The sequence below is a fragment of the Saccostrea echinata genome, unplaced genomic scaffold (assembly GCF_033153115.1).
Source record: "Saccostrea echinata isolate AGI-Se365-2 ecotype Australia unplaced genomic scaffold, CSIRO_AGI_Sech_v1 ptg000105l, whole genome shotgun sequence".
In the NCBI taxonomy this organism is placed as follows: Eukaryota; Metazoa; Mollusca; class Bivalvia; order Ostreida; family Ostreidae; genus Saccostrea; species Saccostrea echinata.
Genome location: NW_026889854.1, coordinates 48,575 through 192,753, shown reverse-complemented (window position 1 = coordinate 192,753; position 144,179 = coordinate 48,575). Strand labels below are relative to the sequence as shown.

Here is a 144,179-nt window from a genome sequence, read left to right as displayed (position 1 = left end):
CATCTTTTGTTACTAGGCTGTTTTTTTTTTTTTTACTTTATTACGAAGATAAAGTAGCCCGGAACCAAAATTCAAAGGCACTTGGAGTATGGACTCCCCCCCCCCCCCCCTTTTCCATTTTTTTTTCTTTTTAAATCTGGGGTCGTTTTCGACGGATACATATTTTTATGTATCAGTCGAAAACGGTATATTTAAAAACAGCATATAGAGACAAACGAGTTACATTATTGATAACATAAATTGCATATTAGAATACAAAAATAGGTAAAAGGTGACTCGACCCCAGATTTAAAAAGAAAAAAAAAATGGAAAAAGGGGGTTCATACCCCAAGTGCCTGTGCCAAAATTATAGTCATAATTAACGTTCTGGGTTACAATTGCCGTGTATTTTCAAACATCTTTTGTTATTAGGCTGTTTCTCTTCCACTTTATTACAAAGATAAAGTAGCCCGGAACTAAAATTATGGTCATAATTAATGTTCCGGGTTACAATTGCTGAGAGTATTTTCAAATAGTTTTGTTACTAGGTTGTTTCTTTTCCACTTTATTACAAAGATAAAGTAGCCCGGAACCAAAATTATGGTCATAATTAACGTTCCGGGTTACAATTGCTGAGAGTATTTTCAAATATTTTTGTTACTAGGCTGTTTCTTTTCCACTTTATTACAAAGATAAAGTAGCCCGGAACTAAAATTATGGTCATAATTAACGTTCCGGGTTACAATTGCTGAGAGTATTTTCAAATATTTTTGTTACTAGGTTGTTTCTTTTTCACTTTATTACGAAGTTAAAGTAGTCCGGAACCAAAATTATGGTCATAATTAACGTTCCGGGTTACAATTGCTGAGAGTATTTTCAAATATTTTTGTCACTAGGTTGTTTCTTTTCCACTTTATTACGAAGATAAAGTAGCCCGGAACCAAAATTATGGTCATAATTAACGTTCCGGGTTACAATTGCTGAGAATATTTTCAAATATTTTTGTTACTAGGTTGTTTCTTTTTCACTTTATTACAAAGATAAAGTAGCCCGGAACTAAAATTATGGTCATAATTAACGTTCCGGGTTACAATTGCTGAGAGTATTTTCAAATATTTTTGTTACTAGATTGTTTCTTTTCCACTTTATTACAAAGATAAAGTAGCCCGGAACTAAAATTATGGTCATAATTAACGTTCCGGGTTACAATTGCTGAGAGTATTTTCAAATATTTTTGTTACTAGGTTGTTTCTTTTCCACTTTATTACAAAGATAAAGTAGCCCGGAACCAAAATTATGGTCATAATTAACGTTCCGGGTTACAACTGCTGAGAGTATTTTCAAATATTTTTGTCACTAGGTTGTTTCTTTTCCACTTTATTACAAAGATAAAGTAGCCCGGAACCAAAATTATGGTCATAATTAACGTTCCGGGTTACAATTGCTGAGAGTATTTTCAAATATTTTTGTTACTAGGTTGTTTCTTTTCCACTTTATTACAAAGATAAAGTAGCCCGGAACTAAAATTATGGTCATAATTAACGTTCCGGGTTACAACTGCTGAGAGTATTTTCAAATATTTTTGTCACTAGGTTGTTTCTTTTCCACTTTATTACGAAGATAAAGTAGCCCGGAACCATAAATAATGTTCCCGGTTACAATTTCTGATATTATACTTTCATGTAAATTAGTTGAAATTGATTCGTCTAGAAACATTTGTTAAAAAAACACGATTACCCGCTGAAGGTGTATTTCTTGTGACAAGACTTTCTCTAGAATACCAACAATTTTGACCTTCACCTTGGGGTTGAACTATTGAAAAAAATTAACTTTAACCTTGGCCATAACTTTTGACATTTGATGCTAGGGCTTTTATATTTCACATGTATATTTCATGTGACGGGTCCTTTCCCTGGGTATCATTGATTTTGATCTGTATCTGTACCCGGCCTTTGAGTTTGACCCACTTTTTAAAAACTCTAACCTTAGCCATATATGACTTTTGAACGGTTGGTTTTGGGGCTTTCATATTTCACAGGTATTTTCATTGATACAAGTCCTTTTTTGGAAACCAACATTTTGATCTCTTGACCTTGACCTTAGAGTTTAACTTGCACTTTAGAAACTTTACTCTTCACAAAAGACTGCCGTACGGGAGCATCGGTGTTTCACAAACGCATTTTGTTTTTTATTACTTCTCACTTTACCTAATGTGTTTACGTTAAAGCGTTTGAACTTTTTTTTAACTATTAATCTAAAACAATTCCAGTATTTAATGTGAGCATGTAACCCTGTCTTTGACACATAATCTTTCAATTTTAAGTCTTTTAAAAAGTTTATTATTATTTATTAATTGCTTTAGACATATATCTTATCGCATTTCAACAATAACAAACAATACCAAATACATGTAATACATTATGGCATTGTATGGTAGTTTTTATAGATTACACAATCGTCATATACATTGTATCATGATTTCATGGAGAATTACCATATCATATACGAAAAAACTTTCTCTCAACTTAAAAGCATAATGGATATATGTCCCAAAGTTACAGAGATCATGGACGTTGTGAGCACTTAATAATTGTACAAATTTGTATTAAACGACTTCTGTCAGTAATACTTCTTGACATATTTTTAAAGAAGCTTTTCAAAATGCAGGTCGTCAACCCCCCCCCCCCCCCCTTTTGAAATATTTCTAGATCCACCATGTTCATTTAAACACATTCTACACATTTCACTCTCCCTAAGTTTTATTATGTCGTCCTGTCTCATAATCAAGATTATAAGATGAAAACCTAATTCGACTAACTTGAAATGTAGCTATGCAGTTTTAAACTGACGAAAACTACGCGCCACATTTTTCGTTTCACGGGGGGAGGGGGATATTTTCCATTTTCCACTGCATTCTATAGCGGAAAACATGTTTTAACAGAATTACAGAGTAGTCTCTTTTTTTCCAAATAATTATTGTTTTGAAACTTCGTTTATTTATATATATCATTCAGATATGCCTTTTGAAAATTGAGGTAGGTGACAAAACAGTTCTGAATACATGGTATATAAATCTCGGCGTTTGACATTTTAGCGGGGGAAAATGGACGTTTTATAGTGAAAAATGTGACATTTAAGCGGAAATTAAAATACATATGGACATTCAACAAATTGTTAAGTAAAATATAATTATATCTATGCCTCTTCCGTTAGCCAGTCGGGCTAAGTTTTCTGCCCCCTGCGGGGGGAGGGGGTAGGATTTTGCGCAGACTTAACAATACTATTCATTTCTCAGGATTGTAAAATACAAATCTGTATCTGTATTACATTTCCTCTTCAGGGTTATTATTACCAATGCTGATACCTGCACTTAGCTGTATAAATAAAAATGAGTTGAGTTTTATTCAATAGTTTTTGCTGTGTCGTCGAAACCTTTGCTAGAGTCGGGAACTTAGAAATTTTAAAGTTCGTCATATTTTGCTGGCATTACATTGATTGTTTAAAAAAATAAATTTTAACCGAGAAAAAAAAAATCCACATTTTTTTTTTATTGAATTATAACAGGAATTTGTTTTTCTTCACATTAAATGCTTTATAATTTTTCCGCTGAAATTAATGTCTATTCACACTTTTGCAGGTCCTTCGCCCACACATCTCCTATTATGTTCATTCATGTATTGTGATTTAATTATATACTTGGCTTTACAAAAACGCAATGGGTGTTTGAAAAAATATATATAAAGATATTAAAATATTATCCAATAATTTTTTTAATCGTAAATATAATTCATCTATTAGCATTACCAACTGATCATGCTGCCCTTTGCCGAAAACTCATTTAAAATTTCGGAAATGACACAGCGATTCGCATGACCTCATATTGTATGGATGGAAGGGTGTCATAAAACAACATGATTGGGTAGGTCAATGTAAACAAGTTTCACACCTTCGCGTTCTTTTGTTTACAAAGAAACAACATAATTACATATAATTCCATGGAATGGATTATAGTATTGGTACATGTACATGTATTAAGACCCTATATTGGGGCTTCTTCTAAAGCGATATACGTTTAAAATCCTGCTGCATCGTACAACCCGTTAAAAGAAAGAAAAAAACCCCAAATTATTTGTAAATATTAATTATATATAAAGTTTTTAAAAGGGTGCTTGGATGCCCGGAACGTTTATTATGGCCGGAACCAAACTTACGCGGGCCGGAACGTTTATTATAGCCCGGAACCAATATTATAGGTATTTAGCGTTCCGGCCGAAACGCTAAGTTACCCGGAACGTAAATTATTCATTTCAAAGCTTTTGTTTACTGTCAGCCTAACGTTGTACAAACTTGTGCGAATGACAAAAAAAAAACGCATTATACATTTATAAAACTTGTGTGAAAGTAGGAAATTTGTACAAGATTAGGCTTGTACTTAAAATATTAAAAATGTATGAAAAGTTCAAAGTTTTTCCTATAGCAAGCGAGAGCTATTCACCTGTATGACCTATGTTGAACCCACCGATGGAATAAATTATTTAAAATACCGGTAGTCACGCGAGTTCTACCCAGGTAAACATTCCTCAAAGGTTCTCACTGTAAAAGATAGCCACGTTTTGTATCAATATATCGAAGTCGTGCTGCATATAGAGAAGTTTGTATGTATTTGGTTTTAGGAACACGGGGGGGGGGGGGGGGGTAGGAGAGTTCAGTGTCGTTAAAATGTCATCATACATAAAAGTGTCGAACATTTTTAACATTCAAGCAAGACAATGGTACCGGTATTGAAAGCTACCTAAATACACTTTTTTCATTTTAAAATTTAAAGGAACTAATGTTAATACTTATTGTATTATTTCAAATGCAAGCGTGCAAATTTCTTAGTTTGATCACTATGACTACAGGCATCTATACAGCTTCATTCGATTTTTTTCTCAGGCAAAATAGCGCAAGAAGTATCATTCGGCAAACGCGCCCGTCAATGATCCACCATCAGATTGTTCAAGTGTCCGATTTAAATGTCTCCTCCCCTTGATTTAAATAAACGAAATTCAAAATAGGTACGGTACTACTTTTCCGGATTTGGGGTATCTAAAAGTATTCAAAAAATCTTCATTTATTTCATATTCATGCTGATTTAGGTGATGTTTTAACGTGATTTTAATTAGAAATATCCACTTGTGTTAAACTTTTACCAAAAGAGAACAATTTGGTAAATAAATATGTTCTAAAGTAATACGACACTGAAAAAGTACCCATTCAGCATTGCTTAAGTGCACTCGTCCTTTATTCCATTGTCACTAAAACACAGTCAAGGGGAACTATACCTCAATTCTTTGGTCTTGTCCCATGATTCCTAGCGCTTTGTTATCAGGGACGTAGCGCAAAGGATCATGGGTGAAGACTAATCCAGTGTGACCTCCCAATAGATTCTGCACGTGCTATGCATTAACAAAAAATACGAATAATGATGAAATGCACATAGAATCCTAGAATATGATACGAAATCTTTAGTGTATTCAATTTAAGTATTCTTATGAAGCCAAGATAAATATTTTGAATACTTTATTTACATAAGTAAGCAATAATGATTTCTTATCAACAATACTTTCTTGTCTTTGAAAGCTGTACGCATTGTTGAAAAGCAAATGGATAAACTCAATATTTTTGCACTTTTATACGATATTGTTTTGTCAATACGCAAAAAATGGTATATAGAAATTCCTTAAGTTGCCGGAGGCTGTCAATACATTAGTTGAACTCGAGGGATAGCTTAGTAGAAAGTTTGGGGGGAAATTAATACTCCATTAATCAAACCTAGTTTGAAGGTGAAGGTTCGTAAATATTCCTAGCTATTGTCTTTCACTTATTTACAATTTTCAATTGCCCATGAGTACATGACTAATTATAATTAGTCATGAACTCATTGGCAATTGAAAATGTGATGACGTCAGTACATTGGGATTTCTTCCTCTATTTTTGGATTGAAGGACTGACCTTTTCACTGTGCTTATTATTTTTTTTCAGCTGTTACTTTGACGGAGTGACTGGGAACTGACCATGTTTATTATTATTTTTTCAGCTGTTACTTTGACGGAGTGACTGGGAATACAGCTAACTTTTTCTTCACCACCGTTCCTCTGTGTTTCATTCTTCTGTTGAACACCACTCTCTACATCCTCATATTCCAGAAACTCACAACAGAATCAAGGCGCTTGCGCAGAAGAATCGGCACGCAGACGAAAACTTTGACAGCCAATCACAATGCAGCGCGTTCGATGTCGCTGTTTGTCCTAGCATTCATCATACAGTGGTGGGCCATGGCAGTATACGGACTCTGGACCTTTGTTAATCCCGATGGAGTACCGACGGCTGTTTTCCACTTTGTCACAACGTTTTCTAATATTGGAGGCATACTGAATTTTATCGTATTTATAATCATCAGAAAAAGATCGTTAATGACCGTAAACACGTGCGAAATTACGAATCAAACTAATATGCCTTGAAAAAAATACTTATGACACTAGTTGCAGATTATTGTAAATTAACCAAAAAAAAAAAAAAAAAAGGTCAGGAAAAAACTTTTTTCAGAAGGAAGAGTTAATCCGACTGTAACAGAATGTCGATTACATTTGCATTTTTGCTGTATATATCTACTAGTTCCGAAGAAAATAAAACATGTCATTAAATGATTGAATTTATTCCTAGCTCTCTGGTTGGCCGAAATCTAACATTGTAGAAATTGTACCGAGTTAAATTCACCTGCACGAGACTTTCTGGGTGAGCACAAAATTTATTTTTTCAACATTGGACCAAAAATAGACTGAGAACTTTCAGATTGATACATTAGTTTGAACAGTTATGTTTACCTGCACGCGATCTTCCAGGTGAACATTACAATTCCTTTTTTTTCTATATCAAATCAAATTTCTAAATTAAAACGATTGTGAAAATTATTTTGCATGCACCCGACTTCCAGGTGAATATAACAATTTTTGCACATCAGACCAAACGTAGATCAAGATATTCAAAATTTATACAACTGGTTTTATCTGTATTCTGAATCTAAAATCATAGTGCCATCAGAATTTTGTTTAAAAAAAAAAAACAAAACAAAAAACAAAAACAAAAAAACAAAAAAAATTACCAGGGGTTTTTAAAGATAACAAAGATGAAAATCTGAGGAGTATAATATTCACCAAGCCCGAAGGGTTGTACTTCGGAGGTGGTTAAATCATCGAATTAACTCAAAAAACTCCCTATATATATTTAGTGTTCCTATTACATTTAAAAAAGAACATCAAAAAGTATGGGGTCCATGGGCCACAATGCTCACCCAGAGGCAAACCCAGTTTTTTTTTTCGGGAGGGGGGGGGGCACATGTCAGATTCTCCTTACCTTTTTTTCGAGGGGTCCGTGTTTCCTAGAGGGGTCCAGGGTCATTTTTCATTACGTTTACATAGAAATTTAATAACTCTGACCTTAGTCCTACTGTTTTTCATCTGAAGATTCTAAAAAGATTTTCTCCTGAATTAGTCCAATCTTAGATTTTGGCCAAACATTGTGTTACAACCACAGCTTGAAAAGGTCATCACTTGACTAAATTTGAATCACACACAGCACGGGGATTCTTTTAAAAGTATCAATATTACTAACATCGCCTTGCTGCTCCGGGGGAGATTTTTGTCCTGCATGTACACCTGCATTATGTAAAATATGATCCTCCATTCCAGTCTCACCCTTACCCCACGGTTCAAAAATTAAAACAAGAGGCCCATGGGCCACATCGCTCACCTGAGCATATTGGCTAGGAAAAAGCACAAATCACTTCAGTATTGAAAAGTTTAAAGGGGGGGGGGGGGCTTGGATTATGAACTACCTGAGGATGCTTCCATATCAATATAACAAATGGCTTTGCTGTTCTTGAGCAGCAGATTTTTAAAGATTTTTTTCCTATATACATGTATTCCCTTGTTAAAATTTTGATCCCCCATTGTGGACCCTCCCCCCCCCCCATCATTTGAACAAACTTGAATCTACTCTACCTGAGGATGCTTCCTTATCAATATGACTAAACATGGCTTTTCTGTTGATGAAAAGATTTTTCCTATATATTTCTATGTAAAAATTTGATCCCACATTGTGGCCCCACCCTACCCCACATCAATATGACTAATTGTGAAATTGCTGTTCTTGAGAAGAAGATTTTTCAAGTTTTTTTTCTGTATATTCCTATGTAAAACTTTGATCGCTCATTGTGGTCCCACCCTACCCCTGGGGGTCATGATTTGTACAAACTTTAATCTACACTACCTGAGAATGATTCCATATCAATATGACGAATTGTGGCTTTGTTGTTCTTGAGAGAAAGATTTTTAAAGATTTTTTTTCTATAAATTCCTATGTAAAATTTTGATCCCCCATTGTGCCCCCCCCTCCCGCTTGGGGGTCATGATTTTGTACAAACTTGAATCTACACTACCTGAGGATGCTTCCATATAAATTATGACTAATTGTGGCTTTGTTGTTTATGAGAAAAACAATTTCAAGATTTTTCCTACATATTTCTATGTAAAACTATGATCCCCCATTGTGGCCCCATCCTACCCCCAGGGGTCATGATTTGAACAAACTTAAATCTGCACTACCTGAGGATGATTCCATATCAATATGACTAATTGTGGCTTTGTTCTTGAGAAGAAGATTTTTAAAGATATTGTTCTATATATTCCTATGTAAAACTTTGATTCCTCATTGTGGCCCCACCCTACCCCTGGGGGTCATGATTTGAACAAACTTGAATCTGCACTACCTGAAGATGATTCCATATCAATATGTCTAATTGTGGCTTTGTTGTTCTTGAGAAAAAGATTTTTAAAGATTTTTTTCTATACATTCCTATGTAAAACTTTGATCCCCCCTTGTGGCCCCACCCTACCCCTGGGGGTCATGATTTGAACAAACTTGAATCTACACTACCTGAGGATGATTCCATATCAATATGACTAATTGTGGCTTTGTTGTTCTTGAGATGAAGATTTTTAAAGATATTGTTCTATATATTCCTATGTAAAACTTTGATTCCTCATTGTGGCCCCACCCTACCCCTGGGGGTCATGATTTGAACAAACTTGAATCTGCACTACCTGAAGATGATTCCATATCAATATGCCTAATTGTGGCTTTGTTGTTCTTGAGAAAAAGATTTTTAAAGATTTTTTTCTATACATTCCTATGTAAAACTTTGATCCCCCCTTGTGGCCCCACCCTACCCCTGGGGGTCATGATTTGAACAAACTTGAATCTACACTACCTGAGGATGATTCCATATCAATATGATTAATTGTGGCTTAGTTGTTCTTGAGGAGAAGATTTTTAAAGATTTATTCCTATATATTCCTATGTAAAACTTTGATCCCCCATTGTGGCCCCATCCTACCCCAGGGGGTCATGATTTGAACAAATTTGAATCTACACTATGTAATGAAGGTCTCACGTAAGTTTCAACTTTTACAGCCTAGTGGTTCTTGAGAAGAAGATTTTTAAAAGATACCACCAAATTTTCACTAATTCTTAATTATCTCCCCTTGACAGAGGGTGTGGCCCTTCATTTGAACAAACTTGAATTCCCTTTACCCAAGGATGCTTTGTGGCAAGTTTGGTTGAAATTGGCCCAGCGGTTCTGGAGAAGAAGTCGAAAATGTGAAAAGTTTACAGACGGACGGACAGACAGACAGACGGACGACGGACAAAAAGTGATCAGAAAAGCTCACTTGAGCCTTCGGCTCAGGTGAGCTAAAAATGAATCCACAGTGACACGACTGGGAAATATTTGCACATTAATATGACTAAGTGGGGTCATTGAAAAGATTTCTTTAACTTCCAGTTTATTCCCATTTAAAACTTTGAGTCCCTATTTTTGCCCCAACATAGCCGCTGAGCCCATGACTTGAAAACAAAATGAATCTACACTACATCAAGATGCTTGTAAATTAATCATGGCCTTGTTTTTAAGAAGACCTTTTCCTACATGTACATACACTGTATATAAAATCCGTATTGTGGCCCCACGTACCTACCCCAGTGGACCGTGATTTGAGCAATTTTATGCACTAAATGAGATGCTTGCATGTTGATATGGCTAATTATGACCCTATTGTACTTAAGAAGATATTTTCTTACTTCCTATATAAGGATTTATTTTCTAAAAATACATGTAGATCGGGATATTCCAAATTGACACAAATAGTTTTGGAAAGCTATTTTACTTGCTAACGGCTTCCACTCAGGTGTACGAAAGCCTATTAGGATCAAACTACGGTAAAAAAAAATTTAAAAGGCGTTATAACGCGAAAAAAGGCGAAATAACGCCTTTTGAAAAGGCGTTATTACGCCTTTTGAAAAGGCGTTATTACGCCTTTCCAAAAAGCGTTATTACGCCTTTCCAAAAGGCGTTATTACACCTTTTAAAAAGGCATTATGACGCCTCTCTAAAAGGCGTTATTACACCTTTCCAAAAGGCATTATTACGCCTTTCCAAAAGGCGTTATTACACCTCTTATTTTTCAATACGTGACTTACTTAGCACACCCTGGGGGCTGATTATAATTAGATTTCCAGGAAAAAAGATTTTAAATGTGTAAAATATTTTCAGTGTTAAACCAATTTAGTCCTTCTCTGATGCCAGACACTTCTACTTGCTCATTATACCTATGCAAATACTTTGCCTGTTTTTTCCAAGAGGAGAGAAAAATATTTCAAATTTGACATGAATTTTTAATACGTGGCTAGCAAAGCCCAAAGCTGGCTCTGCCTATATCCTGGATTTTCAAAAGGAGAGTGTTGACTTCTCTTAATGGACTTTTGCGAGAAGCACTGACTTTTACAGTCGACAGCTGACTTTGACATTTAAACTTGTGTTATGTACGGAGGTACGGAATTGATAATAGATAAAAAAACATTAATAGTGGTTAAAGGTATGGTGTTAGGGACACTTACATGGTTTATAGGTGTACAATCAACACAAGAGATGATAGGAGGCAGAAAAACATAACTTAAAATATGCTATTCGTGAGGGGTAGTATCTCCTTTTAATCTCATTTGCTGAAGAAATTAAATAAGGAAGGAAAAAAACATTTCGAAAGGAAAACTTGACAGAACTTGGTTAAGTTGGAAAGGGAGAGGTTTGAGGATAGGGTGGTTGCAGTTCCCTTCCTAGACAACGTTATATGTGCCTTGAAACTGCCCATTATTACCTTTTAATTAATTGTTCAGCTAAATACTTATACCGCAAAAGAGTTCCCGTAGGTTGTCCTAGTGTAAAAGTAATCCGTCGACTGTAAAAGTCAGCGCTTCTCGCAAAAGTCCAATACGCATGCAATCAGCTGTCTGCGAGATGTGCAGGAATATAGAAAATACTATAATTCATAATATAATTTATAATATTAAAACTATAATCTAAATATTGCATAAATAAAGATGGCTTTGGTTCATGTTTCATATATTTATTATTTTAAAATAACGCCTTTCCATTTTTGGATATAACTTCTTTTCAAACAGGCCGGTATTACGAATGCGAGGGGGGGGGGGCACTTTTTGGGAGAATAGTCTTGCTATAGTTTAAGTATAAAAATCATTTATTGATTGCTTGGTCCCTTCACATTTTTGTCAGTATGGTTAAACACGGGCAAGTCATTGCATTTAAAAAAAAGTTTTACCGAAAAGTAAGAAAAAGATTCCCCTCAAGTTTAGGCAGTTTATTTTTTTTTCGGGGGGGGGGGGGTTGTTTCTTGTTTTTTTTTTTTTTTTTTTTTTGTTTCCTAGTCAATTTTATGGGATGCTGCCCCCCCCCCCCCTTCAAAAGCACGAACCTGTCAAAGACATAATAATGGCTCTTCAAAAGGCATAATAACGACTTTTGGAAAGGCGTAATTACGATCTTATATGCGTTATTACGCCTTTTTCCGCGTTATAACGCCTTTTCAAAAGGCGTTATAACGCCTTTTAAATTTTTTTTTACCGTAGTTTGAACATAATAGGCTTTCGTACAGGTGAATATAACATTAGGAAATAATTTAGCGGGGGGGGGGGGGGGCTCCCCCACACAAACAATTTTTTTCTGAATGTAAATTTTTACTTTTAATTTAGACTAAATTGAAAGGCTGGTCCCCCACTAATGGACCTTAATCCCCCACTATTACCTCACCTCAACCCCCCAGAAATAATTCTCTTTTCCTGGTGGCTCATCAAAGATTTTTTCAGCTGTCATTTTCCCTGAAAATACCCCCACCCCTTTCAAAATCTATCCTATATTATAAAAAGAGCAGAGATAGACATTAACTTTCAAATTCACTTGCCCTTTGGGCAAGTGATCGCAAACTGATTCGTCCGAATGCAAAACTTGGTTGCCCAAAATTAGGAAAGAACTTACGAAGAAAATTATTTATTACTGTAAATGTTTTGATAAGAAAAAATGTGACTAAATACACTACTGTCAATTTAGTAAGCTGAGCTACCTGAAAAATTGTCGATGCTGCATTTGTACATAAATGTACAAACCACTTTTCCCCTGAAAATGCCCCCAATCCCCATCCCTTTCAAAATCTATCCTATATTATTAAAAGACTTGGAGCCTGACATTATTTGTTTTTTCATAGCAACTTAAGTTAGTAGGTTATAAAAATTCCAAATTAATACGACTGGTAATGTTTATTTAACCCTGCTTCTCTCATAACATTTGGCTAAGACCTCAGCAAATGTAAACAAGTAAGATGACATGCACTGGTCGGCAGGGGATGCTCACTCCTCCATGGCACCTGACCCACCTCTAAATTTTGAGGTCTGTATTTGCTCTGCTTCAAATTTATATCGTTCATTGGACTTTCGAGATTGAATACTGTTCGTTATCTTCATATTTCATCTGCTTATTGAGTTCGTATCATTTAATCATTGAATCATATAATAAAAAAATATTTTTTTTTTCAGTCAATACGATGATTTAGCCACCTTCGAAGTATAATATTCACCACGGCCTTCGGGCTCAGTGAATATTGTACTCCTCAGGTGGCTAAATCATCGTATTGACTGAAAAAAAAACAGCATCAATTGTATAATAATGACCCTGCTTTTCTTTAAAGATTTTTCCCTATTATATTTGCATGTAGAAATTTCATAGTCTATTGTGACCCCACTCTTCCTGCAGGTTTAGTTTCAGTTTCAGTTCTTTATTTTGTGGGATCTATGTCATATTGTAATTTTTGAATTTACCGGGTGGTAGTAAATACAAAAATTACAATATGACAATTTACTACCACCCGGTAAATTCAAAAATTACAATATGACACGTACATCCCATAAGTAATATATAATTACAGTACAATATATATCAATTACATACAAAGTACAATAACATGTATTACACTTACAAACTTGTGATACTTACATTCTTTTATTTAGCTAATTGTTTTAAACATTCTAATCGTAAGTTTATGATTTGAGCAAATTTAATCCGCCTTACCTGATGATGCTTGTATAAAATATATTGTTGTTCTTGAGGAGAAAATTTAAAAAGTTTTTTCCCTTTATAAATCCATGTAAAACATTGATCCCCAATTGTGGTCCACTGTTGGACCTGTGATTTTAAAATATTGAAACTGCACCATGCGCGGATCTAGAGCCCCCCCCCCCCCTGGAATTTGCAGTTTTTAAAGGTATATACTGAAGCAAATAAAAAATGACTTTGCCCCCCCCCCCCTTAGAAAACGTGGATCCCACCATCACCACCACGAAATAGGTGTTTTTCATGTTTGGGAAATGGATTTTGTTTTTTTAATTTAATTATTTATTTGTTTATCTATTTATTTATTTTTTTTTGCTTGTCAAGAAATTGAGAATTTTTTTGGGTTTAATTCGTTTGTGAAGGGAATTTTTTTTTCTTTTGCATGTCAAAAAATTTTTGGGTTGGATTTTTTTTTTGATTGGGGTGGACCCCCCCCCCCCCCCCCCGGAAAAAATCCTGTATCCGCGCCTGTGCACTACCTGTTGATGCTTGCATATAAATATGACTATCATGACATTGCTGCCTTGAGAAATTTTTCTATTTATCTCTATGTAAAACTCTGATCCCCTACTGGGGCCTACCCTTCTACTGGGCCTATGATTTGCACAATTGGTAATCTACACTATCTGAGGATGCTTATATTCATTAATTTAACTAATAATGGCCCAATTGTTCTTGAGAAGATTTTAAAAAAAATTGCATATTATTTCCATCTAAAACGGAGATCCCCTATTTGCCCCTCTACCACCAGGGGCCATGATTTGAAAGTTTTTAATGTGCATTACCTCGCTTGGGGAAACTTGGCCATGTTAATATGTAATCATGGCAGTGCTGTTTTAAATTATGCTAGTGTTGCACCTACAGCGAAAGCAATAATTCTTATCACCCACTGTTATTTTAAATTTGCATTTAACCAGCTGTTAACTATACCTTATCATTTTAACCGGCTACTTATAATGTGGAGCGGTACTAAGAACTATTAAGATAAGCAGACTTAAAAGATTACAACAATGTAAAATTTTCATATGTGAGTAGCTTTCGTAATCTGTATAGCTAGGTGTGGTAAGCCAACTAAATCTGACTGGACATTTAAACTATGAATGATTCGTATAATATGATTCCTACAGATCACACGCCAAATACGCCCATCTTCTTTATAAAGATAATTTCTTTTATACCGGTATGACATTACAATGTAAAACTTTTACCCCCTACTGTGGCCAACCCTACCCCCGGAGGCTATGATGGACAATATTTTATCTACACTTACTAAACTGCTATATAAGCTTTCACTAAAGCAATGAATAAGTGAGCGCAAAAAAGGGCCAACTTTGAAAATAAATTGTACAAGAGGCCCGGGGCCACATCGCTCACCTGAGCACTGTCGCTAGGAAAAAACAAAATCTGTTTAGTATTGCAATACCTAAATGCATGAGTAGTCCCGACCTACCCCGAAAAGGGAGGGGGTATGATTTGAACAAAATTGAATCTACACTAACTAAGGATGCTTACACATTAAATATTTTTTTTTTGACGAACTGTGACCTTTTTTCTTACAAATTTAAACTTTCATTGTGGCCCCTATACCTACCCCGGAGGGTCATGATTTGATCAAACTTGAATCTACACTATCTGAGGATGCTTCCATATAAATATGACCAATCATGGCTTTGCTGTTCTTGAGAAGATTTTCTAAGATTTCTCCTATATATTCCTATGTAAAACTTTGATCGTCCATTGTGGCCCCACCCTACCCCGGGAGTCATGATTTGATCAAATTTGAATCTACACCACCTGCGGATGACTCCATATAAATATGACCAATCATAGTTTTAATGTTCTTGAGAAGATTTTTGAATTTTTTTCTTATATACTCCTATGTAAAACTTAGATCGTCCATTGTAGTCCTACCCTTCCCCCAGATTTGAACAAATTTGAGTCTACACCACCTGAGAATGCTTCCATATAAATATGACCAATCAAAGCTTTGCTGTTCTTGAGAAGATTTTTGAATATTTTCCCTATATATTTTCCTATGTAAAACTTTGATCGCCCACTGTGGCCCCGCCCTACCCCCCGTGGGTCATGATTTGAACAAACTTGAGTCAACACTACCTGAGGATGCTCATATAAATTTGACCAATCAAGACTTTGCTGTTCTTGAGATGAAGATTTTTAAAGCTTTTCCGTATGTATTCCTATGTAAAACTTTGATCGCTCACTGTGGCCCCACCCTACCCAGGGGGGGGGGTCATTATTTGAACAAACTTGAATTTACACTACCTGAGGATGCTTCCACATAAGTTTAATATTTTCTAACACAGTGGTTCTTGAGAAGAAGATTTTTGAAAGATGCCATAAATTTTTCATGAATTCGCAATTATTTCCCCTTGGAAGAAGGCGTGGCCCTTCGTTTGAACAAATTTGAATCCCCTTCACCCATGGATACTCTGTGCCAAGTTTGGTTGAAATTGGCCCGGTAGTTCTGGAGAAGAACATGAAAATGTAAAAAGTTTACGACAACAACAACGACGACGCCAACGACAAACAACGAGCAAATTTTGATCAGAAAAGCTCACTTGAGCCTTTGGCTCAGGTGAGCTAAAAAGATTTAGATATACAATCATACAATCGATAGTTTGTCCTTCGAATTCGGAATATGGGCTATCACATAATCCATTGTGAATTTCCATATATGGTATTAATTTGACGGCCACGTTGAATTTTGTCTATCCTCCGAAAACGGAGATTGTCTGGACCCGTTATTCGGCTGTTAAGTTCACAGGCACCTGACATGTGGAACCCCCCCCCCCCCCCAATAAAAAGTGAGAGCTTGTAATTTCTGAAGATTATGATTTCCCCTTCAATCACTTCCATGTGTCGTCCTATGCCAACAGATGGTGCTTTTCCTTATGTTTAAAGACTGACCATTTACGTGGCGAACCTTTCAACCTAAGAAAAGGCACAATCTGCTGGCGTAGAACAAGATATGGGAGTAATTGACGGTGAAATCTCATATTTTTGAGAATTATAAGCTCTTACTATTTTTTTTTTAATTTAAGGGGGATCCACACTTATCAATAAAAACCTACAGCGATACAAAGTAAATATCATCGTCGCAAAAATAAACACATTTCTGATTTTATACTAGGTGGTGCGTAAAAAAAAAATTACACTGAATTTCTCCTTGAAGCAAACTACCCCCCTCCCCCATCCATGTATGATTGGTTTGTTGTCTCTTTGGCTCCAAATCAAGCCATTTCAGCCAATAAGAGCTTAGAGTCATTCATTCATATTCATGTAACAACAACTTGTACACGTATCTTGGTGTAGTCTACTTCTCTGTCGCGTGATATTTTCCTTGTTTATGGTGGCAGATTGGGGTGGGGATGCCCCCCCTTTTTTTTTAATCTTAAAAAAAGGGGGGAGGGGTGATTGTGAGTTATTTTCAGTTTTTTTTTTTCCAAAAAAGTTTGCACCCCATTCCCTCCTAATTTGCAATCTTGAATCCACTTTTTTTTCTTACCAAAGATTCAAATTAGGCTTTAATAATATGTTTAGTATTTGAAAAGTTGTTTATAGGCAAACAAGTAGACTACAAGTTTTTTTCTGTCCTGCAACTTGTATAGCTAAAAAATAAAACCCTTAAGCCTTTTAAAACAAACATTTTGTAGCTATTACTTAGATTTAATTACACAATTCCATCCTCATTCAATATGAACACAATTAAGAGAAATCATAAATGATTTTGTCAATAAAATACAAATACATGTTAAGGAAATTCCCATTGTTTACAAGGAGTAATAATAGTTATATAGTTAATTTGCCAAGCTGTATATTTTACCATATGTTGTTACAGAACAATTTTCATTTAAAGTGCAAATATTTGGATTCAAATGTATGTACAGCAGAAAGTAAAAAATAAATATTTGAAAGCTTACTTACACTTATGTACAATAACAAATAAACATCAATTTATTAAGGCAAATTTAATATAAAACAATATTTATATAATTTTCTAATTATATATCACTATAAAAAAGTATCTATATATGCAAAAACATTTATGTTCAATAAACCATAAAAAGTTGCAGAGAAGATTGAACTGGGTTTTTTTTTCTCTCTTTCAAAAATCAAAATCTAGTTTACTTTTTACAAAACATCACTGTGGGGTTGAGTAACTGCTAAATGTGATGACTGCACATTTAAATAATTGGGAGGAATGTAGTCTTCTTCCTCCCCCTCCTCATCTTCCTCCTCAGAACCATCTAACTCCTCATCTTCATTATCATAGGCAGCAAAATCCGAGTTAATGGATGGAAAGACAGGCTTTGAGGAGGAAATGGCCTGAGTTTGTGAATAAGTCTGACCGCTAGGCCGGCTCTCTTCAGGGAGGCCACTCTGGTTCTTTACTTCACCCTCCTCTAAGTTACGGTCCAGGTCTGGTTCCTTGTACACTGAGGAACTCATTAACTGATCTCTACTGCGTTTACCATTTTCCTCATTGAAGGTAGCCACCATATGTCCCATAAGGAGATCGGTGTCATCCATATTCCCTGTGGAACCCTTGCCAAAGCGGTTCTCCTTATGTCTCCTAATGTGACGCTGAAGGTATCGCTTCTGGGTAAACATTTTGCTGCATAAATAACAAGCAAATTTCTCAGTAGAGAAGTGAAGATGCATGTGTTGCTTCAGATTTGGAGCAGTGGTAAATCTCTGATGACAGACTTCACAAGAAAATGGCTTCATCTTAGTTGGTCGTTCTGTTTCGTCTATTCCTTCTTCCTTTAACTGTTGGTGGCGTTTAAGATGTCTATATAGATAGCGATCCTGGCAGAACTGCTTCCCACAGATGTGACAAGTAGCTGTAAAGACTTCCTTGTGAATTGACCTGTGTCTGTCCAGATCTTGTTTACATTTGTAACTCTTATCACAGTCAGGACAGGGAAATGGTCGATTCTCACTGTGGGTCAACATGTGCCGCTGTAGAATGTTAGTGTGGCTAAATTTTCTGCCACAGATGTGGCAAGGAATGTGGTCAGAAGTGTTATGTATGATCATATGATGTTTCAGTTCAAATCCAGAGACAAATTTCTTGTCACACATGGTGCAGGGGAACTGGCGATCATTCATGTGTCGTTTCATATGTTTAGCCAGACTGCTATTCAGCTCTTTTCCACAGAGTTCACATTTATAAGGCTTTTTGCCTGAAAGAGCAAATTGTTCAGTTTAAGAGATAGGGTACATGCAAAACAGAAATGTTGTCACACATCAACTTGCATTATGCTCATTAATATCTTTAACAAAACATATTTCACGTGCAACTTATGCCATATTAGTTTTCATATCTCCCAAATCAGCACTAGGGTATATATACTCTTCACATTTGTTACACCTGATTGCACACTTGGAACTCATGGCTGATAAAATTATGAGGTATTTCTTAGTATTTACATATTTTAAAATTTGTTGTTTTACGTGCATTTTGTGTTTGTTTGACTTTGTAATGCATTGACCTATGCAATTGATGTTACTTTTTCTCTTGACATGGTATAGCGGTGGGGTGTCCTTAAATGTCCACACAGGTGAGATCTGTATAGTGATTTACTTTGATCCCTGAAGAAGTCAGTCTTATATATGGACTCGTGAAATTGAAAAGAACGAAGAGAAATATGGTGGACAAGGATAAATCTCTTCCTTTTACGAGTCGTGTTCAGCTTTAATTAAGAAAGAAAAAGTTTTCAAACTGTTACCATGGCTCCAACTTAAAACATTTGTTCAGCAATGGTTGTATATAATTTTCCAGAGTACAAAAAATACACAAAAATATCTTCTAATTTTTTTTTGGATCTAATAAGAGCAGAGTATTACCATGAATATGCATCAGCAAAGTTTAAATACTTCCATTTTAATACACAGAGAATTACTAATAGTCAATTCACAAGGAAACACCAACAAACTGAAATTTATTTACTACAAAACAACCAACACCCTTCCATTGATTTATAAAAAAAAATTAACAATCAACACAAATGCAAAAAGCTTCCAAAATATTGACACGATTACCTGTATGTCTGGTCATGTGACGTCGTAGATGCCCAGACTCCCTGAAGCTCTCCCCACAGACTTCACATGTGAAAGGCTTGTCCCCAGTGTGTACCCTCATGTGATTTCTCAAGAGATCATTACGGAAAAATATCTTACCACACTCATCACACACAAAAACGCTGTCCTTCTTAGCTGTAAAGAAAAAGTTAATAAATTCAAAATATGCTGTTAAAAGAAAAAGCATGTATCATAGATGAGTGTTATTCTTTGAACAATACAAATTACTGTAAAATGTAAATATGAAAAGAAAAATTATCCTTCCATTTATTACATAATTTAAATTATATCAATGGAACAGATTTATATAGAATGAAGGCAATGGGTAAGGTACAATATGTGTATAATAACCTCTCAAATTTAGTTTCATATGAGGGACTGACTCATCCAAACCACAAATTAAATTAAAAAATAAATTGATAGAAAAATTTTCCAATACATAATGTACACTGATAAAAACTTTCAGGAGATAGTTTTGAACATGATCTATATTTACAACTGCAGAAAAAATACCCGGTATCTATTCTGAACACGCTCTTCATCAGTCATTACCTGTTCTCTTCTTTTTATTTCCAGGAGACTCCTCATTTGGGGGAATTACAAACAATGTGTCCGAATCTGTACACACTGTGGTTGGGAGCTCTTCTTCATCTTTCTGCTTCTTTTTTCTTGCCTTCTTTTTAGGGGCTTCCTTCTCACTGCTTTTCTTTGTAGCCTTTCTCTTCGGTGCTTTTTTAGGTGTCTTTATTTTGATTTTCAGGGATTTCTTTGGAGGTTCTGGTGTCCAGTCTGAGTCACTTTTGTCCTTCTCAGTTATACTTGAGTCCTCCAGTTTTTGAAAATAAGCCTCAGCTTCGTATTCATCAGTTGTAGATCCAGAGTCCTCATTGTGGGGGAAGTCTTCAACAGGATCATCGTCTGATAAATGATCTGTTGGTGCAGTATCTTCCACATCAACATCAGGGGGTTCTTCCTTAACACTGATTGTTAAATGTTGTACCTTTGTAAATGAATCTGAATTTAGCTCTGTTTCTGTCACTATGGCTTTGAGTGGGCTTTGATCTGGAGTCTGACTGCTACAAGAAGCACTAGGACTCCCTGCTATGGATTTCACTGGACTTGGATCTGGAGTTTGAATAATGGAAGGAGCATCAGGGATCTCTGTTTGCTCTTTGTGATTCTGGTCCTGAATACTGTCTGGAATACTTTGTTCATAAGATTCACTTTCTGTATTTGACTTCGTTTCCATATTCTTACTAGACTCACTCAGGACAGCACCCTGTAGATTCTGTGTGCCTTGGTTTATCAAAGTATCCTGTAAATTCAGTGATTCTTCATCTGTCACCATGTCCTTTTTTGTCCCCATCATAGATGCTGCTTGCTCAACTGGTTTGGAGATGGTACACTGCTGCACTCCCTGGGTGCTTTGTGAAACATCCCATGATAAGTCAGACAGTCTTTTTCTCCCAGAGGATTTGCTTTTAAACTGTTGCTGATTGGGAACTGCTGGTGTCAGCCCCATTCCAGCAGCATAGGACAAATAATCCCAGTTCATAAGGGAAGGATCTGACTGATCGCTAAACTGGTTCACTATTGACTGGTCTCCCTGAGCTACAGCCAGTCTTCTGTACAGAGCCATCTGTGTTTCCTCAGCAAATTTCTGAAATGATGCAATTTCTGCTTCAGTAGTATCTGTATGTGCCCTGTGACTGATCTCCGAGGAACCTCCTTGCACGGAAGGGAAGTCTGGGATCTGCTTAGGTAATTTGGGTTCTCTCTTGTCTAAACTTGGAGTTCCTCTATTCTGTATAAGCAAACAAAAAATGGATAAATACTCATTCCTTTGTTCAACAAAACTCTGGGTTCACAGCTAAGTACGGCCTAAATTGTTTACACAAAGGTGATAATTTTGACACTGTAATTACTTGAGGTTTAATTATTAAAATATGGCCAATGGGCAATCAAAATTTGCCTTGAATAGCAACTTAGCCAAACTGCTCCTGGCAAAAAGGATGACACTGGAATTACAATAACTGCTTTAAGTGTAGCGCCCAGAAGTTATATTAGGTGACAGAATAACATTAATATATAATAAATAGAAATATGCATTGAATACTATCAGCAAAGTATTCCATTTTTTAACATACATGTAATATATATATCTCATTTTAAAAAATATACAAAAACTTCTGCTTAATATTATTATACTTGGCTCCAATCACATTGATTTCGGAAGAGGTAGCTGCATATTTTTGATATACATGTACATCATTACTTGATATACAAAAATATTTCATCTCACTCTGTGCAAAAATTGTAAATTTCAAGAAAAAAAAAGTTTGTTTTTTTCCATTGTGGGTAAACAGTTTGTTCATAGAAACTTGGCAAAAAGTTTGTTTCAGGATGTTTTCAACTGTAAGCAAAGGTATCTGTTGATCTTGTTCAGTTAACAGACTCAGAGGAATAAAGCACATCTTTTTAAAGTTATACACATTTGTTCATTTCCTTTAAAAGTATTATTTGTGTCACATTTTATGCCTAATGTAAATGATGAAAACAAATGTGGACTTACAGTTGAGTAATTTTTTTTTCCACTAATGGATTTAGTCAGCTACAATAAACATAAAACTGCTTATACATCTATTCAAATTGTTTACAAAATTTTCAAACCTGACCATTCTTTAAAAAGATGAATATTATACATGTATCATTTCTTTGTCAGTCTTATTACAAGAGGCCAAAGGGCAACAAAGCTCACCTGTGTTACCTTTGCCCTGTGGTTCAAGGAAGACATGACTTAAACCAGGGGTAGAAACTCTCTAAACATACAACTCGCAAATAACTGCAAGTACCAATAAAGTGAACTCGCAATTTCACAAGACTACTCGCAATTTTAAAATAAAAGCTTTTTTTCTAATTTAAAATTAAATACATGTATCTTAAGGATAAAGTAACTTCTGTTAAATAAAGAAAATACAACTAGAGTCTCACTGTGTTTTATATATATTATATTGAATTGAATCAAAAGCATTTTGTTCTGTAAAACTTATACAAATTATATTATATAATTTTGGACCACTTTCTATGCATGTTTTTTTTCCTCCAGTTCTTCTTGATCTACTCTTGATTTTTCTTGATCTAAGTTTAAGAAATCTGGTAAAAAATCAACTCGCAAGTTTTTGCGAGTTACTATATTTTCAACTCGCAATTTTGATATTCTAACTCACAGTTTGCGAGTAATATACATGTATATTGAATTTTGAACCCTGTTAAACAAACTTGAATTAACACATAATGGGATGCTTCAATATCAATATGACTTACAATTCCTTGCTGTTCTGGAGATATATTTTTATGTAAAACTCTTGATCCCCCATGGTGGCCTCACCCTACCCCCAACCCATCCATCTCATGATTTGAACAAATTTAAATTAAAAGTACCTGATGATGCTTTCATACCAATATGACTAATCATAGCTTTGCTCTTCTTGAGAAGATTTTTTAAAAAAAATCTCCTATAAATTCCTATGTAAAACTTTGATCCCCCATTGTGCCCCCTACCCTCAGGGGTTATGATATGAACAAACTTGAATCTACACTATCTGAGGATGTTTCCATATCAATATGGCTTTACTGTTCTTGAAAAGAAGACTTTTAAAGATTTTTCCCTATATATTTCAATGTAACACTTTGATTCCCCATTGCCTAACTTAATACTTTTTTTGGTAAAAACTATAAGCAAAATCGAAAGTTTGTTTAAGAAAGTAGAACTTACAGAAAAGGGGCGTTACGGCCTTTTATGTACAGGTACACAGAGTTCTTGGTGAACAGTCTAGCTATGAAACATAGAAACATTTCCCTGGAACATATTTTTTTTCATTTTAAAAAACCATATGATATCATTCTTGTGTGTTTTCTCTTGTTTTCAGGCCTGTAGGAAGCATTTTCATCGGGTTGGGGTGGGTGGGGGGAGCAGTGGGCACAAAACAAACATTTGTTGATAAGCTTAACCCCCCCCCCCCCCAAAAAAAATGAGACATTCCTGGTGAGGGGGCACAATGATAAATTAGCCTTATTTCTTTTCTTATGTATTTACTGACAAAATCATTGAGGGGGCACAATCAGAAATTGCTTTTTTTTTTTACTGGTATAGTATATACTGGCACCCTCACCCTACTCGCTACCTACGGACCTGGTTCAGGGCCATAAAACTTAGATGAGCTCACTTTTGATCCCAGTCTCTCTTTTCTACATACTATTAATTCCTTTGGTAAACATGAGACTGTGATCAAAAGTGAGCCCGTCTAAGTTTTATGGCCCTGGTGCAAGATGTTTCAAATAATTATGATAAATATGACTGCCATTTTTGATTGCCCGCTTATGGTACACAAATATCAGGTCTTTTAAATTGATATTGTCATCCCATTATTTTTTTAAAGGAGGACAGAGAAAATTTTTATCACTAACAAATCTCAGGGCCGAAGTAGGATGGAGCGAAAGGTTGGGCTCCCAACTTTTTGTGTGGAGAATAATCTTTTTCAGCTTTTTACATATGAAAATTCATTTATAAGCTGCACCCTCCCCACTTCTTTTTTTGTAGTATCATCAAACTCTGGCAAATTCTTGCATTGAAAAAAAAAGTTACTGTAAAGTTAAAGAAAGATATCCTAAACATCGCCTCCCACGAAGGAGGAGTTTTGGCAGTTTATTTATTCAATCTTCATTTTTTTTTTAGCCCCCCCCCTTTCGATAAACATTGATATGGATCTGCATCTACTGAGCAGTTGTTGTTCTTTTTTAATATGATATCACTGCAATTACATTAGTTCTTAATATACTGGGGCACTGATCACAGTAGTCTAGTAGTTGGGCGCTAGCTTCGTAGGCGATGGGAGGGTAAGAGTTCGCTTGTCCTAAGTTCCTAGTGCCGGCCAGCAAAATGTAAGATGTTTAACATACGTGTTGGTAATGACTATTCCTTCGGCATTTAAAGTCAAATTGAATGATTTTTTGGTTGAGACCTTAAAAACCGAAGCCCCTCTAAATCCGCGCAAGCCCTGAATAAGCGGATAATGATTCATGTCCCATCGTCAAATAAAATAAAATTAAGAAGATAAAATAAAATTGGAACATATAATAAAACAAAAAGCAAGAATCAAAATTAAATAAGAAATTCAAATGAAAATATAATATGGAAGTTAGAATAAAAAAAGAAATAAAATCTAAATAATTTATTTCAGTTGGAAAAAGAAGAAGTTAGAATAAAAAATAAAGGTAAAAACTGTGGCACTGATGCCCCTCCATAGTTTCTCATTATCAAAATTCGACATTCATGTAGACTTTACATTTGTAGACTTGTCATTGTCTTTGTGTTTTATTCAGAGCGAGGAAATATAAATTCCGGGAAACAAAGTTTACAACATCAAAAATACACACATTCATAGTATAAACTCAAAGTCAACACAGTTGCATATTCGGAACTACATGCTAGGATGTTGGAATTACCTACTTACATATGTAGACTATGAAACTGATACGATTACAAGTTTGGATTTATAAACTTACAAGTTTGGATTTACAAACTTACAAGTCTGGATTTTTGAACACGATTACCCTCCATACTCTTGTGGCCCTACTCCATCCCTGGGAGCTATATTTTGAGCAAACTTTCACCTAAATTTTCTTTTTTGAACCAAGGATTTTTGAGAAGACGATTTTAAAAAGATGCCACAAATTCACTTTTTCCTAATTACCTCCCCTTAATTCAAGAATACTTTGTAGAAAGTTTAGTTGAAATGGCCCATTGGTTCTGTAGCAGAAGTTCAAAATTTGTAAAGTCCACACACAATACATGACAATCTTTGATCAATAAAGCTCACTTGAACATTTGGATTGGATGAGCTAAATATTGTACTTGTTGTGAATTAATATTGTACTTACTGAATTTTCCTGGAATGTGCCCTTTTTATGCGTCAGTATGTGTTGTTTGAGTTCAAAGCCTGATACAAATTTCTTGTCACAGAGAACACATGAGAACTGCCGATCGTTGAGATGCCGTCGGAGATGTTTGGCCAGGCTACTGTTGAGCTCCTTCCCACAAATGTAACACTGATAAGGCTTCTTACCTAATAAACAGGAAGAAATTAATGGAAAAATAATGATAAATTCATTAACAGAGGCAAATTCTCTGTATTAATCCAACACAAAACAATAAAACAGAAAATTAAAATTTTATAGATTTGCTCTCCAAGCTATCTTTCTAGCAGAACCATTAACTTAAGAATCTTTACATTAAATATATTATGGAATATAATCCTTAAGTTTTAGATTATGTACTGACAGGAGCAATTTATGAACATATTTTCTGACCTATATGGCAGAACATGCATTCTTAGGAGGATTACTGAACTAAAATAAATAATAATATAGGTACATCACACAGTCAGTAATTAACCTGTATGTCTGGTCATGTGACGTCTCAGATGCCCCTGCTCTCTGAATTTGTCCCCACAAACTTCACAGGTAAATGGCTTGTCCCCAGAGTGAACACGCTTATGATTGCGCAATAAATCAGCTCTGTTGAAGATTTTCCCACACTCCTCACACATGTAGCTCTGAGGTTTTCTCTTCCCTTGATATAAAATGTTTCTTTTTAAACATTTTTATTGAAAACAATTCAATCAAATATTACTGCAATATATATATTTAAGAATAAATTCTCTTAACCTTTTAAATTCATAAATGTATTCAACAAAATTACACTATAAGATTTGATGTGAATGTTGCTCTAGATTTGTAATACATTATAAGATTTGATGTGAATGTTGCTCTAGATTTGTAATACATCATAAGATTTGATGCGAGTGTTGCTCTAGATTTGTCATACATTATAAGATTTGATGTGAATGTTGCTCTAGATTTGTCATACATTATAAGATTTGATGTGAATGTTGCTCTAGATTTGTCATACATTATAAGATTTGATGTGAATGTTGCTCTAGATTTGTAATACATCATAAGATTTGATGCGAGTGTTGCTCTAGATTTGTCATACATTATAAGATTTGATGTGAATGTTGCTCTAGATTTGTCATACATTATAAGATTTGATGTGAATGTTGCTCTAGATTTGTCATACATTATAAGATTTGATGCGAGTGTTGCTCTAGATTTGTCATACATTATAAGATTTGATGTGAATGTTGCTCTAGATTTGTCATACATTATAAGATTTGATGCGAGTGTTGCTCTAGATTTGTCATACATTATAAGATTTGACGTGAGTGTTGCTCTAGATTTGTCATACATTATAAGATTTGATGCGAGTGTTGCTCTAGATTTGTCATACATTATAAGATTTGATGTGAATGTTGCTCTAGATTTGTAATACATCATAAGATTTGATGCGAGTGTTGCTCTAGATTTGTCATACATTATAAGATTTGATGTGAATGTTGCTCTAGATTTGTCATACATTATAAGATTTGATGTGAATGTTGCTCTAGATTTGTCATACATTATAAGATTTGATGCGAGTGTTGCTCTAGATTTGTCATACATTATAAGATTTGATGTGAATGTTGCTCTAGATTTGTCATACATTATAAGATTTGATGCGAGTGTTGCTCTAGATTTGTCATACATTATAAGATTTGACGTGAGTGTTGCTCTAGATTTGTCATACATTATAATGATGTGAGTGTTGCTCTAGATTTGTCATACATTATAAGATTTGATGCGAGTGTTGCTCTAGATTTGTCATACTTGGTGGTTTTGGAAATTTGATTTCCTCCATATCATCTCCTTGTCTCCTGTCAGCAGCACTACTGCTCTCATCTTTACTCTCTTTATTTTTATCTTCCTTGACTTCATTTGCGTTCTCCATATGGATGTGACTTTCAATTTTAATCTCTCAACAATAAACTTGACTCCAGATTTAAAACTTGTTCACTAAGAAAAATATGTAATACATGTATAAGTATACACAGTAAAATTCAGTTAAACAAAGTCCTGGGAACCTCAGAATTTACTTGTTATGTCTGTAAATCACTATATCTATATTACAAATTTGCTAACTATATTTAGCAAATTTGCAATAAAGATTTTTTCCCTTCTGTTATGACTACCAAATGTATTTTGGAAAGTATTAAATAGAAAGTCACCTTTGAGTTAAAAAGTTGTAAGATGAATTGAATTTCAATATTTTAAAGTTGAAATATTTGAAGTTGAGTTATAAAAGATGCAATTTGTTAAAATTTTTAATCTCTAGGCAACACAAAATTAGTTCTATATTGGTAAATTCTCTATATTCAATTTTATTTTATCAGTAAAATTTTACAAAGAATTCTTAAGAATTTTGCCTAGGATTCAAAGAAACTTCACTTTATTTGTAATTTCACAATATATCTGTTCATACTATACAAGCTTTACTGTATGCATCAACTAAAATCTTTTAAATAATCACAGAGAGGAGTTATAAAATAAAGGACACAAATTAACGCATAAATTATAGTTATAAAAACTAACTGCGGAAAAGCAAGAGGGAGCTGAAATACATTTGAGGAAAAGCAGGATGGCCTTAAACTACATTATTAATAATAGAAGGACTATTAAAGTTTTTTTTCTTGGATGAATTAATTATACATAAAATACCACAAAGATAAAGAAAATCCTTAGTTTGAAATTTTCAATTTTATTTATCAGATATCTATAGAGAATCTTGAATGCTTAGGACTAAGAAACCTGAAATGTTTATACAATACTTACACTCTGAACATGTTGAGTTGCAGCTTGAGACAAATTTTATGTTTACTATGCAGTGGCAGATTTACTATAAAACTGTCAAAGTTAGCGTAAATCATAGTTTCATCAAGAAAATATAAAAATGTCTACTTGGTAGATCTCATTTTTACCCTACAAAATCTCTAGAATCCAGGAGCTTCTGGGGGGCTTCACCCCATGGGCCCCCACCAGGGCTTCACCTGGGCCCACTGACCCCCAGCCTACTTTTTGAGTCCTCCTAACTTCAATTCCTCACAATCCGCACCTGCTATGTATTTTATTACAAAAATCAATAATAAATAAAACTAAATCTTTGTATTTCCCATGTTCAAGAAAATCTGTAGTATTTTAGTGGTATTTTCTGGTCAACCCTGTCAGATACCTGCTGTACTACCCCCCCCCCCCTTTTCTCTCCTCGGCTACTTCCACCTGTCAGCAAATCTAAAAATCATCTAAACCTTTCTAAATGCACTTTTATTAAAACGTATTGTTGTAGCTTATTCCTTTACAACACCTGTCTGACATGATAGATATCAAATTTTGGAATGCCCCAAGGGCCTACTTAGCATGCATCACGTCTATTTATGCATATTTCAACCCCTTGTTCACGATTAATTTAATAAATGTTGATCATTACATTGTTCACAACGAAATGTAATTATTGTTCAATACCTTAATTTATCGTAGATCATGTACACTTGTTGGACAGAAATAAAATTATGCGTGGGGTCCTGGCGAGACAAACAGCGGAAATCAATATTTACACTGTATTAAATGAATCGAAACGATAACGAATCCGGATTGACTGAAAGCTGTGGTTGTCAAAGTTAGGACTTCCCGTAAATAGAAGTTTACCACTTTGACAATAAATAGATAAATAAATAAATAAATAAATAAATAAATAAATAAATAAATAAAATAAAACAACACTATAATATATGGTTTACAACTCTAAACTACAGTTAACCATAGGCACTCCCCAGCTTAATAGTTAAAAAATATATATTTACTATACTATAAACATGTTTATAGTATAGTAGATATATATTTTTTAACAATTGAGCTGGGGAGTGCCTATGGTTAACTGTAGTTTAGAGTTGTAAACCATATATTATAGTGTTGTTTTATTTTATTTATTTATTTATTTATTTATTTATTGTCAAAGTGGTAAACTTCTATTTACGGGAAGTAAATGATGATCCCCCGGGGAAGTAAATGGTCAGAAGAGTATATGAGGAGAGAGAGAGATAATGAACCAGGAGATCAGCACGTACTTTGAATGTAAATTTCTACTTGATATTGTTAATACAGGCCCGTAGGAAGCAATTTCACTTTGAGGGGGCACAACCATACATTTTTAGTTGGGAGGGGGGCACTATCAAGTACCAAAATTCCTTTACAAGCATAAAAAGGGGTCATCAGACGTTTTTATTGAGGGGGAACAAGCATAATCATAGTAACTATGTTTTCTATAGTATTCTATATATCGGCAAAATTATTGGGGGTGGGCACGCCCCCCCCGTTCCTACTGCCATGTAATACACTCATCTGAACAAACTATTGAATGTGTTGTTTTTATATTATATCTATAACGATATGGAATTCCTATTTAAAATACAGGATCCACAATATTTTATGACGCAGGGGCGAGAATGATATATTGTTTTAACCACTTATCATCGACAGGTTCCCGAAAACGTCGCAGAATGTTAATTATAGTTTACAATTGTAAACTATAGTTTACAGTTGTAAACTATAGTTTACAGTTGTAAACTATAGTTTACAGATATTTAAAGGGACTGGGACACAGATTTGAACCTCATATTTTCTGAAATTTTCTAAATAATATCATGACTTATATGTTGCTAGAGCATTTCACACCGAAATATATTAAAAGCATATGTAGGAACTTCTTTTATCTGGAAATTATTAAGACTACGAAATTCGGGACGCGTTTGATTGACACATATCCGTGCATTTTCACAAAGTAAACTTTATTCATAATAATTAAGAAATGTAGAAATTTTGTTGTGAATTAATGAAAAATAAGAAAACTATAATCCAGAAAGTTCAGAGTAGAAGTGCGAGAAAGCAAAACCAACTCACTAGTATCGTCAGTCCGTGTTCAGTGATGTGTGCAGACTAAACAAATTGAACACACCCGGTAAAACGTAAAAACTAATAACAAAGAGACCATGACCTGTTTACAAAACACAGGTGTTTAACGTGATGTTATGAAGAATGTTGTCATTGAATTCTTAGAATATTCATATAAGTTCAAATCAATATACTGGAGTTATTTTTTAAATAAAAATAGACACTTAAAATTGTAAACAATGCAACTGTGTCCAGGCACCTTTAAGGTACCGAATTCACCATCCTCACAACGTCAGCTAGGGGTTCTGAGTCCACACGTGTCGTGGGGCCCCTGACAAACTTCATTAAGTATTTTACGGGCTGGCTGCAGCGAAATTCAAATCTTGATTGTTTTTCTAATAATCTTGGCCCATCATATTAATTAAGCCTTTAAATGAAAAACGAGCTGGGACACGTGCATTGACTCAATGATTGTGTACGTTTTATGTCAACTTTTGAAAGCCCCATTTTGATTGGTGCTTCTCAGTGAGAGAATCAAGCCCGTAAACAAAAGGCCAATGGGCCACATCGCTCACCTGAGCACATTGACTAAGGAGAAGCACAAATCAATTCAGTAGTGTTGAAAAGTTTACATTGGATGGGGGTGGGTGGGGGCGAGGGCGGGGGGACTTGATATTTAAACTACATGAGAATGCTTCCATATCAATATAACAAATAGCTTTACTGTTCAGACTTCTTGAGCTGAAGATTTTTAAAGATTTTCCCTATACATTCCTTTATAAAAATTTGATCCCCCATTCTGGCCCCTCCCTACCCCCGAGGGTCTTCATTTGAACTGAATTGAATCTACACTACCTGAGGATGCTTCCATATCAATATGACTAAAGTTGGCTGTGCTGTTCTAGAAAAGAAGATTTTTTCCTATATATACCTATGTAAAACTTTGATCCCCCATTGTGGCTTACCTTACCCCCAATGGTCATCATTTGAACAATCCCGAATCTACACTACGTAAGAATGCTTCCATTTCAAAATGACTAATCATGGCTTTGCTATTCCTGGGAAGATTTTCAATTTTTTTTCTATATATTCCTATGTAAAACTTTGATCCCATTGTGGCCCCACCCTTCCCCGGGGGGTCATCATTTGAAGAAACTTGAATCTTCACTACCTGAGGACGCTTCCATATCAATATGACTAATCATGGCTTTTTCTTGAGAAAAAGATTTTTAAAGTTTTTTCCTATACATTCCTATGTAAAACTTTGTTCCCCCATTGTGGTCTCACCCAATTTCCGGGGGTCATCATTTGGACAAACTTGAATCTACACTATGTAAATAAGGTTTCCTTTAAGTTTTAACTATTCTGGCTCAGTGGTTCTTTGGAAGAAGTTTTTTTAAAACATGCCACCAAATTTTCAGTATTTCTGAATTATCTCCCCTTGAATGAGGGCTTGGCCCTTCATCAATTAAATTACAATTAAATCTTCCATTCTCTCCCCGATTTTTATTCCTCGCGACATATAAAAACGGAGGAGCGAATGGAAGATTTAATTTTAATTAGATTGAGCCCTTCATTTGAACAAACTTGAACCTCCTTCACCCAAGGATGTTTTGTGGCATGTTTGGTTGAAATTAGCCCAATGGTTCTGGAGAAGAAGTCGAAAATGTGAAAAGTTTACGGACGGACGGACAGCTAGACAGACATATGGACTACAGACAAAATGTGATCAGAAAAGCTCACTTGAGCTTTCAGTTCATGTGAGCTAAAAACCAAAATGAAATTTGTCAGGGATCCTACGACTATGTGTGTACCCAGGACCCCTGATATTGTGTGGATGTTATACACATGTATATAGAACTTACGGCAATGACACTCATTGTTCAGATTCATAAACTACTAGTATATATTTAACAACTCTTAACTATGGTTTTCGAATATTAATTATAGATTAGATCGATAAACTATAATTGACAAATGTGAAGCATTTAATCTCTGAAAACTATAGTTATATTATCTATAGTTAAACTATCGTAATTATAGTTTAATTTATGAGTATAAATGACAGTTAACTATAGTTTACGATGAGAAAGGTGAAGATAGCAGGTGATAGATCTAAAAAAAAAAAAAAAAAAAAAAAAAAAAACAACCTATTAACCAGGCGCGGATCTAGGAATATTTTCCGGGGGGGGGGGGGTCCACCCCAGTCAAAAAATTTCACCCAGACTGTTTGTTGACAAGCAAAAGAAAAAAAGGGGGTAAAGTCCATTTCTAAACGTGAAAAAACCTATTTCACGGTAGATCCACGTTTTCTAGGAGGGTTGGTTGGTTCCAAAGTCATTTTTTTTATTTGCTTCATTACATACATATTATTACTCTGCCAATTCGGGGGGGGGGGGGCAAACACACTCTAGATCCTCTGCGCATGATTAACAATACAAATCTGTGAACAGGGCATAAAACATAGACCTCTGGAAGTTCCAGATGTGGAATCAGAAAATGTTTTTATTAAAGAGGATATGCTTAATTTATTGGAGTAACAGCCGAAACATTAATGTTACTTAACAATTCTTCTAGTTTTTCTGAACGAATATCTCATTCAAACGAACATGTCTATCCAAACAAAAGATCAATTTCTTCAAAACAAAGAACTACATGTATATACGGTAATAGCATATTTTTGCCCCCATAAAAGCCAAATTTTGAAAACATCTAGAAATGTACACAATTGTATATATTGTATGAAAATTCTGAATTAACAAAAATATTTGGTTTGGAAGTATATTGTCAGAAATTTTTTATTCTGTGACGTCACAAACTATTTGGATTTTTCATTATTCTCAAGAAAGAGGACAAAATGGACAAAATTAGTTCAATTCTGAGTATATAATGCCCCAGAACAATATTTACATATTCCATTGATACTATGCAGTTTATTATAATTCTACATAATATATCAAAAGAAAAAACGGCGCTGGATGACTTTTAATCAAAATATCGACGTGAAATACCCTTTTTTCCTCTCGAAATCATTAGAAATTTTAAATTACATCATCTTCCTGATATCTAAAATATGGCGTCATGGCTGATAAAAATGATATTTTCCCGCGTTTCAATAGTATAGCGGGAAAATGTATTAATGACAAGATGTTTATACATATGTAGTGTGGATTGGTCAGAGAGTGACCAATATAAATTGATTTTGATGTGTAATAGAGAACTGGTTTTAAAGGTTGGTCACCTCTAGCCGCCGATTTAAGCGAGGAACATCAAATTAAGGACGCCAGGGATGTTCAACAGCAAATAAACACGTCAATTCAACAGGCAAACAATGAGATTTTGAGTCAGTTTTCCAGTATTTTGGACAGTCGACTGTCAACAGTTCAGAGAAGTATAAACGAAAATCAAAAGATTATCGCCGAGCGGCAAGAAGCTAAGTTTGAGCAAGTTTTTGCAGATAATTACAAATTTAAAAAGCGCGGTGATGAAGAACAATACAAGCACAATGTTTAAGTAATAGCAAAGCTGAAGGAGGCAAACGAAGACTAGACTGAAGCTAGCAGCCAATAACAGCAGCCATTAAGCCCGTAGAAGCTAGCAGCCACTAAGGAAATTCATCAAAGGACTGAGAGTACTCTGACGCAATACTGTTTAATGCCTCATTTTCGACAATCTATAATTAATAATTAGATAATTAATGCAACACTTAATTATTTAATAATTCAAACACTTGGAGGCAGTTAAGCTCACCTGCATAAGGAAAATTATGCGGTTTCACAACAAACAAACAAAAAGAAGAAAATGTCACCATCTTTGACCGCTTAAGAATAAAACAGGTTAAGTACTTCCGAGGAATCCCTTTTAAGCTCTTTTACGGGTCTCAGGAACATGATGGTGCCAAAAGGCTAACCTGAAATTTGCTTACTCCTAATATTTACATTGATAAGGGTTTGAAGGTAATTTAATCTATTTTAAGTTATGATCCTTGAAGTGTGCTTCGAACAATTACTGGCTCAAGGTAAAAGGGTCCTCAGGGCTATTATATACAACCATAAAATTTAGGCTGAAGTGGTACCACCAAGTGGTGCCAGGGGCGGGTTACATATTTCAAGCAGCTATTATACCTCTTATCTTATAAGTGTGCTTTAAATCATTACTGTGGCAAGATAGAAGATTTCTAGGGCTATCTTTCCCGCAATCGGTTTGAGGCTGTAACGGCACCACCAAGTGGTGCCAACGGTGGGGAACATCTTTCATGCTTTCATTTTTCAACCATCATTAACCACTAGAACAAACTAACACTAAACTGGAAAAAAGTTAAGGGACTTAAGGAGTTCCTTTGTCAACTTTTTGACAGTTTCCAATGACTAGAAAAGGCCAGTTAGGTAACTGAACTTTGTTGTTTTTCACTTTGTTTATTGATATACGATTAAAAGACAGATGTTATACCCCTTATCTTTGAAGTGTGCTTCAAATCATTACTGGGGCAAGGTAGAGGGCCCCTAGAACTATCATTTCCCTCTATCAGAATGGGGCTGTAGTGGTACCACCAAGTGGTGCCATGGGTGGGGCACGTATTTCAAGCATTCATTTTGAAAGCATCTTTGGCTACTAGAACAAAGTAACACTAGTGAAAGGTTAAGGACCTTACGGAGAACCACTTGCCAGGTTTTCCAAGGGTCCCGGGGAAGAAAAAGGGCCAGTAAGCTAACCTGAACTTTGTTGTTTTTCACTTTGTGTTTTAATATACGGGTTAAAGGTCAACTATTATACCTCTTATCTTTGAAGTGTGCTTCAAATCATTACTGGGGCAAGGTAGAGGGCCCCTAGGACTATCATTTCCTGCAATCAGAATGTTGCTGTAGTGGTACCACCAAGTGGTGCCATGGGTGGGGCACGTAGTTCAAGCATTCATTTTGAAAGCATCTTTGGCTACTAGAACAAAGTAACACTAGTGAAAGGTTAAGGACTTTAAGGATAACCACTTGCCAGGTTTTCGAAGGGTCCCGGGGAAGTAAAAGAGGCAGTAAGCTAACCTGAACTTTGTTGTTTTTCATTTGTGTTTTAATATACGGGTTAAAGGTCAGCTATTATACCTCTTATCTTTGAAGTGTGCTTCAAATCATTACAGGGACAAGGTAAAGGGCCCCTAGGACTATCATTTCCTGCTATCAGAATGGGGCTGTAGTGGTATCACCAAGTGGTGCCATGGGTGGGGGCACGTATTTCAAGCATTCATTTTGAATGCATCTTTGCCTACTAGAACAAAGTAACACTAGTGAAGGGTTAATGATCTTAGGGAGAACCACTTGACAGGTTTTCAAAGGGTCCCTGGGAAAAGAAGGGGCCAGTTAGCTAACCTGAACTTTGTTGTTTTTCACTTTGTGTTTTAATATACGGGTTAAGGGAATGCAATTACACCCCTTATCTTTGAAGTGTGCTTCAAATCATTACTGGGGCAAGGTAGAGGGCCCCTAGGACTATCATTTCCTGCTATCAGAATGTTGCTGTAGTGGTACCACCAAGTGGTGCCATGGGTGGGGCACGTATTTCAAGCATTCATTTTGAAAGCATCTTTGCCTACTAGAACAAAGTAACACTAGTGAAGGGTTAATGATCTTAGGGAGAACAACTTGCCAGGTTTTCGAAGGGTCCCGGGGAAAGGAAGGGGCCAGTTAGCTAACCTGAACTTTGTTGTTTTTCACTTATGTTTAATATACGGGTTAAAGGTCAGTTAATATACCCTTTATCATTGAAGTGTGCTTCAAATCATTACTGGGGCAAGGTAGAGGGCCCCTAGGACTATCATTTCCCGCTATCAGAATGTTGCTGTAGTGGTACCACCAAGTGGTGCCATGGGTGGGGGACGTAGTTCAAGCATTCATTTTGAATGCATCTTTGCCTACTAGAACAAAGTAACACTAGTGAAAGGTTAAGGACCTTACGGAGAACCACTTGCCAGGTTTTCGAAGGGTCCCGGGGAAGAAAAAGGGCCAGTAAGCTAACCTGAATTTTTTTGTTTTTCACTTTGTGTTTTAATATACGGGTTAAAGGTCAGCTATTATACCTCTTATCTTTGAAGTGTGCTTCAAATCATTACTGGGGCAAGGTAGAGGGCCCCTAGGACTATCATTTCCTGCAATCAGAATGTTGCTGTAGTGGTACCACCAAGTGGTGCCATGGGTGGGGGACGTAGTTTAAGCATTCATTTTGAATGCATCTTTGCCTACTAGAACAAAGTAACACTAGTGAAAGGTTAAGGATCTTAGGGAAAACCACTTGCCAGGTTTTCCAAGGGTCCTGTTGAAGGAAAAGGGCCAGTAAGCTAACCTGAACTTTGTTGTTTTTACACTTCAAAGGTATGGGAGGTAGTAGTCTTTCTTTAACTTCATCTCACAATGCAATGTAAAAAAAATGTTTGGTTTAGTCTACTGGTCCCTTCCAGGGCCAGAGAGCCGGAGATCCCTCAAAAAGTCGACAAGATATATTAAATAATAATACTTACCCATAGCAGTGCTATTTTAAATGTTGTCCAAAGATGACAAAGAGAAAATTGCTAACAATTTGGTCCCAAACCTTAACACTACTTAATGGCACCCTTACAACCCAAATGTGACAGTGGGAAACGATAGCCCTATTTTGCCTCAGTCTTGGTTGAATGCACTATTCAAAGGCAAGGTTGATAATAGCTGATATTTAACTCTTTCAAACAATAGATCGTCCTTGGGTAGAGGGTATGCAGTGACCTTGAATCAATTTTTTAGATGAAAGATCAAGGTCAGAAAATAGCTTTGCATAAGAAAACTTTGTTCAGAGTATGTCTTCTCTCCCCTTGGCCTTACCTGGCTCAAACTTTACAGAGTATCCATTGGCGAAGGGTGTTCAAGGACTTGAGCCATTTTTTTTTCAAACAAATGTCAATGTAAAGAAAACCTCCTTGTGTAAAATCCTTGTTCAGAGCATATTTTCTCCCCGCTTGGCTCTTTTGAGCTCATACTTTATACATAGAGTCCTCTCGGGTAGAGGGTTTGCGTTGACATTGAGCCAATTTTCCAGATGAAAGGTGAAGGTAAGAAAATCTCTTTGCATAAACATATACTTGTCAAGAGCAAACGTTCTTTCTAATTTTTATAGATGAAAGGTAAAAGTCAGTAAACTCTTTGTGTACAATCCTTGTCCAGGGTTTATTTTTTTCTCTCGTTTGCCCTACCTGGATGAAACATTTATTTTCTAGGATGGTTGTCAAGTTTATAGAAAACCTCTGCAAATAAATTTCTTGTTCATTTTTCCTTCCATCCAGGTCACAAAGAAAACTACAACTGAGTTCAAGGCTTAAATCCATTACAAAATACATGACTGTTTTCATATTTTGAGTATGCAAAAATGAACCAAATTATGTCCGAAAATTACTCACATAGACCCTCGCCAGACTTGTTGCAGACCGGTAAACGGGTAAACAGGGTACAAATACCATAATTACTATATGGGCCTGTACAAAATTGGACTAGGCAGCAATTAATCATCATTATTCTAATCAAAATAACAAGAAACACACTAGAGGTGTGATAAAATATATAGAGAAACAAAGAGTTAATTTCTATTGTAAAACGTTATATTTTGTATGTTGTTAAACCATTCCCTCGCGTTGATTTGGTCCCTCCCTTCGACAAGAATCAAATATCATGGCACTTTGGAAAAGTTTGCTAACATAAACATACCCTATGAATGCAAAATTTTGGGAACAGCTTTATATTGAGTATTTTGTTAGGCAAGTGTTCCACCCCACCCCCACCCCCCACCCCCACCAGCCTTTATTTTTAGCTCATTTGATCTGACAGATCAAATAAACTTTTATTTCCGATTATAATCTGTGTTGTTGTTGTTGTCTTTGGCGTAAAATTTTTACAATATTATCTTCTCAAGAACTGCTGGACCAGTTTAAACAAAATTGCCTAAAAGTTTCCTTGGGTAAAGGGGATTTAAGTTTGTTCAAATAAGGGTAAAGCTCATTTTAAGGAGATATAAGATGACTGAAAATTTCAAAAGTCTTATTCTCAAGAACCACTGAGTCAGAAAAGTTTGATTTATTTGAAAGCTTCATAACATAGTGTAGATTTAATTTGTCCACACATGACCCCCAGGGATAGAGTGGGGCCATAAGAGGCAATTAAAGTTTTATATTGGAACGTTTAAGAAATACAAACTTTTCAAGACCCACTTGGCAAGAGCAATGGAAACTTATTGCGATAGCTTCATTACATATTGTGGAATCAAAATTGTTCTTACAAAGCACTACTCCTCCTACCGTTTTATCTAATTTGAATGAGACTGTACAAGTAGATTATACTAAGATACATTATTCTGTTAATCTTCTTTAAGGATATCCGATCCTCAGCCAGGAAGGATAACTCTAAAATTTATTATTTTATTCAAAAAGTCTCAGAATGAAGCTTGGAATTGAGATCTTTTCATGCAACAATTTTCATTTTATGTATCTTAATATAATTCAAGGTTCTTTCAAGTCTTTGAAACGGTCTTTAAAAAGTTGACATTTGTACCCCCATAAAAAGTAAAACTGAATTCATTTTTAGAGAAATCGAATTTTCTTTAGTCTAGCATCAGATACCACTGCTTATTAGCATGATATGATAGTAGATGTGATATGTGATGTCTAGCAATGACAGCACAAGCTTTTTACACTATGTATTATATGACAATTGAAGAAAAAAAGAGGAACTTAAATACTGTATAAGCATAAAAAAGATGCTATTCTCTCCAAATGCCTGGATACCTATATTTTTCTATCCTAAATTATATATGTTAATCAATTTTAAATTATAAAATGCATAGCTGGTGTTTTTATTCGCATTTCCTGAAAATATATTTGGGATTTGATAATTTTCCCTATATAATTTAATTAACTATTATGATGAACTTTGAAGAAATTCCATGGGTAAATTCATGTTATTATGTGAAATCAGAGACATTTTTGTGAGCATTTTCAATTACTTAAAAGTTGATTTTCAGAACCTGAGGATCGGAGTACCTTAAAGAGATTTAGTTGAACAGTGTTGTCATGGTTAGTAAGGTAGATACAGTCAAACCTCATTATCTCAAACTAGATGGGGCCACTATTAAAGTTTGAGATATCCGATGATTCGAGACAACCTTGAATTTATACATGTTATAGGTGGATTCATGAATCCCTATTTGACCCCCAGGGTGAAAATGAAAACTCCAAAACATTATTGCACATCTACAGGACACCACCCTCCATTTTCCATAAGATGATTAGGCTACTGTGTACAAGAGGCCCAGCGGCCACATCGCTCACTTGAGCACTGTGGGTAGGAAAAAAGCAAAAATCAGTTTAGCATTGAAAGGCTTAAATGCATAAGTGGTCCCAACCTACCCCTAAAAGGGAGTGGGGATATGATTTGAACAAATTAAGATCTACACTAACTCAGGATGCTTACATAATTTTTTGACTAACTGTGACTTTTTTCTCTACAAGTTTGAACTTTTATTGTGACCCCACCCTATCCCTGAGGGTCATGATTTGAATAAACTTGAATCTACACTATCTGAGGATGCTTCCATATAAATATGACAAAAGATTTTTCCTATATATTCCTATGTAAAACTTTGATCGTTCATTGTGGCCCTACCCTTACCCCGGGGGCCATGATTTGAACAAACTTGAATCTACACCACCTGAGGATGCTTCCACATAATTTTGACCAATCATAGCTTTGCTGTTCTTGAGAAGAAGATTTTTGAAGATTTTTCCTATATACTTTATGAAAACTTTGTTCTTCCATTGTGGCCCCAACCTACCTCCGGGGGTCATGATTTGAACAAATTTGAATCTACACCACCTGCAGATGCTTCCAAATAAATTTGACCAATTATAGCTTTGCTGTTCTTGAGAAGAAGATTTTTCCTATATACTCCTATGTTAAACTTTGATCGTCCATTGTGGCCCCACACTACCTCCGGGGGTCATGATTTAATCAAACTTGAACCCACACCACCTGCAGATGCTTCAATATAAATATTACCAATCATTGCTTTGCTGTCCTTGAGAAGAAGATTTTCCCTATATACACCTATGTTAAACTTTGATCGACCATTGTGGCCCCACCCTCCCCCGGGGATCATGATTTGAACACACTTGAATCTACACCACCTGAGAATGCTTCCATATAAATATGACCAATCATAGCTTTGCTATTCTTGAGAAAAAGATTTCTGAAGATGTTTCCTATATATTCCTATGTAAAACTTTGATTGTCCATTGTGGCCCCACCCTACCCCCGGGGTTCATGATTTGAACAAACTTGAATCTACACTATCTGACACTAATTCCATATGAGTTTCATCTTTCCTGGCCCATTGGTTCTTGAGAAGAAGATTTTCCAATAATGCCATTAATTTTTTCCTATTTTGTAATTATCTCCCCTTTGAGGAGGGCGTGGTCCTTTATTTGAACAAACTTGAATCCCCTTCACCCAAGGATACTTTATGCCAAGTTTGATTGAAATTGGTCCAGTAGTTCTGGAGAAGAAGATGAAAATGTGAAAAGTTTACGACAACGCCAACGACAACGACGACAGACAACGGACAAATTTTTAAAAAGTTCACTTGAGCCTTCGGCTCACGTGAGCTAAAAATGTAAGAGGGGTTCTGGGAACCAGGGGCTTTTTGCATAAAAGGTCATTTTTCGACCCCATATGACCCTAAGGGTAAAAATGAAAATTCCAAAACCTTATTGCACATCTACGGGACATCATCAACCATCTTCCATAAGATGATTAGGCTATTGTGTGAAATGTAAGAGGAGTTCTAGGAACCAGGAATTTTTTGCATTTTTTACCTCCATTTGACCCCAGGGTAAAAATGAAAATTCAGAAACCTGAATGCTCATATACAGGACACCACCAATCATGTTCCAAAAGATGATTAGGATACTATTTTAAATGTAAGAGGAGTTCTGAGAACGAGGTTTTAGTAGAATGAAATATGAAGATAAAACGGTATTCAATCTCAGAAGTCCAATGAAACGATACAAATTTGAAGCAGAGCAAACGCGGACCTCAAAAATTAGAGGTGGGATCAGGTGCCATGGAGGAGTAAGCATCCTCTGCCGACCGGTCACATCCGTCGTCTGCTCCCTGTCATGATCGGGAAACAAAAACCAGATAAATCCGCAGACAGTTCAGTGTATAAATAATGGCATAACAATTAGTATGAGAAACGTCAGTCAGCATTTGACTCAATAATAGATTGTATGTGCTGACAAGGTCATTGTATCGACCTAAAAACTTGCGAAAAGATGACTTCAAACGACACTGTTGATACCCTTGTTTCGTCAACTTGTTTGTCAATGGCTTGCCTCGTTTTAGAAATTGTTCATACGTAGAGCATGCTCTTGCGTATCGAATCAACTGAGAGACATAAACACCATATGCAGGTGATAAGGGTAAAATTAAGAATTTCAAAGCCTTATTGCAAACCTTCAGGACACCGCCTATCATATTCCAAAAGACTGGTTGGTTACTGCTTAAAATATAAGAGGAGTTTGAGGAAGAAGAAAATGTGACAGACAGACGGACGGAATAGGGTAACAACATTACAAGAAAACTGTACAGGGCCTGGATATCAAATATCTGAAACATAATCCTCCATCGTGTTCATGTTCTTCTTCACCCTATAAATAGTCCTGCTGGACACGTTATTACTAATGACGTAAATATAGTTAATAATGAGGACCTTAGATCATTAATTTTAAAAGGTCCTAAATATAGGGAACCCCGATCCTTCAACTGGCGTTGAAATTTCTTAAATATTATGGGTTCTGTAGAGGATTACGCCAGGCGATGGGCCAGATATGTAAAAAAAAAAAAAAAAACCCCGACACTTTGAGGGGCAATATGAGAACCATCTATCCTTCTGTATTCAATAATCCAGAAGTGAAAAAAGAATTAGATAGATTACATGATCAGTACGTACTGGTCCCTGCTGACAAAGCAGGTAACAACATTGTCTTTGTTTGTAAGGCTCATTATATTAAATGTATTTTAGAGGAACTTGGATTTAATTCTACAAGTGGTAATCCAAATTATACTCATAGTTCCCTTTCTAAAGAAGACATTCTTCAAAATCATGTCAGTTTTCAATATTTTTAATATTGCAAACAACCAAAATGAATTTGAATTACCATATCTATATTGAATTCCGAAACTTCATAAAAATCCTTACAAACAAAGATACATAGCGGGTTCAAGTAAATGTTCAACCAAGCCTCTTTCTTTACTCCTCACTAAGATATTAACAGTAGTGAAGGAGAAACTTCAAGAGTACTGTGCAACAATATATTCGAGAAGTGGTGTAAATCAGATGTGGATACTTAAAAATTCTAAGGAACTTTATGAAAATTTGAAATCACAAGAATTTACCAAAATCAACAGCTTAAAAACTTTTCAACTTTATACACAATCATTCCCCACGATAAATTAAGCTGTATGCTTTCGGATATAAGTCAATGAGTAAGACAATGTATTTTGTCAAAGACAATTATTATTCTCTAAGTTCCGAGCTTACAGCTATTACCTCGTCTTATTTTGTTGTACAAGATGGAATTCCCATGGGTTCCAATTGCGCCCCGTTATTAGCAGACCTTTTTTATATTCATATGAAGCAGAATTTGTCCAAAATCTTATACATGAAAAGAAGAGAACACTTGACGTGGCCTTCAACTCGACATTTAGATGCATCGACGACGTATTGTCAATTAACAATGGTTATTTCCATTCTTATGTCGATACTATATATCCCGGTGAGCTTGAGATAAAAGATACCACAGAGTCTGACACATCTGTTTCATATTTGGATATTTTACTTGAAAAAGACGTTAATGGTAATCTAACAACCAAGCTTTATGATAAACGTGATGACTTTAACTTTTCAATCGTCAACTTCCCTTACTTATGCAGCAATATACCTTCATCGGGGTTTATCTCTCACTTGATTCGATACGCAAGAGCATGATCTACGTATATACAATTTCTAAAACGAGGTAAATTATTGACAAACAAGTTGATGAAACAAGAATATCAGCAGTCTCGTTTAAAGTCATTATTTCCCAAGCTCTATGGTCGATACAATGACCTTGTCAGCAAATACAATTTATCATTGAGTCAAATACTGACTGACCTTTTTCATATTAATTGTTAGGCCATTATTTACACACTGAATTGTCGACGGATTTTTCCGTTATTTCCCGATCATGACGAGGAGCACACGGCGGGTGTGACCAGTCGGCAGGGGATGCTCACTCCTCCATGGCACCTGATCCCACCTCTGATGTTTTGGAGGTCCGTGTTTTCTCTGCTCCTATTTTGTAATGTTTAATGGACTTTTGAGCTTGAATACTGTTCGTTGTCTCCATATATTTCATTTAGAAAGTGCGGGTATAAAAAATGAATTTTATTAAGTATTCGATTGTTTTCTAGTGTGCAGTCTCATAAATCCAATATGGAAGTGCAAATTATAGAGATTTTAAATGTCATAAGATTTGATCAAATTCGTTGTGCAAATGCTTCAATATTTTGTGTGACTACCAAGCGCTAATACAACAGCATGACAATGCCTCAGAGAACTCCGAATAAGAGTTCTAATCATTTACAATGGGATCTTGCTTAGTTCTTCACAGAGAGCATTTTCCAATTCCTGTACATTTGTTGGAGGCACATCAGTCGTAGACATCGCTGAAGGACATCTCAAGTTTGTTCTACTGGGTTTAAGTCTGGCAAACATGAAGGTCATTGCATTCGTTCAATTGTTTCATTAGAAATATATTGTTCAACAACTCGAGCCCTGTTTGGTATTGCGTTATTATCCATGAGATCAAAATCTTGACCAAAACTAGTAGCAGCTGTAAAAGGACAAACAATGTTGTGGAAAATCTCATCCTGTATTTAAGACCAGTTAACGGACCATTCCAAATGAAATACTGTTCCGTAGTCTATCGGAACATAACCCACTCCAAACTATGACAGAAAGCGGTTATGCTTAGCAACAGAATAGTTATGGTACTGTTAATTCTTTTGGCGCCGCACACAGAGACGACCATATGGAAGTCCACACAAAACTTGGATTCATCTGTGAACAGAATCGGTCTCGTAATTGCCAATGTTCATGGTTATTGCTAACTCAAGACAAGCATTGCGAGGTATTACAGTCAAACATGGACGGATATGCTGGCTTGTAAACATGCAAAGAGCCAGAGCCACTTAGGGCCCTTTTTAGCCCTGAGAATTTCTAAAAAATAGAAATTGCTCAGTTTTGGTTTTGAAATGCAGTATTCATAACTTGGATCCTTGACTGTGTATCTATTGAACATGACGTAATTTTCTCTCTAGTCAATGCATTATGACGTCATAAAATGCGTCATGTTTCCCATATTCTGTAAATTCCCTTAAAAATGGCCAAAAATTGAGGTATTTTTTCAATATTTCATATAGAGCACAACCTCTGATCCAAAATATACAATTACATAATGAACGATCGGTTTCTGCAGATCACAAAACATGTTTTAATTTTTGGATCGTGAGCTGTGCTCATATTTTAAATCTTTGCTGAAGGTAGTCAAATACGCATGTTTTCTGCAGAATTCAAGAACGTTGCATTTTCTTAAAGCCTGTTTACCAGTACCTGAATTCTCAAAAAGAAATTTTATTATAGGAAATGAAAGCACTAAGTCTCTACTCTATTTTGATATATAAAATGGGACAGAGGGTGATAGTCAATTAATTGATATAAGGACAGGGCCATTTTATGCAAAAAATGAAACTAGCTCTTTGCTGCAGGTATCCTATTTCTTAACGTCTGAGTGGGTTTTTGCAACCCATGATCATTCCTATACTTCCTATTCAAGATTACGGCAGACATGAACCGATGCGTTTTGCCAAGAGCAAATTTCACACTGCTGACGGGCTGTCGTACATTTTGGCCTGTCACTACAGTCTTTGTTGCAACCCCCCCCCCCCCTCCTGTGTTCTGGGACCTTTCCCTTTACCTCCTTGATACGCTTTGGCTGACGTTTAACTGTCGAACCAGTTGACATTAAGCATACCCAATTGCAACATGCCTTTGGCACAACCGTTGTGCTGTACATTCATATGTCGCCTCTGCGGTATGCTGTCATTAGTTAAGGTCAGCAATTGTCAAATTTCAAAGTCTAAAGTAATTTTTAGCTCACCTGAGCTGAAAGCTCAAGTGAGCTTTTCGGATCTCCCGTTGTCCGTCGTCCGTCCGTCTGTAAAACTTTTCACATTTTCAATTTCTTCTCAAGAACCACTGGGCCAATTTTAGCCAAACTTGGTACAAAGAATCCTTGGGTTAGGGGAGTTTAAATTGTTAAAATGAAGGGCCAAGACCCCTTCAAAGGAGAGATAATCAAGAACAGACAAAAATTGGGTGAGGTGATTAAAAAATCTTCTTCTCAAGAACCACTGGGCCAGAAAAGCTGAAACTTATGTGGAAGCATTCTGGGGTAGTGTAAATTCTAAATTGTTCAAATCATGACCCCCGGGGGTAGGGCGGGGCCACAATAGGGAATCCAAGTTTTACATTGAAATATGTAGTAAAAATCTTTAAAAATCTTCTTCTCAAGGACCACTGAGCCAGAAAAGCTGAAACTTATGTGGAAGCATCCTGGGATAGTGTAAATTCTAAATTGTTCAAATCATGACCCCCGGGGGTAGGGCGGGGCCACAATAGGGAATCCAAGTTTTACATTGAAATATGTAGTAAAATTCTTTAAAAATCTTCTTCTCAAGGACCACTGAGCCAGAAAAGCTGAAACTTATGTGGAAGCATCCTGGGATAGTGTAGATTCTGAATTGGTCAAATCTTGACCCCCGGGGGTAGGACGGGGCCAAAATAGGAAATCCAAGTTTTACATTGAAATATGCAGAAAAAAAAACTTTAAAAATCTTCTTCTCAAGAACCACTGGGCCAGAAAAGCTGAAAAAATATGTGGAAGCATCCTGGGGTAGTGTAGATTCTAATTGTTCAAATCATGACCTCTGGGGGTAGGGCGGGGCCACAATAAGTACTACAAGGGATGGGGGATCAGGTGAAAAACAGCAAGGCCAAAGTTACTCAGGTGAGCGTTGTGGCCCATTGGCCTCTTGCTGAAAATTATAGTCTTACACAAAATTTCTTTCACTTGACCTTTGACAGCGTTTCTCATTTTGGGAGGGGGATATTGTAAATGTGCACGTGGTTTCGGTTACTCGGTAATCGAACTTGTGCAAATAAAAAGCAGAATGTACGACAGCCACATAAATATTATTCTTAAAAAATAAACTCTTGTATTAAAAAATAAATGTGGACTTAATTCCATGACCCGTTACTTTTTTGTTGAGTATACGTTAATTTTTTTTATTTTTATTGATCTATCAATTTCAGTATTTACAGTGATTAATTATCATAACTGAATAAACAAAAGAAACTAACTTCTATCAGTTTACTCATAAGATCAATGGTACCCTGCTCAGAACCAGAACACTTGATCCATTGGACCAGTTTCAGAATTTTGGAAAGGTCACCCTTCCTTGTTTCTTTTCATAACCATGCACTTAGTTTGTCTGCTCAATACACGGGAACAGAGAAGATTTTCAAAGAATTGAAGCAATTTCACTATACATGTATGACCAATAAAGCCCCACCTTAACAAAATAACCATGACCAAGAGGACTAAATTCAAAATTTTGGAAGAGGCACACTTGCTTATCATTTCTGTGCATTTAGTTTGTCTCCTAAATATACAGCTGAGAAAAGAAGACTTTAAAGAATATTACTTTACCTATATGATCTATAAAGCCCAACTCTTACATCAAAACTCCAAATCTAAGGACCAAGAATTTCACAGTTTGCTTTTGAGGTATCATTGCTTATTGGAAAAAAAATAAGCAAGCATTTAACGAATAAGTTGATTATACAAGGATATAAAGAATCTCGTTTATACACAATATTTTGCAAATTCTATGGTTGAAACAAAGGCTATGATTGCAACTACAATCTCTCGTTAAGTCCGTTACTTTTACATTGAATTGTCTACTGAATTCTCCAGTTTCCCGATAATGACAAAGAGCAAACAACGGATGTGACCGGACAACAGGGGATGCTCACTCATTTAAGGTACCTGGTCCCTCCTCTGTTTTCAGAGGTCTTTGTGGCTCTGCTAACAATTTTGTATTGTTTGCTTTGACTGTTCGTAATTCTCATATCTTATAAATGCTTAAAGTCTGACTGCTTGATGTCTAGGAGTAAATAAGACTTTTAAAAGTTACATTAAATTTGATAGTTTGAACCCCACCCCTCAGGTTCCAACAAATTCTATGTCGATATCGACAATATAACATCGATATTGTAATGCTATCGATCCTGATCATTAGTATGGAATTTGAAATACTGGATAAATATTAAACTTAGTTTTATTTCGACACCGTTGCTATCGACAATATCATCGATATCGATACAGATCTGTACAATTTATTTCCAAATTGAGGAAGAAAAACATATTTATAGAAGGTCGCAAGTATGATGTCAATGTGCATTCATTATTTGGTATAAATCAGCTGCAATAATGTAGCCCTCTCCGATTTTTTTTAACATGATATTCTCAGGAGAGGGCTACAATTCCACTGCATCTCCATAATGGTGCAAATATATATTTTTGATACGGGCGTCTTCAGGCAAAATAAACTGTTTTTGCATTTAACTTACTTCCAATAAGAGTTTTTATTCACTATCAACAACATAGCCCATTATACGCGAAAACCAAGTAAAGTAAATCTGCGTGTTTACCAGTCGTTCTCTTCAGCAGCCATGACAGTTCTCGCGTGATGTACTGAGACTTGCGCTTTAAAGTTAGAATCACTTGATAAAGTAAATGTCGGTGTTGATAAATGTTTGTGTTGTTTGGTATCACTAAACATCGATAAATAAAAGCATTCCATGTGATATTTTTTCATAAACCGTAATATTTATGCTTAAAATAAGGAAAATCCAATATAGATCGGCTCCCGTAGATCCTGAATTCTCATTGGTTGGTCCAAAATAAAATCGATCAAGGTCAGTAAACATGGCGGACAAATTCAAGTTATGATGTTGACATACACGAAAAATAACCGATCTACGAATTGTTCGTTATATTTTTGGACCAATTCATGTCTTGCATAACTACATTTTATGAGTTCAGGTAAGATATGTTAATAAAATACCCACTTTCTGATAATTTGAACCAAAAACTGTGCGGTAGTGAATCACTCCCGCACTTGCACCATTACGGAGATCCTAAGGAGTTGTAGCCGTCTCCCCCCAAAAAAAATCGGAGAGGGTTACATTATTGCAGCTAGGTATAAATATCTAAATAAAATTAAGGATGACAAATAAAGGGCAAGGGTTGTTTTTATTTTTCAGGAGGTTGGGGTTAGGGTAAGGTTTTGTGTAAGGGTGAGCGTAGGTAAAAATATTATGGTTTGCGGAATCATAATTCAATATCGGTACGAGATCGACATTAGGACAAACTTAATAATCAGAAAAAACGTACTCATAACTGTTGCATAAAGAAATACAGCCACAAGAATGATGTCGAAAATGATTTGATATCCATACGATATCGTCGATATCGACAATATCGATAGCAAGTACAATCTTCCTAAATTTAAAGTATTTAAACAAAGACATACATGCACAATGGCAAGGACAGCAGTTTAAAATGCTTGAGCAGACATGAATCGACATCGAAATGATATCAACACCATGAAAATGATAGCATTCAGGTAATATAACATTGAGGGAGGTAACCAACATCCATTGAATAATCATGATTTGTATATTAAAACACAAAGTGAAAAACAACAAGTTCAGGTTAGCTTACTGGCCCTTTTTCTTCCCCGGGACCCTTCAAAAGCCTGGCAAGTGGTTCTCCCTAAGGTCCTTAACCTTTCACTAGTGTTACTTTGTTCTAGTAGCCAAAGATGCTTTCGAAATGAATGCTTGAAATACGTGCCCCACCCATGGCACCACTTGGTGTTACCACTACAGCAACATTCTGATAAAGGGAAATGATAGTCCTAGGGGCCCTCTACCTTTCCCCAGTAATGATTTGAAGCACACTTCAAAGATAAGGGGTATAATGGCTGACCTTTAACCGTATATTAAAACACAAAGTGAAAAGCAACAAAGTTCAGGTTAGCTAACAGGCTCCTTCCTCTCCAAGGGACACTTCCAAAACCTGGCAAATGGTTCTCCGTAACGTCCTAAACCTTTCACTAGTGTTACTTTGTTCTAGTAGGCAAAGATGCTTTCAAAATGAATGCTTGAAATATGTGCCCCACCCATGGCACCACTTGGTGGTACCAATACAGCAACATTCTGATAGCAGGAAATGATAGTTCTAGGGGCCCTCTACCTTGCCCCAGTAATGATTTGAAGCACACTTCAAAGATAAGGGGTATAATGGCTGACCTTTAACCCGTATATTAAAACACAAAGTGAAAAACAACAAAATTCAGGTTAGCTTACTGGCCCTTTTCCTTCAACAGGACCCTTGGAAAACCTGGCAAGTGGTTCTCCCTAAGGTCCTTAACCTTTCACTAGTGTTACTTTGTTCTAGTAGGCAAAGATGCATTCAAAATGAATGCTTGAAATACGTGCCCCACCCATGGCACCACTTGGTGGTACCACTACAGCAACATTCTGATAGCAGGAAATGATAGTCCTAGGGGCCCTCTACCTTGCCCCAGTAATGATTTGAAGCACACTTCAAAGATAAGAGGTGTAATAGCTGACCTTTAACCCGTATATTAAAACACAAAGTGAAAAACAACAAAATTCAGGTTAGCTTACTGGCCCTTTTTCTTCCCCGGGACCCTTCGAAAACCTGGCAAGTGGTTCTCCATGAGGTCTTTAACCTTTCACTAGTGTTACTTTGTTCTAGTAGGCAAAGATGCTTTCAAAATGAATGCTTGAAATACGTGCCCCACCCATGGCACCACTTGGTGTTACCACTACAGCAACATTCTGATAGTAGGAAATGATAGTCCTAGGGGCCCTCTACCTTGCCCCAGTAATGATTTGAAGCACACTTCAAAGATAAGGGGTATAATTGCTGACCTTTAACCCGTATTTTAAAACACAAAGTGAAAAACAACAAAGTTCAGGTTAGCTAACTGGCCCCTTCTTTTCCCAGGGACCCTTGGAAAACCTGGCAAGTGGTTCTCCCTAAGGTCCTTAACCTTTCACTAGTGTTACTTTGTTCTAGTAGGCAAAGATGCATTCAAAATGAATGCTTGAACTACGTCCCCCACCCATGGCACCACTTGGTGGTACCACTACAGCAACATTCTGATAGCGGGCAATGATAGTCCTAGGGGCCCTCTATCTTGCCCCAGTAATGATTTGAAGCACACTTCAATGATAAAGGGTATATTAACTGACCTTTAACCCGTATATTAAACATAAGTGAAAAACAACAAAGTTCAGGTTAGCTAACTGGCCCCTTCCTCTCCAAGGGACACTTCCAAAACCTGGCAAGTTGTTCTCCCTAAGATCATTAACCCTTCACTAGTGTTACTTTGTTCTAGTAGGCAAAGATGCTTTCAAAATGAATGCTTGAAATACGTGCCTCACCCATGGCACCACTTGGTGGTACCACTACAGCAACATTCTGATAGCAGGAAATGATAGTCCTAGGGGCCCTCTACCTTGCCCCAGTAATGATTTGAAGCACACTTCAAAGATAAGGGGTGTAATTGCATTCCCTTAACCCGTATATTAAAACACAAAGTGAAAAACAACAAAGTTCAGGTTAGCTAACTGGCCCCTTCTTTTCCCCGGGACCCTTGGAAAACCTGTCAAGTTGTTCTCCCTAAGATCATTAACCCTTTACTAGTGTTACTTTGTTCTAGTAGGCAAAGATGCATTCAAAATGAATGCTTGAAATACGTGCCCCTACCCATGGCACCACTTGGTGATACCACTACAGCCCCATTCTGATTGCGGGAAATGATAGTCCTAGGGGCCCTTTACCTTGTCCCAGTAATGATTTGAAGCACACTTCAAAGATAAGAGGTATAATAGCTGACCTTTAACCCGTATATTAAAACACAAATGAAAAACAACAAAATTCAGGTTAGCTTACTGCCTCTTTTACTTCCCCGGGACCCTTCGAAACCTGGCAAGTGGTTCTCCTTAAAGTCCTTAACCTTTCACTAGTGTTACTTTGTTCTAGTAGCCAAAGATGCTTTCAAAATGAATGCTTGAAATACGTGCCCCACCCATGGCACCACTTGGTGGTACCACTACAGCAACATTCTGATAGCAGGAAATGATAGTCCTAGGGGCCCTCTACCTTGCCCCAGTAATGATTTGAAGCACACTTCAAAGATAAGAGGTATAATAGCTGACCTTTAACCCGTATATTAAAACACAAAGTGAAAAAAAACAAAGTTCAGGTTAGCTTACTGGCCCTTTTTCTTCCCCGGGACCCTTGGAAAACCTGGCAAGTGGTTCTCCGTAAGGTCCTTAACCTTTCACTAGTGTTACTTTGTTCTAGTAGCCAAAGATGCTTTCAAAATGAATGCTTGAAATACGTGCCCCACCCATGGCACCACTTGGTGGTACCACTACAGCCCCATTCTGATAGAGGGAAATGATAGTTCTAGGGGCCCTCTACCTTGCCCCAGTAATGATTTGAAGCACACTTCAAAGATAAGGGGTATAACATCTGTCTTTTAATCGTATATCAATAAACAAAGTGAAAAACAACAAAGTTCAGGTTACCTAACTGGCCTTTTCTAGTCATTGGAACCTGTCAAAAAGTTGACAAAGGAACTCCTTAAGTCCCTTAACTTTTTTCCAGTTTAGTGTTAGTTTGTTCTAGTGGTTAATGATGGTTGAAAAATGAAAGCATGAAAGATGTTCCCCACCGTTGGCACCACTTGGTGGTTCCGTTACAGCCTCAAACCGATTGCGGGAAAGATAGTCCTAGAAATCTTCTATCTTGCCACAGTAATGATTTAAAGCACACTTATAAGATAAGAGGTATAATAGCTGCTTGAAATATGTAACCCGCCCCTGGCACCACTTGGTGGTACCACTTCAGCCTAAATTTTATGGTCGTATATAATAGCCCTGTGGACCCTTTTACCTTGAGCCAGTAATTGTTCGAAGCACACTTCAAGGATCATAACTTAAAATAGATTAAATTACCTTCAAACCCTTATCAATGTAAATATTAGGAGTAAGCAAATTTCAGGTTAGCCTTTTGGCACCATCATGTTCCTGAGACCCGTAAAAGAGCTTAAAAGGGATTCCTCGGAAGTACTTAACCTATTTCCAATGCTGTTTTATTCTTAAGCGGTCAAAGATGGTGACATTTTCTTCTTTTTGTTTGTTTGTTGTGAAACCGCATAATTTTCCTTATGCAGGTGAGCTTAACTGCCTCCAAGTGTTTGAATTATTAATTAATAATTAAGTGTTGCATCAATTATCTAATTATTAATTATAAATTGTCGAAAATGAGGCATTAAACAGTATTGCGTCAGAGTACTCTCAGTCCTTTGATGAATTTCCTTAATGGCTGCTAGCTTCTACGGGCTTAATGGCTGCTGTTATTGGCTGCTAGCTTCAGTCTAGTGAAACGAAGAACTAGAAGAGAGCCGCATTCAAGGAGCGAGACAAAAGATAACAGAAGGTTATGACCTAATTAAGCAGAGACAAAAACTTGTTAAGTTAGCAGATTCGTCATCGGCTGGGTGGAGAGCTGTAGATGAATATATAAAGAACCCCATAGCTTCAGACTCAGATGATGAAAAAAGAATTTCCAAAGTGCAAACGAGGGCGGAGAGAAAAGTCAAGGACGAACGCATCAAACGTCGAAAGGATATGCGAGAGAAATGGAGGCCCTACCCTTCTATCAACGCTGCAGAAGGCAGTACTTCATCCTCTACAACGGCCGCAGTGTGGAGATCAGGGCAGTGCTACAGGTGTCATAAGCTAAGAAAGGACACTGGAAGAAAGACTGTACTGAGAAAATAGATGAAAAGATAAGTAGTTTTGTATTTGAATGTTTTGTCGCAAAGCAGTCATGTGAGACGAACACAGGTAAATCACCGGTATATAGACTGAGAAAAATGTAGGTCAATGGCGTTCGATTGAAGCGAGCAGGTATATGTTAAGTGTTATTGAATTTGGTTACAGACTGCCTTTATTTACAATTCCAAGTCCAATAGAACTTAAAAATAACAAATCTGCATTTGAAAATGCCAATTTTGTATCAACTGAAATAGAAAAAGCTGGTGAAAATGGGCTGTGTTCAAGAGGTTATTGACAAACCAAAAGTAGTGAATCCATTGACTGTAGCAGGTAATAAACAAAACAAAGGTTGTTTTAGATGCCAGCTAGGCATGTCAATCCACATTTATTTAAATACAAACACAAGTACGAAGACGCAAGTACATCACGTGAACTGTTTCAAGAGGGTGATTATATTTTTTTTAGGGATGGCAATTTGTAATCGGTTAACCGGTAACTCGGTCGGAACGGTGGTAATCGGTTAGAAAATCTGTAATCGGTTAGTCGGAAGAAATTAATATAAGTTTAAATTTGAATACAATTTCCTGAAAATTCAATTTAAAAAATACAAATAAAATTTTCTGAAATGTTAGCATGTTCAGCTCTCTATTTAAGCTGATTTGGAGATAATTAAGGGTCTCCCGTTTGACATTGCATGGGGGTAATTGGTCGCTTTTCGAGTCGTTAATTGCTGTCTAAACACATGTCGTTACCCACCCTGTCCTGTGTTTCTTTAATGATTTTAATTAAATGATCGCTGACTTCTGTGAACTGATCATAATGTGTACCTTACCCCATCTATCCTTTGCAGTTACCACATGATGTTTCATGGGTTTCTTAAATTTTTCTTTGCTTTTTTCCTTTTTTTAGCCCATTAAAATTGAAATACAATATATGCTATGTAGTATTCTGATCATATATAAATATAAGCATAATATTACTACATGAACATCTTTATAGTCTTACTTATTTGAGTGTAGCTATGTCGAGAATTTTTGATACGATTAACCGACTAATCGGTCGGAACGTCTTATGATTAACCGATTGGCAATTCTGTATTTGATTGCCATCCCTAATTTGATTTGAAAAGCGCTTATCATCATATTATGATAAATGAGTTGGACAGAGAGTATTTGGGTTTTAAATGGAAAAACAAATTCTATGTGTTTAACGTTCTGCCATTTGGCATCAGTACTACTGGATATATTTTTACAAAGGTTTTGCGAGAAGTAGTTAAATTTTGGAGATCGAAGAGTTACAAAATCGTTATGTATTTAGATGACGGCATAGGTGGCACAGAAACTTAAGATCACGCTAGAATTGTTAGTGAAAAAAATCAAGCTGATTTAAATGCATTAGGTTTTTTAGTGGCTGATGAGAAATGTCATTGGGAACCAGTTCAAGAAATAACTTGGTTAGAGTTCGTTTGGAACACAAATCTTGATAGAATATCAGTCTCGAATTCTAGGATAAACAAACTTAAAGCAAGTATTCAAAATATTTTGCAAGGCATCAAAGCCGGATACAAATGGTTTGAAGTTCGATTGGTTGCATCAGTAATCGGTCAGATCCTTTCAACACAAACGGTGTTTGGTGATGCGGTTAGGCTCAGAACCAGGTATATGTATTATTGCATTTTAATAAGATCCAGTTGGAATTCTTATATTATGTTGAGTAAGGAAGCTGTAGAGGAGCTTCAGTTTTGGTTACAAAATTTAGAAAGCATGAATGAAATGGGCGCTCGGTTGAGTAAGGTCATGGACAAAGATGTCAGACAAATTGAAGTATATTGTGATGCTTCAGATTCTGGATATGGAGGTCATTTGACTCTAAGTTCAAAGGATGAACAGAAGGAATTTGAATGGTATGTTATTTGGAATGAATGTGAATGTAGACAGAGTTCCACATGGAGGGAACTGGAAACTGTTAAGAGAATTTTAGATAATTAGGTAGATTTGGTCAAGAGCAATCCAGTTGAAGTAAATTCAGATAACAAGAATGTGCCACACATACTTAAGGTAGGTAGTAGAAATAAGTGTTTGCAGGACATTGCTATGTCTGTGCATGGGCTGTGTAAGGAGGAGAATATTCAGTTGAATTGTAAATGGTTGCCTAGAACTGCTAATAAGACAGCAGATACACTAAGCAGGATGAGTGATTGTGATGACTGGGCTATCAAACAGGGAGTGTTTGAGTATTTTGATGAAGCATGGGGTAAGCATACATGTGATAGATTTGCTTCTAAATATAACATTAAGTATGAAGTATTCAATTCCAAATATTGGTGTGCTGAATCAAGCGGAGTCGATGCTTTTGAACAGGTATGGTCAGATTGTGTTAACTGGGTTGTACCACCACCTTGTCTGATACAAAGATGTGTAAGAAAAATTGAGTCTGAGAAGTGTAAGTGTACTTTGGTAATACCAGAGTGGAAATCTGCACCCTTCTGGTCAATGTTGGTCTGTAAGGATGGCAATTTCATTTGGTATGTACGAAATGTAGCAAAACTTAAAAATGTTGAACTTGTGTGCAGAGGTTTGGGAAAAAACGGGATATTTGGTAAAGAGGGACTTGTGTTTAATATGATGTTTTTAAGAATTGAATTTTGATATTGCAGGAATAGGATTGCAGGATAGAGTTCGAAAGATAGCGCTGGACAGTGGAGTGAAACCTGGCAGTTATTTGGACGACCTTTGCCCCCACATGAGTGTTTTGATATTATCAAGTAAAAGTGACAACACGAACAAAAACTATTTTAACGCTTTCAAAAGATGGGAGACCTTCATCAAATCACATGGACATAGTGCACTTCCGGCAAACCCCATTTATGTTGCATTGTATTTGACACACCTTTTAGATAATGGCGCAACACAACATCCAATTAATTCGGCAGTGTACGGGATCAAGTGGGCGCATGACTGTTTGGGTTTTACAGATCCTACTAAAAATTCAGTTGTTTTATCTATACAGGAAGCAGCAAGGAGAAAAGTTTCTAAAACTGTGAACAAAAAGGAACCGATTACCGAAGAAGTGCTAATAGAATTATGTAGTAAGTTCCAGGAATCAACAGATTTGTTAATTGTTCGAAATCTCACAATGATTTTGTTTAGTTTCGCTTGTTTCTTGCGATTTGATGAGTTAAGCTCTCTCTGTTTCAACGATGTACTAATTCGTGACGATTATTTAGTGATATGCATCAGAAAAAGTAAGACAGATCAATATCGGCAAGGGAATGAAGTACTTATATCAAAAGGGGATACGCCTGCTTGTCCGTTGAGCATGTACCAGCGCTATTTGGGGCTTATTGGTGATGTGGATGATAAACATTTTTTTGTATTCAGACCTATTTTTAGGTCAAAAGACAATTGTAAACTGATTTATAAAAATAAAAAGATAAGTTATTCTGCTGCAAGAAATAACATAATACCACTTATTAAATCTGTTGTTGGGGAGGTTGATATAGGGCTTCATTCTTTCAGGTCGGGGGGGGGGGGGGGCGACTGTGGCTGCAAACGCTAGTGTTGATGATAGATGTCTCAAAAGACATGGCAGGTGGAAAACTGATAGTTCAAAAGACGGATATATTGTTGATTCAGTTGAAAAGCGTTTGCTAGTCTCTAAATCTCTTGGTTTGTAATCACAGTCGTTGTTTTTGCCCATACTTTGTAATTTCTAGCGCACGCTCGGCTGGCTGTCATGCATAACATGTTGTTGTTTTTCATGTTGGTATAAAAGTAATGGAGTGAATACTGATATTTCCCGCGTTTCGATAGTATAGCGGAAAATGTTGTATTAATGACAAGATGTTTATACACATGTAGTGTGGATTGGTCAGAGAGTGACCAATAGAAATTGAATTTGATGTGTAATAGAGAACTGGTTTTAAAGCGAGCAACTTCAAAGTTTTCATAATTTGTAGATATAAGAATTTTTTTTTATCAGGTATACATGGAGGTTGTGAGGTCCGTCGCAACGATTTTTGCATCCAGCGGCACTTGGCAACGGACACAGGTTTCTAGAGTTTTTAAAATTATTTTATCTCTAGTTTTTCCTGGCCGGCCTTGATGCTTTTCAAAATTTTCAAATGATATAATTATTATATATGCAGCAGTTTTTGCAAATTTGATGGTTTTATTTCGTCATACAATGTACTGTATGTATACATTGATTTATTGTTTTGTGAGACTGTCAATAAAATACGGTGTCCAGCGCACGCTCGGCTGGCTGTCATGCATAACATGTTGTTGTTTTTCATGTTGGTATAAAAGTAATGGAGTGAATACTAAGTAATGCTTTCATGTCTGTGGATATCCCACTGGCTTAGAACATAACTATAGATTTCTCTATCAAAGTTGATGTTGGGGGGCAAATATTAGTATTACAGAATGTCAGAATAATTAGCTGCGACAGACATTTCTGGTATATTGTCCAAAAGACCTACAGTTCTGCAGCTAGAATAGATAAATAATTTACGGGTTTTTCATTCATTTGACGAAGGGGCGGGGGTACTTTTTATCATGGGAAAGATTCTCCAGAAATATCTTTATTATTCAAGAAGGTCTAACAAACTTTACTGTATACATCAAAACCATACAAACTTTTATCCCGGTAAAACTGACACTTTGCAAGCTATATATAACTATCCAGTGATAAAGTTACAGAAAATAGTACCTAACACTATCTTATACGTATATTAAAAAAAAATAACAGTAAACGTGATAAATTTAATTACGCCTGCATCATGCTATGGTAAACATCAAAATAGATTAAATGTTCGATATCATACTGCATTGAAACCTGTAGGTATAAACAATTACTGAGATTCTAATAGAACACAAAAGGGGAATTTTTTTTAAGTTCCCTACATAACGTATACTAATTAAATTATCACCGAAGAGACGTACAGATACGCATTATCGAAAGTTAAGTAATTTGAGACAACTAAAGCGCGTTACATTGATTTATGTAATGTGTTCCTTTGTCACAATTGAACTTGTATAAGACCAGGAAGTCAGTCGAATGAACATTTGTCTATATGTCATGATCCAAATTCTTGCTGTGTTACACATCATAGTACTTCTGGACACCCATCAACAAATCTATTGTTTACTAACTGTTTTATACATTCTGTCAGTATCACTGGAGATACATCTAATAATTAAAATGATCATAAGGTGTGACCATAAGAAACGGACATATTCTCAAAATTACATTCTACATGATCATGTACTTGAGTCAGTAAGCTCAGCCAAGTATTTAGGTGTAACATTACAGTCAAATCTAAAGTGGAACATACATTATGACAATATTATTGCAAATGCAAATAAATCATTAGGATTCCTTAAACGAAATCTGAAAATTTCAAACACAGAAGTAAAATCCAGAGCCTATCAAGCAATAGCGCGACCTAAACTCGAGTATTGTTGTAGTGTTTGGGATCCACATACGACACTGTATAGACAAAAACTTGAAATGGTTCAGAGAAGGGCGGCTCGCTATGTACATAACAATTACCACAATACCAGTAGCGTTACAGACATGATTAGTACACTACAGTGGCCAACACTAGCTGAGCGACGCCTCAAAACCAGATTAATAATGTTTTACAAGGTAGTTCATCAACTTGTTGCTATACCCACAGACATACTCATACCTACTGATGCAAGAACCAGACAAAATCACACACAAACATACAGACACTTACAAGCATCAAAAGAAACATACAAATGGTCCTTTTTTCCACAAACTATAATACAATGGAATTTGCTTCCCCAGTCTGTTGTCCAAGCCACTAAAGTAGAAATTTTTAGAGAACAGCTAACCCCAGCTGTCCTCAACAGTATCATGTAAAAAGTAACATTTCTTTTAATCACAAATGTAAATAAAAGCACAGTTTTTTCTTTATATTAAGTTTGCTTAGGTCACGCATGCACACCAGCAAGTAATCTTCAGCGCTCTGAAGTTTTGTTGTAAATAGAAGAAGACCAGTCGACAAGGGATGCTTACTCTTTCATGGCACTTGATCCCGTGCAGCTCTGATGTTTTAATAATTTTATTTACTCTGGTCACAGTTTGTATTGTTTTAATGGACTTTTGAGCTTGACTACTGTTCGTTATTTTCATAGTTCATTAACAAATTCCACCCCAAGCTGTGTTACATATGCCAGTTCTAATAGAGATCTATCAACAAATCCCATCTCCAACCCAAGCTGTATTACGTATGCAAGTTCTACTAGGGATCCATCAACAAATCACCCCCAAGCTGTGTTACACATATGCCAGTTTTTCTAGGGATCTAGCAAGCTGTGTTACACATGTTGTCAGTTCTACTGGGGATCTGTCAACAAATCCCATGTCTAACTTTGCTACACATGTTGTAAGTATTACAGGGAACCCCTCAACAAATCCCACTTCTAGCTGTTTTCAATGTTGTCTATACTACTGGGGATCTGTGAATAAATCCCATCTCTAGCTGTGTTCTAAATATCGTATGTACTTCAGGGGATCTGTCAATAAATTTCACCTCTAGTTATGATAAACATGTCTATATTACGTGGGACTCTTCAACAAGTCCCACCTCTAGCTGTGTAACATGTTGTCTGTATTACTGGGGACCCTATAACAAATTCCATCTCTAGCTGTGTTACACATGTTGTCTGTGTTACTTGGGACCCTTCAACAAATCCCATCTCTAGCTGCGTTACACAAGTCGTCTGCATTACTGGGGGCCCCTAAACAAATCCCACCTCTAGCTGTATTACACACGTTGTCTTTACTACTTGGGATCTGTCAATAAATCCCATCTTTAGCTGTGTTACATATGTTGTCTGCATTACAGGGGACCCTCAATAAATTCCACCTCTAGCTGTGTTACACATGTCTGTATTACTGGGGACCCTTAAACAAATTCCATCTCTTGTTGTGTTACACATGTTGTCCGTATATAACTGGGGACCCCTCAACCAATCTCACCTCTAGCTGTGTTACACAAGTCTTCAGTATTTCTGGGAACCCCTAATCAACTTTCTAGTTAAAGGGACCAGAACACAGATTTGAAGTTAATAGTTTCTCAATTTTCTGTATATTATCATGACTTAAATGATGCTATAGCATATAATATAAAAAAAAGCATGTTTAGAAAATTCTTTTATCTGGACATTATTGAAACTAGAATTTAGGGACGCGTTAGATTGACACATCCCTGCACTTTCACAAAGTAAACTTTATCCTTAATACTTAAGAAAAGTAGAAATGCTGTTGTGTATTAATGAAAAATAATTAAGGGTGAATTAAAAAAAATGACCACAAAACTGAATTTTTTTTGGAAAAATTCAACTACTTGTAACATTTTTTCACTTATATCATCATATTGCACATGCATTCCAGTTTAAAATCCTGAAGTGGCAATAGAATAGACAATTGGATTAAAAAATTCCAGAATTTTATTAGTAAAATTTCTTTTGAAAAAAGAAATTATCATTACACCTTAAAAGACTTTCTAAAATACATAATCACAAGATATTACAGTTATTTATGCTTCAAAATGGTAAAAGGGGTACAAATGATTAAATCTAGAACTTGATTGAGTATCTTCTCTTGTATATATGACAAAATATTGGCTTTTTGAATGTTTTTTTTACATTATTTTTTTCAATTCTGGTTTGAAAAGTTTTAATATGGAAAAAAATATGAAGCAATAAAATTCTCCAAAATTCACTTTTTTGTCCGTTCAAGTCAATTCTTTAAATCTAAGTCAAAAAGGAATTTTTATATACGAGTTCTCTTACAAAAATACTAGATTTTGAAGTGACCCTATTTTACATCATGGTGTTGCACTCCTGACATCTGATATATATTTTATTTAACATTTTTTTGAAAAAATATAACACACAATAACCCATTCTTACTTTGTAAATCAATCTGTCGTTTTGATATTTTTTGATATATTCGATCAGTGCATATTATCTATTCAAGATATATTACTAAAGTCAGGTACTCTTCACACAATTGCTCCGAAGAAAATAGTTCCATTCATGATCAGTAGATAAAACATTACAACAAATATTAAGAATAATCATGTATATTTAATACGTTAAAGAAAACAAAATTAACGTTAAAAGATTTTAAGAAAGTCACTTTTTCCCCAGAAAAGCAAATAAAAAGTTTTCATATTCCTACGCTCGCTGCCTCCTCAGTCTTTTTCACGAAAATATATAGGTCACACTTCGATTGATAATGATAAATCTTTTCACCAATTATATTACATGTCATGATTGTCATGATTATTGTTCGTTAATTGCCGTATATTTTCTTTTGAGTTAGAATGTTAATCATTACTGTGTGTGTGTTTTTTTCTCTCTTTTTTTAAATAACGGAATGGTTATTATGGTTAAACACTTCTCGGCAAAGCAACGTGATTTTCCGAGCTCGGAAAGATCTTCGCACGTGTGTAGTCCTAGGCTATTTGGTCTTGCAAGAATAGGTGTGTGCACCGTTCCCTAGTGACGCTTAGATCAGTAGACTGGGTATCAGTACTTGCTACGGACATAAAGAAGTTTAGAACTATACACCAGTTTCATAACAAGTGCAGGTTATTTACTCAAGGTGAAGCCTTATACTGGGCTAGAGGGGCTGAGTTATGGTCATCGATCTAACACGAAAATGTACTATTTTTGTAAATAAAAACAATTCTAGAAACAAAAATGAAGTTTATCTTCAAAACGTCTGTATATTCAAAATCAGTATATGGTGGAGGAATATTCAGTGATGCTCCATAGCCGCAACCGATCTCTCGCTTTCCTTTGCGTTTAACAACGGCCGTCAATGCATCACTGGACGAGTTCATTGATTACTCTAAAAGGTGACAGGTTGGACCATCTTTAACATCTGCCTATACATTGAGTGATAGTACTTTAATAGCACAAAATTAAAAAATAAATTAAAATCTATCCTTGATAGATCTATAGTTTTGCTATTTATAAAAAATTTTTTACAGAAGATTCTATCATTGGAAAGTTAGATGGTACACATGTAGCACAGGACCATAGTACGCGGGATTTTTTGGCAGTCCCCCCCCCCCCCCCATCACTTTGAAAACGTTGCTATAGGCCTGTAACATGCTATTTGGATTAAATATTCCTGAAAATGAGTGAGGCGTTAAATACATTTTTAAAATTATACGATTAATTATATTTAGTTTATGTTCTATGTGAAATTAAAACTATTTTTATGCATGTGCAACTTTGTGATAAAGTCACTACATGCATGTAACGTTATATATGTACATGCAGTTTGTTTCCTACTATATGCATATTTTACTCAACAAAAGATGTTGAAACTCAGTAGCCTAAATATTATGTCATTTTTAGGATATTTATGTATATGGCACTTTTATAGTTGACTTTCTACAGCTTGGGTATCTCTGACGTTTTGTCAGTAAATACTTGTTTTTTATTAGAAATCATCTGAACACAATGAAAATTCGAATAAATTAAAAGTCGAATATCTTGGATATGGGGTAACCCATATCTATTCTTGTCATCGTTTACGGCAGGTTTTTCATATTTTGAAGACCTTAAAACATGATTATTTGCAAGATTTAATGTATATAAATTATATTTAGAAATATATGTGAAATGCTGAAAACTATTCCCTGAATCGACCGTAAAATTTCTGTAATTTGTTGATAGACATAGTGTTTTGAACATCAAATAGTATCAAACATTTTTTTCAACTTATTTTTTAGTAAAGATGGGTTAAAAAGCATTGGTAATTATAAAGCAGTTTTGTTGCACTCCTGACTGCAGTAAAATTTAAAATTAAAACCACAGAACACAAAAATTCATAAAGTGTTGGCAACATCAAGTGGTAATGAAATTGTGCAATATTTATAACCCAATACTTCATAATTAAAGAGATGAAAGTATTTAAAATTCGCATTTTATCTGGAATTATTCCCTATTTATGCAAAAAAACTAGCTAAAGGAGGAGAAGGACCTTGAGCTGAAAAAATACTTGTCATTCAATTTTTTTCAAATTTTGTATATTTCTAATTAAGTATGTCCCACATATCTTAAAGCAGTTATATCATTAGGTTTCTTACCTTATTTTGGAGATATTGATTGACAAATACTATGCCCTACAGTATCTAAGTGGAGTTTTAATTCTCCATGTTTCCGGGCGCATTACTCTGTCAATAATGGGATTTTTTAAGCATACATAAAAATATCAAAGTGGACATGTATCTTTTAAAATATTTCAGAGTATAACTAGGATTTAAAATTCGAAAAAAGCAAGTTTTGTCTATCACACTGCATCTGGGTAGGGAAAATAGCGCACTTTTTAAGACAACTTGAACAATAAAAAACGTAATTTACAAAAAATTCTATCATTCAATATTTTTTAATTTACGTTGAAATGCAAATCCTTCGAATTATTGATTAACTGTAAAAGTTTCGAATGATGAAGCTGACCTCATTATTTCACAGAACATCGTTAAAGAGGACATAAGCATGACAAAAACGTGTCATGTTACATTTCTCGAGTACGGGAAAAACCAACTATGACGTCACACGTAAGCTAAATAAGCGAAATAAGATATATCTACATAAGATTTCCGACATCAGCCATGCAAAAATAATTTTTGTGTTCCCCGTTTCTCAAAATATTTCATCATATACTGATTATGACCTGTTTTTACATAATAATACCGCCCCTCTGATCACCGAGTATGATCTTGCTGTACTAACAAATCATGTATGACGTCACCGACTTGTTGGACGCGCAGTTTAGGGAAACAGAGGAGTGGATCAATCACAGTAACCCACCAGAAAAATTGTACTCATCAATTTTTTTCTTTATTTTTATTCTTATTGGATGATTTATAATTCTAACATATTTGTTGCACTCCTGACCAAAAGCAATGGGGTCTTTAAATTAGAATTGTGAAGTGAAAATTACATAAGAACTTGTTCTGTTGTTTCAGTGAAGTTGAGGAGGAATTACTTGAATTTTATGAAATTTTTTTTAGTGTGTTTATTTTTAAAGTTCATTAAAAAATCACAAAAAGATAAAAACACATCTGAATTTATAAAATTGAAAAAGGAAGGATTTTAATAATAAAACTGTCAATATTTTAGTATTACATTAAATTATTAAATTAAACAAAAAGATCATTATTAATTAATTAATACTTCTAAGCATGAATAGAAATGTTTTCATCACACAACTTGAATCTTTAAAAAAATGTGTTGCACTCCTGACCATAGAAATATAGATCTGAAGCACGGACAGATCCAGTAATTGATAAATCTATTTGGTAAAAATGTTCTTTGTGTCTTTATTTTCCAAAATAAAAATCAGAAAATCATATGATGATAATAGTTTTTTCATGCTTGGGAGCAAAACATCAAATGTTGCACTCCTGACATTATTTGGTATGCACATGTACTTGACTCTCATTAATGCTGCTTGTGATTTAAATAACATTTTCAAGTTTTAAAATGTATATCAGTTATTGTTTAACACTTCGAAAATTCTGTTTTGTCTTAATTTTCTTTCAGAATTTTACAATTGATGTTTTTTGGAAACAGTACATTTTTTCTGTTGTACTCCTGACATGGTATAACATTTTTTTAAACATCAGCCATGACCGCAACTTGATTAAACAGAAGTTACTACAGTCCACATTTAAATCTTAATACTTTGAATATTATCAGGAAAGTCTTTATTTTCAACATAAAACATTATTATTTATTTCACAGATCTCCAAAAATTATTGAAATTTCAAAATGTCACAAAAAGGTGTTGCACTCCTGACAATTTTAGTATCATTTTTGGGCATAACTTTTTTGTTAATTGAGATATCAACGAGATATTTGGCAGGTATTTAGACACTATGAAAAGGCATATGCTGAGACATAGAAATCTATTTTCATTGCCGGTATTTTTAGTGTGGGTTGAGAAATATGCATTTGGTCATTTTTTTTAATTCACCCTTAAGCCATAATCCAGAAAATTCAGAGTAGAAATGTGAGAAAGTCAGTATTGTCAATCCTTGCTCAGTAATGTGTGCAGGGTTTAACAAATTGAACACCCCTGTGCCCTGTTTACAAAAACAGATGTTTGACGTAATGTAAAGAAGAATGTTATTGTTGTCATTGAATTCTAATAATATTCATGTACGTTCAATTCATCTAACTGGTTTTATTTTTTGAATAAGCATAGAAATTTAAAATGTAAACAACGCAACTGTGTCCAGTCCCCTTTAAGGACCCTCTTCACACTGCACACTGATTTCAGGGTACTTTAGTGTAGTTAATTCAATCCACCAGTTGATATAAAATAAAATAATTTGCAAACTGCATTGTATTACATAATCTGAAATTAATTTAAGTATCCTAAAATTATACTAGACCATGATAGAGTAATTGAAAACGTTATTTGCATATATTTTTCCCATTTAAGTAAGCAAACACGTTTTTTTTTTACTTTATCAGTACTACGTTGTCTTTGCAGATTTTTCCTGGGTAAAAAGGCATGCACCCTAGGGTAAAATTGAACCGGTAAATTTTAATATGTACCCCTTTGCTCGATAGAATTTTCTCCAAAGAACATTTTTCGTCAGTGTATTGAGGGTCTTTAAATGTCAATTCTACTGGGGATATGTTAACAAATCCTACCACTAGCTTAGCTGTGTTACACATGTCAATATCCCACTTCTAGCTGTGTTACACATGGCGTCTGTACCCCACCTCTAGCTGTGTTACACATGTCAATATCCTACTTCTAGCTGTGTTACACATGGCGTCTGTAACCCACCTCTAGCTGTGTTACACATGTTGTATGTATCCCACCTCTACCTGTGTTACACGCCTTGTCAGTATCCCACCTCTAGCTGTGTTACATATGTTGTATGTATCCCACCTCTACCTGTGTTTCACACGTTAATTGTCAGTATCCCACCTATAACTGTGTTACACACGTTGTCTGTATCCCACCTCTACCTGTGTTACACACGTTGTCAGCATCCCACTTCTAGCTGTGTTACACTCGTTGTCTGTACCCCACCTCTAGCTGCGTTACACACGTTGTCTGTATCTCACCTCTAGCTGTGTTACACACATTGTCAGTATCCCACCTCTAGCTGTGTTACACACGTTATTATCCCACCTCTACCTGTGTTACATACGTTGTCAGTATCCTACCTCTAGCTGTGTTACACATGGTGTCTGTACCCCACCTCTAGCTGTGTTACACATGGTGTATGTATCCCATCTCTAGTTGTGTTACACACGTTGTCAGTATCCCACCTCTAGCTGTGTTACACATGTTGTCTGTATCCCACCTCTAGCTGTGTTACACACGTTGTCTGTATCCCACCTCTACCTGTGTTACACACGTTGTCAGTATCCCACCTCTAGCTGTGATACACATGGTGTCTGTACCCCACCTCTAGCTGTGTTACACACGTTGTCAGCCCATCTGTAGCCGTGCTACACACGTTGTTTGTATTGCTGGGTAGCCATCAACAAATCCCCTACTATTTATATCATACTTGTCAGTTTTACTGGGACCCCTCAACAAATCTTACCTCTAGCCGTGTTACACATGTTGTCATTATCATACAATATTCTCTGAGAAATATGGGAAGTCTTTAGCAATTTTTTAATATATCAAGTCCACATTCCAGGAAAAACATCGATATATCAAGTAAAACATTTAGTTTTTAAAAGAATAATTATGTAATACAACGAGAAGGAGGTAGAGATCCAGTAATAATGCAAATGTGAAAGAATATATCTGTAAGTTTTCATTTATTTATTTTTCATGTTATTGTAAACCTTCCTAATTCAATGCAAATTGAGAAAAAAAAATAAATAGTGGAGGAAAAAATCGAGTATTAGATATTAATGTTTTAGCTCCATTATATTTTGAACTTTTAAAGAATTTAGCTTGCATCTAAGGGGGAAAATTAAAGTAAATAACTATTAAATTAAAGGTATTTTACTCAGCTGATTGAAATACAAAGACATCATGTATATCATTTATGCTTGGTATGGAAATTTTCTCTCTCTCTCTCTCTCTCTCTCTTACATAAAGCCAATTAGCCAAAAATTGTACTTTCTCTGAAACAATTTCTTGACTGTGGTCATTTAAATGAAGCTCCTTATCATTTGAGTTTTGCAGTAGATTGCCATGGGCGGAGATGTTTCATTATCTGCCTTTCTTTGTAAGGTTTGAATTGTGTTTGGTTTTCCGAGGAGTTTTAGAAATATTGCCTTAGGTGACTCGTACTACGATTCAATGTTTCTCTATTGTTACTCTAATGATTCGCTGCCGAGACTGGTAGGCGATGTGCATGTTGTGTGATATAGTACTCGGTGGTTTAGTTATTCCTCGTTGTGTTCCAATCATTTAAGACAGAATCAACATTTTTAGGATTTCAAAGTCATTTTCAAAGTAAAATATGAAACCACTGCGTAATGTTATTTAATACATATATCACTTTATTTTCAAAATGAATAATTGAAAGGACAAGATAGGCTAAGACCCCTTTTTGGCCCTGGTTTGGCGTGTCTTTTAGAATGATGCAACAGTTTATTAAAAAAAACCTGTTGTCACCCCTACCACAAAATGAGTCTTGGTTCTAAGTTATGGGATAAACATAGGTCACAGGAAGGTCAGAAAATATGTCAATTTCCGAATTTTCTCATTTTTATGGAAATTTTCGTCGATTTTACCGTACATTTTGTTTCAGAAAACATAGAGCACAAGCTTGCCTATCTACGAAATTTATATATTTCATACACTAGTATCAGATGTATCTTATGTATAAAAATCTCAGATAGGCAAGCTTGTGCTCTATGTTTCCCGAAGTGAAAAGTATCTCAAATTTGACGAAATTCCACCAGAATTGAGGAAATTCGGGAAAATGTCCTACTTCTGCACCCTTTTGTGGCCTCCGTGTAAGCTTTGAATCAATATCAGTGCTGGTTTTAAAACAAGCATCATTTTAAGTTCTTAACTACAAACTATCACAATTTTAACTGTGTTCTGAATTTTGCATCAAATAAGGGGCCAGATTCGGCCCTTACCATACCTTGTCCTTTATTGCACCTGCTTAAGGTTTACGAAATCATTCTTTTAGTGAATTTCTTCGTAGTTGACATTGAATTTTAACATATCTGATATTTGCAAAACAGTTTGATCTGTTGATTTTCATGATTTAATCTTCATAAAAAAGTAAAGTTCCTCAAGTTTGTTCCACATTAACAGTTTATTATATTTATAAGAAAACACTGTATTATTATCTTAATTGAACATTTATTATTCAAGGTCCAGCTAGTCTACGATGTATGTATCATGATGTTTGCAATACTTTGCCAAAAATAGTTCTACTATAAAAAAAAATAGTTCTGGTATCTATGGAGTTGATGAAATATCAAATGTACATGTACTTTGTAGGCTTGCATTAGTAATGAAAAAGGTGAAGATACCGAATCGTGATTGTTCTCATAAATCAAAAGGAATCGTGAACAGGGCAATAACACGGACCCCTGGAAACAACAGAGGTGGGATCAGGTAACTAGGAGGAGTAAGCATGCCCTGTCAACCGGTCACACCTGCCGTAAGCCCTCTGTACTTATCACGTAAAAAAAAAAGCAATCCGTAGTCAAAATTAGTGTAAAAACATAGGCCTAACAATTGGTATCAAACTTGCCAATCAAATAAGACCCAACGAAAGGCTGTATTTACAAACAAGGTCATTATATCAATTATTGAATATGCAAAATGCTGACTTTAATCGAGATTGTTGAAAGCCCTGAAACATCAGCTTATAATATTTGTCTCGGTTAAAAATTTGATCGTACTCAGAACATGCTCTTGCACACCGAATCGGCTGGGAGACATTAAACAACATATGCAGGTAAAACTGGAAAATGCATGAACAGGGGAAGTTGATGATGGAAAAGTTGAAGTCATCAAGTTGTCATAAAGTTTTTAGCTGGCCATTATTGTCTATAGTTAGTAAAATACATCCAAATATGAAACAGAGGTGGCAGATTCTGTGATGTCTTTTTATTTTGAATTCACTGGGATATAGCGAGTCGACATATGAAAGAAAATAACTATGGGTAATTGATGAAACGTCATCATATTTAAATATTGCATTGAAGGCAACTGCAATAATTTTCTTCTTCTCTTGTTGAAGTTTTTGAATAAATCCTGTCTTATAAGAATATGAAACGGATTAGCTAACAAAGGAACACAATTAGAGTCCATCGGAATTATAAAGATTGTAAGAAGGCGTGGTGTTCGAGGACTACATACTAGTAGATGTTGTTAATGTTGAACGCCAGCACCTTATAAATATCAACTCCAGAGTTCTTGTGTTAAGAATCAGAATGATTTTTTTTTCAAAGTTACTTTGTAAACGGCTAAACACAAAATGTGAAATTTTCCTAGTCTCTTTTTTATTTATTGAAGAAACAGGTGTCATGAGGTCCAAAACTCAGGTCTCCAATTACTTTGAGGAATGGCTATATAAAGCGTAATCAAGTCATGTTTTGGGACCATTGATTTTTTTTCCAAAAGTTCTTTGTAGTTTTTGAGAAACCACACTTAAACCACTTCTGGAAGAACTATAATAATAGCACATAGCGACTAAAGTTGTCCCCTTCGCAGCAGTTGATATTTTTTAAAAGAGGAGTAAAGAAAGGGCTTTGTGAAACTTACTGGATTTTGTTTGTAAGAATTTTTATGAGGTTTTTGAACGAATTTGAAAATTCACTTATGTTACTAATGTTGAGCGAAATGATAAAAATATTTAAACTGAGACATGATTTTGAAGAATTTCATCCTTTGAAAGGGAACCTGTGAGAATACGTTGCATTACTAGCCAAGTTCTTCTAAAATGCAGTTGTAATAATGAGCCCTTAAAAGACTATATAAGGCTTTATCAGCTGGAATCATAGCATATTGTTCATGTAGTCTTTCTAATACTTAAATAACTTCCAGTTTACTTGAAACGGAAGGATACATAGTTCGTATTTTGCCTTTAAATTATCTAATACGATTCTTCAATGTATTTCCAAAAGCCTTTATCCATTCTGAAAAAATCGAGGTCTTCCCCTTCATATTTTGCCCATTGTCTGGCATGTACAACAGAAATCATGATATAAAGGAAGTTCTGTTGCCATTTGAAAAGTTGGGGCTCCCTGAATTTTCGATATTTCAGCTTGTCGTTTTCAACTTTATTTACACCACGAGTAATTATGTTTCACGCAGGATTATAGTTGAAAGAGGAGGAAAAACAAGAACACTTAGGTGGCTTTTGCTTTACATGGTCAATATCTAGGCACTTTTAAATTGTAATCTCAACTTGGAGGAAAACTTTACTTTTTGTCGCATGTTTTAGTCAGCTCTGTTGATGACATTTCTATGATTATATGCTGTCCATGTTAATTTGTATGCCTCCGTTATCGAAGATTCGGGGGCATATAGTTTTTGGCCTGTCCGTCCGCCTGTCTCTGTCTTTAACCTTGCCCATAACTTTTGAATGGTTTGTGCCAGGGCTTTTATATTTCACATGTATCCTTGTGACAAGACATTTTCTTTGGGTACCAACATTTTTTTAACTCTTGGCCTTGACCTTGGAATTTTACCTACGTTTGAAAAACTTAAACCTTTGGCCCAGAGCTGCCATACGAGGGCATCAGTGTTTCACAAACAAACCTTATTCAAAGTGTTGCATGTTTGTTAGTAGTATTTTTACTATATGGTTAGATTGACATACGTCATGTCATCATTGTTATTAACTAAACTAACATTTGAAAGGAATATACTTGGGTTAACAAGACATAAAAACATAAAACTGACGTAAAACAGAATTTTATTCATCAATAGTATTTATATCAACAAATTTCTTTTTACAAAATTTTACAGTTAACAACAGTTATAGAATAGAAATTTGATAGATATCACATTTTGAATTAACAACAGTATTCATCTGTTTTTCTAAAAAGGATGTGATAGAGAGATGACTGCTTAATTGATTTTTTAAATTAAAACGAGTACAATTAGATATTAACAATTACTTATATAATAAAAAAAATATATCCTTTCATATAAAACATTTTTCGTTAAGATAAGTTTATCACTCTTCAAAACTCCTAAAGTAAAAAAAAGGGGGAGGAGATTCGAAGATACATGTATTTACAAAACATTATTAAGATCACTTTTCATTCATCCTTACTCTAGAAACATTCACAACTGGCTTTATAATGTTTTTTCCTAACTATTGAGATCATTTTCACAAATTACCTGTATGTAATAAGAAATAAATAAGAGATATTATAATTAATAATGTTTGGCTTTGGTGTTTTTATGCAAGAATTTTGAGATATATAACACGTTTCATGCTCTCAATCAAAATACATGTAATGTATACTTATGATGATATACTTCAATCGGAATTGTTTATGGTTATGATATAATATCAGAATATTAACAAAAGTACATTTTTTAGTTTCAGAGACACACATGTATATTGAAAGTCAGTGAAACACTGTACGGGAAATCTATTTTAATTTACCAGCAATGTTTTTTTCTGCGTGTTGTTCAGCAAAATATATTCATTTCTGCTTTGCAAAACTGTGTTCCATAAAAAGCCAATTTGTGTATTAAGGTAAAAAAAAAAGAAGAAAGATTTTTAGTTGATTGTTATCTAGCTATAAAGTACGAGACAGTGCTGTATTTTGAAATATTATACTTTCATGTAAATAACTTGAATTTCATTCGACGAGAAACACTTATTAAAAAAACACTGTTGCCCCCGAATGATGAAACCACGCCCTTCAGCGCGATAGAACTTAGCAACAGTCAACATTGCTTGACGACGGGTAATATTTAAAAAAAAAGTGACTGCGCGGAATCTATACACGCGCGCTTCACCTTTCTTGGTATTTCTATAAAACATTCCTTATAAAATAATAAATACTGCATGTAGTTGAGGTAAGATTGAAAAATATTTTCTTGGGGTGAAAATTTTCAATGTTACCCTCAACTACATGCAGCATTTTTATAATGTTAAAAGCTAATTTATTTTGCTTTCCTTGATCTCACTTTTAAGTTACATACAAAAAAAACGAATCCGAAAAAGCAACAAACACCCAGAAACGTCTTTACCAAACATTCACAGGCTGTCAGAATATGAAACACAAACCACAGCATATGGACAAGTCTGTCTAGGATTACCATATATAGAAGAGGCTGATTTACAACCTTCTCCATCTGTCTATGTTACATAATAACACGTACAGGTGCACGGTTCATCACACTACAGTCGTAATTTTGTAAGCATTTTCAATTCACAGCTGACATATCATATGTTATTTAAGGAAAAAGGATCAAACGAAAAACATCACTTCCAAATGTATAAAAATTAAAGTTAGACTGAAGATTACTTAGTTTCATCTCAGTCTAAGTAAGACTTCCTTTTTTCATTCACGAGATAAATAGCTCATTCACAGAATAATAACAATATGCCCACTGATTTCCTCGGTTTTAATATCCTGTTAGTGCTTCCTATTGGTTTTATAATTTTGGCCGACATTTTTCTTGCTCTTTGGTGAGTGTGTATGAGTGTGTGAATGTGTGTTATGTTTGTAGTTTGCTGGTTTTGATGATTTGGTGCCAGTAGTCTGTGGGACGATGTGGATGTTCCATAATGTCGTACCAGTGGTCTAATTGTTCCCCGTGGCTGTGCCAACCAAATTCTACCTATAAATTAGTAAAAAAAAAATCAAACTCTCAGAATAATAAAAAAAAATGAAAAAAAGATCTTCACTATCTCTTTACAAGTTAAACCGAGTTGACAAGTTTATTCCGATCTCTTTAATAAATGAGCAGGTTGCATTGATAAATACCAACACTGCTTTATTTTTTTTTTTAGTCCAAGTTTTGAAAATAAAATGTCTTTGTAACATTTCATACGCCGTAATGTTTGCTAGGATAGGACAATATTGTACTAATTTATCAATCAACTTCACAGCCAATGCTGATAAAAAAGATGTACAAGGTAGACATGTTCATATACCAATTATTAGCGACTTCTATGACCACATGTATCTACATATATATATATCAATATTACTTGGGAATACCTGTCCAATTTCCTGGACACCCATCATCATATCCTTGTGAAAAACACGAAACAAGAAAACATGACCAAGAAGTTTAGGGTTTTCTCTGTTAATTTCAAACACAGCCTGGTGGTTCCACATGGGGTCCTGAGTATTTTGGCGGGTTTTTGTGGTGCCCTTTGCTTCTCTAACTCCGTTGACATACATTTCTATCTTTACATACGGATCTACAAAACAAAAATTTTGATTTCATAGTTCCAAGGTTGAAATACAATGCTGATTTAGATAGCTTTATGATACAATAAATTGACTTACTGACAGCACCAAGTATTGAAACACGAGGGATGTTCCTTGCTTCTAAAATGTTGAAAACCATTTTACCAGCAACTGGCTGATAACAGCCTGATATCCTTATATCACCTTGATGAAGCTGAAGTAAAAAAAATTGGTTAATCATAAAGCAAAGCACTGCAAAAATCATAGAAAATACTTATATCAAGTATTCCTTCTTTTCTAGTGAATTAAGGGTTTTATGTACAAAAATGACAATAAAAATGTCGTAGGTATACATACACGTTTTAATCCTATATTCCTGTTTATTCTTGAATTAAATCAACTTGGTATCTTTTTCCTTATACTTACCCTGCAAACAGTTTGTGGCATGATAGTGAGGTCCACTAATCCGTTTTCTAAAGTTTCTATTGCCCTAAGAGATATTGACGCCACGCCCACTAAGTGACGTCTGGTCACGTGATGTGAGGAATAGACTTGGAATTCAAGAACGGTTTCATCGTTAATATCGCTTGGTAGAACATCATTTATTATGAACTTCTCCAAAAAAGCAGGATTCTGTAATTGATAAAAGATACTTTTTTTCTATTCCAGAAATTAAATTAACTGAATATTTAACCACATCTGTTTGATGTGCTGTTGTAGTACATGTGTAATGTTGTCATATTTTCTACAGATACTTACCTTTGTTTTTGGAATTGTTTTTGTTCTATATTTGAAAGATTTTCCTGGAACAAGGAATGCTTTCACATAGGGATTTAACTCTGTATCGTTTGGTATACCCTCTATTCTAAGCCGTCTGGCCTGGTAAACACAAATTGAATTATTATTTATCATATTTGCCAAATCTTAAAAAAAAATTATAAACTTTATATATGTTGTACAAAATGTAATCTGCAATATTTAATTCTTGTATTTGAAAAAAGTAGCAGTCTCTCTGCAATATTTGTGCCTTAAGTCTGTATCATATGACGTGCTTTTTTAACTTATGAGTAAAATCGTGACATGTATAGTTGTATACTGACCTCAATGATGATAACAGTTAAGGAAGTTCTGTCCTCTGAATACTGAAACTGGATCTTTAGTTTTCCTGTAGGCTGCAGTGGAGCCGCCAATCGGGGAACCACCATTTCCTCCAAGTTCAAGTCGTGCATGACAACAGGTTTGTCTGGTAGCCCAATCCCACTCGGTCTCTGTTAGCAAATGGAGGCAAAATATGATGGATTGCTTTTACAAAATACAAAATACGCAATAGAAGACTTTAAAAGAGTATACCTATAGAGTTCACTAATCAATACCGTATTTATCTAAAATATTTCTTGATCCTTGAATGATGTCCAAGTTGATTTGAGTTAACTAAATCTTAAACATACATGATACATACATATATCATTGCTAAATTACGTAGTATTTTTCTCATTGCAAACAAATGCTTCTCAAAACGCATGACTTGGCGTAATGTACGTTGTTTAGTTCTTTTCTTTAATTAAAGTTTCTGATTAGAATTGTTTTAATTCTTGGCAACAAATACATGAAATATTGAAGCAAAAACACCGCTCTCCGTCTTCTGCCGGAGTGAATACAATTCAATAATCAGAAATATCAAATCTTGTATGAAAAACTTCAAACGCTGTCTTCTGCTTGAGATTTCTTTGTATAATGACGGTTGTTAATCAATAATTATTCATGACAAGTGAAAGCATGAGGAGAATAAGCTGAAGTATATCACATCACTGCAAAACATTACTCTTAGAGAGTGTGAAGACTAAGGTTTCCTGAAGAAAACGATCTTACCCAGTGTCACTGGGTTTCTGTTTTTAAAACAACTCAGCGGATTACAGTTATTGAAAAGAGTACGTTACTGTGAAATACTTGATATTTTTGTACATCTAAAATCTTCTACTTATCAAACCAAACTACAGTAGGGTGATATGACAAAGATTGGGATGGTTTTATCTTAAAACATAAGAAAATTCCATGTCTACTTTAAGGTCTGACGACACACACCTCGAATATTTGTTTTCAAACCAAAAATAATTATAATCTTCTGATTTTTAAGCTGTTTTCAAAATGTTTCAAAAAATATACACACAAAATTGTGATATCAGCGATTCAAGTGATTTTCAGTAGAAAAATATAGGAAATGACATCCTGTGCAATCTTGCACAAATGTCCAGTAAAGCACCTCAATTTTTTGTGAAACTTCTAAAAGTAGCAATACTTCAATCACAAATTCTTAGGAAAATTATATATTATTGAGGAGCATGTTGTCTGACCTTAATTCCTCTTATAATTATGTCAGATCTACTGAATTATATAGAAAAAAAAAACGCCATTAGAGCAAGGATCGTTCAAATAATCCACTTTGAGGAATCTGAATAAATTTGATTCCTCAAATATTCTTAATTGATATTAGATTAAATATTGAGAAATAAACATTAATGAAGAATATATTAATGCTCTAATTTCAAAGAATTTTTCAGAAAAATTGAGCATTTCAAATTAATGAAAATATTAAGGGAACCTATGTGTATTTTATATACAGATTTAATCCATAGTTGAAACATACATTGAATTTTGGCTTCTTTCGTTGATAATGGTGACCGACGGTGGCTATATTGTGGTCTAGAGCCAAGGAGGACAAAGTTATCCGTCTGCCGTCTGTGCGACCTCGTCCTAAAACACAAAGAAGGTACACCATCATTTAATGGCAATAATTCCTAGATTTAATAGTATTATACGAGTATTACCAATCGACAAACACATAAAATTTCCCTGCATACGGGTCGAACATGCTTACAATAAATGAGCAATGAGAAAGTACGGCTTTCTTTGATGACGCACTTCCGGTAAAAGAACTCCCAACACTTGGAATTTGATATCAGCAAAAAAATTGTGGAGATTATGTATGGGATATTACAGAAGAAAATGATTATTAGATTTTTCACAGAATTTTTAGATGAACCTTGAACTCTTTTTTTGTTCACATGGCCTAGCACCAAAAAACTTAAATATTAATATTATAGATATATCGTGTTTATTGTAAGAAATATTGGTTTTGTTTTGATTCTTGGTATGGAGTTGACGTAAATACATTAGATTACAACTGTAGCAATATCAAAGCTCAGAATATCAGAGCGGCGAGAATCTAGATATCAGATTAAACGAAAAAAGCTGATCGTGTAACGTTTATTTTTGTTACTCTACTAGTTTTTAGGTTACCAGTAATGTACAATCCAGTTTATGCAAATGATAAGCCTTTAAATGCCTTTTAATCTCATGATATATTGATTTTCAACTAACTTACCCTTGCAAAATTACGATTTCAGATTTACACAGGGTATATTATAGGACAATGATTTATCATAAATTTCAATGATGTTTAACGTTAATCACTTAATCTTGAAGAAATATACGGTTTCAAACCTTCAGGCAGAAACACGTGCGTGGGTCGAATTTCCGCCAAGGAGTGACTCCTTCTATACAACATCTTCTTTTCAGCTGGAGTCACTGTTTTGCCGATATTTTCTTCCAGACTAGATCTTCGAGGTTCCTGTGTCTGCATAACTGATCGGTAATCTTCCTCCAAGATTTCACAATCTGAAAAATCTGCCCAGTATTTGGAAAATTCAATTTGTAGCTACTGCATTTTTCTGCATATAAATGCATGTCACCAGAAAAAAGACTATCATGACATTAAGTAAACTTCTCAGTATGGTGGAGAAACAAAATTAATTTAAATGTAAACAGGAAACAACGTACCAGCAAGAATGTCGTCTGTAATATCACCAATTCTACTGGCATCTGAACTCTTTCTGCTGCTTTTACTACTTCCGGATCCTCTTCGGGACGGACACTCAGAAGATAACAGAGACGTTCTTCTGCTACAAATGCTACTTCCGGATCCTCTCCGATCAACATCAGAAGCTGCAGAAGTTCTTCTGCTACTTATACTACTTCCGGAACCTCTTCTATCGTCCATAGATGCAAGGGAAGAAGCACAAGAAGTCCTTCTGCTACTTCCGCTTTCACCTGATGATCTCCGAAAATAATCTGAAGCGTAAGAAGTTCTACGACTTCCATAATCCACATATATCCGTGGAACAACAAATGTTGTTTGTTCCGACTGGCGCCTGCGCATTGCAGGCATCACTAGCGTCCTCGTGTCACTCGGTTTTTCTTTTTCCTTTTGAATTTTGTCTGTGGAAGAAGAAATAGAATTTTGGAGATTATTTGAATTAGAATTAACAGGTTCATTATCCCTGAATGGAAGATACGTGGAGATCTTAGAAACCACTTCACCCATTCTTAGTTAATTATGCTAGTACAGTTAAATGTCAAAGCATTATTGTCTTGTGACTCGGTAAGATAAAATGATTTATAATCCTGTTATTGACATATTTCAACGCACAAGCATATTCTAATAAGATAATTTACGGATCCTGACCGATCATACCGCCGTGACGCTTTTCATATCTACAAAAAACAAGCAGTCCATTATTGAAAAGTCCTGCGACGACGAAGACGACTGTTACAGTTACAGCGGCACTGTTCAATGTCTGCGATTCCTGCAATTGTCTTTCAAGAAACGCACCGTTTTCCGCTAATCAAACAGAAAAATTTGATCTGGGAGTTTGTGTGAACTTCTACACAAGGTCATTTCGTGGCTTCCGGGCGATAAAACATCTTAATCTTTAGAATTATCCCAAACTATGGAATGACAATAATTTTTATCACGACCTCACGACGCTACCGCACGTCAAGTGTCCGTATACCGTATTAACTGCCACAGGAACGCGCAATCAAAGAGACAGATGCTCAGAGCTCTTTTGTCTTTGAATCTTGAAATGGCGAATAATTCCTAATGAAGCTTTATCGCAATAAATATAATTAACGTGCTGACAAGCAAAACATTGAGCCAGAGCGATTAGCCTTGGGTTAGGAAAAGGTCTTAAACCACGTGGTCGGTGATTATATTTCAACAGAAAAATAATTCGCAACCGAAGATTTCCAATTATATGTTAGCTTTGATACTCCGGACTTCATCATTTTTAATTTACCTGCTACAGACTGCCACAAACCATTTATTGATCTGTGTTTTGTCGTATATATTATGACTCAAGTTCAAATCATGGCCCTTTTATACATGCGCTTCGTAAATATTCCGAAAGGATCAAAGATCTGGTGCAATTAAGTTTTCAATGAAGCATTCAATGTCTTCTTACATGAAATAAGATGTCTTGTGAAATTAAATATAAAAATATAATTTGTTTAGATATTTTAAAAAGAATCAGCTGTGGTACAAATTTCATTATGCCTTCAATCCCCCCACCCCACCCCAAGAAAAAAACAAAGCGCAAATGAGAAGGATACATAGTTATTTCCCCCCGTTACATTCAAGATATGAAAAAACGAAAGACCCATTAGGTAACTAAATTTGAATTCTACCTTTTTTCTTTATAAACGTCTTATATACAATAATATTCCTCTGTAATGCAATCGAGATTTCACAATGCTTAAACTCTTCGAGAAACAGCTTTTTAAACATTGCAATAAAATTGCTAAACTTGTTCTCTATTGTTTAATGGACTTTTGAGCAGGAATACTGTTCGTTATCTCCATACATTTCATTTTGTTAAATGATTATTGTTTACAAATTGTGCATTATAAATCACTCAGGTAGGCATACAAATTAAATTGCATCTATTTTTACTCCCCAAAAAATCAGATGAAGGTTTTAATAATAGCCAATGGAAGCCCACTGACGAATAAAGAGGGGGATATGGGGGCGCATCCCCCCTCCCCCCAATTTCCAAAAATTAGGTTGCGCATGTGTAAATATATAGGGAAAAACTGTCGTTTTTTGAAATGCGCATTTCAAAATACGTTATAATAGATACATTTATAAAATACAAGATTTGGCATTATTGCAAAAGCAGCATAGGTAGATTTAACTTTTCAATCAATCAATATCACGGGAGATTGTTTTCTCATCTGTTTCCACAATACAGACCTGCCATCAGTTTCTTTATACCAACGAATTCTTGAGACATTTTCGTCCAAAAGATGTCACCGCTTTGCTTGTATCAGAAACGTTTTTATTTTGCTTGTTACGCTCGGACCATACAATGTAATATGAGGTACATGAACATATTTACATATATCATACAAAATACAAGGTCGAGTAAGGAAGAGTGGGTTAATAATCAATAGAATACAATTTTACTGAAAACAGGAAAATATTTTCTTAACAAATAAAGACATTTTTTTAGTGAATCAATATTCGTGGTAGACATAAGAATTTCAAATTTATGACTATTTACAACGCCTTCGTGAACCTCGGCAAGTGAAGAATGAGTTTGTTTACAGGTAAAAATGGCGATCGTGGATCGGCAAGAATTAAATGCGCTTTTTCTTCCGTGGGTGCTGAATTTCTTAGGAAAATAAAGTGTATGGCACGTCAAATGTTGCAATATTCGGTCCTTTCCATTTGTATCGTATAACTTTCCATTTGTTTTTTATATCTTCCTATTTGTATTATATAATGTTCCATATGTATTCTATAATTTTCCTTGCGTATTGCATAATTTTTCATTTGTAATGTATGTTTTCCATTTGTACTGAATACTTTTCAATTTGTATTCAATGATTTTACATTTGTATGGTATATTTTCTGTTTGTATTATATATTAAAATTTCCATATTGTTTAATTTATAAAGATGAAATAGATGAGGATAACGAACAGTGATCGATCAAAAAAAAAAAACAAAAACAAACAAACAAACAAAACAAAAACAACAACCAACCAACAAACAAAAACAATACAAGTCTGTGAACAGGGCATAAAACACAGACCCTCTGAAAATTGCAGAGGTGGGATCAGGTGCGCAGAAGTAACAGATGTTACCGAATACAAATGGAATTCACATATTGGAATATTATAGAATACAAAAAGTATATTATACAATACAAAGAACGAATAACGAACACAGATAGACATGATAAAATACAAATAAAAATACACAATACAAATGGAAATTATAGAATAAAAAGAAAGCTAAAGATTACAAATAAAAATATACAATACAAATGAAAAATTATAGAATACAAATAAGAAATGATACAATACAAATACATGTAAATATAATACAATATAAATAAAATGTAAAAGGTAAAAATAACGAACAGTGATCGAACTAAAAATAAAATCCACAAACAATACAAATATGTGAAGATGGCATAAAACACGGACCCCTGGAAATTTCAGAGGAGGGATCAGGTGCCTAGGAGGAGTAAGCATCCCCTGTTGACCGGTCACACCCGCCGTGTGCCCTTTGTATTGATCAGGTAGATGGAACAATCCGAAGTCAATCCTGTACAAAAACAAAGGCCTAACAATTGGTATGAAACAAGTCAGCCAAATAACCTATCATTGGGTGGTATAACCATACAATGATAGGTTATTTTTTGCTAACAAGGTCATTATAACGACCATAAACTTTACGAAATATTAACTTTAAACGAGGTTGTTGAAATCCCTCTAACATCAGCTTATCAGTGAGTAGTCTGCCTCGCTTTAAAAATTGATGGTACTCAGAGCAAGTCCCTGAGTAGCGAATAAGCTGGGAGACATAAATACCATAAGCAGGTGATAGTGGAATATTACTACATAAATAAGGAAAGTTGACGATGGAGAAGCAAAAGTCATCTCGTTTGTCATACAATTAAGTCGTTAATTAACCTTTATCGTCTATAGTCAGTAAAACATCTAAATATGAAACCGATGTGGTAGACTCTTTTATTTCAAATAGTGTCTTTTATTTCAAGTTCACTAGGATCTGTATCGAGTCGACGTACGAATGAAAATAACTATCGTTAATTGATAAAACATCGTCGATACAATACAAATAAAAATTATACAATACACTTGAAAATTGTGAACTATACAATGCAAACTGAGTATCATAGAATACGAGTATAAGTGGAAAAGATCGAAAATTGCAACATTTGACATGCCATATAGAGATAACATCATTTTCCTTCTGCAGCTAGTTGTAAACATTTATTTCAGAAGGCAATTTAGTTTGAAAAATGTTTTTTTAAACATATATATATATATATCATAATTCAGACGAAAATTAATATTGAATGTCCGACTAAAATGACACTCGTTATTATTAAAAAAAATTTCATAAGACAGTTTCACATAGTTTAATGAAATTTAAAGATACTGAAATAATTGAAGTGACTGTACTTTTCCCCTGTCTTCGACATTTGTGCAATTAAGTCAATCTGACTCAGAAATCATGTATTACTTTTTTGGCTAATATTTAATTAAAAAAAAAGTTATTTGCAAATCTATGATTATAACAAAAACGAGAAGAAAGGCATTGAGACGAAGGCATTGAGAGACGATTCGTAGTAATACTGCGCATGCTGTTTTGACATTGCTATATAAAAAACATATTCATTGTATGCATACATGGTAGAAAAACATTCAAAATTTAACTAAAGAGAACAAAGATATTATTCAAACGGGTATAAATTCATCGACGAAATTTGATGTGTTTAATCTTTCTATGATTTTAATCGTTAAATTCAAAATTAGATTATTCCTGAAATTTATTTGCGTTCCTTAGAAGAACAATTAGGAAAAAGAGAAAAAAAATGAAAAAAAAAAAATACATGACTATAAATTTTGAAGTGGATTGTTTTAATTAACGTACAAAAGAGTGATTACTGATCAATATTTTTTTTTTGCTTAGGTTAGAACCCTAATTCCGCGCAGTAACGTGGAGGATGATAAATTGCTAAGAACCACGAGATTATGTGCTTAGCCATACAAGATGCTTTAGATTAAGTTGTCACAGAAGTAGTGTAAAATGTTAGAAAAGTAAATCTGCTGTCAATTTCATATAATAGTGTCAGTGGCCAGGGATCTCTGTTTTCTGATTTGATAACGGTTGCCATGACAAATTCGAATCCCGAAATCACCATTAGCTGTAAACAGTTTAAGGGAGGGTGTTATTGTCGTAAAATCAATGTCGTTTTTCTCTGGATATGACAATCCTCACATCAGATGAACATTCATTCTGCTAAAAGGTTAAATATCAGTAATGTTCAAAGTGTTGGCTTCGCGTGGAGAAGCCTTTTAATTGGGATAATTGTCGTCACAATGCATGGTCTAAAAATGTTGCCTTTGCCTCCGACCGTTTGGCGACAACGGTTTACGCACCAGAGGTGTGCTTTCGGTCCTTCTGTGTGATGTCCTTTTGAAACGTAAAGACTTCAAGCTGTGGTTAGCTTTTTGACATTTGTAAACATTGTAAATGGGAAATATGCGCCAATATTAATCATTATATAAAAAGAATGTATTGAATGTTTGCGTGCACTCAACCTAACTTTATCTTAGGTTGTAAAAAAAGAGAATGACATGGTTAAAAAATGTTGGCAAACACAGTAAAGAATATTTTTAGAAACACTGGAAAACCTGACCTATCTGTAAGGGCCCTACGCAATCCGCTGAAGCGTGTATTGTTAAGTTCGATCCGGATAATGAAATAATGAAAAAAAAAGCTGACAACATTAAGGTAAAAAAAAAGTAATTCTTTATGGAACAACAATCGAAATTTCTAAATTTAAGGAAATCATAACATAATATTTACAGTCAATAGTTATAGCTAATACAAAGTATCATTATATACTGTATTAAAATAAATAAGGTAATTATAAAAATCTCATATTTCACTAACAATTGGTATAAAACATGTCAGTCAAATTACGACCCAATGATAATGTCGTATTTGCAAACAAGGTCATTATATCGAACAAAAAATTTCGAAAATGCTGACTTTAAAAGAGGTTGTTGAAATCCCTGTATCATAAAACTTATATGTCAGTAGACTGACTCGGTTTAAAAATTGATCGTATTCAGAGCATGCTCTTGCGTCTCAAATAAGTTCGGAGAAATAAATACCGTATGCAGGTGATAGTGGAATATTACTACATAAATAAAGTTGGCGATGGAAAAAGCTGAATCATCACGTTTGTCATAAAGTTTATTTGTAATATATCTGTGTTCATTATCTGTGGTCGTTATTTTAGATGTATTTCTGTGATTATTATTTTACAAAGATTTCTGTGGTCATCACCTGCGATATACATGTTTTATTTTGGGTTGGGAGACATAAACCCCGTATGTAGGTGATAGTTGAATATTACTACATAAATAAAGGCATTTGGAGTTGGGAAATCTGAACCATCTCGTTTGTCATACAGTTTAGATGTTAGTTGGCCGTTATCGTCTTTAGTCAGTAAAACATCCAAATACACATAAAATACACACAAATACACACACACACACAAAACGATACGTTATCTACATAATAAACAATAAATGAGACAAGCACTGACGACCAAAAGAGGGAAAATATATGTTCATTATAGTATTTGCATTTTTGTTTTGTTTTGTACTATTTTTGTTTGTTTGTTTAAAAAAAAACAGGTGCTTTACATAATGGTGAATTGATAAACAGGACTATGCCTCTTCTCTCTACATCTGTGGCACGTTTTCTGTTATCAAAATAGACACAAAAGTGACAATTTAAAGTTTATGTAACAACTACATCACCACTCACATAAACTGAAAAGGTTAACCATTCATCTAAATTAAGAAATGACTATATAGAACCCTTATTCTGATTCATTAGTAAAAGTGATCTTTCACACTAAAATGTAACTGATGATCATATTACACTTTTCTTCTAATTTGATGACTTTTGAAGAAATTTTTTTTGACCCCAGCCTCCTTAAGCAAACGACAAGACAGTTCCTCATGTTTGAAAATGGATATATGAAATTATGTATCTATTCTAGGATTTAATCAAATTATTGTAACATTACTGCTGTTCTACTCAATTATATGTCTGGAAAAATAATTAATAAGGTTTTTTTTTTGGTTTCTCAAAGGTATTTTCTTTCCCCAAGGACATACATAGAGGTCAATAATTTCCTCTAAGCTCTTTCTATAGCAACCTTTGGTTTTCATTTCAGAGACAAAATGAATTTACAAATGAAATACACGTATCATCACATGTAGAAATTAAATCCTTAACTAATTATTTAATTTGCTGAAACATTCACAAAAATAGCGAATAGCTCTCTACAATATACACGTGAGTTGACTTACAATTTAAAAAAAAAGAGAATATTTTTTTTCGTCGAGACAAACTCCACAAAATAGCAAGAAGTAAATGAGCCGCAATGCTCACCTAAGTTACCTTGGCACTGTTGCTCTTCCTTAGAAGTTTTGAAATCCCCCTTTTAATTCTAATGAAAACTTTTGATACTTTATTGTGGCTCAAACCAAGCAATATGAGGTTATGGTTTAACCAAAATTGAATCCTCGCCATATTAGCTGCCTCTATATCATTATGACTAATATAAATGACATTGCTGTTCCGGAATATGTGACTAATATAAATGACATTGCTGTTCCGGAATATGTGACTAATATAAATGACATTGCTGTTCCGGAATATGTGACTAATATAAATGACATTGCTGTTCCGGAATATGTGACTAATATAAAATGACATTGCTGTTCCGGAATATATGACTAATATAAATGGCATTGCTGTTCCGGAATATATGACTAATATAAATGGCATTGCTGTTCCGGAATATATGACTAATATAAATGGCATTGCTGTTCCGAAATATATGACTAATATAAATGACATTGCTGTTCCGGAATATATGACTAATATAAATGACATTGCTGTTCCGGAAAAAGAATTCCTCTATACATGCATTATGTAAAATTTAATCTTGATTTTATTTCCCACCTTATTCCAAGGTCCATGATTTAAAAATTAAAAAATGCAACCACAGTGACACAATATATGTCTGCATTACTGAAAAAATTATTTCTTGATTTCCTTTATATTCATATGTAAAACTGTTATCCCTTATTGTAGCCCCATGCTACCCCCAGGGACCATGATTTGAACAAATTTGAATCTGCACTATCTTAAGATGCTTGCATATTAATATGACTAATCATGGCCCTGTTCTTAACAAGAAGATTTTCAAAGAGATTTTTTCCTTTATGAACATGTAAAAGTTTAATCCCCTACTGTGGTCCTACCCTAATCACAGTGGCCATGATTTTAACAAACTTGAATCTTTATTATGTCAGGAAGCTTTCATACAAGTTTCATTTTATCTGGTTCACTGGTTTTCGAGGGAGATTTTTTTAAAACATTAATCCTATTCTAGCCTTTTCTTGATTATATCCCCTTTCAAGAGGGCGTGGCCTTCATTTGAACAAATTTGAGTCCCCTTCACTCAACGATATTGGATGAAATAGGTCCAATTGTTCTGATGAAGAATTTACAGACAGGTGGAAAGGTAGACGGACGGACAACGGACAAATTTCGCCAAAACATTTGAATGGTTGGTGCTAGGGCTTTCAAATTTCACATGTGTATTTCTAGTGAGAAGGCCTTCCTTGGGCACCATTAATTTTGACCATTTGAACTTGATCTTAATGTTTGACCTACTTTTATAAAACTCTATCCTTTTCCATATTTCTATGGTTGTTGTTAGGACTTTCATTTTTCACAGATATATTCCTCGATACACGACCTTACTTTGGGTACCAACATATTTGAATTGCTTTTGAGAAAGTTTAACCTTCGCTATAAGTTGCCATACGAGGACATCAGTGTTTCACAAGCACATCCTGTTTTCAATATGTTGATGTATAATGCATCAGAAAAGGGTGAGTTACATCAAGGTTTACGTGAGGTTTTACTCAGTGAAGCGATTCTCCCACCTGAAATTTAGTCGTCCACTGGATAGTTTGTACATGTCGCTGACGGCAATGTAATGACGTAAGCATCACCTCTTGGTCGAAAGTAACACTTAATACACAGATGAAACACGATTGTACAGAATTATTAATACAAGTATATGTGCTTTAGCTACTGGAAACAAATAGTGCCTTGTAGTTAAAAAAAAACCCCGGAAATCCTTGATGCTGAATAAAGGGGAAATATTTCAATTGTCCGCGTGTATCTCACTTATAGCTTTTCCATGTTAAAACATGGGTACTTCTTGGTATGTAAATGTTAAACACTAGTGTTTCTGAATGAGAGAATACCAGATTCTATCGTTTTTGTGCACTACCGACGCAATTGCAAGTGGCATGATTTAGTTAGCATTAGTTACGTAAATTTACAAGCGTCACAGAATGAAAAAGGACATCAATTATTTAGGATTTGTTATCAAGGCATTTCTTTGAAAAAGTAAGGGGACATTAATTAACAAGCGCTGTGCAAAGTTTCAGCTTTAGAAAATGGCTCATGTATGAGCTTTGAATTTACTCCTGTAACATATATTTCACCCGCAAAACAATAATACATTTAGCATTACTTACTATATATAGATCTGAGTATTTTCTTTGTCTGTTTGTCCCAGTAAGTTCTAGTTCTGATGGAGGGAAATTTCCAGCAGCAGAAACATAGAAGTCCCACGCCAAACAGCACGAGACTTACAATGGCGATCAACATGGCGGCCAACTCTAAGGGCGCCACTGAAACAGATGAAACTTCATTTAGATAACAAAGAGTGATAGTCAGATGTGTCATAAATCTTGTACTTTATATGACAATACCTATAACATATTCAGTGGGTATTTATTTGATATTCCATTGATATTATCCTACATATGTATATTATCGTCAAATGAATACTTTGAATAATTGTTTGTTGGAGTTGCATTATTATTAAATTTCATAATAAAACAATCTGATATCCAATTAACTGTAACTTAATTGTTCAAAAATGCTTTCATTAGACATGATGTTTAGCAAAATATTACTAAATGCCTCTCGCTATTAAAAATGTCAAGAGAAAATTAACTGTTTATAGACGGGGTCGCGTAAGGCCTCTACCGGAAGCCGCCGAGGTACTGTCTGAATTTAAGCTACTCTAAAGAAAAAGAGTGCTCTGATCGAAGGACACAACAAATCAAGCCAAAAAGTGATGCAAGGTTTTCTTCTAAACAGTTGAAAAAAAAATTGTTTCAATCGGACCATGGTATAAGGTCCAAACATTTTCATTTGATAATTTGTTACATTGTTAGATTTCAAAGAAGATGGGTGAACAAGGCGTTCAGAATGCCTATAGCTTCAGATATTAAAAAAATTATATTCAATTTGTGAATTAAGTATTTAAAGTAAAATTCTCATTATTGAAATTCATGAAATTATGATCAACAAAACTTTTCTGAGAAAAAAAGATCTCGGAAAAAATTATTCTTTTATTAAAAAAATAAAATGGTATTCGTGGGATTCGAACCCCCTTACAATAAAAATCCGAGGTATCATACTGCTTTGAGACTAACACGCTAACCACTACGCTACACAGCTCCTGATAAATAGTGGTATTTAAATCATGTTTGTGATATGACCCTTGACTTAATGGACTTCAAGTATTTCTCGGAAAGATGCGAATGCTTTGTCATAAAAGTGTACTTTTAAGGTATAGTGGGTCTTTGCTCCATGTTTTTGTAAACTAAAAAATGAATATTTTTATGCAAACTTTTAGGATTAACTTTCAAAAAAATGGAGCGAAGACCCACTCATATCGAAAAATTTTGTTAAAGTATGAGAAAATGATGCTTTTTGTCCTCTTTCGTGTGTGTATGCTATTTCGTAGGCAAATAATTTCAGTCTTTGTGAGATTTTTGTAAATTGTAGAGATTTTACATAAAGTATACTTTAATGTTAGTTGAAATATCAAAGAAAATTTCGATATAATTGAGATTTTATTTTTCACTTCATGTTTGTCGCACTATAGGCACTTCGCCCGCCTTGTTCACCCATCTTCTTTCATTTTAAGGTCAAATTTTCATAAATTGTTTTTTATGTTATTGTCATAACATATGAGAATCCACAAGATATTATTACGATTAAATATATTAATTTGTTCCGTGCTTCAGTGCTGTATCAGTACTTTGGTTATCTTTATGCGTCGATGTTAATATTGACTAATGTTTTCTTTTATTTTCTTTAATATCAAAATATTCCTCCACAAAGAAGTTTAAATTGTTAGAAATAAGAAATTCTGGTAAATAATTTATTTAATACTGAATTATACCAAAAACAAGATTTCTAGCTTTTCTTTTTTCTTTCTTTCTTTTTCTTTTCTTTTTTTCCTTTTTGTTGTTGTTTTCGGAAATATTAAAAATAAAATAGGTAAAATTCAATTAACCTTGACAGAGTCCAAGGTCGATGACAGATAATATTTAGTCTGGATTTGTAATGTGGAAGCACTTGATAGTACAAAAAGTATGACTAATGCATTTGGTAAGACAATCTTTGATCACACATACACACACACGGAGAGAGAGAGAGAATATACGTACTTTTTTTGTTTCCACTCTATGTCACCTGAAAGAATGATTAAGCTTTCGTTAGAGTTGCCATTCTTTTATCTCTGTGAAAACGTTTCTCAATTATTGATTCATATACATACATGTATACATTGTGTAACATAGAAAACGAAACATACAACATATCCCTTGACTTGATTCAACATCTAGAAAGTCATGCAGGTAAATATTCCAACGGCCTAAAGAGAGATCGATATAGGCATCCTACGGACATTCATTTTATACTACAAAATATCAACTCCTTCCCGCAAACTTTTTCATTTACACCACTGAGGTACAGTTCACATACGGGATATTTTTTTGAAAATAAAATTTGCATTTATTCTCCTCTGCCTTCAATTTCAGAGGAGATTATGTTCTAATTTGAATTTTTACTTGCTAGTTTTGTATATTCGTTTTTGTAAGTTTTTGTATAAAAGATACATATACATACATATACATGCATGTATAAAATGGGTTCTCGCTGGTGTTGTGATAAATTGTTAGAATTTGAAGAACGCTACCAAGATGCAGAATTGTAACGGATAGTGGTAACTTATTTCTGATTGATTTCATCTTTGAAACACCATCTCCAATGGAAAAAATAAAAAATCAGAATGCATTTCCAGAGACAGTCGATATACTGTCGTAACACATTACATGTATCTCAAAATAATGACCGACGGAAAATGGTTTGAAACCATCAGCAGAATCAGTAAAATTTGAATTTATTAATCTTTATTTAAAAATATTATTTACCCAAAGACTACGTCATAAAGATTTTAAAAACTCTTCTTAGAATAATTTAAAATAAATTCTATCTTACCCCTTTTTAAAGAAGTTAGTTCCAGATTAATGTGCGATGTTTCAGATCTGCTGACATTTACATTTTGACATAAGAAAACTTATGAATGACTCCTGTACTAAAGTGGCAGAATGTTTTTCCATTAAATCGTCTAAATATTGATTCCTCACTCCGCCTGTATTTGTGGATTTTGCACACTAGACAAGTCCTTGGAGTCAAAGAAAAAGTGTCACCTAATATTATGTTCCAGAAGAAATGAAGTCTATGTGTCTCCGTTGAATAGTGTTTCAATGACATATTCGATCTTAAAACATTAAAGTCTGGCATTCTTCATTCATTATTTTTCTCTTTTTGACATTGGCAGGTTTGTTTCATTCCAGACAGATTACTTTTTGCAAAAATCACAATGCTACTAGATATTAAAAACAGAATAAAACACACTCATGCCCCGAGGTGCCTTAATTCTTTAACATCGTAAGATACTAGTATTTTCTTCACTTTAAAAGCTTTCACCTCAAAAACTATATCGTAGTCATTACCTATTTTAATGATGCAAGAATATCACTACTTTTCCAAGTCATGACAAAACTCCAATGTTTTCTGTTAAACTGATGCATAATTAGATTTTCCTTGTATAGAACTATTGAAATTTTTACACTGATTTCTACTGCTCCAAATTTTCAACCACAGATTGTTCTATCAACATTTTTTTCACAATTCTTTAAAACCTAACTTTTAGAGTTGACGGAATCTTCATACAGAGCCAGGGACAGTCCTTTTATACATAATGCGAAATGAATTTTGCTTTCCTTCCAAAGCAAACTTGACCATAATTCATTTTATATTAAATAATGAAGAGAAGAGAGTATAGTAATTTGTTAGAACAGGTGACAGTGTGCTGGGAAGGGTGCCAATACGCTACGATACCTCTTTTAACAGCCTCAGTGGGCAACTCTAGGGAAAGTGATCACCAGAAGTAAACAACTAATATATCTGACTATTATTACGTCATCTTCTGCCGAGCTATTCCCAGACGTAATGCCGATTTGTATAGTATAATGATCTTTGTAGAAAATGACATTGACGAAGCCTGGCAATGTACACAAACATTCGACTTATGTTCAACCTTACATCATTTTGAGTTAAAATTCTGAAGTTGGTGTATTGTTCCATGAAATCGAGCTTTTTTCAATGTAGGAATCGTGATTCAAAATTGAAGCTTATTTCCATATGATCACCCAAAGTCAGTCCATTCATATCGACTTGAATTTTCAGGACACCCTGCTCAAAACTGAATTATCATCGATATATATATATATTGCAAGACAACTCAAGCTTGGAGGAAAACCCCTGTACATACCGGGTTTTACACGAAAGTGTTTTAAGAAAGTGAAAAGGTGTAAAGAAGCAAACAAAATATAAAAACTGTACAACTTGTTTACAATTATATTCAATTTTTTTCTCGGTCTTTGAACTTGATTGCAGAGAGAGAGAGAGAGAGAAGGAGAGAGAGAAAAAGTCGAGAAGTTGGATAGAACAAGTTCATACTGTTTCATGTGTTCGACGAATATATCAAACTTGTTGAACGGCCATGTTTTTGTTTTGCGTACCTATTTTTAATCATTTTATAACTGAATGTATTCTACACTCAGTTTTATCCTCGTGCTCACTTACTGTTTTGCTTCCACATTTCGTTAGTGTAGGAATGTCGTTAGAATACATTTTAATTTTCTTAATTCTCTCCATGAGACCCCGAGGTTTGAAATTTTGCAATTTTCAGGATGACCATAATATTCGCTACTTACGAAAAATACACAGACTTTAATGTACGTCAAAATATTTTTCACCGTCATTGAAACATTAAAGTATCACTGCATAAGTACATGTTTACTGTTTAGGAATTTATAAATCATTACCTCTTACAAAATTTAACGGATCTATAGAAATCATTTGTTGACTCAAAAGCAAAAAAAAAAATCATTTGAAATAAAGACATCACAGAGTTAACCTCATCTGTTTCATACTTGAATGTTTTGCTGATTTTAAACGTTAATGCCAACTAACAACTAGAGTATAGGACAATAGAGACGAATTCAGCTTTTTATCGCCACCTTCCTCATTTAAATAGTAACATTCAATTATCACCTATATCTGCTTTTTACCTCTCCCAGCTGATTCGATACGCAAGAGCATGCTCAATTTTTAAACCAAGTCAGGCTATTAACAAATAAGTTGATGTAACAGGGCCAATTTCGTTTAAGTCAGCATTCCGCAAATTGTAGGATCGTTATATTGATTCCTTTTGCAAACACAGCATATTTTCGGGTCGTATTTTGACTGGCATTTTTCATACCAATTGTTAGGCCATTGTGTTTAATACTTATTTTTACTACGGATAATTCCGTTTACCTGATCAGTAATGATGGCTTACAGGTGACAGGGGAGGCTTTCTCCAGGGGTCCGGGGGTTTTGGGGTTTTTTCCCTGTTCACACAGTTTGTGTTGTTATACATGTAGGATTCATTGTAATTAATCATGATTCACTATCTTCACCCTCATCCTTGACGAAATAAATAAAATAGGACATCACTGAAACTTTAAAGTAGTTTTAGTTGTGCGACTGGGCAGTACCTCCCAAAGCATTTTTCATGGTCATATTTCATTCAAGTAGTTTTGGGAAATGATTTTATAAGTGTTGCGGATTTAGCTATGTTCTCATTTTACGATTCAGCTGCATTGGACCTTGACCACTGAGTATTATTTAGCTTGTTTTACACATAGGCTCTCTCTATTTAAATTAGTGAATTAAAATAAATGTACTTCTACAAGACCCGCAACTTTCATCATTTTAGTCCAGTCCAAGTACTCAGATTTTGACTTGTGCATGTTAAAAATATTTCTAGACAAAATTACTGATCATCTGAAACTGTAAACTCTTTAAAAATACGTATCATAGTTCGAAACTAGCACAGTTTTTAACTTTAGGCACTTCAAGGGACGAAAATGGAGGCAAGTTTCAGGACTTGCTGATTGTATGATAAAGGGGTACAGCATTTCTTTTTTTTTTTAAATTTTACTGAATTATATAGGGAGCTCATATGGTCTTATAGTTGTCGCTAAGGACGGTCTTCTTCTAATCATTGTCGTTGAGTGTCACTTTCCCCTTTTTAAGTCACCTCAGTCACAAAGGTGACCCATTGCGATCTGTTTCGTCCGTCGTCTTGCGTTGTTTGTCGCCAGTTAACATTTGAACATTTTCAGCTTCTTCTCTGAAACCACTGATCCAATTTCAAATAATTTTGGCATAAAACATCTATGACTTTGAGATGGGATGTTAAGGCTAGGGTTAGGGCTGGAGTTAGGGTTGGGATTACGATGTTAGGTTTAGGGCTAGGGCTAGCCTTAGGGTTGGGGTACGCTGTCGGATTTGTGTTGAGTTAGGGTTATCGTTAAAAGTAGGGTTAGGGTTAAGCTGAAAGGGGTAAGAACTAGAGTTAGGGGTAGGGTTAAGCTCTTAAGGTTTGACTTACGGCTAGGGTGAGGGCTTACGCTGTTAGGGTTACAGTGCAAGGGTTAGGGTTAGATTAATAGGGTGAGGGTTAGAGCTGGGGATGAACGGGTTAGGGTTAAAACTAGGGTTAGGCTTAATACTAGAGTTAGGGTTAGGTTTAAGGTGGTTAGGGTTACACTTAGCGCTAGGGTTAGGGCTTAGGTTAGGGGTAGTCTTTAGGGCTAGGGTTAAGATTTAAAAAAAAAGAAAGACCAAGACACCGGCGGATCGGTGCCAGAGGCGATTAGTTATAACAGAGAGAAAAGAACCTCGGAAAGTCTCCGCCACCGGTGACCGGTTGCAGAGGCGCAAACATCGTTAAAATAGTCCCTTAGGTAGCATGCACTAAATTAAAAAAAATAGACTAACTCCTTTAGGTAGCACACGCTAAAGCGTGCGACACCTCCATCGCCGGCGGACCGACGATGAAGGTCGGGAGTCCAGCTCCCTGCCGTTAAGAGAAACCTCTCCCCCCTCAGTACCCTTAAGACTAAGTCCCTTACACGTCTGCGGCCTAGTCTTCCAGGCCGACACCACCCAGTCACATATGCACTCTGGCAACGACTCTCAGGTGAGAGATCCTATGCTAGAAGCGACTCAGTGTGTCCCTTCGCCGACCACGAACTGTATATTGTAGTTATGATGAGCAAGGGTGCCTCTTCAAAAATTGTGAAATTTACGGCCCCAGGGCCAGGGGTACTGGTGTTGGGGGAGGAGCTGTACTTGATTATATAACGAAAATACTTAAATTCTTTGAAAAATCTTCTTTTCTGCTCATGGGTAATTAGCAAACAAATTAAATGCATAGTTTTAATGAGCAAGGAGACCTTCCGCCTTCACAGGATTTGATCACGTGACCGACCAACTTCATTTCCCAGAGAAGTTTTTAAACTTGTTATTTATTTCTGAAATAATGAATATGCATTAAGTTTTTGAACATTTTCTCCTCTGCTCCTAAGTATTAGGTAGATTTATTAAGTGCATAGTATGATGAGCAAGGGTGCATCTTCAATAATTTTGAAATTTGCCCAGGGTCTGGGGTGATCGAAGTCGACCACTTGGTCAAGAGATTTGTACAAGAATTTTTATAATATATTATACAAAAAAGAACTCTCATAGTTCTTAATAGTCAGGTAAAAACTTGTTATTTATAGATAAATAAAAATGAGACAAATCTTATCTTACCTTATCTTTGTACATTAAATGTTCTTCATAGACCAAGAGAGGCCAATGTGAGAGGAAATGAGATGGGTTTAACAATAGTGTTCAAACACTATTGTTCTGTTTAGTTTACAATTAATAGTTACAAATGGGGCCAGGTACAGGCAACTAAAAAGATCCCTAGATCAAGTTTAAAATTTATTAAGGAGCACTAGACTAATTATGTTGTTGCTCCCTTATCATTATATTTCTTGCTTTGGGAAACATAGTTCATCTTTCAGTTTGTATTATTTTATATTTCTATGGATCTTTTACAGTGTTGTATTATACTGAGGTGACCGTTAAGGCCCTTGTGCCAATTTTTTAAACTTTTCAAGGTCTTTTCTCGAATTTCTACATATAAAAAGTCAGTTGTACCCATTTATGTCCAATGTAGGCCCATTTCTTGGTTCCAATACGCTATATATTCTAATATACCTTGATTACCTTGATTACTTGTTATTGTTTCAACCTCTAAACTCAATGTATTATTCCATACCTTGTAAGCATTAGATGTTGAGAGAGAAAAAAATCTTTTTAAAAAAAGATAAGGTTCTCTTGTTAACTTCAAATTAACTTCCACCCCTACAAATAAACAGTCTCATATTTAGAGCATAGATTTAATCAATCGAAACGAACAAAAACAGTAATGGTTTTTTTCTGTTTCCAAAGAATTCATTTCCTTTTTATTGAAATATAGGTGATTTAGCATGTACTTATCAACCTAATGATCTCGGCAAAACTTGACCCTGATGTGAGCTACCATGATTCATTCTTCTTGAATTATCACATCCAAAAATAGAATTATCAGACTGTGGTTTCTTTTTTTCCCCCTTTTTCGATAACCATTCAGCCCCATGGAAAGCAATTTCAGTTGGGAATTGCACTGAAGTGGCAAAGTTTTCAATTTTGCACCCCCCCCCCCATCTTGAAAGAACGTCGTCTTCGTTACACGCGTTTGTACGTGTGATTAGGTTAAAAATTGCCTTGACGAAGGTCCTCCTCAATCATAAATTTGTGAAGCTTGAATCGCAATGAATACAATAATCTTTAATATTAAGGATGAGATATTGATCTAGTTTAATGAACTTGGTACTGTCGACTTAAGCCTATCAACTCTGAAGTGATATCCATATATATATTAAGGGGATTGAATTTGATACATTGCTAAGTTTGATTAGATGGAGAACATAAACAGGTTTTTAACCGTCATTATTCTATCAAATACATGTACAGGGAGTGTTCGAATCGACAGAATTTATTCGCACACGTGTCAACAAAGTTGAAATAGTTTTCAAGCCAATCACTTGAATTATTTCATTGCACTAGTCGGTTATTCTTATAACATCACTAGGAATGGCAGCAGTGATAAATATTAGCACTTATCAGATGACATAAATAGATAATAATAGTATTAATGATACTCCCCCGCTCACAGAAATCAAATCTAATAAGCTATGACTTCAGTACTGATCAAATTACATAATACGGTTTTCCTCATGTGTTTGTCAAGTTCTACGCCTACAAAATAATGAGTATGATACAGTCTATAAGGAATAGCATTCTCTCTGTCATATCTATTAAAGGAGCAGCGGAGCACCTGACCAGTAGGGTTCAATTTTACTGTTGAGTGGTGAAAAACCAATTATATATAATACATACAATGTACTTGTACTATAGTAATAGTAGAAAAATTAGGAATCTATAGCAAAGACATGTATCTAATTCATGTAAAATGAAAAGATGTTCATGTAAAAAATTACTATTGGCGATTCTAGATTACTCATTAAAGATAGAAAATAAGGAGCTGTATTCTACAAATAGCTGTGTTCGTATATGTTCATAGCAGATTTACACAGGTTATATCTGGGTTGTTTGTATATCATTAAGCAGACCAAGACTATCAAAGATGTTTGAAATCAAATATGGAGATAACGAACGGTAATCAAACTCAAAAAAGCCATAGAAAAAATACAAATCAAAAGCAGAGCAAACAGGGACCTCTCCTCTAAAGACATGGGATCACGTGCGTTGGAGGAGTAAGAAATCCCAGAATTTATATATTACTATAACAGAATTACGCAGGCCATCAGGGATGTTAGAAAATAATCCTCCAGAATCTATATACATTTATTACTATAGCTGATTTACCGAGTCTATGAGGGATGTTAGATAATAATCCTCCGGAATTTATATATTACTTTACTAGTAGTAGATTTACCCACACTATCAGGGATGGTTGACAATAATCCCAGAATTTATACATGTATTTTACCATACACATATATAGTAGGATTAATCAGGTTGTTAAGGATGATAGGAAATAATCCCCAAATTTATGTTACAAATTTATGTTACAAATTGCAAAAATTTAACAGGCAAAAGTACAACTGTAAAAATGTGATGGATATTATGAACTGTATGACTTGTCCGCGATGACATTCTTTCTTCGTGTATTCTACTTGTATAATTCTTCATGTTGGCCCTAATCTCTTTTGACTTCCGCTGTTTCAACATCGGGTTTGCTTTTATAATGAATTTTTCCCCTCTGTAGGTGCTTGTCCTTGAGTTCAAATCGTGCTATATTAATCATTACTCCGTAATCTGATCCATTTCTGCATCTCATCTATTCTTAATAAATCAGCTCTTTCGAGAGTTATTATCACAAAATTCAAATTGGAGAGAGTGATTAGTTTAGAATTAAACATGTTGATAAAGCGTTTGTTTCCGCCGGGATAACTTATCATACCAATATCCATTGCAAAGAAGATGGGCGAACATTTCTATAGCTTCAAATGAATGAAAATCAAATTCAATTTGCAAAAAAAAAAAAAAAAAAAAAACAAGAAAAAAAACCATATAGAGCAAAGTTCTAATCATTAAAAAGTATGAAATTATTATTATCATTTCCTATCTTCATTTCGATACTTATTTCGTCACCAGTGTATAACGTTAATGCCACATTTTTAGCTCACCTGCACGAAGTTGGAGCTTTTTTAATACCGTCGGTATCGATGTTCCAAGTTTTTTTTTCTTTTCAAGTATATTCATGCCCTATATTAATCAGAGTCGCCTGATCTATTGTGTTTCCTTCTCACCAGTCAGGTTTCAGATGTTGCATTTTCAGCTAAAGAATGTCCAGGTTAATGTTTTCAAAGCAGGTTAAAGTTTTGGAGCAGTGCTCCGGCAGCTATGAGCACTTGTTGACCAGCCATGCTTCATGAAGCATCTTCGGATGCACACTATCAGACTTGCTTCAGATGCTGGATCTGACCTACATTTTCTTGAAGAGTGATCAGGTTAAAGATTTTGGAGAAAACCTGCACCGATGATGCTTCTAGGGTTGCGCAATAGCAGAAAGGGATCTTACTACTTACATTTTCCGACTTTTCTTTTTAAAAAAAAAAATTTACAATTTAAAAACACAAAAAAAATCTTTCACATAAAATAAATGTCATAAATGTTCTCCCAAAAAATGTTGCAATTGGTTATTTGATGCCTTTATTAACATTTATGCTATTTCATTTATGATTTGACGTTGCAAAAACGCAATTATCCCCTTTTAAATTTGTGTACTCCAGAAAAATAGGGAAGAAGGTATATTTAAATTTTCAATTATCACGTGACTGGAAAATGTGCAGTATAAATTATTTTCATATTTTTTGGAAGATAAGATGTTTATCCACAACATATCACAATTTCATAATATTTCTTGATGGGCTGAAAAACAGCTTTATTGAAACTCCTCCTTTACTACAGATTTATAAACTTTTAAATTACGTTAATTCGTAACTTTTAAGTATGATTACAGAAAATTACATTGAATTGTCTTTTTTCAGATAAAAACAGCACACAAACAGAACGCTCTTATTGTAGTGTTTCATAAATAACACCATAAAAGACAAAACCCTTTGTACTGCATTTATGTCTTTCGGGAATAAATATTCATTAAAACAAGTTCGTGTACAGCATGTATCTCGCTTTAAGCTTCGAAAATATTGATAATTTTCTTTTAAAAGTAAACTTTACGTTATTTTTTAATTACAACGTCAAAAAAAAAAATTGAAATTTTCGGATCACGTCACTTCCAGTCTGCACACAGTTGTACTGTTCTACTGTGTGACCTACATTGTATAAGTGCAATTTTTATATGCAATATGAAGATAACGAACAGTAATCAAGTTAAAAGTGAAAAGTTGAAACAATACAAAATGGGAACAAAGCAAACACGGACCTGTAAAAACATCAGAGGTGGGATCAGGTGCCATGGAGAAGTGAGCACCCTTTGTCGATCTGTCACACCCGCCGAACGGCAAGCGAAAAAAATTGTAGACAATTCATCGTAAAAATAATGGCCTAACAAGTTGTATGAAGAATGTCAGTCAACGTTCGATTTAATGATAGAATGTACTTTGATTACAAGGTCATTGTATCGACCATAGAATTTGCGAAATGTTGACTTTAAACAAGACTATTGATATCCTTTTATCGTCAACTTATTTGTAAATAGCTTGCCTAGTTTATAAATTGTCCGTATGTAGAACATGCTCTTGCGTATCAAAGCAACTGAGAGACATAAACTCCATATGCAGGAGATAATGGCACATTGCTACTTAAATAAGGGAAGTTGACGATAGAAAATTTGAAGTCATCACGTTTATCATAAAGTTTTGTTGTAAATTTGCCATTTATGTCTTTTAAATATCCAAATATGGAACAAATATGTCAGACTCTGTGCTCTTTTATTTCGAGTTCAAATGGATATATCGAATCGAAGTAGGAATGAAAATGAATATTGTTAATTGATAATTGATACAACGTCGTCGACATATCCATATGTAGAAGTTTTTAATAAATTCTGCTTCATATGAATACAAAAATACGCCTGCTAACAACAGTTCACAATTAATAGCCATGGGAATTACAACAAAGACTTGATCTCGAAATACTACATGAATATTGTCAATCAGAAACTCAAGCATCTTTTAATATCAACTTCGGAGTAATTGTGTGCACAACCAAAATTTAAACAAAATAATTTTGCAGATTTACGACTTCCATTTTTATTGAAAAAGCAGCCGTCTATGATGTCAAAAAGCCTGAACTTTAATTTATCGTAGGGAATGTTTGAATAAAGTGTCGAAAAGTCAAACTTTTTGATGCTATTGAATTTGGTAAAATTCATATTTTCTAAACGTTTCTTGGACTTTTTTGATATCCACATCCGATTAAAATCACTTCTCGAAGATATTGCACAGTACTCCTGAAGTTTCTTCTTCATTGCTGTTAATATTTTAGTGAGGAGTAAAGAAAGAGGCTTGGTAGAACATTTTATATAGACAACATTGTTCTTCTACCCTCCCTTTAATTTACATGTCATTATGCTTGTCTGGATTAAGTTTTTCAAGTGTTGATATCAGAAAAGTTCAATATAGGTTTATTTATACCCTCAGAAAAAGATGCACTTTAACCACCAAAGGTAAGGGAAAAACTCGCGTGCTAGACGTTCCTTTACTATTGCCAATAAACTGGAGAAGTAAATGGGCTTGTGATTCTTTGTTTGTGAAAACTCAAGCCTAATCGCGCTGATGACATGCCAGTGTCCCATTATATGATATGGTGGTTTCTGAGATTTCAGGGAATGAAAGTGCAACAATCTACTTAGAGGTCTGTGGTGTCTGAGAAACATAACGGTTACAGAGAAAAAAAGTGTCAGCTCTTCAACAGTGCATCGATTATAATATTAGATAAACAGTCTTTTTATATCACCTATGTTTTCAAAATATTATGCTGCTTTTTCATTTATTTCTTTATTTATTTGTGAGTGGGGGGGTCTTGATTTTTCAACAAATTAGCATTGAGAGAGAGAGAAAAAAAATAGGAGCTCCTTAACAAATGGCTTGCCTTCGTTTCAACTCATCACATTTTTCTTGATCAGAAACTGCTAGCATTTTTGTATTTAGAATTTCAATAAAATCTAGGACCTGTCTTTTGCACTTACAAAGTAATTTCATGGGCAACACGGATGCATTTTCATTGCATATTTTCATATTGAAAACAATTAGTACATGTATTTGCCTAGTTAAAGAGAAAGTAAAGAACTGAATTTTATAGCTCCGTGAAAAAAATGGTCATACATAAGATAACATCATTTGATTGATTGATTTTTTTTTTACATCCCGTTCGAGAACTTTTCACTCATATAGAGACTTCACCATATACCGATGAAGGGCTTCAAATTTAGACCTTAACTCGGCACTCACGGCCATGAGCAGTGAGGGATCTTTATCGTGCCAACGCCTGCCGTTAGACGAGGCCTCGGTTTTTAAGATCTCATCCGAAGGACCCGCAACTTTCACTTCAAAGAGCCGAGAGCCTGGCGAAGGAACAGTTGCTACCTTTTTTATCGACTCAGGTCAGTCGCGGCTGGGGCTGGAACCCACGACCTCCCGATCACGGAGCGAGCGCTCTAGCGAATGAGCTACGTCGTGCCATCATTTGAACATAATGGAACAGATCTAAAGATCTATTAACATAATGGAACGAATATAGAGATATGTTTAATGAGCCTCGGGACAGCATTTCCGGTGTTGACAATATTACAGTACCAAGGACAATTAAGTACTAGATCGAAACTAGTGTTCTTTGAGAGAGAGAGAGAGAGAGCAAAATATTTTGGTTGAATGTACCCATAAGATCTTGAACAAAAAAACCCTCTTCTCAAAAAGAAAAACTCAGAGGAAAAAACTTAAATATGATTGCTAACTCAAGTATGTATGATTTACTTCAAAGAAATAAAACTGATTCTTCTTTGTGAATATATCTTATTGATTATGGACCTACTTTACTGTTGTTGTTTTTTTTCAAGACGAGATAATGCATTTGATTAGGTTTATGAATGTCTCTCTGCCAAAAATTTCCCCTTAGTGTTTTTCTTTGTACAGTATTGAAGCGCTTAAAAAAAACTTGGTAAATAGTATAAGCAGTCTGTACCAGTATTCATACAAGTAGCGTAGTTGCTATGAAAACGGAATGACCAGCTTTTTCCATCGTCAACTTTCCATATTTACGTAGCAATATTCCACAATCACCTGCCTATGGTGTTCATGTCTCCCAACTGACTCGATGCTAATTGTACCGAGTACGATAACGTTTTAAACAGAGGCTTGCTATTGACAAATAAGTTGATCTTGCAGGGTTCTCGTGTTTAGTCAGCATTTTACAAATTCTATGGTCGATGCAATGACTATATTTGCAAATCTTACCTATCATTTGATTGTGTTTGATTGTATTTTGACTGACATGTTTTCCACCAATTGTTAGGCCATTGTTTTTTACCATTCTTATTTCGGATTACTCTGTTTACCTGATCAGTACAGAGAACTCATGGCTAGTGTGACCGATCGACAAGGCTTACGGTACTTGGCACCTAATTCCACCTCTGTTTGTTCAGAGGTCCGTGATTTTGCCCTGTTCATGATTTATATTCTGTACTGGATTTATGATATTGATCACTGTTCGTTATCTTTACCTTTTACATCATAAATCTTTATATTATATAGGTATTTATCTTGGAAATTAAAGACTCTTATCACGATCGATAACCATTTTCTTTTCAACATAGATTTGTAAAATGAAGCTGGGTGCTTCACTGTTTCAAAAAAGATAGTATCGTATTAAGGCATTAAGTAAGTTAAAAGAGAATGCATATGACAGTGAAGCATGCATTTTCATTCTTAAACCATTACAGGTTTCATAAAAAGCAAAATTCTGTATTTTTTATCGTAGTTTGCGATGGTATCAAATAATATCCCTTATTCCTAAGATTCCATGTCCTTGCCTTGTCTATACCGTGATTTAGATTAGAGTTCTTTAAACGTTTATACTTTGGAGAACAATGCCTATTACAAGGTTTCTTCCATCAAACAATAGTTCTAGTGTACAGTTTATTCCAATGTGAGTGTACCCTCACAACATTATACAAAAAGACTACTAAATGCAGTCAGAGACTTTTTCCTCGCAGTTTACTTGTATTGTCCAATTTCCCAAGTGCACAAATTATAAAAAAAAATCGATTACATCCTATTTATTGAACTTGCTAGTAGCTTGTAAAATTGTTTCTGAAGGAAACATAAATAAATTGACCCACATGGGTTTTCCTGACAAAAAAATAATACAGACATATAAAGTTTATTATAGTAAATGCAGTTTACTACAGTGTACATGTATATGGTAAAATTCACAGTTCACTTTCTAAGAATGAAATTCTTCAAAATCACGTTTCATCTATAAGCAATGGTAACTTTCATTCATATGTCGACTCTATATATATTAAAGTCAACTCGAAATAAAAGACACCACAGAGTGCATGACAAACAAGATGATTCAGCTTTTCCATCGTCCATTTTCCTTATCTATCTAGTAATATTCGAATATTACCTGCATGAGGTGTTTAATGTCTCCCAACTGATTCAGCACGAAAGAGCATGCTATAAGTACGATCAATTTTTAAACCAAAGTAGGCTACTGACAGAAAAGTTGAGTCACGGGATTTCTACAACCTGATTTATAGTCAGTATTTCGTAAATTCTATGGACGTTTTAATGACCTTGTTTGCAATATACCTTTTTATTGGGTGGAATTTTTTGACTGACATATTCCGTACATTGTTAGGCCTTTGTTTCATACTAAACTTTGACTACGGAATATTCCGTCTACCTGATCAATACATAGGGCTCACGGCGAGTGTGACCTGTCGACAGAGGATGCTTACTCCTCCTGGGCACTTGCTCCACTATGAAATTTCGAGGGGTGCGTGTTTTTATCCTGTTCACAGAATTGTATTGTTTATAGGTAGTTTTTTTTTTTTAGATCAATCACTGTTCGTTATTTTCACCTTTTCCATACTACATGTAAATCAAAGATTCAAAATGTCTGCTATAGTAAATAAAATTGTCCAAGTGTTTTGCCATATTTTAAGTATTTTAATGCTTTGCCAAGCTTTTTTATTCAGAGTGTTATGTTTCCTATATTTCAATTGAATTTATTGAAAGTAAAGGTAATATTGCTTGTAACTACATATAGTCTCTTCCAATCTAGCATCATTGATGAATGTATTGGAAACTCAAAAAAGTTCAAGATAAAAGCCTCATGGTGATCGTAGTAAATCAAGCTTATTTCAAGCTTGCTGTGTATCCAACTTTCGCATATTTCAAGCTTACTATGTATTAAACTATCGAATTAAACCAAGCGTACAATGTATTCAACTATCGCAGTAAATCAAGTTTATTTAAAGTTTACTATGTAATCAACTAAATCAAGGTTATTTCAAGCTTACTATGTATTCAACTATCGCAGTAAATCAAGCTTACTACGTCTTCAACTACCGCAGGAAATCAAGCTATTTCAAACTTTCTATACAATTACAACTATCGCAGTAAATCAAGCTTATTTCTAGCTTACTTTACAATTTTCAGAAATTGTGAAATCTCTCTAGGCGATACATTTATCAAGTTTAAAGTTTCTTTATTATAAAAAAAAAACTATGTCGACTTTCAAATTAAGTAATAAACCTTCAAAGACCAGCTAATATTTTTTTTATCCCGATGCTTATTGTCATGTGCAATATCCTTTGCAATATATATGTAACAGGTATTCATCAGTATATTGCTTTTAGTGAACGCGAGGTATAATTTCCACTCTAGAGCGAATTTAATTCCGCAGAGCATTGTACTTTTATCATTAGTACACGTTCTTTCATACATGTATACATTTTTTCAACGATTCGTTACATTTTTTTAAGGAAGATGTCATTATGTTGATAAACAAGGAACTCTACGAATGTGATGAAAAGTTTTATAGAGGAAATCGGAGTAACTATAATAAGTACCCTTTACCTGAGAAATATCACACAGATTTTCATAATTCAATAAATATGCAAATCTGTGTGATTTCGGTAATCATTCAATACTAAGAATTTACACTCTATTTTGTGTAAATGCTGTCATTATTTAAATGTTAAGCTTTTCCTATTAAACATGTTTCTTAATAATCTGGTGGAATAGTAGTACAAGTAGACAAAGATGGAAAATTTGTTGTTTTTATGCTCCCGTAATCGAATTTTAGGGGGCATTTAATTTTTGCCTTGTCCGTCCGTCTGTCTGTTTCTCTATCTGTCCGCAAAAACTTTTCATTGGTAAGAACTAGTTCTTTCATATTTCACATGTGTATTTCTTGTGATAAGACTTTCTTGGGGGTACCAAATTTGACCTCTTACATTGACCATGGAGTTATACCCACTTTAAAAAAACTTTAACCTTTGCCACAGCTTTTGAATGCTTGGTGCTAGGGCTCTCATACTTCAGATGTGTATTCCTTGTGACAAGACCTTCCTTGAGAATTAATATATTTTTTATCTTAACGTTGTAGTTTGACCTACTTTTGAAAATCTAACTTTGGCCATAACTTTTGAACGGTTAGTGCTATGGCTGTCATATTTCTCAAATGCATTCCTTGTGACAAGGCATTTTCTTAATTGCAAATATTTTTCAGTCATGACGTTAACCTTCGAGTTAATAACGTTAACCTTCACCATAATTTCTGAATTGTTGCTGCAAGGGCTGTTATATTTCACAGGTGCATTCCTTGTGACAAGGCCTTTTCTTTAGTACCGAGTTTTGCCTATTTTCGAAGAGCGTTAACCTTGACCATAATATCTGAATGGTTGCTGCTAGGGCTTTATGTTTCACAGGTGTATTCCTTGTGACAGGACCTTTCTTTGGGTAACAACGTTTTTGATATCTTGATCTTGGAGTTTCACTTGCATTTGGGAAACTTTAGGCTGTGCCATGAGCTGTCATACGGGGGTATCAGTGTTTCACAAAAACATCTTGTTTTTATTGTTGTTTATTTATTTCTTAAGCCATATGGCTTAACAAATCACATTATCAATAGACAATTGCAGAATAAAGAACCCTTAATGCAGAAGTAATGCATTATACATACATGAAATATTTTAACATACTATTGGTTTTACATAACATTGTTTCTATTTGATATTTAAATAAAATATTTAGTTAACAGTAAGTTAATCTCTTTCTGAAGAAATTTCAATATATCCCTTAATTCATTAACATTTTCAGTTGATAACTGTTGTAAAAGTTTATACGTACTCCGCGTATACCCATACGTTACTTTTTATAAGCAATTCCTCTACTCAAGATAAAGTGAGCATTTCATTATAAAATGGTACTCATCTTCAACCTCCAAATGACAAAAATTATATCATTTCACATTCTGTTAAAATAAGTTTGTAAGATTTTGACAATACCAAATTTCTCCAAACCTTAATGAAAGCAGTAGTTTATTTTTCATTATATATTCTGCATTAAGACATGTTTCAGTTTGCTCAAGCATATCTTGGCAGATATCCTTTGCTACACAATTCACTGATTCGAATAACTTTAACCAAAATTTGATAATGCGAATTTTCTTTTGAATAAAAAGTGATAAAATACGAAGATCATAATAGATCATCAATGACGAGGTATATTTTCTTACTTTCAACATAATTTTAAGATATTCTAAATGTATTTTTGTAACTCGATACACTACCTACATACATGTAAGTATCGAGTAAAGATAAACGAGCAAGGTAATTAAAATGGACATTTTTCAGTGATTTCAGAAGCCTAAAACATACATTTCCTTCTTTCAGAAGCCTATGACATCTTATATCTAGAAAAAATAACCTGTATAGGAGAGTGTAAGACCAAGATAAGTAAATTGATTGACAACTTCAACTTCCTTGTCATCATTTTGGTTCAGCCGTCCAGATTTCCTAGAACTAGTTTTACTTACATTTACAGATAATTCTCTAATCGTTACTATATGAGTAAAGTACAGTAGGCATTTTTTTGTAATCCATGAAGAGAATCAGGAAGTAAAACTAGTTGTCCAAAGGATATCATCTGCAAACATCTATTTATCTTTCAAGTATATAGAATCCTATATAGAGACATTATCAATGTTTCAATTTTTGCGCCTCTGTAATACTCTGTTTAATGGTGAAACTCTACTTAATTAAGTGGGCTTTTTTTATTTTGTTGTTTTATTTTGTTTTTGTGGTGTCATATCAAATGATTCCACTTTATATTTCTAATGAAATTGTTGAATTCTATTTTCTATTATCATTTTAATTCGCATACGCTGAGACAAGAGATAGAATCTATTGAAGTAAATCTGTAACATCTATCTATGTCTAATTAATATAGTCTAAAATGTATCATATAATTAATACAGCACATCTGAACTAAAACCAATAGTCTTACTCTTTGTAAACCATTGGATGGTAGACGAGATGCCATGTAGGTCGACAGAAGCGTAGATTCCCACAGCACATTCGCTTTCAAAAATGTAAAACATGACTGGCATCATATATAATCCTTCCCTGGGGACTTGTGACATTCAATGATTCACTTAATGGTTTATGCACACCCTTTATGGTCCCTGAGGATTTTAACAACAATTAACTCAGACCCGGGCACCTTGCATGAACAATCAATGGATGTGACGGGATGAGACCAGTGTCGCCTAATGAATACAGGGGATTTTTAGCTGTTCTTCATGAGAATATTTACTTGATTACAAGCTGTTTGTCTGTGAACGACATTTTGACACAAGTAACAGCTTCTAAAATGTTTGCATAGCAAAAGTTATTCATTTTTTCAAGAAGAATATGGAAATCTTTATACGACACCAATAAATTTTTTCCCAGGTTTGATTTTTGAAAGAAAACTTTGTAAAATAGAGGAAAAAAAAACACCTAGACATGGGCGCAGGTACTTTTGACACTCACAGTTGTACGGAGAAGAAAATGCTACAGCGCACATGATTGGTCATTAAAAGAAAAGACTTGTTATATTTTTGACAAGTGAAATAAAGGTGATAAAAATCTCGTATCAAGACTTAGGCTACTTTGAGATATATAGGAGTTACAGGTAAAAATTTGAGGGGAGGATGCACTTCGGTTAGAGAGTTTCATTTGGTGCTGAACGCACCTAGTTGTTAACAAATGGAATTTGAAAGTAAAAGTGCTGCAGCACGGTATATTTTTTCTGGCATGTTTTGTTTTGCAAAATCTCGAAGTTTCACGGCAAGAAAGTCATTTGCCCAAAATTTCATATATGAATCAGTTACAGGGGCTCAACTTTGTTTGGAAGTCCATGGGAAAACATTTGGTGGTGTTCGTCCAAATGTATCATTTTACTTTCATTTTCTATATCTGTTCTAAAATAATATGCAAATATCGGAAAGGTGCTAGGGATTTGCCAAGTGTTTCTTATGTTGAATCGTAATCAAAGAAATAATATTAGGCGAAAAAAAAAATTAAATAATAGGGTGTTGCATGTATTGCTATTTGGGGATATTAGTTTTAAAACTTAAATTTAAATTTAAAATAAAACAGTGATAGGTTATGTTTCATGATATATTTTATATAAAACTACTACTATTCAAGCTTTCCATCTACAGGTAGATATATAAAGTTTTTAAAAAAGTAGTTACCATCAAAACACCTGGGGCATGGACCGCCATTTCTCCATTTCTTTTAAAATATGGAATCGACAAACTTTTTTCTATTAATGTTTTATGATAAGCTTTACAAGGTATCCATTTGGTAATCTTTTCCTCTGTATCAGCTACAATATTCACAAATATTTTGTATTTGTCTGATATTGAGTATATAAAAATCTTTTTAAATAATTTGTATATCATGAATATATATAATACTTTTACTTAAGCTGATCAACTATATAGAAAGTTGAAAAAAAGGTGCGTTTCCATGTCTTTTGAAAAAAGAAAATATGACCATTACGAACAAGAATTAAACAACAATTCAAGGAAGTGACATTTCATGAATGACACCCCCTTTTTTAAATTTACAAGGTCGATTGCTTTAAGAGTAGATGGCAGTTTCATCCGAAAATATATTCCTGGTTGATAGTTTTACACCTTGTGCCACTTGTGCAGAAAAGAAGCCCTGCAGAAATAGCTTTCTGAAATCTAAAACATACATACATCAACACATGATGTGAACACTTTTTAATTGTTGTTCGCAATCCAAGATTAGAATTTCGCTATATTTTATTGTGACAGTTATATTGGTGATTTGCTGGTACAATCTCAACAGTGTTCTATATACTGCACCGTATCACTCACAATCTGTAACCGGCAGACAAGCAGCTGGTGTGTTATCACCCGCAGTCCCACAAGGAATAGTGGGTGTATGTCCAGAACTAAAACTAGGGTAATGTTTCTCTTCTTTTTTCCCATTCCATTGATTGATTGGTCTCGTGATACCCTGGAGAAATCACGAGTGCTTTTTAATTAGACAAATAAATGATGCTTTATACTTACTAATGCAGATCCGTGTCACTTAAGTCATTAATTGAATTGATTTGTAAAGGTTTTTCCTAGAATTTCTGTGTTATTAAAAAAGATATCAAAAATACATTAAAATTCACAAAAAATATTAAATTCTTTTCCAAACTTTGCTATGCTATGTCCCATAATTATTGAAATTTGTTTTAATTACATATTCAATAGCGAAATTGTGTGATTTATTAATTGAATAAAAGTGATATTCTCTCACAGTGTGAAAGGATACCAAAGTGATATTTCCTCACAGTGTGAAAGGATATCAAAGTAAGTTAAAATAATTTCTGGCCAGTCATAAGATAGAGATTGTAACTAAACCGTCTTGATAGAGACTAAAACTGCCAATTTCTTCCCAAATATGTTGCTAAAATCCATGTTACCAATGTTTTCAATTTAACTATTGCTAAGCTATGACGTCACGGCCTATGGCACTGTGTTTAAAAAAGACAGAGGCAAAGGAAAAATCAAAGAAAATGTAAAAAACAGAAAATTCAATGTTTTGTAGTTGGATATGGAATTTATTTCAATCGTGAGGAAGGATTTCTTTTATATTTTCACTCGTGCTTCGCACTCCTGAAAATAAAAAAAAATTCCCGTCCCACTCGTGAAATAAATTCCATATCCAACTACAAAACATTGAATATCCTCTATTTATTGTTTTGGTAATTATCTGAGGTGTTTTTGTTACACCCCCTCTCCAATACATGTACACAGACAAGGTAAAAGACAAGTAAGTGGAGATACATTATCACACTAACAAACAGGCATTTCTCCTATAATGATCAAGGTAAATTTCCCTTAAAAAAGAGATGGAATTTTTATTGCAATTAATTCCTATTCTGCTCTGTCAAATTAACCAATAGACAAGAGGATTGGTAACTGATAAGTTCAAATTTCTAAGATTGGTCATAACAATTTGCCCAAAACAGATTTCATTTTCCAAGAGATTCAGAAATTATTCCTCAATTTTATTTTCAATGGTTAATTTACATGAAAGAATGTACAGAAGACTTTCTGTGTTGGAGAGAATCAATTCAATGTTTCCTTTGGCATGAACGCATTTATATCAGTAACGACATGGTGTTTTAATTAACCTCTACATAGCCTGTAATTGTTTTCTTATATGCAAATTTAGCAATATTTGAATTGCCAAAATAACATCTATTTTAGTCTGTTCTTTTAATAGGAGAGAGAGAGAGAGACAGAGAGAGATTCAACGTTTTCCAAGTTTATATTAGTCATATACTCTTTTTCATTGACCTCTTAATAAACAAATGACAAAAAAGAGGAATTCAGGAAGCACAAGATAACTAAGCCCATTGTCAGTTAATATCCTAATCCCTTTCTGATAAAGCTGCCAGACCTCCTGAGATAGATAAAATTTATGTTGTTTTGAGTATAAAACAATACAAGTGATCGACGTATCAATTAAAGTAATTTTGTGAAATATTTGGTTGTGTTACGTCGATAGTGTTGGAAATCTTTCCAGTCCACAGTGTAACAATGTAAATGTGATGGGACTTTTTAACCATACACAGAGACGTAAGCGTAGTCATGGGCATCGGTCTTACAATTAACCTTTAATACACGATGTCTCTTTTGATTCATTACTACCTTACGTAAATCAACAGTTAGGTCTACATCATATTCGCACCAAACTTTACTCTGTCCCTTTGAAACTTTTAAATAGTCTTCTTGAAAAGGTCAAGGAAAGTCCATTTTGTGATTCCTCGACACCAGAATATAGGCTCGGATCTGTAATTATGGATATTGCCAATCATAGGCTTTTTAAACCCCCGCGTTTTACTGAAGAAAATGCAGCTAAAACAATCCGTTTTTTCCTTTTAAACTTCAATATGCCAACAAAGGAATTGACGCGGTTAATATAAGTAATATTCTTAATCACAAAAGGGTCCAGTCTTGTATTCCATCATATTTCATGTTAAAGACTCCACCTTGTATTTCCTACAAATATACATCGACTATTGCTTCCAAACTTTTTAATTACAAGAAAACTTTACAGGACCTGGATATCGAAAATCTGAAGCATAATCCTCCATCGTGTTCATGTTCTTCTTCGCCCTATAACTATAGTCCTGCTGGACACGTTATTACTGGTGACGTAATTATAGTTAATAATGAGGACCTTAGATCACTAATTTTAAAAGGTCCTAAATTTAGGGAACCCAGATCCTTCAACTGGCGTCGGAATTTCATAAATATTATGGATTCTGTAGAGGACTACGCCAGGCGATGGACCAGACATGAAAAAGAAGACCTTGACACTTTGTCAGAATGGATTAAATGTATCAGATGTATGTTAAAATCGCGCATTAAAAGATTGAGAGGCAATATGAAAACCATCTATCCTTCTGTATTCAATAATCCAGAAGTGAAAAAAGAATTAGATAGATTACATGATCAGTACGTACTGGTCCCTGCTGACATAGCAGGTAACAATATTGTCTTTGTTTGTAAGGCTCATTATATTAAATGTATTTTAGAGGAACTTGGATTTAATTCTACAAGTGGTAATCCACTTATACTCATAGTTCCCTTTCTAAGGAAGAAATTCTTCAAAATCATATGTCAGTTTTGAATATTTTTAATATTCCAAACAACCAAAATGAAATTGAATTACCATATTTATATTGTATTTCGAAACTTCATAAAAATCCTTACAAACAAAGATACATAGCGGGTTCCAGTAAATGTTCAACCAAGCCTCTATCTTTACTCCTCACTAAGATATTAACAGTGATGAAGGAGAAACTTCAAGAGTACTGTGCAACAATATATTCGAGAAGTGGTGTAAATCAGATGTGGATACTTAAAAATTCCAAGGAACTTTTGGAAAATTTGAAATCACAAGATTTTACCAAAATCAACAGCTTAAAAACTTACGACTTTTCAACTTTGTACACAACCATTCCCCACGATAAATTAAAGTCCAGTCTTTTTGATATCATTGACAGTTGCTTTTTCAATAAAAATGGAACTCGTAAATATACTTACCTTGTCATTGGTCATTTGCAAAATTATTTTGTTAAAAAACATTCTGATTGTTCACACAAGTACTCTGAAGTTGACATTAAAAAGATGCTTGAGTTTCTGATTGACAATATCTATGTGGTTTTTGGAGACCAGGTCTTCCAACAATCTATTGGAATTCCCATGGGTACCAATTGCGCTCCGTTATTAGCAGACCTTTTTTTGTATTCATATGAAGCAGAATTTGTCCAAAATCTTGTACGTGAAAAGAAGAAAACACTTGCTGTGGCCTTCAACTCGACACTTAGATATATCGACGACGTATTGTCAATTAACAATGGCTATTTCCATTCTTATGTCGATACGATATATCCTTGTGAACTTGAGATAAAAGATACCACAGAGTCTGACACATCTGTTTCATATTTGGATATTTTACTTGAAAAAGACGTTAATGGTAATCTAACAACCAAGCTTTATGATAAACGTGATGACTTTAACTTTTCAATCGTCAACTTCCCTTACTTATGCAGCAATATACCTTCATCACCTGCATACGGGGTATATATCTCTCAGTTGATTCGATACGCAAGAGCATGCTCTACGTATGTACAATTTCTAAAACGAGGTAAATTCTTGACAAATAAGTTGATGAAACAAGAATATCAGCTGTTTCGTTTAAAGTCATCATTTCGTAAGTTCTATGGTCGATACAATGACCTTGTCAGCAAATACAATTTATCATTGAGTCAAATGCTGACTGACGTTTTTCATACTAATTGTTAGGCCATTATTGTCGACGGATTTTTCCGTTATTTACCGATCATGACAAGGAGCACACGGCGGGTGTGACCGGCCGGCAGGGGATGCTCACTCCTCCATGGCACCTGATCCCACCTCTGATGTTTGGAGGTCCGTTTGCTCTGCTCCTATTTTGTATTGATTAATGGACTTTTGAGCTTGAATATACTGTTCGTTATCTCCATATATTTCATCAGCAAACTACTTTATAGCTTTCGGACAATGTGCATTCTTTTTATATCATTGGCATAATGTGCTCTTTCATGTCACGTTGTCTATCAGCATAGTATAAGCACAATATATCAGCATCATGTCCCATTCAAATATATTATACATTTTTTTAAAAATTCTAAATAGGATGACAACCGTCATATCCCATATGATGAAAAGGAAAACATACATTATTATTTATTTTTAAATCATAATTCAACTGATCAATATATCGAATAGGAATAACAAGATTATCGAATAGAAATTGTATATTTTTGAATATGAATCAAATGTGTTTCATCAGGAATAACATGTTTATCGAATATGAATCATTTACTTATCAAATAAGAATGACAGAATTATCGAATAGGAATCACATGTTTTCGAATAGGAATAAAAAATTATCGAAAAGGAATTACATGTTTTCGAATAGGAATAATAACTTATCGAATAGGAATGATTAATTATCAAATAGAAATTACATTTTTCGCATAAGAATAACAACTTATCGAAGAGGAATCACATTTTATCGAACTGGAATAATATGTTTTAGAATAAAAATAACAAAATTGAATAGGAATAACAAAAAGTATAATAATGCAACGTTTCACATGCCATATGTTCTGAGAATAAGTAAAAAATATATATATTGTTCAATATAAGAATAGTTACGAGAATACAATGTAGATGGGATTTCATACTGGCACTTCACCCTCAGACAGAAAAGGGACAATAGACCAGTTCTGTGTACTATGATATAATAGTACATTATAAGTCTTTGAAGGTAAATGCTTGTACTCACTTTAAAATTTTTAATTCAATCTGTCAAGGTTCTCTTCAAAACACTTTGCTGCACTCTTCCATGGCGCCTGATCCCACCTTGGCTGTTTTAGAGTTCATATTTGCTCTGCTCCTGATTTGTATTGTTTGAATGGACTTATGAGCTTGATTGAATATTATTCGTTATCTCTATATTCCATTCATATGTCGACTCGATATATCCCCAGTGAACTCGAAATAGAAGATACTACGCAGTCTGCCACATTTGTTTCATTTTTTAATGTTTTGCAGACTATAGACGATAAGGGCTACCAATAATAAATAGTATGACAAACGGGATGACTACGAATTTTCCATCGTCAATTTTCCTATATATGAAGTAATATTTCGTTATCACATGTATATGGTGTTTACGTCTCCCAACTTATTCGATACTCAAGAGCATGCTCTCTGAGTAAGATCAATTTTTAAACCGAGGCAGACTACTGACAGATAAGTTAAAGTCAGCATTTCGTAAATTCTATGATCGTTATAATGACTTCGTTAGCAAAAATAACCTATCATTGGGTCGTATTTTGGCTGCCATGTTAGGCCTTTGTTTTATACTTAATTTGACTACGAAAAATCCGAAATCCTCCTCCGTAGGCACCTTTTCCCATATTTTTTGCCCTGTTCACAGTTTTGTATTGTTTGTAGATTTTTTGATCAATGTTTGTTATTTTCACCTTTTTCGTTACACAACTTGTAGTAAAGTAACGACTGAATGAACGGGAAAATCAATCCTTTTTTATTTGGCCCAATGACAGTAAAAGTTATTAAACGAGGAAGCTAATATCTGAGATTCTCAGTGAGCAGAGACAAGAAGTTTGCAATCGGGAATTGATTTTTTCGAATTTCTTTACACCAGCTTAGGGAAAAGGAACGCGTATCTTGTAATCCCTCAAGCATTTCGATACAATTGCAATAAAAATAAAAAAAATGTATCCTTGAAATCTAAATTTCATTCGAAAATCATTTTTTTTTTTGTTTTAGAAAACATTTTTGTATCTTTACTTTAATTTAGACGTAAATCTATTAACATGTTCATTAGCTTTTTGCTATGTCGTATACAGCACGCTTTACATAGACTGCGAGGTGTCTCCTAACGGCGGATTATATCATTGGCGTTCTCGGATAAATTTAAATGGGAAAATAAAATTGATCTGCCCTAGCTGTTTTTAAATCAAAAATTTATACGCACATGGGAAAAAATGACATACTGATGATAATGCGTCAATAACTCTCGACAATGTTAAGGGAAAATGAACCGCAGTCAAAACTTTAGGCAAGGTCTCTTCAGATTAGACTACAAGTAAAACTATGTCAAATCAGACACTTCAGTGAGTAAAAGCAGTAAATGATTGGCGAAAGGAGGACAGATAACACGTCATTTCTTGTAAAACTCGCCGATAAAGAGTCGTGCAAATTTCCGCTCCCTTCAGCTAATGGAGAATCGTGTGATTTCGTTAATCGAACAAAATTTGTACACAGAAAGTAGAATGCATGGGCATTGTTCATTGTGTAAAGGCAATTTATAAATCATAATCATTTAATCAAGTTTTCATTTACCATTGCCAAAATAATTTACATGAAAGTTGGGCAATGTTAAAGAAATGTATGGTAAATATGACGTTATTTTATGGTCTTGCTAAATGATTTGAATTAAATAAGAAAATATAGGTAATTTCATGCATTGAAAGTTTTTTTTTATTGAGTGATATTAGAAATGAATTTTGAACAAAATGTTTTGCGTAAATCACATTCATTTAAATATACTTGTCTACAACGCATAAATTAATTTCTGACCAAAAATAGGGAAGAAGTGTAAAAACTTTTAAGAAGGGCGAATATTATGTAATTGTTTGTTTGTATGTTGTTTAACGTCCCTCTCGAGAATTTTTCACTCATATGGAGACGCCACCACTTGCCGGTGGAGAGCTGCAAATGTGTCTTATGCCCGGCACTCAGGGCCAATGAGCAGTGAGGGATCTTTTTCGTGCCAGCACCTACTGCGACACGGGACCTCGGTTTATACGGTCTCATCCGAAAAACCGGTCTCCACGTCCCACAGTGGTATTCGAACCCGCAACGTAAGGATCAAGTCCTTACCTCGCGACTCTAAAGCAGACGCTCTAACCACTGCGCCACGCGGCCAACTGAACATTGTGTGAAATGAGAACATTAATGTGAAATATGGAGATAAGGAACAGTATTCAAGTTCAAAAGACCATTGAAACAATAAAAATCGTGAGAAGAGCAAAAACGGGCCTCTAAAATCATCAAAGGTGGGATCAGGTGCCATGGAGGAGTAAGCATCCCCTGTCAACCGGTCACAACCACAGTGTGCTCATTGTCATGATCGGGCAAAGGGAAAAATCCGTAGACAATCCAGTGTTTAAAGAATGGCCTAACAATTAGTATGAAAAACGTCAGTCAGCATTCGACTTAATGATAGATTGTATTTGCTAACAAGGTCATTGTATCGACCATAGTACTTGAGAAATGACGACTTTAAACGAGACTGTTAATATCTCTGTTTCATCAACTTGTTTGTCAATATGTCCTGCGAATAAATGCCATGCTATTGTTTTTCCAAACTAAAATCACAAAAAAATATGTACAGTAGTTTATTAAACACATCGTCAAGAACGTTATATAAAAAATGTGTTACCACTGGATTAATTCTATGTCCCCAGATCACTTACCAATTTCTAATTATTACGATGTTCTCTTCTGAGATTGTTATGGAGGCTTAACCAAAAGTACATGATGGTAAAGCATATTTTATAATTGCAAATTGATTAAGTTGTACAAGTGTACTTTTGTAAGTAAAGTTGATTTCATATTGATTAAAAGAACTAATCAGTCCATACATTAGTACTGTAATACAGTGGAAAAACCAAATTTTGTTTGGTTTAATTAAAAAAAATTCAGTCTGGTTCTGACAAACCGTATCAAAGAGTCTTTGTTGTGGGGACATCAGAGTCAGAAGAAAGCTTTAAAAATAAAAGAAAAAAAAACACTGATGCAAAGATAACGTCAGTAGTGTTTCGCTGCTAATATCAATGGAAAAGCATTTTAATTTTACCCAATTCCACATTATTTTTTTCTACATATTATTTTCAGGTAGTTAGGATGTCTTTTTACCATATATTCATCAAACAGAAAAAAAATAAATAAATGGACGTTTACACACTTGGTAGAAAAAAAAAGAACTACATCATGAAACAGGACTGGAAAGCTTTCATTTTTTATGATCATTTTTTGCAGACAAATAAAAAACGGGAAAATGTTACGGTGCATATTTCAGAGATATAGAATAGCGACTTTTATGGTCACAAATTAAACTAATTATTACAGTACATGTATATTCTTTTTATAACATAAGGTATTGCTAATATTTTAAAGCATTGTTATAGTAATGAAATATATGGAGATGACGAACAGTATTCAAGCTCAAAAGTCCATTAAACATTACAAAATAGGTGCAGAGCAAACACGGACCTCCAAAACATCAGAGGTGGGATCAGGTGTCATGGAGGAGTGAGCATCCAATGCCCACCGGTCACACCCGCCGTGTGCTCCTTGTCATGATCGGTAAATAACGGAAAAATCCGTCGACAATTCAGTGTGTAAATAATGGCCTAACAATTAGTATGAAAAACGTCAGTCAGCATTTGACTCAATGATAAATTGTATTTGCTGACAAGGTCATTGTATCGACTTTACGAACTTACGAAATGATGACTTTAAACAAGACTGCTGATATTCTTGTTTCATCAACTTGTTTGTCAATAATTTACCTCGTTTTAGAAATTGTAGCATGCTCTTGCGTATCGAATCAACTGAGAGATATAAACCCCGTATGTAGGTGATGAAGGTATATTGCTGCATAAGTAAGGGAAGTTGACAATTGAAAAGTTAAAGTCATCACGTTTATCATAAAGCTTGGTTGTTAGATTACCATTAACGTCCAAATATGAAACAGATGTGTCAGACTCTGTAGCTAAGGACAATTCTAGTTAAAAATTAAATGAAAACAGTCAATACTAATCAATTTAACAAGCATTCAAATATCAAAGTGTCATAGATGTCAACATGTGGCTTAGTTAACCCGTGGAAAGTGGTTCCAGAGACGGGTAAGTTCAAATCCACAACCTTAATACAGGAATTCGCAGTGATGTAAGCGACGTTTCACTCACATGTGTTCTCTGAGTGAAAAGTCAGAAGGAATGGATTTTCTGATGCTCAAGAAAGTGTAGAACGATACGTTCAACCTGTGGCTGAGCATGGACATGTTCCAGGACGATTTGCTGAACCTGATTTCTGTATGACGGGATTATTTCATGATAGAACAGAAGGTTTTCACTGACAATCACAAAAGGTGTTTTGTCATTACCTGGAATTTCTACCCTCCTCCTTTCCATCGCGTTACCTCCGCCAAATGATAACTGTCAGAATAACTCTTCCCAGCTCAACAAGATCATGCATCGTCAGGCATCGCTGTCGAAATGAAACCTTGATTCGTCTCGTCATGAAATTGAATGTTTCTGCAGTATTACATTCCACCGGAAGTGTTGCCTATACTACTCTCGTTTCGATTGATTGATTGATTGATTGTATGTTGTTTTACGTCCCGTTCGAGAATTTTTCATTCATATAGAGACGTCACCATATACCGGTGAAGGGCTTCAAATTTTGACCTTTACTCGGCACTCAGGGCCATTGAGCAGTGAGGGATCTTTATCGTGCAAACGCCTGCCATGACACGGGGCCTCCTTTTTTAAGGTCTCGTCCGAAGGCCTCTCGTTTCGAACTGCTACAGTATAGGTCGTACTACTGGACTCTGGAGAAAATTGTGCCCTCGGGGTCGGTTGCAAACGGTTCTATAACTGATAGTAACTTAGAGGCAATCAGATTTCACATTTGCGAGCGTTTCTTTAAGTGTCCCAGACAATGTAATTATTATGTCTCTATGACATTACAGGAGGATGTCTACTCCGTAAACTCTCTCGTACGTTACCGAATTCCTGATACAATCCCATTAAGTCTGTACGGTTTTATGATGCACATTGAAACGTCTTGCAATTTTGCTCCGAAATAATTCAGTTTTCAGTATTCTATTTGCACAAAGAAGCAGTCTAATTAAAATTAGACCCTACGTTTTAGGGACTAATTTTAATTAGACTGCACGAAGAAGCTTATTTTCATGTATTTGACGATTTGCTTACGGAAATTGGATTCCATTTATTTTTTATTACCCCCCTCCCTCGCTTGAAAAGCGAGGGTATAGAGCGGTGGGGGTGTCTGTCCGTTGTCCGTCCTGCCATTATACTTGAAATCACCAATCTCTTTTCTGCGACTCCTTCTATGCCACTGAATGAAATTTAATGAAACTTTCACAGAATCTTTATTATATGGTGCTATTGTGACCTCCTATTTGATCAGAGACATATTTGGGGTTTCCCACTTTACGATTCTTTTTTATGCTATTGGGGTGTCTTTCTCTTATCCTCAACTCCTCCTATACCACTGAACAAAATATAATGAACCTTTGACAGAATCTTTATTACATAGTGCCATTGTGCACCTCTTATTAATTTTACATTTCAATTGGACACATACAGTATTTGGGGTTTCCAATAGCAAAACATGGATTTTGCCATTCCATATTTGTCATTGGGGGGGGGGGGGGTTATCAATCTCTTATCTGAAATTCCTCCTATACCACTGAATAAAGTTTGACAAGACTTTCAGAGAATCTTCATTACATAATTTCCAATTGTAAAACATGGATTTTATACTCGATAAAGAGGATAGCCATTTAATTAACACAAATCCTCCTAAAACCATGAATAAAATTCAATGAAACTTTCACATAATCTCATTTACACTCGACTCATTTACACACATTTACTCATTTACACACAAATGTGGAAGCGGGGGAAGGTGGGTCATTTTGATTTTGTGAGCTCAGAATTCACAATACCTCTAGTTTTATTTAAGGAAGCCACAGAAGTATTCTACAATGGAATTACAAAATATGACAGGAAACACGAAGGGTGTTTTAGAAAATGGTTATTCTGAAAGCATGCAAAACCACTTGTAAGATTTGAAATACAATGTGGTATCGAAGAAGTAAATACAAAAGGCAATGTATCAATACAATATATGCCCGGAAGTGATTTGTATTCACAATATATATAAAATTAAAAATATACTTCGATTTACAAATTCAAATCATTTATATGTAAAAATAAATAATAAATAAACAAATAAAAATCATGCATGTGGTTACATCCTGGCTTGTTTTGAAACAAGACTACTATTGAAGAGAAAAATTATCCCATCGTGTGGTTAAAATAGATAAATTAAAGTTTTAAAATTATTCACGCCATGTACATATTATAAAAACAAATTATAATTTTTTTAAAATCTTACCTCGGGATCCTCTCCAAATAAGAAAATGTTTAAATTCCACAAATTAAAAGAAAGTGCGAACAAAATATCCAGATTCACGTCTCGTGCATCTCAGTTCCAAGATACTTTGTATAAACAAGTTAGTCGTGGATTGTATCATCGAGTAGGATACGCTCTCCTCCTACACGCCAACAGTTATCGGAAAATAATGGGCATCAGCGGGTAGCAACCACTGTCAATTCTAGATTCGGTCTTTCTCTTTGTGACATCCAGGTATTATGTCCCGTCATTAAGTGTTTTGACGATACTTAATTAATGTAAATCAAACCCGCTTTCAGATTGTTCAACTTAGATGAAAGTCTAGATTAAAAGAAACGGTTGGCACCTCAAGGCTGGAAAAGGTATGCTCGTATTAAGAGCTATTTAGTCTCGAAGTTCTAGTCTGTAGAGGACAATTGACCATCAGGAAGCTTATGCCTACCCACTTACGGCCATGTAGAAAGAAAAATTGCCCCTGAACTAGGCTTCCTGCGACTCTTTGGAGAACACTTAAATACGCTTTGTGGTAACTGAAATCTTTGCAAAATCATATTTTTTTTTACAACTGACAAGAGTTTAAAAAACGGATTTCTCAGATTTCGTAAAAGAAAATTGACAATGAATGTCGCTCGTAGATTCAATATATCAAAGACCTGACGGTCCTAGCGAGATTTTACCATTGAAAAAAAAAGACACAATCGCTGCTTGAAGAAAGAATGAAGAGAGTGCTGCTCGATCATCAATACGTCAATATACATTGTGTGTTCTTGGTGTAAAAATTTCAAATTCTCTGACTTCCCATGAAGGATCGATAATGTATAATGATAACTGATAATAACGGTGTGATGTATGTTTCTTTTGCTCTTTTGAAACACTCCTAGAAAGATTTGTTAGTTATTCTAGTAAGCTCTTCCGGTCGGTTGAAGGCTGTAAATGCCTGCAGTTGGGCTGTTTTTGAAAGAAAGAGCAGAAATAATTACGATAAATGTTCTGTTTCGGGGCATATGGGCTGGACCTATCTGTTTATTTTAAAATATTGGAGTTTATGATTCGACATCCTGCTGTTTCATTAACAAACAGAGATTATTTCTATTATCCATCATTATGATTGACTATCGTAGTCACCGTAATCAGACAAAAAATCTATACTTTTTTTCCTGGGACAATCAATATATTAGCTATTTGATAATGGTAATTTTTTTTTTCAAGAGACATTTACAAAGTGCACAAACTTTTCAACTGAAATAAAACGTAGTTTCTGTTTTTGGAAAAAGAAACCTTTACAGTTTATTTATTTGTCAACAGTTAATTTCCCAAGTGGAGAAAAAAACCCACAAGATCAAAATGCTGATAATGTTCCTAAATGCAAAGTGTTCCCAGGAAGTGTGATAAATTTTGAGATGTAGACGTTCTGAAAGTTTTTTTAAAGAAAAAAAACAGTTAAAACAAGCAGATTCTCAAAGTATTGCATGAACAGTGCTAGTCCCTTAAGGGTATGTGTAGTCTAGTTCCCCTTAAAAATTAAGTCTGTAAGTTCAAAGGTCGTAATTCCGTCAAAAAGCAAAACAAAATGAAAACTGGATTACTTTTCAAGATAGCACTCTCATACCAAATATTTGCTCAATTGCTCAATATCTGCAAGCCTGTAGAAAAAGGCCTGCATGAAAACCCAAGTGTGACAGACTGAATGACAGATAGAAAGATATACAGACAGACAGAAAGAAAAACCTATTGTTCCCTCCGGTTTCATCGGTGGGGGACTAAAAAACCTATATCTTCATGACAACGCACACATGTTGTCAGACTTCTCTGAGGAAAAACCTCATGGCAAACATAATAAATTAAACAAGAGGCCCAAGGACCTTAACGTTCACCTGAGTATAATACAGCAAACACACTAATATCTTTACAGGGATCAAAAGGAGGGAAAACGAATCTTTTTGTTTTCTTACATTCCTGTTACCAGTCCAGGTCATGACAAACATACATGTATCTGGACAGGGATAGTAAATTTTAAAAGAAATCTTTTAGTTCTCTTGCATTCCAGATACCAGTCATATCTTCACAGGGATAATGATTTAAAAAAAAACGAATCCTCTAGTTAATAGTCCAGAGAGGGACCTCTTTTTACTGTTTTAAAACGCTCGATTTCATTAGTTCAACCCTTTGCATTTTCTGATATTGCAGCTCTTTCATCTTACTTCGTCAATATCAGTAACAATTAATGCAAAATTCAAGACGCAGTTTTGATCTTTGTTTCCTCCCTCAAAATGTAAAATTTGCTGATCCACTGTTTCTTCCTGACACAACCGTAAATGTTGAACACACTTATAACGTCAATTAAAGAAACACACGAACTCACCAATTTGTAGTTCTCTTAACACTGATAAAAACTTTAACTAACATTATACTTAATTGGAGAGATTGCCGAGTATTCGCAGAACAATTTCTTCTAATGTTTTTATGATCCTCTGGTGTTAACTATATTCGTCAACAGCAAACAACGTTCCTTCTTTAATGTGTTTTCTTTATCAATAACTATTGTTCTAAGTGGATTTTAACCCTATGTATTTTTTTGTACACATGTATCAAGATTCTTGAAGAGTAATGCCCTGCAAACTTACATCTGCCTCATAGAATAGCTTTAGTTTATACATGTCGCACTATATTAAGATTATGCTTGAATTTTCTCCATAAGTACAAAAAGAAGGAAATAAAGGTGATAAAGATGTCAATTGTTTGTACTTTGGGAAGAATACAAAAAAGGATCGATTTATGTTAACAGAAAGTACAAGTACATTAAACTCTAACCGATAAAAAAAAAACTGGTTTATTTAAAATACTCATGCAAATTAACTGCTCCACTTATACTCATTAACCAAACTGCACTAAACAGAACAACAGCATCCCTTGTTTGTTTTCTTTATCAACAAACATTTTAAGGGCATAAGCAATACTTTTCCTCTACCGGCATATGTAGTCTAAATCTCCTTAAAAATGAAGGCACAAAGTCCAAAGAACGTTATTCTGTCAATAGAAGAGAGACTAAATGAAAACTTGTTCTGTAACTCATCAAGGTGGTGCCCTTTCTGACATATTTTATCAAATAAAATCTGCTGCGGGACTATTTTAAAATAGTCATGTTGCAGATTTATTTGACATAAGACTCACATAGTGAAAAATCAGATTAATATCAGCAAATGTGTAGAGAATGAGTCCGGAAAATTAAGTGGAACAGAGTGACTGACAGACAGATGGACGGATGTAAGGGAAACCTATAGCCCACTCCGGTTTCACCAATTGGGGCCTACTAGCTATTCTAAGTGTGTTTTTATTGCATATGCCAGGACTCGTGGTGAGCGATGCCCCGAAAACTTACAAAACCATGGAAATAGAATTCTCCCTCTTATAAAATAGTTTAGTTGATAGCTCTAAATAAACGATTTCTTTCTTAAAGAAAAAAAGATGATATAATGTAAAAGATGTGTCAATTGTTTGTACTTTGTGAGGAATCCAAAGTAACATGATAAGCCTAGACCGTACTTTAGGAATTTTAATCTCGCTAAGGATCGATTTATGTTAACTGAAAGTACAACTACATTAAACTGCAACCGAAAAAAAAAAATTAATATATCTGTTGTATCATGAACATTTACCATTCCATATATGACCTTTTTGCACTTAGCAGAAGAACACATACTACTTTTGTTATACTTTAAGCTTTAATGTACCCTTAGAGACTGGCAATGAGTTCGGTTAAGTGATGAAGCTATGCAAATCTTTTCACCGTACATTAGAACAATACAATGTTTTGAATATCTAATTTAATTATTTTACATGAATTCTTTTTATACAAATTATAAAAAGGAAGAAAGCAGTAATTCACTTTCATTTCAGACATCGCTCCTATTTTGTAAATGTACTTAGTTTATGCTTGAAAATGCAAGAAACACATAAATATACGCCTTCATTGACAAAATCTTCTATAAATAATAATGTCTTTCAAAGACATGTAAATATGTCTTGTAGTGCTGGAAAAGATAATTGATTATTTCATAGAATTCTTTCTTAATCTAAAATTATACTGTAAAAGGCAACAAAGTTACACAATGAAAATTACAAAAAACAGTAGTATTTTAAATTGAAAATTAAAAAGAAAGTTTAGTCCAATAAAAATAATAAAAGAACATAGTCCTCTTCGTAAAAAAGTGAAGGCATATAAGTTACATGTAAATTGAAGGTCAAGGATCATAATCTGAACGAAAAAGGATCATTTTTGATGCGTAATAGATAAACTCGAAGAAATCCATGTATGGCTATTCATAAACACAATCAATTAACTTAAATATCCAAGCTATGCCGATTATTTGAAGGTTTTCTACAGTTGTCAGATTCCAATCCAATTTTGATATTAACTGCATCAGCCTCACGAGAGGTTCTGAATGGAAACTATTTTATATTCGATTACAATTGCTTCAAATAATATTCCTTCCAAAAATAACGTGTCATTAAATTCTTCTGTGGCATGGTTAAATTGTTTTCAGTTCTCAAAATAAAAGACCCCAAAATCACATGTATATCTTAAAATGATGACCACAGAAATCTATTTCAAAATAATGACCACAGAAATATTTCTGAATAAAAATAAATATATGTTATTATAAAGTTTATGACAAGGAAAACATCGACGAAGAGTAAGAAATACATGTACTACAATAGTAACAGTAAGCCACATAGCAAACGCAGTGACAGAAATTCTGTGTGTGTGTGTGTGCAAATTAGAAGTGTGTCTCAGAGGGAATGAGCCTTGATGGACAATCGGCCATGTTGTATTGGTCAATCGGCAATGTTGTATTGGACAATCGGCCATGTTGTAGAGTCATTGTCTTATTACTGTTATTTAGTTGAGAACTTCTTTTTTAAAAATTCTTACCTCACCCAATTTGTAAACATAGATAGTATCATTTATAATTTACACCAAGAAAATTATGTCCCCATGAAGGTATTTTCCAATTTCTGGAACGATCTATCTTCTCTGTAATCCAGACTACTGTCCTTTGTGACTTTTTTCCCGAATGAAATCTGCAATATGTAGCTTTATTCTATGTACTACATAAATTCCCTTTTTTCGAACCATGATCTTTTCTAATTGAAGAAAAATTTCTTAAGTAAAATCGGAGGGGGAATCGCTTGTCTTCTGGTGTAGGAGGCGCTTAAGCGTGTGTTTTGATAAAAATCAAAACAAATGCTATTTTAATTATTGAAAAGCGATATTTGAATTATTACTAACATCAACTGATTTTTAAATAAAGACTTTTAGTTTTTTTTTCAGAGTAAACGTTTGAGCTTGAAACCACGAATGTCCTATGACACTGGAAAACAGGATGACAAATTGAAGTTATGGTCTTACTGGAGCACTTGCTGGAGGACGACAAGACGCCAAGGATTAGGCCTATTTTCTGGCGACTCCCAGAAGTTAATTGGTTCAAAATATTTAACCTCTAAGTAAACTGTACTTATTTAGCCTTTATAATTAAAGGCAATTAAAAAGGAAGAAAATTCTATGTTTTTGAAGAAATGAAATCATGTATTGATCAGAAGTGGTAAAATAATATCAGTTAACTAATATTTTTGTGTATTGATTTGTCCCTAATGACGACACGGATAATAAAATCTGTGAAATTGTGGTTATTTACATAACAGTCGTACCTGCAAGGAATCTGTGATATTTCTTTAATCACAGTTGATACTTTTATTTTATAACTAAACAACTTGTATTTCGTCGGATGCCATTTATTTTTATTAATAATGGATTGTGCGGTGAACACAATCTCATTTACACTGCGAATTATTACTTTTCTCCATGGAAATTGCAGATCAGTTGCGCTGGTTTGATCTTTTTTGTATTAAATTGGTCTATTTTCATTTTGCGTCGTATTTACTGTTTATCTTGCAGAACCGAGGCACAGTTTTCCAAGATTGTTAAACGATGACGTCATGGCCGCCATTTGTCGGAAAGATAGCATCTCAAAGCTCAAATTATACGGCGTTAAGATTAAAAAATTACATTATAACCAAAGAAAAATATAATTAATTACCCAAATCAAATAACCTTGCATACACGGTATATAGATAATGTAAAGTAAATTTCGATGGTTGCTCAGTTTATTTAAATACCAAAATCATGCCGATTTTTTTTAACATATTCAATCAAAAATAGCTCTATCTACAGCCCCTTTTCAGCTGAACTCAAGCCATGTCAGTCATGGTTTTCATGAATGTGACTATTCTTGAAATGAAGTACATCTTTAGACTATGCAATGACACACATGTGTAAATGGCTTACTTAAATAATGATAATTAAATGTTAATTCAGCGCAAAGGTTCTTCCATGCACAATTTAATCGCTTGCACAATAAACTTAATGCAGTGTTATTCAGAAAAAAGTTAATATTTGTTAAAGTATGATATACTGTTATAATAGAAAATATGTCATTTAGGAAAAAGAGAGAGGCTACACAAAGCATTTATATAGCTGACGCATTGTATCCTGGGAAAGAACTTGCTTATTTTAAGGCTCTCCCAATGTTAACATTGTATGTTAAGTTAGATTTGTCTGAATAATGATATATTAGTGTAGGGAAAAAAATTCAAGCTATCAAATATAATGTCATTTGCTAAAAGAAACGAGTATAACTGGTAAATTCACCAATTTCCCGATTATTTCCCGATCATAACAAGAAGCACATGGCGGGTGTGACCAGTCGGCAGGGGATGCTCACTCCTCCATGGCACCTGATCCCACCTCTGATGTTTTTAGAGGTCCATGTTTGCTCTGCTCCCGATTTGTATTGTTTTAATGGACTTTGAGCTTGTATACTGTTCGTTATCTCCATATTTCACCAAAACATGTATGGAAGTAAATTGCATTGATACGAGTAGCTAACAAAAATAATTTTTATTTAAATAATGTAATGATTTGAAAATACATGTATTCAACACTAAGAGAAATTTCATTTTACGGTTAACTCTCTCTCTCTCTCTACATTATATCGTTATTTAAAGAATTAATACCCTAGTTTAAATAAGACTTTAAACATGAACCTTTAGAGAAATCAATACGTAAAAAGTAGTAAGTATCTTTTTTAATACAAATTGTCAGTTCTGTAGAATCAGACTTGACTTGTGGATCAATGACACAAGTCACGTCATATTATCAGGTTCAAAGCGTCTCTCTCTTTTCACACCTTGCCTCCAACGCAAAAGAAGAAAAAAAGTTATTTAGTATTTCTTTTGGGGATAGTTGTCTTTTGTGGTATATCATGTAATGTTGACTCGCGTCTTTCATACAAATTTTCACACTGAATGACATAAGATTTTTCCGTTTATCTTGACAAGGAGCACACGGCGGGTGTGACCGGTCGACAGGGGATGCTTACTCCCCCATGGTACCTGATCCATTTTTTGTATTCAGAGGTGTTGTTTCTGCTCATAATTTGAATTGTTTAAAGGAACTTCTGAGAATGATCACTATTCATTTTCTTCACATTTCATGTATAATACAGTGAACAAAGGTTACGCACTGGGATTGTCTAATAATTGCCATAATCATTAAACAGTTTTTTTTTCTTCTGCGCTCAGCGTAATATTGTCTGAGAGGAAACGTTGTGGTTAAGAATTTGTTCTTTAATAAGATATAACTTAAACGGGCTCAAATGCCAACGCTTTATATAGTGTTATTTATTCTGCCCGTTCAAGAGTGTACTAATAAAGTTTTGAAATCACTCCGTGTCTTCTCAGAAAGGAAAGCATAAAAAAATGCTAGATTATTTTGTCCGTAATTACGAAGATGCCATAAAAGTTTGAGATCTTTATTGGAGGTATATTATCACAATAAGATCCTAAATTATGTTGCAACAGTTCTAATTATCTTTGTAATAGACTTTTCAATAAACAATCTTTGATCACAAAAAATCTTAGTTTATCCATTAATCTTTCCCTAGCCAAGATATAAAAGAGATTTTGTCTACAATGGTGACATCAGAATAAAGGGATCGGAACACAATGGACATTATTACATTCCCGCGCGAGAAGCGGGGGTGTATATAGTGATGGGGGTGTCCGTCCGTCCGTCTGTACATCCGTCCTTCCGTTTTTTATCTGCAACTTCTCTTGTATCACTGAATAAAATTCAACGTGACTTTCACAGAATCTTTGTTACATAGTGCCATTGTGCATCTTCCATCTTACTTTTTGGTCGGACATATTCGGGTTTCCCGATGCAAAACATACACACTGCCATTTTTTCTATAATACTGGGGGTATCCATCTCTTATCCGCAACTCCTCATCACTGAATAAAATTTAATGAGACTTTCACAGAATCTTTATTACATAGTGCCATTATGCACCTTCTATTTTACTTTTTGATCGAATACATATTTCAGGTTTCCCATAGCAAAACATGGGCACTGACATTCTTTTTTATAAACCTAAACCACTGAATAAACTTTAATGATACTTTCATAGAACCTTTATTACACAGTGCCATTGTGCACCTCATTTTTCTTTTTGATTGGACTCATAATTCAGGTTTCCCACAGCAAAACATGGAGAGTGCCATTTTTTCTATAATATCAGGGGTCCCATTTCTTATCTGCAACTCCTCCTATATCACTGAATAAAATTTAATGATACTCTCATAAAATCTTTATTACATAGTATTATGGTGCACCTACTACTTTTTCTTTCGATCAGACAGATATTTGGGCTTTCCTATAGCAAAAAATAAACTTCGTCATAATACTCATATGGGAGCGGGGGTATCATTTTATGAGCTCAGTGCTCACAGTACCTCTATTTAGTTCTGTAAAAACGATTCTATTCTACATGAAAATATATTTCCTGTAACAAATGCTGTTCGTCAATCGCCAAAAATTGGCGAAAGTTGAAGTCACGTTTATCATAAAGTTTTGTAGTTACTATTAACGTCTTTTTAGAGGTATCTTCTTGCACTTACATAGGTATCTTCAGTTCTTCGCATTTAGTGACGGTTTCCAAATATACTTATGCCTATCAAACATATCGAAATATGTCGTTTCTATTTATCTATTTGCTTGTCAATCAGAAATTCGTCAAATCTATCAATATATACTTGTATATCAAAAACTGACTGCTTATATAAGTTTTCTATTTGTTTTCTTTTCTTTCTTTTCTTAAAATTCATTTATTACTTCATATATCTAAAATGAAAAAAATACAGCACCCGAAATTTTGGATGGTGGAGGTAGAGAATTGTGTTCGTGATATGCAGACATCGAAGAGGAATTATAAATGATATAGAAAAATGGCGAGATATCGTGTTCAGAGTCATGGATGCATTATTGTGATCATTAGATGGGTCACAGGTCTAGTGATAACAACTAAAGGAAAGTACGGTACATGAATTTCATCAATTGTTCAGGGAAATGGAATTGAGTTATATCATCTAATCAATCATTGATAAACAGTATCGAAATTCCAGGATTTACATTTCTGTCGATCATCTGTCATTGTTTCCTAGCTATCAATCACGTGACCTTACTTTTTTTTTTATTGATGGGCTGTCTTTGATCCCTACGTTGATAAATTGATTCCATGCCTTTTACAACAAGTTTTTGCTTTGATTATTTCTTCTTTTGAACTTCCGGTACTTTCAGGTGTCAACCGCAATGTGATTTGAACAAGAACAATAATTGGAAACCAATATCGCTTCTCGCAGCAAACCGAAAGCTAAAATTTAGCATGATATTTCCTGTTCAGTTCTAAAATGATATATTTTTCTATACCCGGAAGTAGACTTGGCATAATTTTTAAGTCTTCCATGTCTTCAAAGTGTGTAGTATTCTTTTTTTTCCTATAACAAAACTAAAAACATAATTTTAAAAAAATGTTTACAAAGTTAAAGAATTAAGAAAATGGTACATAAAAGTGGTGTTTTGAGAAATCTTTACTTTTTGACAGGTCGCCCGCATGGCGCAGTGGTTACAGCGTTTGTTTTAGAATCTCGGAGTAAGGAGTTGATCCTTACGTCGCGGGTCCACTGCGGGACGTGGAGACCGGTCCTGCGGATGAGATCGATAAACCGAGTTCCCATGTCGCAGTAGGTGCCGTTCGTTACAAATCGCTTGAATTTCATAAACACATACAATTATCAAAACACAGTATAATCGAAACAATCAAAAAACATACAAAGAGCTGGGTCGTAGAGGGAAAATCAAAGACATGAATTGAATCGAATCTCATCAATTTTTACAACTGTATACAGAGATTTATAAAAACAATGGAGACAATTTAAAGAGAGAGAGAGAGAAGGTTTCATTGCATGCCTGAGTTTGGAAATTGACAAATAGTACAATGATAGATAAATGTATTCATTAGAGCAGGGAGCATGGGTGAGGTGAGATGGGATACCAGACGAAATTTCTTCTACATATTTATTTGCCTGTTTTGTTTTGAACATATTTTATTGAATTAATCAAAAGGATTGGAAACAAGTTCTTGCAACTTACTGGTTCCTCTCCTTAAATATAACAATATGTCATACAAATAATACATTAAAATATAATATTTTCAAGTGATATATAAAGTGAATAAGACGTCAATTTAAAATCTACATGTTTCATCAGTAAATTTATGAACAGCAGCAAAAATATTGTTATTAGTAAGTACAGGCAAATCATTATCACCCCATAATAACAGGTTTGTGTCAATTGTAACCAATTCATCAAGCAAAAACAGGTGATTGAAAAGATTGTTCCTATTATTTGCATAATTTCTACAAGCAAAAAAATAATGATAAACATCTTCATACTTTCCGCATGTTGACGATATTGCGTCTATATAGATCATAATTAAGTAAACAGTTGTGTCTTAGTTTATTATGAATTACGTTTGTGTAGCGTTTGCCAAAAGAAAAATACGTTGGCGGATAGCTGATTTTTGTACAAGCTCTTAAGTTTTTACGAAATGAATTAATTGAAATGGCTTCTCTTGTTTCTAATTTTAATAAGTTCCATTGTTTCACGGCGTCTGGTACAAATGACCTTTTGAATAGTTCTAATCTACATCTTGGGATAATAAACTGCTCTTTGTTGCGGGTATTGTACTTTGATACATTTTCATGCTTGTTTGGTATAATATTACTTAAATATTCAGGAACAGTCCCTTTATAAATTTTGAACATAGTAGTCATTTTTGCAATATAGCGCCTAAATTTTCAAGTCTCCCAACCAGTTTCTAAATAAAGTGTTTCTGTGGACGCAAAAATAGGAAGTCCTGTGACAATTCTAGCCGCAGCTAGTTGTACTTTTTCAAGTTTTTCAGAATCATATTCAGAGCAACCATCCCAAACAATAGAAGCGTATTCAAGCATTGGTCTAACAAATGTAGTGTACAATTTTGAGAGGTTATTTCTACTCAATTTAAACTTTAGTTTTTTCAAAAGCCCAAGTTTTTTATAAGCATTGTTTACAATACCGTCAATATATGCAGACCAGGTAAGATTCTGTGACAATAATAAGCCCAAGTGTCTATGGAATGGAACGCACTCCAGTCTATCTCCTTTAAAGAATAATTTAGGCAGGACAGAAATAGACTTCGTGTTAAAGAAAACAACCTTTGTTTTACATGGGTTAAATTTTAGAAGCCATTTATTTGACCATAATTCTAAAATATGTAAATCGTGGTTTAGCTTGTATTCGATATCTAAAATATTGTATGAACTTCGTTGGAGCGAATTATCATCAGCAAACAACCTACACATGGACATCCTATTTTCAGCAACATCGTTTACATATATCAGAAATAAAAGTGGCCCCTAGACAGAGCCCTGTGGTACACCTGCAAATAAATCAAGTCTTGATGACAACAAATCCTTATACATTACTTTTTGTGACCTATGGTTTAGATAACTAGAAAACCACTGGAGGAGATCCCCGGATAAACCATAAGTTTGTAATTTAAAAATGAGACCTTTGTGCCATACTCTGTCAAATGCTTTTGACAAATCACAAAAAACCATACAACATAATTTAACATCATCAATGTTTTGTACAATACTATGATATGTTTCTAATAATTGATATACAGTAGAATGACCAGGTAAAAATCCGGCTTGATATTGATAAAACAGTTTATTACTATGAAAATAATTGTACACATGTTTAAAAATAATTCTTTCCATAATTTTACTAACACAGGATAACAGCGACACAGGTCTATAATTAGAAACCAAAGAGGGATCATCCTTTTTAAAGAGAGGAATGACATGAGCTATTTTCCAAAAAGATGGAAATATTTTTTCTGATAGGGACCTGTTATATAACATAGTAAGTGGTTTAACAACAGAATGAACAGTGGATTTTAACATTTTATGGCTAATACAGTCGGGACCTATAGCTTTGTTTACGGGAAGTATTGAAATAATATCTGCTACTTCCTGTTCTTCAATTGATATTTTACAAAATGTGTTACTACATAGCTTATACATGTTTGGTAGTGTTTCATTTGAATCGTCTATAGTTGAAATAGACGAGAAATAAGAATTTAAGGCTTCAATCTTGTCTAAATCAGAATAAGCCAACTTTTTAACACCTTCATCATTATGTATTTGAATAGGTGGTATCTCGTTAGAGAGTTTAATATTGAATGAATCCTTCATTAGTTTCCAATAAAGTTTATTATTTTTTTTACTCGAGTCCTCTAAATACGTTTCTATGTTGTCGTAATAATTTGCCATAGCATGTTTCTTCATATTGTTAACCGAGTTTCGTACCTTTCTATATTCAGACCTATCAGATTCTCTTTTAGTTTTCTGTGCTTTTTTATGAAGACGGTTTCTAATTCTAATTGTTTTCCTTAGTAAAGAATCGAACCATGGTTTGTCACGAGGACGAATGGTTATTGTTTGTTCCGCTACGCATTCGCGAACACAAGTAAGAAATTGAGATGTGAAATTTTCAGTGGCCATATTTATAGTATCAGCTTCATTGATGATTTTATCCCAATTACAATTTTGTATCAAAGTATTTAATTTTCCAAAGTCCGCATTTTTATAAGCCCACACTTTTCTTTTGTAAGAACGATTGTAGTTTATATTAGAGAAAAGCGAGATATAAGTAGCTCTATGATCACTTATAGATGAGTCCATTACTAATGTGCCCGATTCGCATACTTGAATATCAATAGAAGAAAAAATTGGGTCAAGCAGCGTGCTCGACATGTTCGTAGTTCTTGTGGGTTCATGGATATTGTTAACTAAATTGTGTGTTGTGATTATTTCACGGATGATATGTGTTTGTGGAACAGTAAAGAGATCAACATTTATGTCACCGACTATTGCTATCTTATTGGATTGTTCACCTACTTTATCAATACACCATGAACGTTTGGTCCAGAAACTACTATCGGAGTTCGGCGGACGATATACACAACATAAAAAATAGTTAAAGGTATGATTATCAATTTCAATCCATATGCATTCAACGTCAGCTGTTTCAAATTCCTGTCTCCTGATAGCCCGTATTTTTTCAGACAGATAAATCATAACACCACCCCCGAAACAGTTTCAATCTTTTCTCAAAATATTACAAAACCCATCCAAGTGTAAATCATCATTGTGTACAGTATGGTCCAGATGGGTTTCTGTAAAACATAAAATGTCGAAATCATGAACAAAAGAGTTTAAATGATCGATTTTGTGTCTAATACTTCGGATATTGAGGTGTAAAATGTCAAGGACATTTTCGATGGTAGGCCCCGGATTGACCTCCATGCCAATAGAACAAACGTAAACAATGTAAATGAAAATTGATATACACAGAATTATGTGTAGTAAATTTCATGCAATGACTAAGTAATTTAAGAATGTTTCTGAGTAATTGAAATAAATATGTGCATGGAAACACCGACCACAAACATGTTTTAGATGTTCCTCTACCTGATAAGTAGAATAAACCGATTGCAGCTCGATATTCATCGAGTGAATTACCCATTATCTATCTTTTGATACATGTAATTTGGAAGTAGAAGGCTGCAATCAATAGCTGCCAAAATTTGAACTGCTACATTAACCACTTGATATATGTAAATAAAGCTTGCACGACTTAAATTTTGAACACATAATGTAATAAAAAAGTTACTAACAAAAAAAATAAGTGAGATATAAACACAATATAAACAAGAACAGCAGATACAATATGTACAATAGAACCAAACTGGAAGAACAAGAAACAGTTGGATAAGTAAGAAAAGACAACAGGGGATTCCCTGTAAATGATGGTACGTTGAGACTTTTAAAAACTGGGGGTAGTCTAACGACGGAGTTGCAGAAATAATTGTAATACTGGTTGTTTATGAGCATAGCCCTTAAAACAAAGTACATGTATGTACAAAATTTAACTAGATTCAGAAGCATAAATGTGGTGGAATAGTTGTGGATTTAGAATTGCAAAAAAAAAAATAGACAAATTTTTAAGGCTCTATAAAAAAAAATATGAACAGCTTAAGAAAAAGAACCCATTATGATTATGATTATTAACACAAATAGCAGACATGTATGTCAATTAGTTGTTGTTTTATATGTATAATTATACATAGACAATCACAACACACATATATATAGAAAGGAGAGATGTCAAGGCTGACGGGTAGATGCAGTTACATGGGGATGTGGCCGAACGGACAGAGATCGTTCTCATGTCTGATGAGATGTGTTTTTTGATTGTTGTCACGGATGCGGATTTTTCCGTTGGATGACCAAGCCTGTTGAATATAACGTTGACGACAAAGCTGCCGACACATAAATAGGAGTTTGTCTCTGCGCTTGGTCAGATCCTCGTTGATCATCACATGCTTCGTCTCGGGGTTGTTTTTTAAGCTTTCATAACTTTTCACGAGCATAAATTTCAGGTCAACACAGCGTAGTCTTGCAGTTATCTATCTGGGTCCTGAATTAGTAGAATTTGAAATACCCCCATCTTTCAGTGTGTTTGATTGTAATTTTGAGAATCTTTAAAATTAATTTAATAAAATATACAGAAATGATTTTTTTCTTCTGTAATTTCTTTTTTTCAAAAAACTTAATATTATTGACAATCGTTAACTATTACGGTGTTGTTAACTATTATGGTGTTGATAAAAAAAACAAAATGACAAGAAATATTTATTTTAATTTTCAACAAAAAATAAGCATAAAAAACTGGAAAAACTTCATTTCTTGAAAACAGACGGATAACATTCCATGGTTATCTACAATTAGAATGTGCTTAATAGGTTAACAAAGTGAAATATAGATATCGGAAAAAAACATACATATGGAAATATCAGATGCATTAAAAAATATTTTAATTAAAACATCCCTATGGAAGAGTTATCCTTTATTTTCCACGGATTGAAATACCCTGGGTGCTAGCTATTTAAAAAAATACGAGAATTTTTTTCAGACTTTCAAAAAAGCACTTTTGTGCAGTGATAGTTCTGAAAACAATGCATGAACAGTCGCTTTCCAAGATGTGCCACCTTCAGAGCAATTGCAATCAACGTTCTAAAAGTTTAGAGCTATATGTGACCAAACAGTTACTTCTTGAATGAATAAGAAGGAAGACCAGTTTTTCTACAAATTTTGACCCGATATTTATGCATTCAAAGAAATGAAATCAAGACTTCAAACGCAAGTAGCCGTCACAGTAGTTCAGTCGGTAGAGCGCTCGCTCCGTGATCGGAAGGCCGTGAGTTCGAATCTCGGCCGAGACTGACCTAAGTCGATAAAAAATAAGTAGCAACTGTTCCTTCGCCAGGCGCTCGGCACTTTGAAGTGAAAGTCGCGGGTGCTTCGGATGAGACCTTAAAAACCGAGGCCCCGTGTCACGTCAGGAGTTGGCACGATAAAGATCCCTCACTGCTCAATGGCCCTGAGTGCCGAGTAAAGGTCTAAATTTGAAACCCTTCACCGGTATATGGTGAAGTCTCTATATGATTGAAAAATTCTCGAATGGGACGTAAAACTACACACAATCAATCAATCAATTTAACGGAAGTGTGTCAAAACATGAAGGTATCCAATACTATCGTCCGTTACGCTTTGGGGTACACATCTCTTATCCGCAACTCATCATACCATTGAAAGAAAGGATGACTGCACTTAAGGACATGCGAAAATTGCGAAAAAATAAACTTTCAAAACAAGCATTTTTCTTTTAATTGCAGGAATGGTCAACATGTAATCTAAAACTTTACGTAATTACATTAAATAAAAGTATGTATTTACGAAGTACGAAGCTATTTTCAAAGGTGGGGTCATCACAATATCGTGAATCTCCGTACGATAATGAGGACGCCCACTTATTCACTGACTTTGTACATAGTCAGCGCATGTTTGTCTATTGTTCCCCGTTTAACAGTAGTTGTATATTTGCATTAATAATATTGTGTCAAAAGGAGATTAATAGACAAACATGCGCTCATGGTTTAAAAGAGAAAAAACTGCTTCTTCTTACATTCGCTCTCACTGTTGTAACCAAGGGCTACGGCATGCATGTTGAATATTATAATTCACCACGTGATGTCCTACCTTAGGTAACTCTGTGAATACTGAATTCCGTCACGTGACCTGTAAGATAGCATGTTTTGTGCTAACTAGGACACTCTTCTCGAACACGTTGAATTGTCAGGCATCGATTCAAAATATTCTTTACTTACATGTACGTGCTCATATTGTTAATTTCGTTTTGGAAAATTTGTAAATACTTTAGTAGTGTACTTGTGCCATACAGGATAAAGAGAGAGATGGGAAAGAGTGATCACGTATTTTAACACATGTCATTGTTATTTATCTAGTCTAATTTTAGAGCCATTCTTAAAATGTTAGCTCCACCTCTCATGCATACCTAATGTTTAATCAAGGGCAGGTAAGTGTAAAATCTCTATATTTGACAAAGAGTAGGGACAAAAATCAGAGAATTATTCTATTGTATCACAGTCTAAAATCATTTTTTACATTTAAATTTGGTGCCAAATTGATAGAATTCCATAGTGAATATACAAAAGTGAAAGAAGGTTAAGATATAAAAGCAGCAGAAGCGGCGGAAAAAGACCCAAAACCCAGTCTTAAGTGCAGTTATCCTTTAATGAGACTTTCACAGAATCATTTTACACAGTGCCATTGGGCACTTCCTATTTTACTTTTTGATCGGACACATATTTCGGGTTCCCAGTAGCAAAACATAGACACTACCGTTCTTTCTATAATATTGAGGGGTACTCGTCTCTTATATGCAACTCCTCCTTTATCACTAAATAAAATTTTATGAGACTTTCGCAGAGTCTTGTTACGTAGTGCCATTGAGCACCTCCTATTTTATTATTATTATTTTTTTTTTTTTTGGATCGGACTCTTATATATCGGGTCTTCCATAGCAAAACATGAACTTTGCCATTAAAAACATATGGGAGGTGGGGATATCATTTTTACATAGTAAGCTCAGTGCTCACAGTTCCTCTGGTTTGTTCAGTAACAGTCCAATTTTGAAGGATATCAGTATGATCAGTTACGATTAATATTAGACTGTTCACTAATATCGGACTCCCACAGGTAATTTTTTAAATCACAAGAACAAAGGAATGACATCACAGCAATGTTTTAAGTATGTTGTTCAACTTTTTCCTCGCAATTCGATTTGGTGCCTCACTTCGTTCAGCACAAAATCTCATGGTTTACCACCATATGCATGGTGCTACTATTCATTGACAAGCACGAAAACTTCGCATGTGTGCCCTGAAGAAAAAAAACTATTTGCTTGGAATCGATTGTATCTTAATAATGAAAGTATGCCTCAGAACTTGTGTATTTTTACGTCTTCTTAATGATTATGAATTTCACTTAAACTTTTAGTCAACTTTATTTTCCATTTGTAATTTTTATATCGGTCTCAAATATTTTATTTTGATGCTGTTAAGCACTTTGGGATAAAATTGACAAATTTGGCGCTTTACTAATTCTTTCATTGTGTTATATTGTACAATGTATTTTATAACAATCACAACTCATTACAAATCTATGGCTGGCATTCAAACCTGCAGATGTTAGGACTCTATGATTTCTTAAAAAATTAAGTTCATGATAGGGAGAGTCTAGTTCCGACATCTTTTATCACCTGCCTGTTTTATGTGGATATTGGCAAAAACTGGGGGTGTGGAAATTTGAAGCCTACACAGAATTTCCCTTAAGAGGGACGGAAATACCCAACCTCCGGATGTCACCAAATTCCCTTTTTATTTAATCAGCACTATATGTTGCAAGACATTCGTGATTATCAATTAATTGACAGATATTATCTATGCCCTTGGGATCCCCTGTCTTTTAACTTGGATTGCATGTTGACACAGTTAATTTCTGTATAGCGATCGCGTAAAGTACGTTTTACACACATACCCACACACCCACACCCCCTCTCACACACAAACACACACCCTCACACACACACACACCCTCACACACACACACACACACTCTCACACACACCCTCACACACACACCCACACACACCCACACACACACACACACACACACACACACACACACACATATATATATATATATATATATATATATATATATATATATATATATATATATATATATATATATATATATATATATATATGTCGATGAGTCTGACAATCTTCTCACCGTCTGTTCACAAAAAGTTTAACTTTGGTCATAAATTTTGAATGAGATAAGAAAGAGCTTTCATATTTCACATGTATATTACCTGTGACAAGACCTTTCCCAGTGTACTATATTTTTGTACCTCATGACCTTGAAGTTTTACTTTCTTTGAAATAAAAAAAAACCTTTTCTGTACCTTTTGCAACATGAAGTGAAATTTCACATGTGCATTTCCTGTGACAAGACTTTTGCGAATGTACTATGAATTTGACCTCATGACCACAGGCACTTACAGATGTAGTTCTGTAATAAAATTTTTACACCATAGTAAAACAATAACACAAGGTATCTAACTCTAAATTAAAAGGAGTACCCCTCCCCAGAGTTGCAGTCAGTTTTGCTTTCAGAGAAAATGCAGTGGATCGAAAACATTTGACTAACAATCTCTCCTACAATAATGTATCAACAAAACCAAATACAGCATGCTTGTCTATGTTTTCTTTTATCTCTTTTAAACAGCGTCCTCCAAATATTGCTCGCCGACATCACAATGCTATATAATTAGTCTCTGGCAGAAAATCTTTGGATTTATTCTAAAATTACATCGGGAAAATATAGTAGATTATTCATGGAAAATTTAAAAAGTGAAAACATCATAATTAGTAATTACAATAATTAAGCATTGAGATGCCTTTTGCTCCGGACTGCTACATGTACATAGCATCCTGTGGCGTAAAACCAGTTTTGCAGCCAGCGAGCAAAGTTTGGAGGTTGTTTACACAGATAGAAGACAATTAAAAGTAAGCATGCCATTGAGGATTTTGTAGATAAATTGTCGTAGAAGAGAAAAGTTATAATAAACATTTTCCATCGCATATTCTCTGAGAACGTAAAAGACTGCAATTATGGGGGAGGGAGGGGCAAAGAGGGGGGTACTGAATGTTATTTGGAGTCAGATACCTTGTGATATTATAATAGTAAGGGGAAATAAAAATTATTTAAAGGTACAAGTGCCTGCGCTCATGACCTAGACCTCGAAGTTGACTTTTAAACAAATTTGATTTAGGCCGTACATTGTGCATCAGAACAAATATAAAACTTTACTGTATGATGGACATTCAAGACAGTTACAATATACCATAGATCACTGCAATTCAACCAAAAAATCCCCCGAAAGCGGGCGACCACAACTTTCTAAATTTGCTTGTTAAGAGTTCAACTTACAGAGGCTACCTCTTTTGTTTCCTTTTTCAGTACATATATCTTTAGTAAGTATAGTACTAAACTTGTTATTAAATAATTAAAATTAAAACTATGTACTTTAGTCGCCATCGTGGCGCAGTGATTAGAGCATTTGCTCTAGAGTCGCGGTATAGTACAGGTCCTAACGTCGCGGGTTTGAATCCCACTGCGGGACATGGAGGCCGGTCCTTCGGATGAGACTGTGTAAACCGAGGTCCCGTGTCGCAGTGGGTGCTGGCACGAAAAGAATCCTCATTGCTCAATGGCCCTTGGTGCCGAGTATAGGTCTAAATTTGCAGCCCCCCCCCCCCCCCGGGAAGTGTTGGCCTCTCCATATAAGTGAAAAATTCTCGAGAAGGACGTTAAACAAAAAAAACAAACTATACACTCTTCAAAGCAATGAAATGAAATATGGAGATAACGAACAGTATTCAAGCCCAAAGTTTATTTAGACAATACAAATCGGGAGCAGAGCAAACACGGACTTCCAAAAACATCACAAGTGGGAGCAGGTGCCATGGAGGAGTCAACATCCCCTGCCAATCGGTCACACCCGTCGTGTGCCCCTTGTCAAGATCGGGAAAAACGGAAAAATCCGTAGAGAATTCAATGTATAAATAATGGTCTAACAATTAGTATGAAAAACGTCAGTCAGCATTTGACTCAATGATAAGTCGTATTTGCTGACAAGGTCATTGTAGCGACTATAAACTAGCTAAAAGATGACTTCAAACAAGACCGTTGATATCCTTGTTTTATCAACTTGTTTGTCAATAGCTTGTCTCGTTTTAGAAATTGTTCATACGTAGAGCATATTCTTGCGTATCGAAGCAACTGGGAGACAAAACCCCCATATGCAGGCGATAAGGGTGTATTGCTACATAAGTAGGGGAAGTTGACCATTGAAATTTGAAGTCATCACGTTTATCATAAAGCTTTGTTGTCAGGTTACCATTAAGGTCTTTTTTTTGAAAGAGTATTACAGAAGGAATGATTTCGGTTTACCAGAATTCAGTACTTCCCACGACAAATTCACAAGAAAACTCTTGACTGGGTACTAGAATACTGAGTACTTTAATTTTTTTTTCAAGACTTTGAAAAATCTATGCTGCAGTCGACTAAATTCAACAAATAAGTTACTCAATAAAACATTTGTTAAATTGCACAATGTTTTATGCAGGTTTATAAGGATGCATTGTACTACAGCAAAATACCGGAAATGATGAGCAGTATCAACCATGAACGAGAACGATAATGAACTGCCTTGCGTGTAAAGTTTGATTGAATTGTAACAATGGCTCTAAATAATGGCTAACTTCATTACCAGAGTAGAGCGAGATGGCTTGTTGCACATTTAATTGCCTGTGAATTCATTTATGAATGAAATCTATCCCTAGCTATAAATCATTTCAGTCAATATCATGCTCAACAAATGAAGTGTCTTGACAGTCAGAAATACAGGTCAATGTCTTTTTTTGGAACATCTTCAGTTGTTTCCTTTAGCAGAATTCCTGTCACCCAAATGGTAAGCACTAAGCATCTTGCATCAGAATCAGACTTGGGTTATACTAAATCTCATATACACAAACTTATTATGAAAACATATTATAGTGCAAAAATATTGTAAGTATGCTGTACAAAATGTCATATAACTTAAATAGCTCTACACAGCATCTCTCTTCACACAAATACACATAAACAATTAGTACAATTTATTTTGAAAAATGAATCAAAGGCAATTCATCAGTTTTTGACACATGACTCTTCAAATCAATACTAGTATTACTTAGACCACGTGTATTACGAATGCAAAATTTGACACTGAAATTGTTTTCCTGAAAGCAGATTTTGACCAAAAATAATAAGGCAATTGTCACAATAATGACCCTCACATTTGCTCCTTGACTAATGATTGAATTTTATTCGAACGAGGAGATATGATCCAGAAACCCGTGTGACGGGTTACAGAGAGACAGGATCAAATCTTAATAAAGCAAGGGCAAAAAATGTTAATTTCAGCAGTTAATTTCAAAAAGTTGCAAAAATGAGATTTTCAGGACAATGAAATATATGGAGATAACGAACAGTATTCAAGCTCAAAAGTCCATTAAACAATACAAAATAGGAGCAGAGCAAACACGGACCTCTAAACATCAGAGGTGGGATCAGGTGCCATGGAAGAGTGAGCATCCCCTGCCGACCGGTCACACCCGCCGTGTGCTCCTTGTCATGATCGGGAAATAACGGAAAAATCCGTCGACAATTCAGTGTGTAAATAATGGCCTAACAATTAACAATATGTCTTCACAATGTTAAGGTTTTGTGATATCGTTCCTCTACACAAACCTTTGACAAATCGCTATTTAAAAGTCGGGCTACAAAGCCACTATTTCATTTGTTCCTTGTCCAGGGCTGGGAACCAATCAGAAAACATTCTTTATAGAAGGTAAGTTTTGTAAACAAATATGACTTGTCTTTAAAATGGAAAGTGCCAATATTGTAAGGTATGTGACTAGTTACTCCAAATAAAATATTGGAGATTAATTTTTGGAAGCTCTTTCTCCTTACAATCACAAAAACAAATTATTAAGGCTTTGAGCCACATGAAACCGACGGATTTGTAACAGATAACATTGGGTGGTTTAAAATTTACCATTACGTCATGTGTAACCACAATTATCACAAAACCTTGACATTGTGAAGATGAGGACAATAAAGTCTCACTAGGTATCACATCTCGGAGAGTTCAGATTTATTGATTTCAAGCTCTTCTTTACTTGAGTACACGTATGTCATAAAGTGCACCAACGTAGGGCTCGTACCAATGTCCGATTTTTTTCTTTCAACACTGTTCAAGAAATGAAGTAATAAAATATTTTTGAAAACCACATCCCTACGGGGATCCTGATAATATATGATTTGTCAATTTCCAACTCATTAACACATCCTCTCCAAGGAACGAAGGCGTCAAAGGTAAGTGAACTAGTTAGAGTTGAGATCATAGGAAGACTTGAAAACTAAATGTTTGATTTTATTTTTACTCGAGACTAATACCTGTCTCTAATACTGGAATACTTGTATCCATTACCTGGAATCGCAACTGAATAATCTTAACTTTATGTTTGATAAGTAAAGTAAATATGTTTTTTTCTAACCGTCTTTACATTTTTTTTATTAATTTAAACTTAATCTCTGTAATGTATAAAGCAAACTTTACTCATCCTGGGGTACTAAACCATGAATGGTGTTGCAACAACTGGTAAATAAGCTTTTATTTTGTATGTTGACTTTTCAAGAAACCGTTTGTTTAGAAACCTTATACATGTAATAGTTATAGTATTTCAGAAACATTTGATTTTTTCTTTCACTTATGACCTGAGTTTTAGTACCGGAAACTTTCACTTCTTTGTTCCTTTAAT

General features: G+C 34.7%; 2 protein-coding genes across 2 annotated transcripts; both read right to left on the bottom strand.

Moving 5' to 3' along the window:
• Positions 1–17,485: 17,485 nt before the first annotated feature.
• On the bottom strand, positions 17,486–27,540 carry LOC133177212 (zinc finger protein 629-like). Its single transcript, XM_061312291.1, has 6 exons — positions 27,404–27,540; positions 26,094–26,270; positions 25,580–25,764; positions 20,192–21,443; positions 19,601–19,774; positions 17,486–18,741 (listed from the first exon to the last, which is right to left on the bottom strand). Exons 1-6 carry the CDS (start codon positions 27,522–27,524, stop codon positions 17,687–17,689), a joined length of 2,964 nt encoding a protein of 987 aa, XP_061168275.1. The 5' UTR covers positions 27,525–27,540; the 3' UTR covers positions 17,486–17,686.
• A 45,094-nt stretch (positions 27,541–72,634) lies between these two features.
• Positions 72,635–118,781, bottom strand: LOC133177214 (uncharacterized). The gene is made up of 12 exons (XM_061312294.1): positions 118,632–118,781; positions 109,315–109,456; positions 87,546–87,701; positions 77,866–78,303; positions 77,530–77,712; positions 76,673–76,779; positions 75,129–75,296; positions 74,788–74,907; positions 74,455–74,661; positions 74,128–74,242; positions 73,834–74,039; positions 72,635–73,450 (listed from the first exon to the last, which is right to left on the bottom strand). The coding sequence occupies exons 1-12, from the start codon at positions 118,779–118,781 to the stop codon at positions 73,328–73,330; spliced, it is 2,115 nt and encodes a 704-aa protein (XP_061168278.1). The 3' UTR covers positions 72,635–73,327.
• Positions 118,782–144,179: the final 25,398 nt, after the last annotated feature.

What these genes read in the sequence shown, in the direction of transcription:
- LOC133177212 (XM_061312291.1), bottom strand. Translation starts at nt 27,524, where the DNA reads ATGGAGAACGCAAATGAAGTCAAGGAAGATAAAAATAAAGAGAGTAAA. An exon ending in CAAATTTCCAAAACCACCAA is followed by an intron (nt 26,271 to 27,403) that starts GTATGACAAATC and finishes TTTTATATCAAG; the next exon opens with GGAAGAGAAAACCTCAGAGC. An exon ending in TCACATGACCAGACATACAG is followed by an intron (nt 25,765 to 26,093) that starts GTTAATTACTGA and finishes CCTGTTTATTAG; the next exon opens with GTAAGAAGCCTTATCAGTGT.
- LOC133177214 (XM_061312294.1), bottom strand. Translation starts at nt 118,781, where the DNA reads ATGGAAAGGAGGAGGGTAGAAATTCCAGGTAATGACAAAACACCTTTT. An exon ending in ATGTCCATGCTCAGCCACAG is followed by an intron (nt 109,457 to 118,631) that starts GTTGAACGTATC and finishes TGATTTCTCCAG; the next exon opens with GGTATCACGAGACCAATCAA. An exon ending in GTGTCCAGGAAATTGGACAG is followed by an intron (nt 73,451 to 73,833) that starts GTATTCCCAAGT and finishes ACTAATTTATAG; the next exon opens with GTAGAATTTGGTTGGCACAG.